Here is a 144179-nt window from a genome sequence, read left to right on the forward strand (position 1 = left end):
GCTTTTTGTTGCATTTCTGAGCAAAATTTGGTCCAATATACCATGTCCATGCATTTCCCCACTCATTTGAGTAATTTTTCATGAAAAAGCAAGGTTTAATGATTGGTCAAAATTTTCACCAAAACGACATACCGCAGGTCTACGCGTTTTTCTGATTTGGGTCAAAAATTTAAAAGTGCTTTTTGTCACATTTCTGAGCAAAATTTGGTCCAATATACCATGTCCATGCATTTCCCCACTCATTTGAGTAATTTTTCATGAAAAAAACAAGGTTTCATGATTGGTCAAAATTTTCACCAAAACGACATACCGCGGGTCTACGCGTTTTTCTGATTTGGGTCAAAAATTTAAAAGTGCTTTTTGTCGCATTTCTGAGCAAAATTTGGTCCAATATACCATGTCCATGCATTTCCCCACTCATTTGAGTAATTTTTCATGAAAAAACAAGGTTTTTTGATTGGTCAACATTTTCACCAAAACAACATACCGCGGGTCTACGCGTTTTTCTGATTTGGGTCAAAAATTGAAAAGTGCTTTTTGTCGCATTTCTGAGCAAAATTTGGTCCAATATACCATGTCCATGCATTTCCCCACTCATTTGAGTAATTTTTCATGAAAAAAACAAGGTTTCATGATTGGTAAAAATTTTCACCAAAACGACATACCGCGGGTCTAGGCGTTTTTCTGATTTGGGTCAAAAATTGAAAAGTGCTTTTTGTCGCATTTCTGAGCAAAATTTGGTCCAATATACCATGTCCATGCATTTCCCCACTCATTTGAGTAATTTTTCATGAAAAAGCAAGGTTTAATGATTGGTCAAAATTTTCACCAAAACGACATACCGCGGGTCTACGCGTTTTTCTGATTTGGGTCAAAAATTTAAAAGTGCTTATTGTCACATTTCTGAGCAAAATTTGGTCCAATATACCATGTCCATGCATTTCCCCACTCATTTGAGTAATTTTTCATGAAAAAAACAAGGTTTCATGATTGGTCAAAATTTTCACCAAAACGACATACCGCGGGTCTACGCGTTTTTCTGATTTGGGTCAAAAATTTAAAAGTGCTTTTTGTCACATTTCTGAGCAAAATTTGGTCCAATATACCATGTCCATGCATTTCCCCACTCATTTGAGTAATTTTTCATGAAAAAAACAAGGTTTCATGATTGGTCAAAATTTTCACCAAAACGACATACCGCGGGTCTACGCGTTTTTCTGATTTGGGTCAAAAATTTAAAAGTGCTTTTTGTCACATTTCTGAGCAAAATTTGGTCCAATATACCATGTCCATGCACTTCCCCACTCATTTGAGTAATTTTTCATGAAAAAAACAAGGTTTCATGATTGGTCAAAATTTTCACCAAAACGACATACCGCGGGTCTACGCGTTTTTCTGATTTGAGTCAAAAATTGAAAAGTCCTTTTTGTCGCTTTTTTGAGCAAAATTTGTTCCAATATACCATGTCCATGCATTTCCCCACTCATTTGAGTAATTTTTCATGAAAAAAACAAGGTTTCATGATCGGTCAAAATTTTCACCAAAACGACATACCGCGGGTCTACGCGTTTTTCTGATTTGGGTCAAAAATTTAAAAGTGCTTTTTGTCACATTTCTGAGCAAAATTTGGTCCAATATACCATGTCCATGCATTTCCCCACTCATTTGAGTAATTTTTCATGAAAAAAACAAGGTTTCATGATTGGTCAAAATTTTCACCAAAACGACATACCGCGGGTCTACGCGTTTTTCTGATTTGGGTCAAAAATTTAAAAGTGCTTTTTGTCACATTTCTGAGCGAAATTTGGTCCAATATACCATGTCCATGCATTTCCCCACTCATTTGAGTAATTTTTCATGAAAAAAGCAAGGTTTAATGATTGGTCAAAATTTTCACCAAAACGACATACCGCGGGTCTACGCGTTTTTCTGATTTGGGTCAAAAATTTAAAAGTGCTTTTTGTCACATTTCTGAGCAAAATTTGGTCCAATATACCATGTCCATGCATTTCCCCACTCATTTGAGTAATTTTTCATGAAAAAAACAAGGTTTCATGATTGGTCAAAATTTTCACCAAAACGACATACCGCGGGTCTACGCGTTTTTCTGATTTGGGTCAAAAATTTAAAAGTACTTTTTGTCACATTTCTGAGCAAAATTTGGTCCAATATACCATGTCCATGCATTTCCCCACTCATTTGAGTAATTTTTCATGAAAAAAACAAGGTTTCATGATTGGTCAAAATTTTCACCAAAACGACATACCGCGGGTCTACGCGTTTTTCTGATTTGGGTCAAAAATTTAAAAGTGCTTTTTGTCACATTTCTGAGCAAAATTTGGTCCAATATACCATGTCCATGCATTTCCCCACTCATTTGAGTAATTTTTCATGAAAAAAAACAAGGTTTCATGATTGGTCAAAATTTTCACCAAAACGACATACCGCGGGTCTACGCGTTTTTCTGATTTGGCTCAAAAATTTTAAAGTGCTTTTTGTCACATTTCTGAGCAAAATTTGGTCCAATATACCATGTCCATGCATTTCCCCACTCATTTGAGTAATTTTTCATGAAAAAAACAAGGTTTCATGATTGGTCAAAATTTTCACCAAAACGACATACCGCGGGTCTACGCGTTTTTCTGATTTGGCTCAAAAATTTTAAAGTGCTTTTTGTCACATTTCTGAGCAAAATTTGGTCCAATATACCATGTCCATGCATTTCCCCACTCATTTGAGTAATTTTTCATGAAAAAAACAAGGTTTCATGATTGGTCAAAATTTTCACCAAAACGACATACCGCGGGTCTACGCGTTTTTCTGATTTGGGTCAAAAATTTAAAAGTGCTTTTTGTCACATTTCTGAGCAAAATTTGGTCCAATATACCATGTCCATGCATTTCCCCACTCATTTGAGTAATTTTTCATGAAAAAAACAAGGTTTCATGATTGGTCAAAATTTTCACCAAAACGACATACCGCGGGTCTACGCGTTTTTCTGATTTGAGTCAAAAATTGAAAAGTCCTTTTTGTCGCTTTTTTGAGCAAAATTTGTTCCAATATACCATGTCCATGCATTTCCCCACTCATTTGAGTAATTTTTCATGAAAAAAACAAGGTTTCATGATCGGTCAAAATTTTCACCAAAACGACATACCGCGGGTCTACGCGTTTTTCTGATTTGGGTCAAAAATTTAAAAGTGCTTTTTGTCACATTTCTGAGCAAAATTTGGTCCAATATACCATGTCCATGCATTTCCCCACTCATTTGAGTAATTTTTCATGAAAAAAACAAGGTTTCATGATTGGTCAAAATTTTCACCAAAACGACATACCGCGGGTCTACGCGTTTTTCTGATTTGGGTCAAAAATTTAAAAGTACTTTTTGTCACATTTCTGAGCAAAATTTGGTCCAATATACCATGTCCATGCATTTCCCCACTCATTTGAGTAATTTTTCATGAAAAAAAACAAGGTTTCATGATTGGTCAAAATTTTCACCAAAACGACATACCGCGGGTCTACGCGTTTTTCTGATTTGGGTCAAAAATTTAAAAGTGCTTTTTGTCACATTTCTGAGCAAAATTTGGTCCAATATACCATGTCCATGCATTTCCCCACTCATTTGAGTAATTTTTCATGAAAAAAAAACAAGGTTTCATGATTGGTCAAAATTTTCACCAAAACGACATACCGCGGGTCTACGCGTTTTTCTGATTTGGCTCAAAAATTTTAAAGTGCTTTTTGTCACATTTCTGAGCAAAATTTGGTCCAATATACCATGTCCATGCATTTCCCCACTCATTTGAGTAATTTTTCATGAAAAAAACAAGGTTTCATGATTGGTCAAAATTTTCACCAAAACGACATACCGCGGGTCTACGCGTTTTTCTGATTTGGGTCAAAAATTTAAAAGTGCTTTTTGTCACATTTCTGAGCAAAATTTGGTCCAATATACCATGTCCATGCATTTCCCCACTCATTTGAGTAATTTTTCATGAAAAAAACAAGGTTTCATGATTGGTCAAAATTTTCACCAAAACGACATACCGCGGGTCTACGCGTTTTTCTGATTTGGGTCAAAAATTTAAAAGTGCTTTTTGTCACATTTCTGAGCAAAATTTGGTCCAATATACCATGTCCATGCATTTCCCCACTCATTTGAGTAATTTTTCATGAAAAAAACAAGGTTTCATGATTGGTCAAAATTTTCACCAAAACGACATACCGCGGGTCTACGCGTTTTTCTGATTTGAGTCAAAAATTGAAAAGTCCTTTTTGTCGCTTTTTTGAGCAAAATTTGTTCCAATATACCATGTCCATGCATTTCCCCACTCATTTGAGTAATTTTTCATGAAAAAAACAAGGTTTCATGATCGGTCAAAATTTTCACCAAAACGACATACCGCGGGTCTACGCGTTTTTCTGATTTGGGTCAAAAATTTAAAAGTGCTTTTTGTCACATTTCTGAGCAAAATTTGGTCCAATATACCATGTCCATGCATTTCCCCACTCATTTGAGTAATTTTTCATGAAAAAAACAAGGTTTCATGATTGGTCAAAATTTTCACCAAAACGACATACCGCGGGTCTACGCGTTTTTCTGATTTGGGTCAAAAATTTAAAAGTACTTTTTGTCACATTTCTGAGCAAAATTTGGTCCAATATACCATGTCCATGCATTTCCCCACTCATTTGAGTAATTTTTCATGAAAAAAAACAAGGTTTCATGATTGGTCAAAATTTTCACCAAAACGACATACCGCGGGTCTACGCGTTTTTCTGATTTCGGACAAAAATTTTAAAGTGCTTTTTGTCACATTTCTGAGCAAAATTTGGTCCAATATACCATGTCCATGCATTTCCCCACTCATTTGAGTAATTTTTCATGAAAAAAACAAGGTTTCATGATTGGTCAAAATTTTCACCAAAACGACATACCGCGGGTCTACGCGTTTTTCTGATTTGGGTCAAAAATTTTAAAGTGCTTTTTGTCACATTTCTGAGCAAAATTTGGTCCAATATACCATGTCCATGCATTTCCCCACTCATTTGAGTAATTTTTCATGAAAAAAACAAGGTTTCATGATTGGTCAAAATTTTCACCAAAACGACATACCGCGGGTCTACGCGTTTTTCTGATTTGGGTCAAAAATTTTAAAGTGCTTTTTGTCACATTTCTGAGCAAAATTTGGTCCAATATACCATGTCCATGCATTTCCCCACTCATTTGAGTAATTTTTCATGAAAAAAACAAGGTTTCATGATTGGTCAAAATTTTCACCAAAACGACATACCGCGGGTCTACGCGTTTTTCTGATTTGAGTCAAAAATTGAAAAGTCCTTTTTGTCGCTTTTTTGAGCAAAATTTGTTCCAATATACCATGTCCATGCATTTCCCCACTCATTTGAGTAATTTTTCATGAAAAAAACAAGGTTTCATGATCGGTCAAAATTTTCACCAAAACGACATACCGCGGGTCTACGCGTTTTTCTGATTTGGGTCAAAAATTTAAAAGTGCTTTTTGTCACATTTCTGAGCAAAATTTGGTCCAATATACCATGTCCATGCATTTCCCCACTCATTTGAGTAATTTTTCATGAAAAAAACAAGGTTTCATGATTGGTCAAAATTTTCACCAAAACGACATACCGCGGGTCTACGCGTTTTTCTGATTTGGGTCAAAAATTTAAAAGTACTTTTTGTCACATTTCTGAGCAAAATTTGGTCCAATATACCATGTCCATGCATTTCCCCACTCATTTGAGTAATTTTTCATGAAAAAAACAAGGTTTCATGATTGGTCAAAATTTTCACCAAAACGACATACCGCGGGTCTACGCGTTTTTCTGATTTCGGACAAAAATTTTAAAGTGCTTTTTGTCACATTTCTGAGCAAAATTTGGTCCAATTTACCATGTCCATGCATTTCCCCACTCATTTGAGTAATTTTTCATGAAAAAAACAAGGTTTCATGATTGGTCAAAATTTTCACCAAAACGACATACCGCGGGTCTACGCGTTTTTCTGATTTGGGTCAAAAATTTTAAAGTGCTTTTTGTCACATTTCTGAGCAAAATTTGGTCCAATATACCATGTCCATGCATTTCCCCACTCATTTGAGTAATTTTTCATGAAAAAAACAAGGTTTCATGATTGGTCAAAATTTTCACCAAAACGACATACCGCGGGTCTACGCGTTTTTCTGATTTGGGTCAAAAATTTAAAAGTGCTTTTTGTCACATTTCTGAGCAAAATTTGGTCCAATATACCATGTCCATGCATTTCCCCACTCATTTGAGTAATTTTTCATGAAAAAAAACAAGGTTTCATGATTGGTCAAAATTTTCACCAAAACGACATACCGCGGGTCTACGCGTTTTTCTGATTTCGGACAAAAATTTTAAAGTGCTTTTTGTCACATTTCTGAGCAAAATTTGGTCCAATATACCATGTCCATGCATTTCCCCACTCATTTGAGTAATTTTTCATGAAAAAAACAAGGTTTCATGATTGGTCAAAATTTTCACCAAAACGACATACCGCGGGTCTACGCGTTTTTCTGATTTGGGTCAAAAATTTTAAAGTGCTTTTTGTCACATTTCTGAGCAAAATTTGGTCCAATATACCATGTCCATGCATTTCCCCACTCATTTGAGTAATTTTTCATGAAAAAAACAAGGTTTCATGATTGGTCAAAATTTTCACCAAAACGACATACCGCGGGTCTACGCGTTTTTCTGATTTGGGTCAAAAATTTAAAAGTGCTTTTTGTCACATTTCTGAGCAAAATTTGGTCCAATATACCATGTCCATGCATTTCCCCACTCATTTGAGTAATTTTTCATGAAAAAAGCAAGGTTTAATGATTGGTCAAAATTTTCACCAAAACGACATACCGCGGGTCTACGCGTTTTTCTGATTTGGGTCAAAAATTTAAAAGTGCTTTTTGTCACATTTCTGAGCAAAATTTGGTCCAATATACCATGTCCATGCATTTCCCCACTCATTTGAGTAATTTTTCATGAAAAAAACAAGGTTTCATGATTGGTCAAAATTTTCACCAAAACGACATACCGCGGGTCTACGCGTTTTTCTGATTTGGGTCAAAAATTTAAAAGTGCTTTTTGTCACATTTCTGAGCAAAATTTGGTCCAATATACCATGTCCATGCATTTCCCCACTCATTTGAGTAATTTTTCATGAAAAAAACAAGGTTTCATGATTGGTCAAAATTTTCACCAAAACGACATACCGCGGGTCTACGCGTTTTTCTGATTTGAGTCAAAAATTGAAAAGTCCTTTTTGTCGCTTTTTTGAGCAAAATTTGTTCCAATATACCATGTCCATGCATTTCCCCACTCATTTGAGTAATTTTTCATGAAAAAAACAAGGTTTCATGATCGGTCAAAATTTTCACCAAAACGACATACCGCGGGTCTACGCGTTTTTCTGATTTGGGTCAAAAATTTAAAAGTACTTTTTGTCACATTTCTGAGCAAAATTTGGTCCAATATACCATGTCCATGCATTTCCCCACTCATTTGAGTAATTTTTCATGAAAAAAACAAGGTTTCATGATCGGTCAAAATTTTCACCAAAACGACATACCGCGGGTCTACGCGTTTTTCTGATTTGGGTCAAAAATTTAAAAGTGCTTTTTGTCACATTTCTGAGCAAAATTTGGTCCAATATACCATGTCCATGCATTTCCCCACTCATTTGAGTAATTTTTCATGAAAAAAACAAGGTTTCATGATTGGTCAAAATTTTCACCAAAACGACATACCGCGGGTCTACGCGTTTTTCTGATTTGGGTCAAAAATTTAAAAGTACTTTTTGTCACATTTCTGAGCAAAATTTGGTCCAATATACCATGTCCATGCATTTCCCCACTCATTTGAGTAATTTTTCATGAAAAAAACAAGGTTTCATGATTGGTCAAAATTTTCACCAAAACGACATACCGCGGGTCTATGCGTTTTTCTGATTTGGGTCAAAAATTTAAAAGTGATTTTTGTCACATTTCTGAGCAAAATTTGGTCCAATATACCATGTCCATGCATTTCCCCACTCATTTGAGTAATTTTTCATGAAAAAAAACAAGGTTTCATGATTGGTCAAAATTTTCACCAAAACGACATACCGCGGGTCTACGCGTTTTTCTGATTTCGGTCAAAAATTTTAAAGTGCTTTTTGTCACATTTCTGAGCAAAATTTGGTCCAATATACCATGTCCATGCATTTCCCCACTCATTTGAGTAATTTTTCATGAAAAAAACAAGGTTTCATGATTGGTCAAAATTTTCACCAAAACGACATACCGCGGGTCTACGCGTTTTTCTGATTTGGGTCAAAAATTTTAAAGTGCTTTTTGTCACATTTCTGAGCAAAATTTGGTCCAATATACCATGTCCATGCATTTCCCCACTCATTTGAGTAATTTTTCATGAAAAAAACAAGGTTTCATGATTGGTCAAAATTTTCACCAAAACGACATACCGCGGGTCTACGCGTTTTTCTGATTTGGGTCAAAAATTTAAAAGTGCTTTTTGTCACATTTCTGAGCAAAATTTGGTCCAATATACCATGTCCATGCATTTCCCCACTCATTTGAGTAATTTTTCATGAAAAAAACAAGGTTTCATGATTGGTCAAAATTTTCACCAAAACGACATACCGCGGGTCTACGCGTTTTTCTGATTTGGGTCAAAAATTTAAAAGTGCTTTTTGTCACATTTCTGAGCAAAATTTGGTCCAATATACCATGTCCATGCATTTCCCCACTCATTTGAGTAATTTTTCATGAAAAAAACAAGGTTTCATGATTGGTCAAAATTTTCACCAAAACGACATACCGCGGGTCTACGCGTTTTTCTGATTTGAGTCAAAAATTGAAAAGTCCTTTTTGTCGCTTTTTTGAGTAAAATTTGTTCCAATATACCATGTCCATGCATTTCCCCACTCATTTGAGTAATTTTTCATGAAAAAAACAAGGTTTCATGATCGGTCAAAATTTTCACCAAAACGACATACCGCGGGTCTACGCGTTTTTCTGATTTGGGTCAAAAATTTAAAAGTGCTTTTTGTCACATTTCTGAGCAAAATTTGGTCCAATATACCATGTCCATGCATTTCCCCACTCATTTGAGTAATTTTTCATGAAAAAAACAAGGTTTCATGATTGGTCAAAATTTTCACCAAAACGACATACCGCGGGTCTACGCGTTTTTCTGATTTGGGTCAAAAATTTAAAAGTACTTTTTGTCACATTTCTGAGCAAAATTTGGTCCAATATACCATGTCCATGCATTTCCCCACTCATTTGAGTAATTTTTCATGAAAAAAACAAGGTTTCATGATTGGTCAAAATTTTCACCAAAACGACATACCGCGGGTCTACGCGTTTTTCTGATTTGGGTCAAAAATTTAAAAGTGCTTTTTGTCACATTTCTGAGCAAAATTTGGTCCAATATACCATGTCCATGCATTTCCCCACTCATTTGAGTAATTTTTCATGAAAAAAAACAAGGTTTCATGATTGGTCAAAATTTTCACCAAAACGACATACCACGGGTCTACGCGTTTTTCTGATTTCGGACAAAAATTTTAAAGTGCTTTTTGTCACATTTCTGAGCAAAATTTGGTCCAATATACCATGTCCATGCATTTCCCCACTCATTTGAGTAATTTTTCATGAAAAAAACAAGGTTTCATGATTGGTCAAAATTTTCACCAAAACGACATACCGCGGGTCTACGCGTTTTTCTGATTTGGGTCAAAAATTTTAAAGTGCTTTTTGTCACATTTCTGAGCAAAATTTGGTCCAATATACCATGTCCATGCATTTCCCCACTCATTTGAGTAATTTTTCATGAAAAAAACAAGGTTTCATGATTGGTCAAAATTTTCACCAAAACGACATACCGCGGGTCTACGCGTTTTTCTGATTTGGGTCAAAAATTTAAAAGTGCTTTTTGTCACATTTCTGAGCAAAATTTGGTCCAATATACCATGTCCATGCATTTCCCCACTCATTTGAGTAATTTTTCATGAAAAAAGCAAGGTTTAATGATTGGTCAAAATTTTCACCAAAACGACATACCGCGGGTCTACGCGTTTTTCTGATTTGGGTCAAAAATTTAAAAGTGCTTTTTGTCACATTTCTGAGCAAAATTTGGTCCAATATACCATGTCCATGCATTTCCCCACTCATTTGAGTAATTTTTCATGAAAAAAACAAGGTTTCATGATTGGTCAAAATTTTCACCAAAACGACGTACCGCGGGTCTACGCGTTTTTCTGATTTGGGTCAAAAATTTAAAAGTGCTTTTTGTCACATTTCTGAGCAAAATTTGGTCCAATATACCATGTCCATGCATTTCCCCACTCATTTGAGTAATTTTTCATGAAAAAAACAAGGTTTCATGATTGGTCAAAATTTTCACCAAAACGACATACCGCGGGTCTACGCGTTTTTCTGATTTGAGTCAAAAATTGAAAAGTCCTTTTTGTCGCTTTTTTGAGCAAAATTTGTTCCAATATACCATGTCCATGCATTTCCCCACTCATTTGAGTAATTTTTCATGAAAAAAACAAGGTTTCATGATCGGTCAAAATTTTCACCAAAACGACATACCGCGGGTCTACGCGTTTTTCTGATTTGGGTCAAAAATTTAAAAGTGCTTTTTGTCACATTTCTGAGCAAAATTTGGTCCAATATACCATGTCCATGCATTTCCCCACTCATTTGAGTAATTTTTCATGAAAAAAACAAGGTTTCATGATTGGTCAAAATTTTCACCAAAACGACATACCGCGGGTCTACGCGTTTTTCTGATTTGGGTCAAAAATTTAAAAGTACTTTTTGTCACATTTCTGAGCAAAATTTGGTCCAATATACCATGTCCATGCATTTCCCCACTCATTTGAGTAATTTTTCATGAAAAAAACAAGGTTTCATGATCGGTCAAAATTTTCACCAAAACGACATACCGCGGGTCTACGCGTTTTTCTGATTTGGGTCAAAAATTTAAAAGTGCTTTTTGTCACATTTCTGAGCAAAATTTGGTCCAATATACCATGTCCATGCATTTCCCCACTCATTTGAGTAATTTTTCATGAAAAAAACAAGGTTTCATGATTGGTCAAAATTTTCACCAAAACGACATACCGCGGGTCTACGCGTTTTTCTGATTTGGGTCAAAAATTTAAAAGTACTTTTTGTCACATTTCTGAGCAAAATTTGGTCCAATATACCATGTCCATGCATTTCCCCACTCATTTGAGTAATTTTTCATGAAAAAAACAAGGTTTCATGATTGGTCAAAATTTTCACCAAAACGACATACCGCGGGTCTATGCGTTTTTCTGATTTGGGTCAAAAATTTAAAAGTGATTTTTGTCACATTTCTGAGCAAAATTTGGTCCAATATACCATGTCCATGCATTTCCCCACTCATTTGAGTAATTTTTCATGAAAAAAAACAAGGTTTCATGATTGGTCAAAATTTTCACCAAAACGACATACCGCGGGTCTACGCGTTTTTCTGATTTCGGTCAAAAATTTTAAAGTGCTTTTTGTCACATTTCTGAGCAAAATTTGGTCCAATATACCATGTCCATGCATTTCCCCACTCATTTGAGTAATTTTTCATGAAAAAAACAAGGTTTCATGATTGGTCAAAATTTTCACCAAAACGACATACCGCGGGTCTACGCGTTTTTCTGATTTGGGTCAAAAATTTTAAAGTGCTTTTTGTCACATTTCTGAGCAAAATTTGGTCCAATATACCATGTCCATGCATTTCCCCACTCATTTGAGTAATTTTTCATGAAAAAAACAAGGTTTCATGATTGGTCAAAATTTTCACCAAAACGACATACCGCGGGTCTACGCGTTTTTCTGATTTGGGTCAAAAATTTAAAAGTGCTTTTTGTCACATTTCTGAGCAAAATTTGGTCCAATATACCATGTCCATGCATTTCCCCACTCATTTGAGTAATTTTTCATGAAAAAAGCAAGGTTTAATGATTGGTTAAAATTTTCACCAAAACGACATACCGCGGGTCTACGCGTTTTTCTGATTTGGGTCAAAAATTTAAAAGTGCTTTTTGTCACATTTCTGAGCAAAATTTGGTCCAATATACCATGTCCATGCATTTCCCCACTCATTTGAGTAATTTTTCATGATAAAAACAAGGTTTCATGATTGGTCAAAATTTTCACCAAAACGACATACCGCGGGTCTATGCGTTTTTCTGATTTGGGTCAAAAATTTAAAAGTGCTTTTTGTCACATTTCTGAGCAAAATTTGGTCCAATATACCATGTCCATGCATTTCCCCACTCATTTGAGTAATTTTTCATGAAAAAAACAAGGTTTCATGATTGGTCAAAATTTTGACCAAAACGACATATCGCGGGTCTACGCGTTTTTCTGATTTGGGTCAAAAATTGAAAAGTCCTTTTTGTCGCTTTTTTGAGCAAAATTTGGTCCAATATACCATGTCCATGCATTTCCCCACTCATTTGAGTAATTTTTCATGAAAAAAACAAGGTTTCATGATTGGTCAAAATTTTCACCAAAACGACATACCGCGGGTCTACGCGTTTTTCTGATTTGGGTCAAAAATTTTAAAGTGCTTTTTGTCACATTTCTGAGCAAAATTTGGTCCAATATACCATGTCCATGCATTTCCCCACTCATTTGAGTAATTTTTCATGAAAAAAACAAGGTTTCATGATTGGTCAAAATTTTCACCAAAACGACATACCGCGGGTCTACGCGTTTTTCTGATTTGGGTCAAAAATTTAAAAGTGCTTTTTGTCACATTTCTGAGCAAAATTTGGTCCAATATACCATGTCCATGCATTTCCCCACTCATTTGAGTAATTTTTCATGAAAAAAGCAAGGTTTAATGATTGGTCAAAATTTTCACCAAAACGACATACCGCGGGTCTACGCGTTTTTCTGATTTGGGTCAAAAATTTAAAAGTGCTTTTTGTCACATTTCTGAGCAAAATTTGGTCCAATATACCATGTCCATGCATTTCCCCACTCATTTGAGTAATTTTTCATGAAAAAAACAAGGTTTCATGATTGGTCAAAATTTTCACCAAAACGACATACCGCGGGTCTACGCGTTTTTCTGATTTGGGTCAAAAATTTAAAAGTGCTTTTTGTCACATTTCTGAGCAAAATTTGGTCCAATATACCATGTCCATGCATTTCCCCACTCATTTGAGTAATTTTTCATGAAAAAAACAAGGTTTCATGATTGGTCAAAATTTTCACCAAAACGACATATCGCGGGTCTACGCGTTTTTCTGATTTGGGTCAAAAATTGAAAAGTCCTTTTTGTCGCTTTTTTGAGCAAAATTTGGTCCAATATACCATGTCCATGCATTTCCCCACTCATTTGAGTAATTTTTCATGAAAAAAACAAGGTTTCATGATTGGTCAAAATTTTCACCAAAACGACATACCGCGGGTCTACGCGTTTTTCTGATTTGGGTCAAAAATTTAAAAGTGCTTTTTGTCACATTTCTGAGCAAAATTTGGTCCAATATACCATGTCCATGCATTTCCCCACTCATTTGAGTAATTTTTCATGAAAAAAGCAAGGTTTAATGATTGGTCAAAATTTTCACCAAAACGACATACCGCGGGTCTACGCGTTTTTCTGATTTGGGTCAAAAATTTAAAAGTGCTTTTTGTCACATTTCTGAGCAAAATTTGGTCCAATATACCATGTCCATGCATTTCCCCACTCATTTGAGTAATTTTTCATGAAAAAAACAAGGTTTCATGATTGGTCAAAATTTTCACCAAAACGACATACCGCGGGTCTACGCGTTTTTCTGATTTGGGTCAAAAATTTAAAAGTGCTTTTTGTCACATTTCTGAGCAAAATTTGGTCCAATATACCATGTCCATGCATTTCCCCACTCATTTGAGTAATTTTTCATGAAAAAAACAAGGTTTCATGATTGGTCAAAATTTTCACCAAAACGACATATCGCGGGTCTACGCGTTTTTCTGATTTGGGTCAAAAATTGAAAAGTCCTTTTTGTCGCTTTTTTGAGCAAAATTTGGTCCAATATACCATGTCCATGCATTTCCCCACTCATTTGAGTAATTTTTCATGAAAAAAACAAGGTTTCATGATTGGTCAAAATTTTCACCAAAACGACATACCGCGGGTCTACGCGTTTTTCTGATTTGGGTCAAAAATTGAAAAGTCCTTTTTGTCGCTTTTTTGAGCAAAATTTGGTCCAATATACCATGTCCATGCATTTCCCCACTCATTTGAGTAATTTTTCATGAAAAAAACAAGGTTTCATGATTGGTCAAAATTTTCACCAAAACGACATACCGCGGGTCTACGCGTTTTTCTGATTTGAGTCAAAAATTGAAAAGTCCTTTTTGTCGCTTTTTTGAGCAAAATTTGTTCCAATATACCATGTCCATGCATTTCCCCACTCATTTGAGTAATTTTTCATGAAAAAAACAAGGTTTCATGATCGGTCAAAATTTTCACCAAAACGACATACCGCGGGTCTACGCGTTTTTCTGATTTGGGTCAAAAATTTAAAAGTGCTTTTTGTCACATTTCTGAGCAAAATTTGGTCCAATATACCATGTCCATGCATTTCCCCACTCATTTGAGTAATTTTTCATGAAAAAAAACAAGGTTTCATGATTGGTCAAAATTTTCACCAAAACGACATACCGCGGGTCTACGCGTTTTTCTGATTTGGGTCAAAAATTTAAAAGTGCTTTTTGTCACATTTCTGAGCAAAATTTGGTCCAATATACCATGTCCATGCATTTCCCCACTCATTTGAGTAATTTTTCATGAAAAAAAACAAGGTTTCATGATTGGTAAAAATTTTCACCAAAACGACATACCGCGGGTCTACGCGTTTTTCTGATTTGGGTCAAAAATTTAAAAGTGCTTTTTGTCACAATTCTGAGCAAAATTTGGTCCAATATACCATGTCCATGCATTTCCCCACTCATTTGAGTAATTTTTCATGAAAAAAACAAGGTTTCATGATTGGTAAAAATTTTCACCAAAACGACATACCGCGGGTCTACGCGTTTTTCTGATTTGGTTCAAAAATTTAAAAGTGCTTTTTGTCACATTTCTGAGCAAAATTTGGTCCAATATACCATGTCCATGCATTTCCCCACTCATTTGAGTAATTTTTCATGAAAAAAACAAGGTTTCATGATTGGTCAAAATTTTCACCAAAACGACATACCGCGGGTCTACGCGTTTTTCTGATTTGGGTAAAAAATTTAAAAGTACTTTTTGTCACATTTCTGAGCAAAATTTGGTCCAATATACCATGTCCATGCATTTCCCCACTCATTTGAGTAATTTTTCATGAAAAAAACAAGGTTTCATGATTGGTCAAATTTTTCACCAAAACGACATACCGCGGGTCTACGCGTTTTTCTGATTTGGGTCAAAAATTGAAAAGTCCTTTTTGTCGCTTTTTTGAGCAAAATTTGGTCCAATATACCATGTCCATGCATTTCCCCACTCATTTGAGTAATTTTTCATGAAAAAAACAAGGTTTCATGATTGGTCAAAATTTTCACCAAAACGACATACCGCGGGGTCTACGCGTTTTTCTGATTTGGGTCAAAAATTTAAAAGTGCTTTTTGTCACATTTCTGAGCAAAATTTGGTCCAATATACCATGTCCATGCATTTCCCCACTCATTTGAGTAATTTTTCATGAAAAAAACAAGGTTTCATGATTGGTCAAAATTTTCACCAAAACGACATACCGCGGGTCTACGCGTTTTTCTGATTTGGGTCAAAAATTTAAAAGTGCTTTTTGTCACATTTCTGAGCAAAATTTGGTCCAATATACCATGTCCATGCATTTCCCCACTCATTTGAGTAATTTTTCATGAAAAAAACAAGGTTTCATGATTGGTCAAAATTTTCACCAAAACGACATACCGCGGGTCTACGCGTTTTTCTGATTTGGGTTAAAAATTTAAAAGTTCTTTTTGTCGCTTTTTTGAGCAAAATTTGGTCCAATATACCATGTCCATGCATTTCCCCACTCATTTGAGTAATTTTTCATGAAAAAAGCAAGGTTTAATGATTGGTCAAAATTTTCACCAAAACGACATACCGCGGGGTCTACGCGTTTTTCTGATTTGGGTCAAAAATTTAAAAGTGCTTTTTGTCACATTTCTGAGCAAAATTTGGTCCAATATACCATGTCCATGCATTTCCCCACTCATTTGAGTAATTTTTCATGAAAAAAAAACAAGGTTTCATGATTGGTCAAAATTTTCACCAAAACGACATACCGCGGGTCTACGCGTTTTTCTGATTTGGGTCAAAAATTTAAAAGTGCTTTTTGTCACATTTCTGAGCAAAATTTGGTCCAATATACCATGTCCATGCATTTCCCCACTCATTTGAGTAATTTTTCATGAAAAAAACAAGGTTTCATGATTGGTCAAAATTTTCACCAAAACGACATATCGCGGGTCTATGCGTTTTTCTGATTTGGGTCAAAAATTGAAAAGTCCTATTTGTCGCTTTTTTGAGCAAAATTTGGTCCAATATACCATGTCCATGCATTTCCCCACTCATTTGAGTAATTTTTCATGAAAAAAACAAGGTTTCATGATCGGTCAAAATTTTCACCAAAACGACATACCGCGGGTCTACGCGTTTTTCTGATTTGAGTCAAAAATTGAAAAGTCCTTTTTGTCGCTTTTTTGAGCAAAATTTGGTCCAATATACCATGTCCATGCATTTCCCCACTCATTTGAGTAATTTTTCATGAAAAAAACAAGGTTTCATGATTGGTCAAAATTTTCACCAAAACGACATACCGCGGGTCTACGCGTTTTTCTGATTTGGGTCAAAAATTTAAAAGTGCTTTTTGTCACATTTCTGAGCGAAATTTGGTCCAATATACCATGTCCATGCATTTCCCCACTCATTTGAGTAATTTTTCATGAAAAAAGCAAGGTTTAATGATTGGTCAAAATTTTCACCAAAACGACATACCGCGGGTCTACGCGTTTTTCTGATTTGGGTCAAAAATTTAAAAGTGCTTTTTGTCACATTTCTGAGCAAAATTTGGTCCAATATACCATGTCCATGCATTTCCCCACTCATTTGAGTAATTTTTCATGAAAAAAACAAGGTTTCATGATTGGTCAAAATTTTCACCAAAACGACATACCGCGGGTCTACGCGTTTTTCTGATTTGGGTAAAAAATTTAAAAGTACTTTTTGTCACATTTCTGAGCGAAATTTGGTCCAATATACCATGTCCATGCATTTCCCCACTCATTTGAGTAATTTTTCATGAAAAAACAAGGTTTCATGATTGGTCAAATTTTTCACCAAAACGACATACCGCGGGTCTACGCGTTTTTCTGATTTGGGTCAAAAATTGAAAAGTCCTTTTTGTCGCTTTTTTGAGCAAAATTTGGTCCAATATACCATGTCCATGCATTTCCCCACTCATTTGAGTAATTTTTCATGAAAAAAACAAGGTTTCATGATTGGTCAAAATTTTCACCAAAACGACATACCGCGGGGTCTACGCGTTTTTCTGATTTGGGTCAAAAATTTAAAAGTGCTTTTTGTCACATTTCTGAGCAAAATTTGGTCCAATATACCATGTCCATGCATTTCCCCACTCATTTGAGTAATTTTTCATGAAAAAAAACAAGGTTTCATGATTGGTCAAAATTTTCACCAAAACGACATACCGCGGGTCTACGCGTTTTTCTGATTTGGGTCAAAAATTTAAAAGTGCTTTTTGTCACATTTCTGAGCAAAATTTGGTCCAATATACCATGTCCATGCATTTCCCCACTCATTTGAGTAATTTTTCATGAAAAAAACAAGGTTTCATGATTGGTCAAAATTTTCACCAAAACGACATACCGCGGGTCTACGCGTTTTTCTGATTTGGGTTAAAAATTTAAAAGTTCTTTTTGTCGCTTTTTTGAGCAAAATTTGGTCCAATATACCATGTCCATGCATTTCCCCACTCATTTGAGTAATTTTTCATGAAAAAAACAAGGTTTCATGATTGGTCAAAATTTTCACCAAAACGACATACCGCGGGTCTACGCGTTTTTCTGATTTGGGTCAAAAATTGAAAAGTCCTTTTTGTCGCTTTTTTGAGCAAAATTTGGTCCAATATACCATGTCCATGCATTTCCCCACTCATTTGAGTAATTTTTCATGAAAAAGCAAGGTTTAATGATTGGTCAAAATTTTCACCAAAACGACATACCGCGGGTCTACGCGTTTTTCTGATTTCGGTCAAAAATTTAAAAGTGCTTTTTGTCACATTTCTGAGCAAAATTTGGTCCAATATACCATGTCCATGCATTTCCCCACTCATTTGAGTAATTTTTCATGAAAAAAACAAGGTTTCATGATTGGTCAAAATTTTCACCAAAACGACATACCGCGGGTCTACGCGTTTTTCTGATTTGGGTCAAAAATTTAAAAGTGCTTTTTGTCACATTTCTGAGCAAAATTTGGTCCAATATACCATGCCCATGCATTTCCCCACTCATTTGAGTAATTTTTCATGAAAAAAACAAGGTTTCATGATTGGTCAAAATTTTCACCAAAACGACATACCGCGGGTCTACGCGTTTTTCTGATTTGGGTCAAAAATTGAAAAGTCCTTTTTGTCGCTTTTTTGAGCAAAATTTGGTCCAATATACCATGTCCATGCATTTCCCCACTCATTTGAGTAATTTTTCATGAAAAAGCAAGGTTTAATGATTGGTCAAAATTTTCACCAAAACGACATACCGCGGGTCTACGCGTTTTTCTGATTTCGGTCAAAAATTTAAAAGTGCTTTTTGTCACATTTCTGAGCAAAATTTGGTCCAATATACCATGTCCATGCATTTCCCCACTCATTTGAGTAATTTTTCATGAAAAAAACAAGGTTTCATGATTGGTCAAAATTTTCACCAAAACGACATACCGCGGGTCTACGCGTTTTTCTGATTTGGGTCAAAAATTTAAAAGTGCTTTTTGTCACATTTCTGAGCAAAATTTGGTCCAATATACCATGTCCATGCATTTCCCCACTCATTTGAGTAATTTTTCATGAAAAAAACAAGGTTTCATGATTGGTCAAAATTTTCACCAAAACGACATACCGCGGGTCTACGCGTTTTTCTGATTTGGGTCAAAAATTGAAAAGTCCTTTTTGTCGCTTTTTTGAGCAAAATTTGGTCCAATATACCATGTCCATGCATTTCCCCACTCATTTGAGTAATTTTTCATGAAAAAAACAAGGTTTCATGATTGGTCAAAATTTTCACCAAAACGACATACCGCGGGTCTACGCGTTTTTCTGATTTGGGTCAAAAATTTAAAAGTGCTTTTTGTCACATTTCTGAGCAAAATTTGGTCCAATATACCATGTCCATGCATTTCCCCACTCATTTGAGTAATTTTTCATGAAAAAAACAAGGTTTCATGATTGGTCAAAATTTTCACCAAAACGACATACCGCGGGTCTACGCGTTTTTCTGATTTGGGTCAAAAATTTAAAAGTGCTTTTTGTCACATTTCTGAGCAAAATTTGGTCCAATATACCATGTCCATGCATTTCCCCACTCATTTGAGTAATTTTTCATGAAAAAAAACAAGGTTTCATGATTGGTCAAAATTTTCACCAAAACGACATACCGCGGGTCTACGCGTTTTTCTGATTTGGGTCAAAAATTTAAAAGTGCTTTTTGTCACATTTCTGAGCAAAATTTGGTCCAATATACCATGTCCATGCATTTCCCCACTCATTTGAGTAATTTTTCATGATAAAAACAAGGTTTCATGATTGGTCAAAATTTTCACCAAAACGACATATCGCGGGTCTACGCGTTTTTCTGATTTGGGTCAAAAATTGAAAAGTCCTTTTTGTCGCTTTTTTGAGCAAAATTTGGTCCAATATACCATGTCCATGCATTTCCCCACTCATTTGAGTAATTTTTCATGAAAAAAACAAGGTTTCTTGATTGGTCAAAATTTTCACCAAAACGACATACCGCGGGTCTACGCGTTTTTCTGATTTGGGTCAAAAATTTAAAAGTGCTTTTTGTCACATTTCTGAGCAAAATTTGGTCCAATATACCATGTCCATGCATTTCCCCACTCATTTGAGTAATTTTTCATGAAAAAAACAAGGTTTCATGATTGGTCAAAATTTTCACCAAAACGACATACCGCGGGTCTACGCGTTTTTCTGATTTGGGTCAAAAATTTAAAAGTGCTTTTTGTCACATTTCTGAGCAAAATTTGGTCCAATATACCATGTCCATGCATTTCCCCACTCATTTGAGTAATTTTTCATGAAAAAAACAAGGTTTCATGATTGGTCAAAATTTTCACCAAAACGACATACCGCGGGTCTACGCGTTTTTCTGATTTGGGTCAAAAATTTAAAAGTGCTTTTTGTCACATTTCTGAGCAAAATTTGGTCCAATATACCATGTCCATGCATTTCCCCACTCATTTGAGTAATTTTTCATGAAAAAAACAAGGTTTCATGATTGGTCAAAATTTTCACCAAAACGACATACCGCGGGTCTACGCGTTTTTCTGATTTGGGTCAAAAATTTAAAAGTGCTTTTTGTCACATTTCTGAGCAAAATTTGGTCCAATATACCATGTCCATGCATTTCCCCACTCATTTGAGTAATTTTTCATGAAAAAAACAAGGTTTCATGATTGGTCAAAATTTTCACCAAAACGACATACCGCGGGTCTACGCGTTTTTCTGATTTGGGTCAAAAATTGAAAAGTCCTTTTTGTCGCATTTCTGAGCAAAATTTGGTCCAATATACCATGTCCATGCATTTCCCCACTCATTTGAGTAATTTTTCATGAAAAAAACAAGGTTTCATGATTGGTCAAAATTTTCACCAAAACGACATACCGCGGGTCTACGCGTTTTTCTGATTTGGGTCAAAAATTGAAAATAGCTTTTTGTCGCATTTCTGAGCAAAATTTGGTCCAATATACCATGTCCATGCATTTCCCCACTCATTTGAGTAATTTTTCATGAAAAAACAAGGTTTCATGATTGGTAAAATTTTCACCAAAACGACATACCGCGGGTCTACGCGTTTTTCTGATTTGGGTCAAAAATTGAAAAGTGCTTTTTGTCGCATTTCTGAGCAAAATTTGGTCCAATATACCATGTCCATGCATTTCCCCACTCATTTGAGTAATTTTTCATGAAAAAAAAACAAGGTTTCATGATTGGTCAAAATTTTCACCAAAACGACATACCGCGCGGGTCTACGCGTTTTTCTGATTTGGGTCAAAAATTGAAAAGTGCTTTTTGTCGCATTTCTGAGCAAAATTTGGTCCAATATACCATGTCCATGCATTTCCCCACTCATTTGAGTAATTTTTCACGAAAAAAACCAAGGTTTCATGATTGGTCAAAATTTTCACCAAAACGACATACCGCGGGTCTACGCGTTTTTCTGATTTGGGTCAAAAATTGAAAATTGCTTTTTGTCGCATTTCTGAGCAAAATTTGGTCCAATATACCATGTCCATGCATTTCCCGACTTATTTGAGTAATTTTTCATGAAAAAAAACAAGGTTTCGTGATTGGTCAAAATTTTAACCAAAACGACATACCGCGGGTCTACGCGTTTTTCTGATTTGGGTCAAAAATTGAAAAGTGTTTTTTGTCGCATTTCTGAGCAAAATTTGGTCCAACATACCATGTCCATGCATTTCCCCGCTCATTTGAGTAATTTTTCATGAAAAAAAACAAGGTTTTATGATTGGTCAAAATTTTCACCAAAACGACATACCGCGGGTCTACGCGTTTTTCTGATTTGGGTCAAAAATTGAAAAGTGCTTTTTGTCGCATTCCTGAGCAAAATTTGGTCCAATATACCATGTCCATGCATTTCCCCACTCATTTGAGTAATTTTTCATGAAAAAAACAAGGTTTCATGATTGGTCAAAATTTTCACCAAAACGACATACGGGTCTACGCGTTTTTCTGATTTGGGACAAAAATTGAAAAGTGCGTTTTGTCGCATTTCTGAGCAAAATTTGGTCCAATATACCATGTCCATGCATTTCCCCACTCATTTGAGTGATTTTTCATGAAAAAAACAAGGTTTCATGATTGGTCAAAATTTTCACCAAAACGACATACCGCGGGTCTACGCGTTTTTCTGATTTGGGTCAAAAATTGAAAAGTGCTTTTTTCGCATTTCTGAGCAAAATTTGGTCCAATATACCATGTCCATGCATTTCCCCACTCATTTGAGTAATTTTTCATGAAAAAAACAAGGTTTCATGATTGGTCAAAATTTTCACCAAAACGACATACCGCGGGTCTACGCGTTTTTCTGATTTGGGTCAAAAATTGAAAAGTGCTTTTTGTCGCATTTCTGAGCAAAATTTGGTCCAATATACCATGTCCATGCATTTCCCCACTCATTTGAGTAATTTTTCATGAAAAAAACAAGGTTTCATGATTGGTCAAAATTTTCACCAAAACGACATACCGCGGGTCTACGCGTTTTTCTGATTTGGGTCAAAAATTGAAAAGTGCTTTTTGTCGCATTTCTGAGCAAAATTTGGTCCAATATACCATGTCCATGCATTTCCCCACTCATTTGAGTAATTTTTCATGAAAAAAACAAGGTTTCATGATTGGTCAAAATTTTCACCAAAACGACATACCGCGGGTCTACGCGTTTTTCTGATTTGGGTCAAAAATTGAAAAGTGCTTTTTGTCGCATTTCTGAGCAAAATTTGGTCCAATATACCATGTCCATGCATTTCCCCACTCATTTGAGTAATTTTTCATGAAAAAAACAAGGTTTCATGATTGGTCAAAATTTTCACCAAAACGACATACCGCGGGTCTACGCGTTTTTCTGATTTGGGTCAACAATTGAAAAGTGCTTTTTGTCGCATTTCTGAGCAAAATTTGGTCCAATATACCATGTCCATGCATTTCCCCACTCATTTGAGTAATTTTTCATGAAAAACACAAGGTTTCATGATTGGTCAAAATTTTCACCAAAACGACATACCGCGGGTCTACGCGTTTTTCTGATTTGGGTCAAAAATTGAAAAGTGCTTTTTGTCGCATTTCTGAGCAAAATTTGGTCCAATATACCATGTCCATGCATTTCCCCACTCATTTGAGTAATTTTTCATGAAAAACACAAGGTTTCATGATTGGTCAAAATTTTCACCAAAACGACATACGGGTCTACGCGTTTTTCTGATTTGGGACAAAAATTGAAAAGTGCGTTTTGTCGCATTTCTGAGCAAAATTTGGTCCAATATACCATGTCCATGCATTTCCCCACTCATTTGAGTAATTTTTCATGAAAAAAAACAAGGTTTTATGATTGGTCAAAATTTTCACCAAAACGACATACCGCGGGTCTACGCGTTTTTCTGATTTGGGTCAAAAATTGAAAAGTGCTTTTTGTCGCATTTCTGAGCAAAATTTGGTCCAATATACCATGTCCATGCATTTCCCCACTCATTTGAGTAATTTTTCATGAAAAAAACCAAGGTTTTATGATTGGTCAAAATTTTCACCAAAACGACATACCGCGGGTCTACGCGTTTTTCTGATTTGGGTCAAAAATTGAAAAGTGCTTTTTGTCGCATTGCTGCGCAAAATTTGGTCCAATATACCATGTCCATGCATTTCCCCACTCATTTGAGTAATTTTTCATGAAAAAAACAAGGTTTCATGATTGGTCAAAATTTTCACCAAAACGACATACCGCGGGTCTACGCGTTTTTCTGATTTGGGTCAAAAATTGAAAAGTGCTTTTTGTCGCCTTTCTGAGCAAAATTTGGTCCAATATACCATGTCCATGCATTTCCCCACTCATTTGAGTAGTTTTTCATGAAAAAAACCAAGGTTTTATGATTGGTCAAAATTTTCACCAAAACGACATACCGCGGGTCTACGCGTTTTTCTGATTTGGGTCAAAAATTGAAAAGTGCTTTTTGTAGCATTTTTGAGCAAAATTTGGTCCAATATACCATGTCCATGCATTTCCCCACTCATTTGAGTAATTTTTCATGAAAAAAACAAGGTTTTATGATTGGTCAAAATTTTCACCAAAACGACATACCGCAGGTCTACGCGTTTTTCTGATTTGGGTCAACAATTGAAAAGTGCTTTTTGTCACATTTCTGAGCAAAATTTGGTCCAATATACCATGTCCATGCATTTCCCCACTCATTTGAGTAATTTTTCATGAAAAAAACAAGGTTTCATGATTGGTCAAAATTTTCACCAAAACGACATACCGCGGGTCTACGCGTTTTTCTGATTTGGGTCAACAATTGAAAAGTGCTTTTTGTTGCATTTCTGAGCAAAATTTGGTCCAATATACCATGTCCATGCATTTCCCCACTCATTTGAGTAATTTTTCATGAAAAAAACCAAGGTTTTATGATTGGTCAAAATTTTCACCAAAACGACATACCGCGGGTCTACGCGTTTTTCTGATTTGGGTCAAAAATTGAAAAGTGCTTTTTGTCGCATTTCTGAGCAAAATTTGGTCCAATATACCATGTCCATGCATTTCCCCACTCATTTGAGTAATTTTTCATGAAAAAAACAAGGTTTCATGATTGGTCAAAATTTTCACCAAAACGACATACCGCGGGTCTACGCGTTTTTCTGATTTGGGTCAAAAATTTAAAAGTGCTTTTTGTCACATTTCTGAGCAAAATTTGGTCCAATATACCATGTCCATGCATTTCCCCACTCATTTGAGTAATTTTTCATGAAAAAAACAAGGTTTCATGATTGGTCAAAATTTTCACCAAAACGACATACCGCGGGTCTACGCGTTTTTCTGATTTGGGTCAAAAATTGAAAAGTCCTTTTTGTCGCTTTTTTGAGCAAAATTTGGTCCAATATACCATGTCCATGCATTTCCCCACTCATTTGAGTAATTTTTCATGAAAAAAACAAGGTTTCATGATTGGTCAAAATTTTCACCAAAACGACATACCGCAGGTCTACGCGTTTTTCTGATTTGGGTCAAAAATTGAAAAGTGCTTTTTGTCGCATTTCTGAGCAAAATTTGGTCCAATATACCATGTCCATGCATTTCCCCACTCATTTGAGTAATTTTTCATGAAAAAAACCAAGGTTTTATGATTGGTCAAAATTTTCACCAAAACGACATACCGCGGGTCTACGCGTTTTTCTGATTTGGGTCAAAAATTGAAAAGTGCTTTTTGTCGCCTTTCTGAGCAAAATTTGGTCCAATATACCATGTCCATGCATTTCCCCACTCATTTGAGTAGTTTTTCATGAAAAAAACCAAGGTTTTATGATTGGTCAAAATTTTCACCAAAACGACATACCGCGGGTCTACGCGTTTTTCTGATTTGGGTCAAAAATTGAAAAGTACTTTTTGTAGCATTTTTGAGCAAAATTTGGTCCAATATACCATGTCCATGCATTTCCCCACTCATTTGAGTAATTTTTCATGAAAAAAACAAGGTTTTATGATTGGTCAAAATTTTCACCAAAACGACATACCGCAGGTCTACGCGTTTTTCTGATTTGGGTCAACAATTGAAAAGTGCTTTTTGTCACATTTCTGAGCAAAATTTGGTCCAATATACCATGTCCATGCATTTCCCCACTCATTTGAGTAATTTTTCATGAAAAAAACAAGGTTTCATGATTGGTCAAAATTTTCACCAAAACGACATACCGCGGGTCTACGCGTTTTTCTGATTTGGGTCAACAATTGAAAAGTGCTTTTTGTCGCATTTCTGAGCAAAATTTGGTCCAATATACCATGTCCATGCATTTCCCCACTCATTTGAGTAATTTTTCATGAAAAAAACCAAGGTTTTATGATTGGTCAAAATTTTCACCAAAACGACATACCGCGGGTCTACGCGTTTTTCTGATTTGGGTCAAAAATTGAAAAGTGCTTTTTGTCGCATTTCTGAGCAAAATTTGGTCCAATATACCATGTCCATGCATTTCCCCACTCATTTGAGTAATTTTTCATGAAAAAAACAAGGTTTCATGATTGGTCAAAATTTTCACCAAAACGACATACCGCGGGTCTACGCGTTTTTCTGATTTGGGTCAAAAATTTAAAAGTGCTTTTTGTCACATTTCTGAGCAAAATTTGGTCCAATATACCATGTCCATGCATTTCCCCACTCATTTGAGTAATTTTTCATGAAAAAAACAAGGTTTCATGATTGGTCAAAATTTTCACCAAAACGACATACCGGGTCTACGCGTTTTTCTGATTTGGGTCAAAAATTGAAAAGTCCTTTTTGTCGCTTTTTTGAGCAAAATTTGGTCCAATATACCATGTCCATGCATTTCCCCACTCATTTGAGTAATTTTTCATGAAAAAAACAAGGTTTCATGATTGGTCAAAATTTTCACCAAAACGACATACCGCGGGTCTACGCGTTTTTCTGATTTGGGTCAAAAATTTAAAAGTGCTTTTTGTCACATTTCTGAGCAAAATTTGGTCCAATATACCATGTCCATGCATTTCCCCACTCATTTGAGTAATTTTTCATGAAAAAAACAAGGTTTCATGATTGGTCAAAATTTTCACCAAAACGACATACCGCGGGTCTACGCGTTTTTCTGATTTGGGTCAAAAATTTAAAAGTGCTTTTTGTCACATTTCTGAGCAAAATTTGGTCCAATATACCATGTCCATGCATTTCCCCACTCATTTGAGTAATTTTTCATGAAAAAAACAAGGTTTCATGATTGGTCAAAATTTTCACCAAAACGACATACCGCGGGTCTACGCGTTTTTCTGATTTGGGTCAAAAATTTAAAAGTGCTTTTTGTCACATTTCTGAGCAAAATTTAGTCCAATATACCATGTCCATGCATTTCCCCACTCATTTGAGTAATTTTTCATGAAAAAAACAAGGTTTCATGATTGGTCAAAATTTTCACCAAAACGACATATCGCGGGTCTACGCGTTTTTCTGATTTGGGTCAAAAATTGAAAAGTCCTTTTTGTCGCTTTTTTGAGCAAAATTTGGTCCAATATACCATGTCCATGCATTTCCCCACTCATTTGAGTAATTTTTCATGAAAAAAACAAGGTTTCATGATTGGTCAAAATTTTCACCAAAACGACATACCGCGGGTCTACGCGTTTTTCTGATTTGGGTCAAAAATTTAAAAGTGCTTTTTGTCACATTTCTGAGCAAAATTTGGTCCAATATACCATGTCCATGCATTTCCCCACTCATTTGAGTAATTTTTCATGAAAAAAACAAGGTTTCATGATTGGTCAAAATTTTCACCAAAACGACATACCGCGGGTCTACGCGTTTTTCTGATTTGGGTCAAAAATTTAAAAGTGCTTTTTGTCACATTTCTGAGCAAAATTTGGTCCAATATACCATGTCCATGCATTTCCCCACTCATTTGAGTAATTTTTCATGAAAAAAACAAGGTTTCATGATTGGTCAAAATTTTCACCAAAACGACATACCGCGGGTCTACGCGTTTTTCTGATTTGGGTCAAAAATTTAAAAGTGCTTTTTGTCACATTTCTGAGCAAAATTTGGTCCAATATACCATGTCCATGCATTTCCCCACTCATTTGAGTAATTTTTCATGAAAAAAACAAGGTTTCATGATTGGTCAAAATTTTCACCAAAACGACATACCGCGGGTCTACGCGTTTTTCTGATTTGGGTCAAAAATTTAAAAGTGCTTTTTGTCACATTTCTGAGCAAAATTTGGTCCAATATACCATGTCCATGCATTTCCCCACTCATTTGAGTAATTTTTCATGAAAAAAACAAGGTTTCATGATTGGTCAAAATTTTCACCAAAACGACATACCGCGGGTCTACGCGTTTTTCTGATTTGGGTCAAAAATTGAAAAGTCCTTTTTGTCGCATTTCTGAGCAAAATTTGGTCCAATATACCATGTCCATGCATTTCCCCACTCATTTGAGTAATTTTTCATGAAAAAAACAAGGTTTCATGATTGGTCAAAATTTTCACCAAAACGACATACCGCGGGTCTACGCGTTTTTCTGATTTGGGTCAAAAATTGAAAATAGCTTTTTTGTCGCATTTCTGAGCAAAATTTGGTCCAATATACCATGTCCATGCATTTCCCCACTCATTTGAGTAATTTTTCATGAAAAAACAAGGTTTCATGATTGGTAAAATTTTCACCAAAATGACATACCGCGGGTCTACGCGTTTTTCTGATTTGGGTCAAAAATTGAAAAGTGCTTTTTGTCGCATTTCTGAGCAAAATTTGGTCCAATATACCATGTCCATGCATTTCCCCACTCATTTGAGTAATTTTTCATGAAAAAAAAACAAGGTTTCATGATTGGTCAAAATTTTCACCAAAACGACATACCGCGCGGGTCTACGCGTTTTTCTGATTTGGGTCAAAAATTGAAAAGTGCTTTTTGTCGCATTTCTGAGCAAAATTTGGTCCAATATACCATGTCCATGCATTTCCCCACTCATTTGAGTAATTTTTCACGAAAAAAACCAAGGTTTCATGATTGGTCAAAATTTTCACCAAAACGACATACCGCGGGTCTACGCGTTTTTCTGATTTGGGTCAAAAATTGAAAATTGCTTTTTGTCGCATTTCTGAGCAAAATTTGGTCCAATATACCATGTCCATGCATTTCCCGACTTATTTGAGTAATTTTTCATGAAAAAAAACAAGGTTTCGTGATTGGTCAAAATTTTAACCAAAACGACATACCGCGGGTCTACGCGTTTTTCTGATTTGGGTCAAAAATTGAAAAGTGTTTTTTGTCGCATTTCTGAGCAAAATTTGGTCCAATATACCATGTCCATGCATTTCCCCGCTCATTTGAGTAATTTTTCATGAAAAAAAACAAGGTTTTATGATTGGTCAAAATTTTCACCAAAACGACATACCGCGGGTCTACGCGTTTTTCTGATTTGGGTCAAAAATTGAAAAGTGCTTTTTGTCGCATTCCTGAGCAAAATTTGGTCCAATATACCATGTCCATGCATTTCCCCACTCATTTGAGTAATTTTTCATGAAAAAAACAAGGTTTCATGATTGGTCAAAATTTTCACCAAAACGACATACCGCGGGTCTACGCGTTTTTCTGATTTGGGTCAAAAATTGAAAAGTGCTTTTTGTCGCATTTCTGAGCAAAATTTGGTCCAATATACCATGTCCATGCATTTCCCCACTCATTTGAGTAATTTTTCATGAAAAAAACAAGGTTTCATGATTGGTCAAAATTTTCACCAAAACGACATACCGCGGGTCTACGCGTTTTTCTGATTTGGGTCAAAAATTGAAAAGTGCTTTTTGTCGCATTTCTGAGCAAAATTTGGTCCAATATACCATGTCCATGCATTTCCCCACTCATTTGAGTAATTTTTCATGAAAAACACAAGGTTTCATGATTGGTCAAAATTTTCACCAAAACGACATACCGCGGGTCTACGCGTTTTTCTGATTTGGGTCAAAAATTGAAAAGTGCTTTTTGTCGCATTTCTGAGCAAAATTTGGTCCAATATACCATGTCCATGCATTTCCCCACTCATTTGAGTAATTTTTCATGAAAAACACAAGGTTTCATGATTGGTCAAAATTTTCACCAAAACGACATACGGGTCTACGCGTTTTTCTGATTTGGGACAAAAATTGAAAAGTGCGTTTTGTCACATTTCTGAGCAAAATTTGGTCCAATATACCATGTCCATGCATTTCCCCACTCATTTGAGTAATTTTTCATGAAAAAAAACAAGGTTTTATGATTGGTCAAAATTTTCACCAAAACGACATACCGCGGGTCTACGCGTTTTTCTGATTTGGGTCAAAAATTGAAAAGTGCTTTTTGTCGCATTTCTGCGCAAAATTTGGTCCAATATACCATGTCCATGCATTTCCCCACTCATTTGAGTAATTTTTCATGAAAAAAACCAAGGTTTTATGATTGGTCAAAATTTTCACCAAAACGACATACCGCGGGTCTACGCGTTTTTCTGATTTGGGTCAAAAATTGAAAAGTGCTTTTTGTCGCATTTCTGCGCAAAATTTGGTCCAATATACCATGTCCATGCATTTCCCCACTCATTTGAGTAATTTTTCCTGAAAAACACAAGGTTTCATGATTGGTCAAAATTTTCACCAAAACGACATACCGCGGGTCTACGCGTTTTTCTGATTTGGGTCAACAATTGAAAAGTGCTTTTTGTCGCATTTCTGAGCAAAATTTGGTCCAATATACCATGTCCATGCATTTCCCCACTCATTTGAGTAATTTTTCATGAAAAAAACCAAGGTTTTATGATTGGTCAAAATTTTCACCAAAACGACATACCGCGGGTCTACGCGTTTTTCTGATTTGGGTCAAAAATTGAAAAGTGCTTTTTGTCGCATTTCTGAGCAAAATTTGGTCCAATATACCATGTCCATGCATTTCCCCACTCATTTGAGTAATTTTTCATGAAAAAAACAAGGTTTCATGATTGGTCAAAATTTTCACCAAAACGACATACCGCGGGTCTACGCGTTTTTCTGATTTGGGTCAACAATTGAAAAGTGCTTTTTGTCGCATTTCTGAGCAAAATTTGGTCCAATATACCATGTCCATGCATTTCCCCACTCATTTGAGTAATTTTTCATGAAAAACACAAGGTTTCATGATTGGTCAAAATTTTCACCAAAACGACATACCGCGGGTCTACGCGTTTTTCTGATTTGGGTCAACAATTGAAAAGTGCTTTTTGTCGCATTTCTGAGCAAAATTTGGTCCAATATACCATGTCCATGCATTTCCCCACTCATTTGAGTAATTTTTCATGAAAAAAACCAAGGTTTTATGATTGGTCAAAATTTTCACCAAAACGACATACCGCGGGTCTACGCGTTTTTCTGATTTGGGTCAACAATTGAAAAGTGCTTTTTGTCGCATTTCTGAGCAAAATTTGGTCCAATATACCATGTCCATGCATTTCCCCACTCATTTGAGTAATTTTTCATGAAAAAAACCAAGGTTTTATGATTGGTCAAAATTTTCACCAAAACGACATACCGCGGGTCTACGCGTTTTTCTGATTTGGGTCAAAAATTGAAAAGTGCTTTTTGTCGCATTTCTGAGGAAAATTTGGTCCAATATACCATGTCCATGCATTTCCCCACTCATTTGAGTAATTTTTCATGAAAAAAACAAGGTTTCATGATTGGTCAAAATTTTCACCAAAACGACATACCGCGGGTCTACGCGTTTTTCTGATTTGGGTCAAAAATTGAAAAGTGCTTTTTGTCGCATTTCTGAGCAAAATTTGGTCCAATATACCATGTCCATGCATTTCCCCACTCATTTGAGTAATTTTTCATGAAAAACACAAGGTTTCATGATTGGTCAAAATTTTCACCAAAACGACATACCGCGGGTCTACGCGTTTTTCTGATTTGGGTCAACAATTGAAAAGTGCTTTTTGTCACATTTCTGAGCAAAATTTGGTCCAATATACCATGTCCATGCATTTCCCCGCTCATTTGAGTAATTTTTCATGAAAAAAACAAAGGTTTTATGATTGGTCAAAATTTTCACCAAAACGACATACCGCGGGTCTACGCGATTTTCTGATTTGGGTCAAAAATTGAAAAGTGCTTTTTGTCGCATTTCTGAGCAAAATTTGGTCCAATATACCATGTCCATGCATTTCCCCACTCATTTGAGTAATTTTTCATGAAAAAAACAAGGTTTCATGAATGGTCAAAATTTTCACCAAAACGACATACCGCGGGTCTACGCGTTTTTCTGATTTGGGACAAAAATTGAAAAGTGCGTTTTGTCGCATTTCTGAGCAAAATTTGGTCCAATATACCATGTCCATGCATTTCCCCACTCATTTGAGTGATTTTTCATGAAAAAAACAAGGTTTCATGATTGGTCAAAATTTTCACCAAAACGACATACCGCGGGTCTACGCGTTTTTCTGATTTGGGTCAAAAATTGAAAAGTGCTTTTTGTCGCATTTCTGAGCAAAATTTGGTCCAATATACCATGTCCATGCATTTCCCCGCTCATTTGAGTAATTTTTCATGAAAAAAACCAAGGTTTTATGATTGGTCAAAATTTTCACCAAAACGACATACCGCGGGTCTACGCGATTTTCTGATTTGGGTCAAAAATTGAAAAGTGCTTTTTGTCGCATTTCTGAGCAAAATTTGGTCCAATATACCATGTCCATGCATTTCCCCACTCATTTGAGTGATTTTTCATGAAAAAAACAAGGTTTCATGATTGGTCAAAATTTTCACCAAAACGACATACAGCGGGTCTACGCGTTTTTCTGATTTGGGTCAAAAATTGAAAAGTGCTTTTTGTCGCATTTCTGAGCAAAATTTGGTCCAATATACCATGTCCATGCATTTCCTCACTCATTTGAGTAATTTTTCATGAAAAAAACCAAGGTTTTATGATTGGTCAAAATTTTCACCAAAACGACATACCGCGGGTCTACGCGTTTTTCTGATTTGGGTCAAAAATTGAAAAGTGCTTTTTGTCGCATTTCTGCGCAAACTTTGGTCCAATATACCATGTCCATGCATTTCCCCACTCATTTGAGTAATTTTTCATGAAAAAAACAAGGTTTTATGATTGGTCAAAATTTTCACCAAAACGACATACCGCGGGTCTACGCGTTTTTCTGATTCGGGTCAAAAATTGAAAAGTGCTTTTTGTCGCATTTCTGAGCAAAATTTGGTCCAATATACCATGTCCATGCATTTCCCCACTCATTTGAGTAATTTTTCATGAAAAAAACAAGGTTTCATGAATGGTCAAAATTTTCACCAAAACGACATACCGCGGGTCTACGCGTTTTTCTGATTTGGGACAAAAATTGAAAAGTGCGTTTTGTCGCATTTCTGCGCAAAATTTGGTCCAATATACCATGTCCATGCATTTCCCCACTCATTTGAGTAATTTTTCATGAAAAAAACAAGGTTTTATGATTGGTCAAAATTTTCACCAAAACGACATACCGCGGGTCTACGCGTTTTTCTGATTTGGGTCAAAAATTGAAAAGTGCTTTTTGTCGCATTTCTGAGCAAAATTTGGTCCAATATACCATGTCCATGCATTTCCTCACTCATTTGAGTAATTTTTCATGAAAAAAAACAAGGTTTTATGATTGGTCAAAATTTTCACCAAAACGACATACCGCGGGTCTACGCGTTTTTCTGATTTGGGTCAAAAATTGAAAAGTGCTTTTTGTCGCATTTCTGAGCAAAATTTGGTCCAATATACCATGTCCATGCATTTCCCCACTCATTTGAGTAATTTTTCATGAAAAAAACAAGGTTTTATGATTGGTCAAAATTTTCACCAAAACGACATTCCGCGGGTCTACGCGTTTTTCTGATTTGGGTCAAAAATTGAAAAGTGCTTTTTGTCACATTTCTGAGCAAAATTTGGTCCAATATACCATGTCCATGCATTTCCCCACTCATTTGAGTGATTTTTCATGAAAAAAACAAGGTTTCATGATTGGTCAAAATTTTCACCAAAACGACATACCGCGGGTCTACGCGTTTTTCTGATTTGGGTCAAAAATTGAAAAGTGCTTTTTGTCGCATTTCTGAGCAAAATTTGGTCCAATATACCATGTCTATGCATTTCCCCACTCATTTGAGTAATTTTTCATGAAAAAAAACAAGGTTTTATGATTGGTCAAAATTTTCACCAAAACGACATACGGGTCTACGCGTTTTTCTGATTTGGGACAAAAATTGAAAAGTGCGTTTTGTCACATTTCTGAGCAAAATTTGGTCCAATATACCATGTCCATGCATTTCCCCACTCATTTGAGTAATTTTTCATGAAAAAAACAAGGTTTCATGATTGGTCAAATTTTTCACCAAAACGACATACCGCGGGTCTACGCGTTTTTCTGATTTGGGTCAAAAATTGAAAAGTCCTTTTTGTCGCTTTTTTGAGCAAAATTTGGTCCAATATACCATGTCCATGCATTTCCCCACTCATTTGAGTAATTTTTCATGAAAAAAACAAGGTTTCATGATTGGTCAAAATTTTCACCAAAACGACATACCGCGGGGTCTACGCGTTTTTCTGATTTGGGTCAAAAATTTAAAAGTGCTTTTTGTCACATTTCTGAGCAAAATTTGGTCCAATATACCATGTCCATGCATTTCCCCACTCATTTGAGTAATTTTTCATGAAAAAAACAAGGTTTCATGATTGGTCAAAATTTTCACCAAAACGACATACCGCGGGTCTACGCGTTTTTCTGATTTGGGTCAAAAATTTAAAAGTGCTTTTTGTCACATTTCTGAGCAAAATTTGGTCCAATATACCATGTCCATGCATTTCCCCACTCATTTGAGTAATTTTTCATGAAAAAAACAAGGTTTCATGATTGGTCAAAATTTTCACCAAAACGACATACCGCGGGTCTACGCGTTTTTCTGATTTGGGTTAAAAATTTAAAAGTTCTTTTTGTCGCTTTTTTGAGCAAAATTTGGTCCAATATACCATGTCCATGCATTTCCCCACTCATTTGAGTAATTTTTCATGAAAAAAGCAAGGTTTAATGATTGGTCAAAATTTTCACCAAAACGACATACCGCGGGGTCTACGCGTTTTTCTGATTTGGGTCAAAAATTTAAAAGTGCTTTTTGTCACATTTCTGAGCAAAATTTGGTCCAATATACCATGTCCATGCATTTCCCCACTCATTTGAGTAATTTTTCATGAAAAAAAAACAAGGTTTCATGATTGGTCAAAATTTTCACCAAAACGACATACCGCGGGTCTACGCGTTTTTCTGATTTGGGTCAAAAATTTAAAAGTGCTTTTTGTCACATTTCTGAGCAAAATTTGGTCCAATATACCATGTCCATGCATTTCCCCACTCATTTGAGTAATTTTTCATGAAAAAAACAAGGTTTCATGATTGGTCAAAATTTTCACCAAAACGACATATCGCGGGTCTATGCGTTTTTCTGATTTGGGTCAAAAATTGAAAAGTCCTATTTGTCGCTTTTTTGAGCAAAATTTGGTCCAATATACCATGTCCATGCATTTCCCCACTCATTTGAGTAATTTTTCATGAAAAAAGCAAGGTTTAATGATTGGTCAAAATTTTCACCAAAACGACATACCGCGGGTCTACGCGTTTTTCTGATTTGGGTCAAAAATTTAAAAGTGCTTTTTGTCACATTTCTGAGCAAAATTTGGTCCAATATACCATGTCCATGCATTTCCCCACTCATTTGAGTAATTTTTCATGAAAAAAACAAGGTTTCATGATTGGTCAAAATTTTCACCAAAACGACATACCGCGGGTCTACGCGTTTTTCTGATTTGGGTAAAAAATTTAAAAGTACTTTTTGTCACATTTCTGAGCGAAATTTGGTCCAATATACCATGTCCATGCATTTCCCCACTCATTTGAGTAATTTTTCATGAAAAAAACAAGGTTTCATGATTGGTCAAATTTTTCACCAAAACGACATACCGCGGGTCTACGCGTTTTTCTGATTTGGGTCAAAAATTGAAAAGTCCTTTTTGTCGCTTTTTTGAGCAAAATTTGGTCCAATATACCATGTCCATGCATTTCCCCACTCATTTGAGTAATTTTTCATGAAAAAAACAAGGTTTCATGATTGGTCAAAATTTTCACCAAAACGACATACCGCGGGGTCTACGCGTTTTTCTGATTTGGGTCAAAAATTTAAAAGTGCTTTTTGTCACATTTCTGAGCAAAATTTGGTCCAATATACCATGTCCATGCATTTCCCCACTCATTTGAGTAATTTTTCATGAAAAAAAACAAGGTTTCATGATTGGTCAAAATTTTCACCAAAACGACATACCGCGGGTCTACGCGTTTTTCTGATTTGGGTCAAAAATTTAAAAGTGCTTTTTGTCACATTTCTGAGCAAAATTTGGTCCAATATACCATGTCCATGCATTTCCCCACTCATTTGAGTAATTTTTCATGAAAAAAACAAGGTTTCATGATTGGTCAAAATTTTCACCAAAACGACATACCGCGGGGTCTACGCGTTTTTCTGATTTGGGTCAAAAATTTAAAAGTGCTTTTTGTCACATTTCTGAGCAAAATTTGGTCCAATATACCATGTCCATGCATTTCCCCACTCATTTGAGTAATTTTTCATGAAAAAAAAACAAGGTTTCATGATTGGTCAAAATTTTCACCAAAACGACATACCGCGGGTCTACGCGTTTTTCTGATTTGGGTCAAAAATTTAAAAGTGCTTTTTGTCACATTTCTGAGCAAAATTTGGTCCAATATACCATGTCCATGCATTTCCCCACTCATTTGAGTAATTTTTCATGAAAAAAACAAGGTTTCATGATTGGTCAAAATTTTCACCAAAACGACATATCGCGGGTCTATGCGTTTTTCTGATTTGGGTCAAAAATTGAAAAGTCCTATTTGTCGCTTTTTTGAGCAAAATTTGGTCCAATATACCATGTCCATGCATTTCCCCACTCATTTGAGTAATTTTTCATGAAAAAAGCAAGGTTTAATGATTGGTCAAAATTTTCACCAAAACGACATACCGCGGGTCTACGCGTTTTTCTGATTTGGGTCAAAAATTTAAAAGTGCTTTTTGTCACATTTCTGAGCAAAATTTGGTCCAATATACCATGTCCATGCATTTCCCCACTCATTTGAGTAATTTTTCATGAAAAAAACAAGGTTTCATGATTGGTCAAAATTTTCACCAAAACGACATACCGCGGGTCTACGCGTTTTTCTGATTTGGGTAAAAAATTTAAAAGTACTTTTTGTCACATTTCTGAGCGAAATTTGGTCCAATATACCATGTCCATGCATTTCCCCACTCATTTGAGTAATTTTTCATGAAAAAAACAAGGTTTCATGATTGGTCAAATTTTTCACCAAAACGACATACCGCGGGTCTACGCGTTTTTCTGATTTGGGTCAAAAATTGAAAAGTCCTTTTTGTCGCTTTTTTGAGCAAAATTTGGTCCAATATACCATGTCCATGCATTTCCCCACTCATTTGAGTAATTTTTCATGAAAAAAACAAGGTTTCATGATTGGTCAAAATTTTCACCAAAACGACATACCGCGGGGTCTACGCGTTTTTCTGATTTGGGTCAAAAATTTAAAAGTGCTTTTTGTCACATTTCTGAGCAAAATTTGGTCCAATATACCATGTCCATGCATTTCCCCACTCATTTGAGTAATTTTTCATGAAAAAAAACAAGGTTTCATGATTGGTCAAAATTTTCACCAAAACGACATACCGCGGGTCTACGCGTTTTTCTGATTTGGGTCAAAAATTTAAAAGTGCTTTTTGTCACATTTCTGAGCAAAATTTGGTCCAATATACCATGTCCATGCATTTCCCCACTCATTTGAGTAATTTTTCATGAAAAAAACAAGGTTTCATGATTGGTCAAAATTTTCACCAAAACGACATACCGCGGGTCTACGCGTTTTTCTGATTTGGGTTAAAAATTTAAAAGTTCTTTTTGTCGCTTTTTTGAGCAAAATTTGGTCCAATATACCATGTCCATGCATTTCCCCACTCATTTGAGTAATTTTTCATGAAAAAAACAAGGTTTCATGATTGGTCAAAATTTTCACCAAAACGACATACCGCGGGTCTACGCGTTTTTCTGATTTGGGTCAAAAATTGAAAAGTCCTTTTTGTCGCTTTTTTGAGCAAAATTTGGTCCAATATACCATGTCCATGCATTTCCCCACTCATTTGAGTAATTTTTCATGAAAAAGCAAGGTTTAATGATTGGTCAAAATTTTCACCAAAACGACATACCGCGGGTCTACGCGTTTTTCTGATTTGGGTCAAAAATTTAAAAGTGCTTTTTGTCACATTTCTGAGCAAAATTTGGTCCAATATACCATGTCCATGCATTTCCCCACTCATTTGAGTAATTTTTCATGAAAAAAACAAGGTTTCATGATTGGTCAAAATTTTCACCAAAACGACATACCGCGGGTCTACGCGTTTTTCTGATTTGGGTCAAAAATTTAAAAGTGCTTTTTGTCACATTTCTGAGCAAAATTTGGTCCAATATACCATGCCCATGCATTTCCCCACTCATTTGAGTAATTTTTCATGAAAAAAACAAGGTTTCATGATTGGTCAAAATTTTCACCAAAACGACATACCGCGGGTCTACGCGTTTTTCTGATTTGGGTCAAAAATTGAAAAGTCCTTTTTGTCGCTTTTTTGAGCAAAATTTGGTCCAATATACCATGTCCATGCATTTCCCCACTCATTTGAGTAATTTTTCATGAAAAAGCAAGGTTTAATGATTGGTCAAAATTTTCACCAAAACGACATACCGCGGGTCTACGCGTTTTTCTGATTTCGGTCAAAAATTTAAAAGTGCTTTTTGTCACATTTCTGAGCAAAATTTGGTCCAATATACCATGTCCATGCATTTCCCCACTCATTTGAGTAATTTTTCATGAAAAAAACAAGGTTTCATGATTGGTCAAAATTTTCACCAAAACGACATACCGCGGGTCTACGCGTTTTTCTGATTTGGGTCAAAAATTTAAAAGTGCTTTTTGTCACATTTCTGAGCAAAATTTGGTCCAATATACCATGTCCATGCATTTCCCCACTCATTTGAGTAATTTTTCATGAAAAAAACAAGGTTTCATGATTGGTCAAAATTTTCACCAAAACGACATACCGCGGGTCTACGCGTTTTTCTGATTTGGGTCAAAAATTGAAAAGTCCTTTTTGTCGCTTTTTTGAGCAAAATTTGGTCCAATATACCATGTCCATGCATTTCCCCACTCATTTGAGTAATTTTTCATGAAAAAAACAAGGTTTCATGATTGGTCAAAATTTTCACCAAAACGACATACCGCGGGTCTACGCGTTTTTCTGATTTGGGTCAAAAATTTAAAAGTGCTTTTTGTCACATTTCTGAGCAAAATTTGGTCCAATATACCATGTCCATGCATTTCCCCACTCATTTGAGTAATTTTTCATGAAAAAAACAAGGTTTCATGATTGGTCAAAATTTTCACCAAAACGACATACCGCGGGTCTACGCGTTTTTCTGATTTGGGTCAAAAATTTAAAAGTGCTTTTTGTCACATTTCTGAGCAAAATTTGGTCCAATATACCATGTCCATGCATTTCCCCACTCATTTGAGTAATTTTTCATGAAAAAAAACAAGGTTTCATGATTGGTCAAAATTTTCACCAAAACGACATACCGCGGGTCTACGCGTTTTTCTGATTTGGGTCAAAAATTTAAAAGTGCTTTTTGTCACATTTCTGAGCAAAATTTGGTCCAATATACCATGTCCATGCATTTCCCCACTCATTTGAGTAATTTTTCATGATAAAAACAAGGTTTCATGATTGGTCAAAATTTTCACCAAAACGACATATCGCGGGTCTACGCGTTTTTCTGATTTGGGTCAAAAATTGAAAAGTCCTTTTTGTCGCTTTTTTGAGCAAAATTTGGTCCAATATACCATGTCCATGCATTTCCCCACTCATTTGAGTAATTTTTCATGAAAAAAACAAGGTTTCTTGATTGGTCAAAATTTTCACCAAAACGACATACCGCGGGTCTACGCGTTTTTCTGATTTGGGTCAAAAATTTAAAAGTGCTTTTTGTCACATTTCTGAGCAAAATTTGGTCCAATATACCATGTCCATGCATTTCCCCACTCATTTGAGTAATTTTTCATGAAAAAAACAAGGTTTCATGATTGGTCAAAATTTTCACCAAAACGACATACCGCGGGTCTACGCGTTTTTCTGATTTGGGTCAAAAATTTAAAAGTGCTTTTTGTCACATTTCTGAGCAAAATTTGGTCCAATATACCATGTCCATGCATTTCCCCACTCATTTGAGTAATTTTTCATGAAAAAAACAAGGTTTCATGATTGGTCAAAATTTTCACCAAAACGACATACCGCGGGTCTACGCGTTTTTCTGATTTGGGTCAAAAATTTAAAAGTGCTTTTTGTCACATTTCTGAGCAAAATTTGGTCCAATATACCATGTCCATGCATTTCCCCACTCATTTGAGTAATTTTTCATGAAAAAAACAAGGTTTCATGATTGGTCAAAATTTTCACCAAAACGACATACCGCGGGTCTACGCGTTTTTCTGATTTGGGTCAAAAATTTAAAAGTGCTTTTTGTCACATTTCTGAGCAAAATTTGGTCCAATATACCATGTCCATGCATTTCCCCACTCATTTGAGTAATTTTTCATGAAAAAAACAAGGTTTCATGATTGGTCAAAATTTTCACCAAAACGACATACCGCGGGTCTACGCGTTTTTCTGATTTGGGTCAAAAATTGAAAAGTCCTTTTTGTCGCATTTCTGAGCAAAATTTGGTCCAATATACCATGTCCATGCATTTCCCCACTCATTTGAGTAATTTTTCATGAAAAAAACAAGGTTTCATGATTGGTCAAAATTTTCACCAAAACGACATACCGCGGGTCTACGCGTTTTTCTGATTTGGGTCAAAAATTGAAAATAGCTTTTTGTCGCATTTCTGAGCAAAATTTGGTCCAATATACCATGTCCATGCATTTCCCCACTCATTTGAGTAATTTTTCATGAAAAAACAAGGTTTCATGATTGGTAAAATTTTCACCAAAACGACATACCGCGGGTCTACGCGTTTTTCTGATTTGGGTCAAAAATTGAAAAGTGCTTTTTGTCGCATTTCTGAGCAAAATTTGGTCCAATATACCATGTCCATGCATTTCCCCACTCATTTGAGTAATTTTTCATGAAAAAAAAACAAGGTTTCATGATTGGTCAAAATTTTCACCAAAACGACATACCGCGCGGGTCTACGCGTTTTTCTGATTTGGGTCAAAAATTGAAAAGTGCTTTTTGTCGCATTTCTGAGCAAAATTTGGTCCAATATACCATGTCCATGCATTTCCCCACTCATTTGAGTAATTTTTCACGAAAAAAACCAAGGTTTCATGATTGGTCAAAATTTTCACCAAAACGACATACCGCGGGTCTACGCGTTTTTCTGATTTGGGTCAAAAATTGAAAATTGCTTTTTGTCGCATTTCTGAGCAAAATTTGGTCCAATATACCATGTCCATGCATTTCCCGACTTATTTGAGTAATTTTTCATGAAAAAAAACAAGGTTTCGTGATTGGTCAAAATTTTAACCAAAACGACATACCGCGGGTCTACGCGTTTTTCTGATTTGGGTCAAAAATTGAAAAGTGTTTTTTGTCGCATTTCTGAGCAAAATTTGGTCCAACATACCATGTCCATGCATTTCCCCGCTCATTTGAGTAATTTTTCATGAAAAAAAACAAGGTTTTATGATTGGTCAAAATTTTCACCAAAACGACATACCGCGGGTCTACGCGTTTTTCTGATTTGGGTCAAAAATTGAAAAGTGCTTTTTGTCGCATTCCTGAGCAAAATTTGGTCCAATATACCATGTCCATGCATTTCCCCACTCATTTGAGTAATTTTTCATGAAAAAAACCAAGGTTTCATGATTGGTCAAAATTTTCACCAAAACGACATACCGCGGGTCTACGCGTTTTTCTGATTTGGGTCAAAAATTGAAAATTGCTTTTTGTCGCATTTCTGAGCAAAATTTGGTCCAATATACCATGTCCATGCATTTCCCGACTTATTTGAGTAATTTTTCATGAAAAAAAACAAGGTTTCGTGATTGGTCAAAATTTTCACCAAAACGACATACCGCGGGTCTACGCGTTTTTCTGATTTGGGTCAAAAATTGAAAAGTGCTTTTTGTCGCATTTCTGAGCAAAATTTGGTCCAATATACCATGTCCATGCATTTCCCCACTCATTTGAGTAATTTTTCATGAAAAAAACAAGGTTTCATGATTGGTCAAAATTTTCACCAAAACGACATACCGCGGGTCTACGCGTTTTTCTGATTTGGGTCAAAAATTGAAAAGTGCTTTTTGTCGCATTTCTGAGCAAAATTTGGTCCAATATACCATGTCCATGCATTTCCCCACTCATTTGAGTAATTTTTCATGAAAAAAACAAGGTTTCATGATTGGTCAAAATTTTCACCAAAACGACATACCGCGGGTCTACGCGTTTTTCTGATTTGGGTCAAAAATTGAAAAGTGCTTTTTGTCGCATTTCTGAGCAAAATTTGGTCCAATATACCATGTCCATGCATTTCCCCACTCATTTGAGTAATTTTTCATGAAAAAAACAAGGTTTCATGATTGGTCAAAATTTTCACCAAAACGACATACCGCGGGTCTACGCGTTTTTCTGATTTGGGTCAAAAATTGAAAAGTGCTTTTTGTCGCATTTCTGAGCAAAATTTGGTCCAATATACCATGTCCATGCATTTCCCCACTCATTTGAGTAATTTTTCATGAAAAAAACAAGGTTTCATGATTGGTCAAAATTTTCACCAAAACGACATACCGCGGGTCTACGCGTTTTTCTGATTTGGGTCAACAATTGAAAAGTGCTTTTTGTCGCATTTCTGAGCAAAATTTGGTCCAATATACCATGTCCATGCATTTCCCCACTCATTTGAGTAATTTTTCATGAAAAACACAAGGTTTCATGATTGGTCAAAATTTTCACCAAAACGACATACCGCGGGTCTACGCGTTTTTCTGATTTGGGTCAAAAATTGAAAAGTGCTTTTTGTCGCATTTCTGAGCAAAATTTGGTCCAATATACCATGTCCATGCATTTCCCCACTCATTTGAGTAATTTTTCATGAAAAACACAAGGTTTCATGATTGGTCAAAATTTTCACCAAAACGACATACGGGTCTACGCGTTTTTCTGATTTGGGACAAAAATTGAAAAGTGCGTTTTGTCGCATTTCTGAGCAAAATTTGGTCCAATATACCATGTCCATGCATTTCCCCACTCATTTGAGTAATTTTTCATGAAAAAAAACAAGGTTTTATGATTGGTCAAAATTTTCACCAAAACGACATACCGCGGGTCTACGCGTTTTTCTGATTTGGGTCAAAAATTGAAAAGTGCTTTTTGTCGCATTTCTGAGCAAAATTTGGTCCAATATACCATGTCCATGCATTTCCCCACTCATTTGAGTAATTTTTCATGAAAAAAACCAAGGTTTTATGATTGGTCAAAATTTTCACCAAAACGACATACCGCGGGTCTACGCGTTTTTCTGATTTGGGTCAAAAATTGAAAAGTGCTTTTTGTCGCATTGCTGCGCAAAATTTGGTCCAATATACCATGTCCATGCATTTCCCCACTCATTTGAGTAATTTTTCATGAAAAAAACAAGGTTTCATGATTGGTCAAAATTTTCACCAAAACGACATACCGCGGGTCTACGCGTTTTTCTGATTTGGGTCAAAAATTGAAAAGTGCTTTTTGTCGCCTTTCTGAGCAAAATTTGGTCCAATATACCATGTCCATGCATTTCCCCACTCATTTGAGTAGTTTTTCATGAAAAAAACCAAGGTTTTATGATTGGTCAAAATTTTCACCAAAACGACATACCGCGGGTCTACGCGTTTTTCTGATTTGGGTCAAAAATTGAAAAGTGCTTTTTGTAGCATTTTTGAGCAAAATTTGGTCCAATATACCATGTCCATGCATTTCCCCACTCATTTGAGTAATTTTTCATGAAAAAAACAAGGTTTTATGATTGGTCAAAATTTTCACCAAAACGACATACCGCAGGTCTACGCGTTTTTCTGATTTGGGTCAACAATTGAAAAGTGCTTTTTGTCACATTTCTGAGCAAAATTTGGTCCAATATACCATGTCCATGCATTTCCCCACTCATTTGAGTAATTTTTCATGAAAAAAACAAGGTTTCATGATTGGTCAAAATTTTCACCAAAACGACATACCGCGGGTCTACGCGTTTTTCTGATTTGGGTCAACAATTGAAAAGTGCTTTTTGTTGCATTTCTGAGCAAAATTTGGTCCAATATACCATGTCCATGCATTTCCCCACTCATTTGAGTAATTTTTCATGAAAAAAACCAAGGTTTTATGATTGGTCAAAATTTTCACCAAAACGACATACCGCGGGTCTACGCGTTTTTCTGATTTGGGTCAAAAATTGAAAAGTGCTTTTTGTCGCATTTCTGAGCAAAATTTGGTCCAATATACCATGTCCATGCATTTCCCCACTCATTTGAGTAATTTTTCATGAAAAAAACAAGGTTTCATGATTGGTCAAAATTTTCACCAAAACGACATACCGCGGGTCTACGCGTTTTTCTGATTTGGGTCAAAAATTTAAAAGTGCTTTTTGTCACATTTCTGAGCAAAATTTGGTCCAATATACCATGTCCATGCATTTCCCCACTCATTTGAGTAATTTTTCATGAAAAAAACAAGGTTTCATGATTGGTCAAAATTTTCACCAAAACGACATACCGCGGGTCTACGCGTTTTTCTGATTTGGGTCAAAAATTGAAAAGTCCTTTTTGTCGCTTTTTTGAGCAAAATTTGGTCCAATATACCATGTCCATGCATTTCCCCACTCATTTGAGTAATTTTTCATGAAAAAAACAAGGTTTCATGATTGGTCAAAATTTTCACCAAAACGACATACCGCAGGTCTACGCGTTTTTCTGATTTGGGTCAAAAATTGAAAAGTGCTTTTTGTCGCATTTCTGAGCAAAATTTGGTCCAATATACCATGTCCATGCATTTCCCCACTCATTTGAGTAATTTTTCATGAAAAAAACCAAGGTTTTATGATTGGTCAAAATTTTCACCAAAACGACATACCGCGGGTCTACGCGTTTTTCTGATTTGGGTCAAAAATTGAAAAGTGCTTTTTGTCGCCTTTCTGAGCAAAATTTGGTCCAATATACCATGTCCATGCATTTCCCCACTCATTTGAGTAGTTTTTCATGAAAAAAACCAAGGTTTTATGATTGGTCAAAATTTTCACCAAAACGACATACCGCGGGTCTACGCGTTTTTCTGATTTGGGTCAAAAATTGAAAAGTACTTTTTGTAGCATTTTTGAGCAAAATTTGGTCCAATATACCATGTCCATGCATTTCCCCACTCATTTGAGTAATTTTTCATGAAAAAAACAAGGTTTTATGATTGGTCAAAATTTTCACCAAAACGACATACCGCAGGTCTACGCGTTTTTCTGATTTGGGTCAACAATTGAAAAGTGCTTTTTGTCACATTTCTGAGCAAAATTTGGTCCAATATACCATGTCCATGCATTTCCCCACTCATTTGAGTAATTTTTCATGAAAAAAACAAGGTTTCATGATTGGTCAAAATTTTCACCAAAACGACATACCGCGGGTCTACGCGTTTTTCTGATTTGGGTCAACAATTGAAAAGTGCTTTTTGTCGCATTTCTGAGCAAAATTTGGTCCAATATACCATGTCCATGCATTTCCCCACTCATTTGAGTAATTTTTCATGAAAAAAACCAAGGTTTTATGATTGGTCAAAATTTTCACCAAAACGACATACCGCGGGTCTACGCGTTTTTCTGATTTGGGTCAAAAATTGAAAAGTGCTTTTTGTCGCATTTCTGAGCAAAATTTGGTCCAATATACCATGTCCATGCATTTCCCCACTCATTTGAGTAATTTTTCATGAAAAAAACAAGGTTTCATGATTGGTCAAAATTTTCACCAAAACGACATACCGCGGGTCTACGCGTTTTTCTGATTTGGGTCAAAAATTTAAAAGTGCTTTTTGTCACATTTCTGAGCAAAATTTGGTCCAATATACCATGTCCATGCATTTCCCCACTCATTTGAGTAATTTTTCATGAAAAAAACAAGGTTTCATGATTGGTCAAAATTTTCACCAAAACGACATACCGGGTCTACGCGTTTTTCTGATTTGGGTCAAAAATTGAAAAGTCCTTTTTGTCGCTTTTTTGAGCAAAATTTGGTCCAATATACCATGTCCATGCATTTCCCCACTCATTTGAGTAATTTTTCATGAAAAAAACAAGGTTTCATGATTGGTCAAAATTTTCACCAAAACGACATACCGCGGGTCTACGCGTTTTTCTGATTTGGGTCAAAAATTTAAAAGTGCTTTTTGTCACATTTCTGAGCAAAATTTGGTCCAATATACCATGTCCATGCATTTCCCCACTCATTTGAGTAATTTTTCATGAAAAAAACAAGGTTTCATGATTGGTCAAAATTTTCACCAAAACGACATACCGCGGGTCTACGCGTTTTTCTGATTTGGGTCAAAAATTTAAAAGTGCTTTTTGTCACATTTCTGAGCAAAATTTGGTCCAATATACCATGTCCATGCATTTCCCCACTCATTTGAGTAATTTTTCATGAAAAAAACAAGGTTTCATGATTGGTCAAAATTTTCACCAAAACGACATACCGCGGGTCTACGCGTTTTTCTGATTTGGGTCAAAAATTTAAAAGTGCTTTTTGTCACATTTCTGAGCAAAATTTAGTCCAATATACCATGTCCATGCATTTCCCCACTCATTTGAGTAATTTTTCATGAAAAAAACAAGGTTTCATGATTGGTCAAAATTTTCACCAAAACGACATATCGCGGGTCTACGCGTTTTTCTGATTTGGGTCAAAAATTGAAAAGTCCTTTTTGTCGCTTTTTTGAGCAAAATTTGGTCCAATATACCATGTCCATGCATTTCCCCACTCATTTGAGTAATTTTTCATGAAAAAAACAAGGTTTCATGATTGGTCAAAATTTTCACCAAAACGACATACCGCGGGTCTACGCGTTTTTCTGATTTGGGTCAAAAATTTAAAAGTGCTTTTTGTCACATTTCTGAGCAAAATTTGGTCCAATATACCATGTCCATGCATTTCCCCACTCATTTGAGTAATTTTTCATGAAAAAAACAAGGTTTCATGATTGGTCAAAATTTTCACCAAAACGACATACCGCGGGTCTACGCGTTTTTCTGATTTGGGTCAAAAATTTAAAAGTGCTTTTTGTCACATTTCTGAGCAAAATTTGGTCCAATATACCATGTCCATGCATTTCCCCACTCATTTGAGTAATTTTTCATGAAAAAAACAAGGTTTCATGATTGGTCAAAATTTTCACCAAAACGACATACCGCGGGTCTACGCGTTTTTCTGATTTGGGTCAAAAATTTAAAAGTGCTTTTTGTCACATTTCTGAGCAAAATTTGGTCCAATATACCATGTCCATGCATTTCCCCACTCATTTGAGTAATTTTTCATGAAAAAAACAAGGTTTCATGATTGGTCAAAATTTTCACCAAAACGACATACCGCGGGTCTACGCGTTTTTCTGATTTGGGTCAAAAATTTAAAAGTGCTTTTTGTCACATTTCTGAGCAAAATTTGGTCCAATATACCATGTCCATGCATTTCCCCACTCATTTGAGTAATTTTTCATGAAAAAAACAAGGTTTCATGATTGGTCAAAATTTTCACCAAAACGACATACCGCGGGTCTACGCGTTTTTCTGATTTGGGTCAAAAATTGAAAAGTCCTTTTTGTCGCATTTCTGAGCAAAATTTGGTCCAATATACCATGTCCATGCATTTCCCCACTCATTTGAGTAATTTTTCATGAAAAAAACAAGGTTTCATGATTGGTCAAAATTTTCACCAAAACGACATACCGCGGGTCTACGCGTTTTTCTGATTTGGGTCAAAAATTGAAAATAGCTTTTTTGTCGCATTTCTGAGCAAAATTTGGTCCAATATACCATGTCCATGCATTTCCCCACTCATTTGAGTAATTTTTCATGAAAAAACAAGGTTTCATGATTGGTAAAATTTTCACCAAAATGACATACCGCGGGTCTACGCGTTTTTCTGATTTGGGTCAAAAATTGAAAAGTGCTTTTTGTCGCATTTCTGAGCAAAATTTGGTCCAATATACCATGTCCATGCATTTCCCCACTCATTTGAGTAATTTTTCATGAAAAAAAAACAAGGTTTCATGATTGGTCAAAATTTTCACCAAAACGACATACCGCGCGGGTCTACGCGTTTTTCTGATTTGGGTCAAAAATTTAAAAGTGCTTTTTGTCGCATTTCTGAGCAAAATTTGGTCCAATATACCATGTCCATGCATTTCCCCACTCATTTGAGTAATTTTTCACGAAAAAAACCAAGGTTTCATGATTGGTCAAAATTTTCACCAAAACGACATACCGCGGGTCTACGCGTTTTTCTGATTTGGGTCAAAAATTGAAAATTGCTTTTTGTCGCATTTCTGAGCAAAATTTGGTCCAATATACCATGTCCATGCATTTCCCGACTTATTTGAGTAATTTTTCATGAAAAAAAACAAGGTTTCGTGATTGGTCAAAATTTTAACCAAAACGACATACCGCGGGTCTACGCGTTTTTCTGATTTGGGTCAAAAATTGAAAAGTGTTTTTTGTCGCATTTCTGAGCAAAATTTGGTCCAATATACCATGTCCATGCATTTCCCCGCTCATTTGAGTAATTTTTCATGAAAAAAAAACAAGGTTTTATGATTGGTCAAAATTTTCACCAAAACGACATACCGCGGGTCTACGCGTTTTTCTGATTTGGGTCAAAAATTGAAAAGTGCTTTTTGTCGCATTCCTGAGCAAAATTTGGTCCAATATACCATGTCCATGCATTTCCCCACTCATTTGAGTAATTTTTCATGAAAAAAACAAGGTTTCATGATTGGTCAAAATTTTCACCAAAACGACATACCGCGGGTCTACGCGTTTTTCTGATTTGGGTCAAAAATTGAAAAGTGCTTTTTGTCGCATTTCTGAGCAAAATTTGGTCCAATATACCATGTCCATGCATTTCCCCACTCATTTGAGTAATTTTTCATGAAAAAAACAAGGTTTCATGATTGGTCAAAATTTTCACCAAAACGACATACCGCGGGTCTACGCGTTTTTCTGATTTGGGTCAAAAATTGAAAAGTGCTTTTTGTCGCCTTTCTGAGCAAAATTTGGTCCAATATACCATGTCCATGCATTTCCCCACTCATTTGAGTAATTTTTCATGAAAAACACAAGGTTTCATGATTGGTCAAAATTTTCACCAAAACGACATACCGCGGGTCTACGCGTTTTTCTGATTTGGGTCAAAAATTGAAAAGTGCTTTTTGTCGCATTTCTGAGCAAAATTTGGTCCAATATACCATGTCCATGCATTTCCCCACTCATTTGAGTAATTTTTCATGAAAAACACAAGGTTTCATGATTGGTCAAAATTTTCACCAAAACGACATACGGGTCTACGCGTTTTTCTGATTTGGGACAAAAATTGAAAAGTGCGTTTTGTCACATTTCTGAGCAAAATTTGGTCCAATATACCATGTCCATGCATTTCCCCACTCATTTGAGTAATTTTTCATGAAAAAAAACAAGGTTTTATGATTGGTCAAAATTTTCACCAAAACGACATACCGCGGGTCTACGCGTTTTTCTGATTTGGGTCAAAAATTGAAAAGTGCTTTTTGTCGCATTTCTGCGCAAAATTTGGTCCAATATACCATGTCCATGCATTTCCCCACTCATTTGAGTAATTTTTCATGAAAAAAACCAAGGTTTTATGATTGGTCAAAATTTTCACCAAAACGACATACCGCGGGTCTACGCGTTTTTCTGATTTGGGTCAAAAATTGAAAAGTGCTTTTTGTCGCATTTCTGCGCAAAATTTGGTCCAATATACCATGTCCATGCATTTCCCCACTCATTTGAGTAATTTTTCCTGAAAAACACAAGGTTTCATGATTGGTCAAAATTTTCACCAAAACGACATACCGCGGGTCTACGCGTTTTTCTGATTTGGGTCAACAATTGAAAAGTGCTTTTTGTCGCATTTCTGAGCAAAATTTGGTCCAATATACCATGTCCATGCATTTCCCCACTCATTTGAGTAATTTTTCATGAAAAAAACCAAGGTTTTATGATTGGTCAAAATTTTCACCAAAACGACATACCGCGGGTCTACGCGTTTTTCTGATTTGGGTCAAAAATTGAAAAGTGCTTTTTGTCGCATTTCTGAGCAAAATTTGGTCCAATATACCATGTCCATGCATTTCCCCACTCATTTGAGTAATTTTTCATGAAAAAAACAAGGTTTCATGATTGGTCAAAATTTTCACCAAAACGACATACCGCGGGTCTACGCGTTTTTCTGATTTGGGTCAACAATTGAAAAGTGCTTTTTGTCGCATTTCTGAGCAAAATTTGGTCCAATATACCATGTCCATGCATTTCCCCACTCATTTGAGTAATTTTTCATGAAAAACACAAGGTTTCATGATTGGTCAAAATTTTCACCAAAACGACATACCGCGGGTCTACGCGTTTTTCTGATTTGGGTCAACAATTGAAAAGTGCTTTTTGTCGCATTTCTGAGCAAAATTTGGTCCAATATACCATGTCCATGCATTTCCCCACTCATTTGAGTAATTTTTCATGAAAAAAACCAAGGTTTTATGATTGGTCAAAATTTTCACCAAAACGACATACCGCGGGTCTACGCGTTTTTCTGATTTGGGTCAAAAATTGAAAAGTGCTTTTTGTCGCATTTCTGAGGAAAATTTGGTCCAATATACCATGTCCATGCATTTCCCCACTCATTTGAGTAATTTTTCATGAAAAAAACAAGGTTTCATGATTGGTCAAAATTTTCACCAAAACGACATACCGCGGGTCTACGCGTTTTTCTGATTTGGGTCAAAAATTGAAAAGTGCTTTTTGTCGCATTTCTGAGCAAAATTTGGTCCAATATACCATGTCCATGCATTTCCCCACTCATTTGAGTAATTTTTCATGAAAAACACAAGGTTTCATGATTGGTCAAAATTTTCACCAAAACGACATACCGCGGGTCTACGCGTTTTTCTGATTTGGGTCAACAATTGAAAAGTGCTTTTTGTCACATTTCTGAGCAAAATTTGGTCCAATATACCATGTCCATGCATTTCCCCGCTCATTTGAGTAATTTTTCATGAAAAAAACAAAGGTTTTATGATTGGTCAAAATTTTCACCAAAACGACATACCGCGGGTCTACGCGATTTTCTGATTTGGGTCAAAAATTGAAAAGTGCTTTTTGTCGCATTTCTGAGCAAAATTTGGTCCAATATACCATGTCCATGCATTTCCCCACTCATTTGAGTAATTTTTCATGAAAAAAACAAGGTTTCATGAATGGTCAAAATTTTCACCAAAACGACATACCGCGGGTCTACGCGTTTTTCTGATTTGGGACAAAAATTGAAAAGTGCGTTTTGTCGCATTTCTGAGCAAAATTTGGTCCAATATACCATGTCCATGCATTTCCCCACTCATTTGAGTGATTTTTCATGAAAAAAACAAGGTTTCATGATTGGTCAAAATTTTCACCAAAACGACATACCGCGGGTCTACGCGTTTTTCTGATTTGGGTCAAAAATTGAAAAGTGCTTTTTGTCGCATTTCTGAGCAAAATTTGGTCCAATATACCATGTCCATGCATTTCCCCGCTCATTTGAGTAATTTTTCATGAAAAAAACCAAGGTTTTATGATTGGTCAAAATTTTCACCAAAACGACATACCGCGGGTCTACGCGATTTTCTGATTTGGGTCAAAAATTGAAAAGTGCTTTTTGTCGCATTTCTGAGCAAAATTTGGTCCAATATACCATGTCCATGCATTTCCCCACTCATTTGAGTGATTTTTCATGAAAAAAACAAGGTTTCATGATTGGTCAAAATTTTCACCAAAACGACATACAGCGGGTCTACGCGTTTTTCTGATTTGGGTCAAAAATTGAAAAGTGCTTTTTGTCGCATTTCTGAGCAAAATTTGGTCCAATATACCATGTCCATGCATTTCCTCACTCATTTGAGTAATTTTTCATGAAAAAAACCAAGGTTTTATGATTGGTCAAAATTTTCACCAAAACGACATACCGCGGGTCTACGCGTTTTTCTGATTTGGGTCAAAAATTGAAAAGTGCTTTTTGTCGCATTTCTGCGCAAACTTTGGTCCAATATACCATGTCCATGCATTTCCCCACTCATTTGAGTAATTTTTCATGAAAAAAACAAGGTTTTATGATTGGTCAAAATTTTCACCAAAACGACATACCGCGGGTCTACGCGTTTTTCTGATTCGGGTCAAAAATTGAAAAGTGCTTTTTGTCGCATTTCTGAGCAAAATTTGGTCCAATATACCATGTCCATGCATTTCCCCACTCATTTGAGTAATTTTTCATGAAAAAAACAAGGTTTCATGAATGGTCAAAATTTTCACCAAAACGACATACCGCGGGTCTACGCGTTTTTCTGATTTGGGACAAAAATTGAAAAGTGCGTTTTGTCGCATTTCTGCGCAAAATTTGGTCCAATATACCATGTCCATGCATTTCCCCACTCATTTGAGTAATTTTTCATGAAAAAAACAAGGTTTTATGATTGGTCAAAATTTTCACCAAAACGACATACCGCGGGTCTACGCGTTTTTCTGATTTGGGTCAAAAATTGAAAAGTGCTTTTTGTCGCATTTCTGAGCAAAATTTGGTCCAATATACCATGTCCATGCATTTCCTCACTCATTTGAGTAATTTTTCATGAAAAAAACCAAGGTTTTATGATTGGTCAAAATTTTCACCAAAACGACATACCGCGGGTCTACGCGTTTTTCTGATTTGGGTCAAAAATTGAAAAGTGCTTTTTGTCGCATTTCTGCGCAAAATTTGGTCCAATATACCATGTCCATGCATTTCCCCACTCATTTGAGTAATTTTTCATGAAAAAAACAAGGTTTTATGATTGGTCAAAATTTTCACCAAAACGACATTCCGCGGGTCTACGCGTTTTTCTGATTTGGGTCAAAAATTGAAAAGTGCTTTTTGTCGCATTTCTGAGCAAAATTTGGTCCAATATACCATGTCCATGCATTTCCCCACTCATTTGAGTAATTTTTCATGAAAAAAACAAGGTTTCATGAATGGTCAAAATTTTCACCAAAACGACATACCGCGGGTCTACGCGTTTTTCTGATTTGGGACAAAAATTGAAAAGTGCGTTTTGTCACATTTCTGAGCAAAATTTGGTCCAATATACCATGTCCATGCATTTCCCCACTCATTTGAGTGATTTTTCATGAAAAAAACAAGGTTTCATGATTGGTCAAAATTTTCACCAAAACGACATACCGCGGGTCTACGCGTTTTTCTGATTTGGGTCAAAAATTGAAAAGTGCTTTTTGTCGCATTTCTGAGCAAAATTTGGTCCAATATACCATGTCCATGCATTTCCCCACTCATTTGAGTAATTTTTCATGAAAAAAACCAAGGTTTTATGATTGGTCAAAATTTTCACCAAAACGACATATCGCGGGTCTACGCGTTTTTCTGATTTGGGTCAAAAATTTAAAAGTGCTTTTTGACGCTTTTTTGAGCAAAATTTGGTCCAATATACCATGTCCATGCATTTCCCCACTCATTTGAGTAATTTTTCATGAAAAAAACAAGGTTTTATGATTGGTCAAAATTTTCACCAAAACGATATACCGCAGGTCTACGCGTTTTTCTGATATGGGTCAACAATTGAAAAGTGCTTTTTGTCACATTTCTGAGCAAAATTTGGTCCAATATACCATGTCCATGCATTTCCCCACTCATTTGAGTAATTTTTCATGAAAAAAACAAGGTTTCATGATTGGTCAAAATTTTCACCAAAACGACATACCGCGGGTCTACGCGTTTTTCTGATTTGGGTCAAAAATTGAAAAGTGCTTTTTGTCGCATTTCTGAGCAAAATTTGGTGCAATATACCATGTCCATGCATTTCCCCACTCATTTGAGTAATTTTTCATGAATAAAACAAGGTTTCATGATTGGTCAAAATTTTCACCAAAACGACATACCGCGGGTCTACGCGTTTTTCTGATTTGGGTCAAAAATTGAAAAGTGCTTTTTGTCGCATTTCTGAGCAAAATTTGGTCCAATATACCATGTTCATGCATTTCCCCACTCATTTGAGTAATTTTTCATGAAAAAAAACAAGGTTTCATGATTGGTCAAAATTTTCACCAAAACGACATACCGCGGGTCTACGCGTTTTTCTGATTTGGGTCAAAATTGAAAAGTGCTTTTTGTCGCATTTCTGAGCAAAATTTGGTCCAATATACCATGTCCATGCATTTCCCCACTTATTTGAGTAATTTTTCATGAAAAAAACAAGGTGTCATGATTGGTCAAAATTTTCACCAAAACGACATACCGCGGGTCTACGCGTTTTTCTGATTTGGGTCAAAAATTGAAAAGTGCTTTTTGTCGCATTTCTGAGCAAAATTTGGTCCATTATACCATGTCCATGCATTTCCCCACTCATTTGTGTAATTTTTCATGAAAAAAACAAGGTTTCATGATTGGTCAAAATTTTCACCAAAACGACATACCGCGGGTCTACGCGTTTTTCTGATTTGGGTCAAAAATTGAAAAGTGCTTTTTGTCGCATTTCTGAGCAAAATTTGGTCCAATATACCATGTCCATGCATTTCCCCACTCATTTGAGTAATTTTTCATGAAAAAAACAAGGTTTCATGATTGGTCAAAATTTTCACCAAAACGACATATCGCGGGTCTACGCGTTTTTCTGATTTGGGTCAAAAATTGAAAAGTGCTTTTTGTCACATTTCTGAGCAAAATTTGGTCCAATATACCATGTCCATGCATTTCCCCACTCATTTGAGTAATTTTTCATGAAAAAAACAAGGTTTCATGATTGGTCAAAATTTTCACCAAAACGACATACCGCGGGTCTACGCGTTTTTCTGATTTGGGTCAAAAATTGAAAAGTGCTTTTTGTCGCATTTCTGAGCAAAATTTGGTGCAATATACCATGTCCATGCATTTCCCCACTCATTTGAGTAATTTTTCATGAAAAAAACAAGGTTTCATGATTGGTCAAAATTTTCACCAAAACGACATACCGCGGGTCTACGCGTTTTTCTGATTTGGGTCAAAAATTGAAAAGTGCTTTTTGTCGCATTTCTGAGCAAAATTTGGTCCAATATACCATGTCCATGCATTTCCCCACTCATTTGAGTAATTTTTCATGAAAAAAACAAGGTTTCATGATTGGTCAAAATTTTCACCAAAACGACATACCGCGGGTCTACGTGTTTTTCTGATTTGGGTCAAAATTGAAAAGTGCTTTTTGTCGCATTTCTGAGCAAAATTTGGTCCAATATACCATGTCCATGCATTTCCCCACTTATTTGAGTAATTTTTCATGAAAAAAACAAGGTGTCATGATTGGTCAAAATTTTCACCAAAACGACATACCGCGGGTCTACGCGTTTTTCTGATTTGGGTCAAAAATTGAAAAGTGCTTTTTGTCGCATTTCTGAGCAAAATTTGGTCCAATATACCATGTCCATGCATTTCCCCACTCATTTGTGTAATTTTTCATGAAAAAAACAAGGTTTCATGATTGGTCAAAATTTTCACCAAAACGACATATCGCGGGTCTACGCGTTTTTCTGATTTGGGTCAAAAATTGAAAAGTGCTTATTGTCACATTTCTGAGCAAAATTTGGTCCAATATACCATGTCCATGCATTTCCCCACTCATTTGAGTAATTTTTCATGAAAAAAACAAGGTTTCATGATTGGTCAAAATTTTCACCAAAACGACATACCGCGGGTCTACGCGTTTTTCTGATTTGGGTCAAAAATTTAAAAGTGGTTTTTGTCACATTTCTGAGCAAAATTTGGTCCAATATACCATGTCCATGCATTTCCCCACTCATTTGAGTAATTTTTCATGAAAAAAGCAAGGTTTAATGATTGGTCAAAATTTTCACCAAAACGACATACCGCGGGTCTACGCGTTTTTCTGATTTGGGTCAAAAATTTAAAAGTGCTTTTTGTCACATTTCTGAGCAAAATTTGGTCCAATATACCATGTCCATGCATTTCCCCACTCATTTGAGTAATTTTTCATGAAAAAAACAAGGTTTCATGATTGGTCAAAATTTTCACCAAAACGACATACCGCGGGTCTACGCGTTTTTCTGATTTGGGTCAAAAATTGAAAAGTGCTTTTTGTCACATTTCTGAGCAAAATTTGGTCCAATATACAATGTCCATGCATTTCCCCACTCATTTGAGTAATTTTTCATGAAAAAAACAAGGTTTCATGATTGGTCAAAATTTTCACCAAAACGACATACCGCGGGTCTACGCGTTTTTCTGATTTGGGTCAAAAATTTAAAAGTGCTTATTGTCACATTTCTGAGCAAAATTTGGTCCAATATACCATGTCCATGCATTTCCCCACTCATTTGAGTAATTTTTCATGAAAAAAACAAGGTTTCATGATTGGTCAAAATTTTCACCAAAACGACATACCGCGCGGGTCTACGCGTTTTTCTGATTTGGGTCAAAAATTGAAAAGTGCGTTTTGTCGCATTTCTGAGCAAAATTTGGTCCAATATACCATGTCCATGCATTTCCCCACTCATTTGAGTAATTTTTCATGAAAAAAACAAGGTTTCATGATTGGTCAAAATTTTCACCAAAACGACATACCGCGGGTCTACGCATTTTTCTGATTTGGGTCAAAAATTGAAAAGTGCTTTTTGACGCTTTTTTGAGCAAAATTTGGTCCAATATACCATGTCCATGCATTTCCCCACTCATTTGAGTAATTTTTCATGAAAAAAACCAAGGTTTTTTTGATTGGTCAAAATTTTCACCAAAACGACATGCCGCGGGTCTACGCGTTTTTCTGATTTGGGTCAAAAATTTAAAAGTGCTTTTTGTCGCATTTCTGAGCAAAATTTGGTCCAATATACCATGTCCATGCATTTCCCCACTCATTTGAGTAATTTTTCATGAAAAAAACAAGGTTTCATGATTGGTCAAAATTTTCACCAAAACGACATACCGCGGGTCTACGCGTTTTTCTGATTTGGGTCAAACATTGAAAAGTGCTTTTTGTCGCATTTCTGAGCAAAATTTGGTCCAATATACCATGTCCATGCATTTCCCCACTTATTTGAGTAATTTTTCATGAAAAAGCAAGGTTTTATGATTGGTCAAAATTTTCACCAAAACGACATACCGCGGGTCTACGCGTTTTTCTGATTTGGGTCAAAAATTTAAAAGTGCTTTTTGTCGCATTTCTGAGCAAAATTTGGTCCGATATACCATGTCCATGCATTTCCCCACTAATTTGAGTAATTTTTCATGAAAAAAACAAGGTTTCATGATTGAGCAAAATTTTCTCCAAAACGACATACCGCGGGTCTACGCGTTTTTCTGATTTGGGTCAAAAATTTAAAAGTGCTTTTTGTCGCATTTTTGAGCTAAATTTGTTCCAATATACCATGTCCATGCATTTCCCCACTCATTTGAGTAATTTTTCATGAAAAAAACAAGGTTTCATGATTGAGCAAAATTTTCACCAAAACGACATACCGCAGGTCTACGCGTTTTTCTGATTTGGGTCAAAAATTGAAAAGTGCTTTTTGTCGCATTTCTGAGCAAAATTTGGTCCAATATACCATGTCCATGCATTTCCCCACTCATGTGAGTAATTTTTCATGAGAAAAACAAGGTTTCATGATTGGTCAAAATTTTCACCAAAACGACATACCGCTGGTCTACGCGTTTTTCTGATTTGGGTCAAAAATTGAAAAGTGCTTTTTGTCGCATTTTTGAGCAAAATTTGGTCCAATATACCATGTCCATGCATTTCCCCACTCATTTGAGTAATTTTTCATGAAAAAACAAGGTTTTATGATTGGTCAAAATTTTCACCAAAACGACATACCGCGGGTCTACGCGTTTTTCTGATTTGGGTCAAACATTGAAAAGTGCTTTTTGTCGCATTTCTGAGCAAAATTTGGTCCAATATACCATGTCCATGCATTTCCCCACTTATTTGAGTAATTTTTCATGAAACAAAACAAGGTTTCGTGATTGGTCAAAATTTTCACCAAAACGACATACCGCGGGGTCTACGCGTTTTTCTGATTTGGGTCAAAAATTGAAAAGTGCTTTTTGTCGCATTTCTGAGCAAAATTTGGTCCAATATACAATGTCCATGCATTTCCCCACTCATTTGAGTAATTTTTCATGAAAAAAACAAGGTTTCATGATTGGTCAAAATTTTCACCAAAACGACATATCGCGGGTCTACGCGTTTTACTGATTTGGGTCAAAAATTGAAAAGTGCTTTTTGTCGCATTTCTGAGCAAAATTTGGTCCAATATACCATGTCCATGCATTTCCCCACTCATTTGAGTAATTTTTCATGAAAAAAACAAGGTTTCATGATTGGTCAAAATTTTCACCAAAACGACATACCGCGGGTCTACGCGTTTTTCTGATTTGGGTCAAAAATTTAAAAGTGCTTTTTGTCACATTTCTGAGCAAAATTTGGTCCAATATACCATGTCCATGCATTTCCCCACTCATTTGAGTAATTTTTCATGAAAAAAGCAAGGTTTAATGATTGGTCAAAATTTTCACCAAAACGACATACCGCGGGTCTACGCGTTTTTCTGATTTGGGTCAAAAATTTAAAAGTGCTTTTTGTCACATTTCTGAGCAAAATTTGGTCCAATATACCATGTCCATGCATTTCCCCACTCATTTGAGTAATTTTTCATGAAAAAAACAAGGTTTCATGATTGGTCAAAATTTTCACCAAAACGACATACCGCGGGTCTACGCGTTTTTCTGATTTGGGTCAAAAATTGAAAAGTGCTTTTTGTAACATTTCTGAGCAAAATTTGGTCCAATATACAATGTCCATGCATTTCCCCACTCATTTGAGTAATTTTTCATGAAAAAAACAAGGTTTCATGATTGGTCAAAATTTTCACCAAAATGACATACCGCGCGGGTCTACGCGTTTTTCTGATTTGGGTCAAAAATTGAAAAGTGCGTTTTTTCTCGCATTTCTGAGCAAAATTTGGTCCAATATACCATGTCCATGCATTTCCCCACTCATTTGAGTAATTTTTCATGAAAAAAACAAGGTTTCATGATTGGTCAAAATTTTCACCAAAACGACATACCGCGGGGTCTACGCATTTTTCTGATTTGGGTCAAAAATTGAAAAGTGCTTTTTGACGCTTTTTTGAGCAAAATTTGGTCCAATATACCATGTCCATGCATTTCCCCACTCATTTGAGTAATTTTTCATGAAAAAAAACAAGGTTTTTTTGATTGGTCAAAATTTTCACCAAAACGACATGCCGCGGGTCTACGCGTTTTTCTGATTTGGGTCAAAAATTGAAAAGTGCTTTTTGTCGCATTTCTGAGCAAAATTTGGTCCAATATACCATGTCCATGCATTTCCCCACTCATTTGAGTAATTTTTCATGAAAAAAACAAGGTTTCATGATTGGTCAAAATTTTCACCAAAACGACATACCGCGGGTCTACGCGTTTTTCTGATTTGGGTCAAAAATTTAAAAGTGCTTTTTGTCGCATTTTTGAGCAAAATTTGGTCCAATATACCATGTCCATGCATTTCCCCACTCATTTGAGTAATTTTTCATGAAAAAAACAAGGTTTCATGATTGAGCAAAATTTTTACCAAAACGACATACCGCAGGTCTACGCGTTTTTCTGATTTGGGTCAAAAATTGAAAAGTGCTTTTTGTCGCATTTCTGAGCAAAATTTGGTCCAATATACCATGTCCATGCATTTCCCCACTCATGTGAGTAATTTTTCATGAGAAAAACAAGGTTTCATGATTGGTCAAAATTTTCACCAAAACGACATACCGCTGGTCTACGCGTTTTTCTGATTTGGGTCAAAAATTGAAAAGTGCTTTTTGTCGCATTTTTGAGCAAAATTTGGTCCAATATACCATGTCCATGCATTTCCCCACTCATTTGAGTAATTTTTCATGAAAAAACAAGGTTTTATGATTGGTCAAAATTTTCACCAAAACGACATACCGCGGGTCTACGCGTTTTTCTGATTTGGGTCAAACATTGAAAAGTGCTTTTTGTCGCATTTCTGAGCAAAATTTGGTCCAATATACCATGTCCATGCATTTCCCCACTTATTTGAGTAATTTTTCATGAAACAAAACAAGGTTTCGTGATTGGTCAAAATTTTCACCAAAACGACATACCGCGGGGTCTACGCGTTTTTCTGATTTGGGTCAAAAATTGAAAAGTGCTTTTTGTCGCATTTCTGAGCAAAATTTGGTCCAATATACAATGTCCATGCATTTCCCCACTCATTTGAGTAATTTTTCATGAAAAAAACAAGGTGTCATGATTGGTCAAAATTTTCACCAAAACGACATATCGCGGGTCTACGCGTTTTACTGATTTGGGTCAAAAATTGAAAATTGCTTTTTGTCGCATTTCTGAGCAAAATTTGGTCCAATATACCATGTCCATGCATTTCCCCACTCATTTGAGTAATTTTTCATGAAAAAAACCAAGGTTTTATGATTGGTCAAAATTTTCACCAAAACGACATACCGCGGGTCTACGCGTTTTTCTGATTTGGGTCAAAAATTGAAAAGTCCTTTTTGTCGCTTTTTTGAGCAAAATTTGGTCCAATATACCATGTCCATGCATTTCCCCACTCATTTGAGTAATTTTTCATGAAAAAAACAAGGTTTCATGATTGGTCAAAATTTTCACCAAAACGACATACCGCGGGTCTACGCGTTTTTCTGATTTGGGTCAAAAATTTAAAAGTGCTTTTTGTCACATTTCTGAGCAAAATTTGGTCCAATATACCATGTCCATGCATTTCCCCACTCATTTGAGTAATTTTTCATGAAAAAAACAAGGTTTCATGATTGGTCAAAATTTTCACCAAAACGACATACCGCGGGTCTACGCGTTTTTCTGATTTGGGTCAAAAATTTAAAAGTGCTTTTTGTCACATTTCTGAGCAAAATTTGGTCCAATATACCATGTCCATGCATTTCCCCACTCATTTGAGTAATTTTTCATGAAAAAAACAAGGTTTCATGATTGGTCAAAATTTTCACCAAAACGACATACCGCGGGTCTACGCGTTTTTCTGATTTGGGTCAAAAATTTAAAAGTGCTTTTTGTCACATTTCTGAGCAAAATTTGGTCCAATATACCATGTCCATGCATTTCCCCACTCATTTGAGTAATTTTTCATGAAAAAAACAAGGTTTCATGATTGGTCAAAATTTTCACCAAAACGACATATCGCGGGTCTACGCGTTTTTCTGATTTGGGTCAAAAATTGAAAAGTCCTTTTTGTCGCTTTTTTGAGCAAAATTTGGTCCAATATACCATGTCCATGCATTTCCCCACTCATTTGAGTAATTTTTCATGAAAAAAACAAGGTTTCATGATTGGTCAAAATTTTCACCAAAACGACATACCGCGGGTCTACGCGTTTTTCTGATTTGGGTCAAAAATTTAAAAGTGCTTTTTGTCACATTTCTGAGCAAAATTTGGTCCAATATACCATGTCCATGCATTTCCCCACTCATTTGAGTAATTTTTCATGAAAAAAACAAGGTTTCATGATTGGTCAAAATTTTCACCAAAACGACATACCGCGGGTCTACGCGTTTTTCTGATTTGGGTCAAAAATTTAAAAGTGCTTTTTGTCACATTTCTGAGCAAAATTTGGTCCAATATACCATGTCCATGCATTTCCCCACTCATTTGAGTAATTTTTCATGAAAAAAACAAGGTTTCATGATTGGTCAAAATTTTCACCAAAACGACATACCGCGGGTCTACGCGTTTTTCTGATTTGGGTCAAAAATTTAAAAGTGCTTTTTGTCACATTTCTGAGCAAAATTTGGTCCAATATACCATGTCCATGCATTTCCCCACTCATTTGAGTAATTTTTCATGAAAAAAACAAGGTTTCATGATTGGTCAAAATTTTCACCAAAACGACATACCGCGGGTCTACGCGTTTTTCTGATTTGGGTCAAAAATTGAAAAGTCCTTTTTGTCGCATTTCTGAGCAAAATTTGGTCCAATATACCATGTCCATGCATTTCCCCACTCATTTGAGTAATTTTTCATGAAAAAAACAAGGTTTCATGATTGGTCAAAATTTTCACCAAAACGACATACCGCGGGTCTACGCGTTTTTCTGATTTGGGTCAAAAATTGAAAATAGCTTTTTGTCGCATTTCTGAGCAAAATTTGGTCCAATATACCATGTCCATGCATTTCCCCACTCATTTGAGTAATTTTTCATGAAAAAACAAGGTTTCATGATTGGTAAAATTTTCACCAAAACGACATACCGCGGGTCTACGCGTTTTTCTGATTTGGGTCAAAAATTGAAAAGTGCTTTTTGTCGCATTTCTGAGCAAAATTTGGTCCAATATACCATGTCCATGCATTTCCCCACTCATTTGAGTAATTTTTCATGAAAAAAAAACAAGGTTTCATGATTGGTCAAAATTTTCACCAAAACGACATACCGCGCGGGTCTACGCGTTTTTCTGATTTGGGTCAAAAATTGAAAAGTGCTTTTTGTCGCATTTCTGAGCAAAATTTGGTCCAATATACCATGTCCATGCATTTCCCCACTCATTTGAGTAATTTTTCACGAAAAAAACCAAGGTTTCATGATTGGTCAAAATTTTCACCAAAACGACATACCGCGGGTCTACGCGTTTTTCTGATTTGGGTCAAAAATTGAAAATTGCTTTTTGTCGCATTTCTGAGCAAAATTTGGTCCAATATACCATGTCCATGCATTTCCCGACTTATTTGAGTAATTTTTCATGAAAAAAAACAAGGTTTCGTGATTGGTCAAAATTTTAACCAAAACGACATACCGCGGGTCTACGCGTTTTTCTGATTTGGGTCAAAAATTGAAAAGTGTTTTTTGTCGCATTTCTGAGCAAAATTTGGTCCAATATACCATGTCCATGCATTTCCCCGCTCATTTGAGTAATTTTTCATGAAAAAAAACAAGGTTTTATGATTGGTCAAAATTTTCAACAAAACGACATACCGCGGGTCTACGCGTTTTTCTGATTTGGGTCAAAAATTGAAAAGTGCTTTTTGTCGCATTCCTGAGCAAAATTTGGTCCAATATACCATGTCCATGCATTTCCCCACTCATTTGAGTAATTTTTCATGAAAAAAACAAGGTTTCATGATTGGTCAAAATTTTCACCAAAACGACATACCGCGGGTCTACGCGTTTTTCTGATTTGGGTCAAAAATTGAAAAGTGCTTTTTGTCGCATTTCTGAGCAAAATTTGGTCCAATATACCATGTCCATGCATTTCCCCACTCATTTGAGTAATTTTTCATGAAAAAAACAAGGTTTCATGATTGGTCAAAATTTTCACCAAAACGACATACCGCGGGTCTACGCGTTTTTCTGATTTGGGTCAAAAATTGAAAAGTGCTTTTTGTCGCATTTCTGAGCAAAATTTGGTCCAATATACCATGTCCATGCATTTCCCCACTCATTTGAGTAATTTTTCATGAAAAAAACAAGGTTTCATGATTGGTCAAAATTTTCACCAAAACGACATACCGCGGGTCTACGCGTTTTTCTGATTTGGGTCAAAAATTGAAAAGTGCTTTTTGTCGCATTTCTGAGCAAAATTTGGTCCAATATACCATGTCCATGCATTTCCCCACTCATTTGAGTAATTTTTCATGAAAAAAACAAGGTTTCATGATTGGTCAAAATTTTCACCAAAACGACATACTGCGGGTCTACGCGTTTTTCTGATTTGGGTCAAAAATTGAAAAGTGCTTTTTGTCGCATTTCTGAGCAAAATTTGGTCCAATATACCATGTCCATGCATTTCCCCACTCATTTGAGTAATTTTTCATGAAAAAACAAGGTTTTATGATTGGTCAAAATTTTCACCAAAACGACATACCGCGGGTCTACGCGTTTTTCTGATTTGGGTCAAACATTGAAAAGTGCTTTTTGTCGCATTTCTGAGCAAAATTTGGTCCAATATACCATGTCCATGCATTTCCCCACTTATTTGAGTAATTTTTCATGAAACAAAACAAGGTTTCGTGATTGGTCAAAATTTTCACCAAAACGACATACCGCGGGGTCTACGCGTTTTTCTGATTTGGGTCAAAAATTGAAAAGTGCTTTTTGTCGCATTTCTGAGCAAAATTTGGTCCAATATACAATGTCCATGCATTTCCCCACTCATTTGAGTAATTTTTCATGAAAAAAACAAGGTTTCATGATTGGTCAAAATTTTCACCAAAACGACATATCGCGGGTCTACGCGTTTTACTGATTTGGGTCAAAAATTGAAAAGTGCTTTTTGTCGCATTTCTGAGCAAAATTTGGTCCAATATACCATGTCCATGCATTTCCCCACTCATTTGAGTAATTTTTCATGAAAAAAACAAGGTTTCATGATTGGTCAAAATTTTCACCAAAACGACATACCGCGGGTCTACGCGTTTTTCTGATTTGGGTCAAAAATTTAAAAGTGCTTTTTGTCACATTTCTGAGCAAAATTTGGTCCAATATACCATGTCCATGCATTTCCCCACTCATTTGAGTAATTTTTCATGAAAAAAGCAAGGTTTAATGATTGGTCAAAATTTTCACCAAAACGACATACCGCGGGTCTACGCGTTTTTCTGATTTGGGTCAAAAATTTAAAAGTGCTTTTTGTCACATTTCTGAGCAAAATTTGGTCCAATATACCATGTCCATGCATTTCCCCACTCATTTGAGTAATTTTTCATGAAAAAAACAAGGTTTCATGATTGGTCAAAATTTTCACCAAAACGACATACCGCGGGTCTACGCGTTTTTCTGATTTGGGTCAAAAATTGAAAAGTGCTTTTTGTAACATTTCTGAGCAAAATTTGGTCCAATATACAATGTCCATGCATTTCCCCACTCATTTGAGTAATTTTTCATGAAAAAAACAAGGTTTCATGATTGGTCAAAATTTTCACCAAAATGACATACCGCGCGGGTCTACGCGTTTTTCTGATTTGGGTCAAAAATTGAAAAGTGCGTTTTGTCGCATTTCTGAGCAAAATTTGGTCCAATATACCATGTCCATGCATTTCCCCACTCATTTGAGTAATTTTTCATGAAAAAAACAAGGTTTCATGATTGGTCAAAATTTTCACCAAAACGACATACCGCGGGGTCTACGCATTTTTCTGATTTGGGTCAAAAATTGAAAAGTGCTTTTTGACGCTTTTTTGAGCAAAATTTGGTCCAATATACCATGTCCATGCATTTCCCCACTCATTTGAGTAATTTTTCATGAAAAAAAACAAGGTTTTTTTGATTGGTCAAAATTTTCACCAAAACGACATGCCGCGGGTCTACGCGTTTTTCTGATTTGGGTCAAAAATTGAAAAGTGCTTTTTGTCGCATTTCTGAGCAAAATTTGGTCCAATATACCATGTCCATGCATTTCCCCACTCATTTGAGTAATTTTTCATGAAAAAAACAAGGTTTCATGATTGGTCAAAATTTTCACCAAAACGACATACCGCGGGTCTACGCGTTTTTCTGATTTGGGTCAAAAATTTAAAAGTGCTTTTTGTCGCATTTTTGAGCAAAATTTGGTCCAATATACCATGTCCATGCATTTCCCCACTCATTTGAGTAATTTTTCATGAAAAAAACAAGGTTTCATGATTGAGCAAAATTTTCACCAAAACGACATACCGCAGGTCTACGCGTTTTTCTGATTTGGGTCAAAAATTGAAAAGTGCTTTTTGTCGCATTTCTGAGCAAAATTTGGTCCAATATACCATGTCCATGCATTTCCCCACTCATGTGAGTAATTTTTCATGAGAAAAACAAGGTTTCATGATTGGTCAAAATTTTCACCAAAACGACATACCGCTGGTCTACGCGTTTTTCTGATTTGGGTCAAAAATTGAAAAGTGCTTTTTGTCGCATTTTTGAGCAAAATTTGGTCCAATATACCATGTCCATGCATTTCCCCACTCATTTGAGTAATTTTTCATGAAAAAACAAGGTTTTATGATTGGTCAAAATTTTCACCAAAACGACATACCGCGGGTCTACGCGTTTTTCTGATTTGGGTCAAACATTGAAAAGTGCTTTTTGTCGCATTTCTGAGCAAAATTTGGTCCAATATACCATGTCCATGCATTTCCCCACTTATTTGAGTAATTTTTCATGAAACAAAACAAGGTTTCGTGATTGGTCAAAATTTTCACCAAAACGACATACCGCGGGGTCTACGCGTTTTTCTGATTTGGGTCAAAAATTGAAAAGTGCTTTTTGTCGCATTTCTGAGCAAAATTTGGTCCAATATACAATGTCCATGCATTTCCCCACTCATTTGAGTAATTTTTCATGAAAAAAACAAGGTGTCATGATTGGTCAAAATTTTCACCAAAACGACATATCGCGGGTCTACGCGTTTTACTGATTTGGGTCAAAAATTGAAAATTGCTTTTTGTCGCATTTCTGAGCAAAATTTGGTCCAATATACCATGTCCATGCATTTCCCCACTCATTTGAGTAATTTTTCATGAAAAAAACCAAGGTTTTATGATTGGTCAAAATTTTCACCAAAACGACATACCGCGGGTCTACGCGTTTTTCTGATTTGGGTCAAAAATTGAAAAGTCCTTTTTGTCGCTTTTTTGAGCAAAATTTGGTCCAATATACCATGTCCATGCATTTCCCCACTCATTTGAGTAATTTTTCATGAAAAAAACAAGGTTTCATGATTGGTCAAAATTTTCACCAAAACGACATACCGCGGGTCTACGCGTTTTTCTGATTTGGGTCAAAAATTTAAAAGTGCTTTTTGTCACATTTCTGAGCAAAATTTGGTCCAATATACCATGTCCATGCATTTCCCCACTCATTTGAGTAATTTTTCATGAAAAAAACAAGGTTTCATGATTGGTCAAAATTTTCACCAAAACGACATACCGCGGGTCTACGCGTTTTTCTGATTTGGGTCAAAAATTTAAAAGTGCTTTTTGTCACATTTCTGAGCAAAATTTGGTCCAATATACCATGTCCATGCATTTCCCCACTCATTTGAGTAATTTTTCATGAAAAAAACAAGGTTTCATGATTGGTCAAAATTTTCACCAAAACGACATACCGCGGGTCTACGCGTTTTTCTGATTTGGGTCAAAAATTTAAAAGTGCTTTTTGTCACATTTCTGAGCAAAATTTGGTCCAATATACCATGTCCATGCATTTCCCCACTCATTTGAGTAATTTTTCATGAAAAAAACAAGGTTTCATGATTGGTCAAAATTTTCACCAAAACGACATATCGCGGGTCTACGCGTTTTTCTGATTTGGGTCAAAAATTGAAAAGTCCTTTTTGTCGCTTTTTTGAGCAAAATTTGGTCCAATATACCATGTCCATGCATTTCCCCACTCATTTGAGTAATTTTTCATGAAAAAAACAAGGTTTCATGATTGGTCAAAATTTTCACCAAAACGACATACCGCGGGTCTACGCGTTTTTCTGATTTGGGTCAAAAATTTAAAAGTGCTTTTTGTCACATTTCTGAGCAAAATTTGGTCCAATATACCATGTCCATGCATTTCCCCACTCATTTGAGTAATTTTTCATGAAAAAAACAAGGTTTCATGATTGGTCAAAATTTTCACCAAAACGACATACCGCGGGTCTACGCGTTTTTCTGATTTGGGTCAAAAATTTAAAAGTGCTTTTTGTCACATTTCTGAGCAAAATTTGGTCCAATATACCATGTCCATGCATTTCCCCACTCATTTGAGTAATTTTTCATGAAAAAAACAAGGTTTCATGATTGGTCAAAATTTTCACCAAAACGACATACCGCGGGTCTACGCGTTTTTCTGATTTGGGTCAAAAATTGAAAAGTCCTTTTTGTCGCATTTCTGAGCAAAATTTGGTCCAATATACCATGTCCATGCATTTCCCCACTCATTTGAGTAATTTTTCATGAAAAAAACAAGGTTTCATGATTGGTCAAAATTTTCACCAAAACGACATACCGCGGGTCTACGCGTTTTTCTGATTTGGGTCAAAAATTGAAAATAGCTTTTTGTCGCATTTCTGAGCAAAATTTGGTCCAATATACCATGTCCATGCATTTCCCCACTCATTTGAGTAATTTTTCATGAAAAAACAAGGTTTCATGATTGGTAAAATTTTCACCAAAACGACATACCGCGGGTCTACGCGTTTTTCTGATTTGGGTCAAAAATTGAAAAGTGCTTTTTGTCGCATTTCTGAGCAAAATTTGGTCCAATATACCATGTCCATGCATTTCCCCACTCATTTGAGTAATTTTTCATGAAAAAAAAACAAGGTTTCATGATTGGTCAAAATTTTCACCAAAACGACATACCGCGCGGGTCTACGCGTTTTTCTGATTTGGGTCAAAAATTGAAAAGTGCTTTTTGTCGCATTTCTGAGCAAAATTTGGTCCAATATACCATGTCCATGCATTTCCCCACTCATTTGAGTAATTTTTCACGAAAAAAACCAAGGTTTCATGATTGGTCAAAATTTTCACCAAAACGACATACCGCGGGTCTACGCGTTTTTCTGATTTGGGTCAAAAATTGAAAATTGCTTTTTGTCGCATTTCTGAGCAAAATTTGGTCCAATATACCATGTCCATGCATTTCCCGACTTATTTGAGTAATTTTTCATGAAAAAAAACAAGGTTTCGTAATTGGTCAAAATTTTAACCAAAACGACATACCGCGGGTCTACGCGTTTTTCTGATTTGGGTCAAAAATTGAAAAGTGTTTTTTGTCGCATTTCTGAGCAAAATTTGGTCCAATATACCATGTCCATGCATTTCCCCGCTCATTTGAGTAATTTTTCATGAAAAAAAACAAGGTTTTATGATTGGTCAAAATTTTCAACAAAACGACATACCGCGGGTCTACGCGTTTTTCTGATTTGGGTCAAAAATTGAAAAGTGCTTTTTGTCGCATTCCTGAGCAAAATTTGGTCCAATATACCATGTCCATGCATTTCCCCACTCATTTGAGTAATTTTTCATGAAAAAAACAAGGTTTCATGATTGGTCAAAATTTTCACCAAAACGACATACCGCGGGTCTACGCGTTTTTCTGATTTGGGTCAAAAATTGAAAAGTGCTTTTTGTCGCATTTCTGAGCAAAATTTGGTCCAATATACCATGTCCATGCATTTCCCCACTCATTTGAGTAATTTTTCATGAAAAAAACAAGGTTTCATGATTGGTCAAAATTTTCACCAAAACGACATACCGCGGGTCTACGCGTTTTTCTGATTTGGGTCAAAAATTGAAAAGTGCTTTTTGTCGCATTTCTGAGCAAAATTTGGTCCAATATACCATGTCCATGCATTTCCCCACTCATTTGAGTAATTTTTCATGAAAAAAACAAGGTTTCATGATTGGTCAAAATTTTCACCAAAACGACATACCGCGGGTCTACGCGTTTTTCTGATTTGGGTCAAAAATTGAAAAGTGCTTTTTGTCGCATTTCTGAGCAAAATTTGGTCCAATATACCATGTCCATGCATTTCCCCACTCATTTGAGTAATTTTTCATGAAAAAAACAAGGTTTCATGATTGGTCAAAATTTTCACCAAAACGACATACTGCGGGTCTACGCGTTTTTCTGATTTGGGTCAAAAATTGAAAAGTGCTTTTTGTCGCATTTCTGAGCAAAATTTGGTCCAATATACCATGTCCATGCATTTCCCCACTCATTTGAGTAATTTTTCATGAAAAACACAAGGTTTCATGATTGGTCAAAATTTTCACCAAAACGACATACCGCGGGTCTACGCGTTTTTCTGATTTGGGTCAAAAATTGAAAAGTGCTTTTTGTCGCATTTCTGAGCAAAATTTGGTCCAATATACCATGTCCATGCATTTCCCCACTCATTTGAGTAATTTTTCATGAAAAACACAAGGTTTCATGATTGGTCAAAATTTTCACCAAAACGACATACGGGTCTACGCGTTTTTCTGATTTGGGACAAAAATTGAAAAGTGCGTTTTGTCGCATTTCTGAGCAAAATTTGGTCCAATATACCATGTCCATGCATTTCCCCACTCATTTGAGTAATTTTTCATGAAAAAAAACAAGGTTTTATGATTGGTCAAAATTTTCACCAAAACGACATACCGCGGGTCTACGCGTTTTTCTGATTTGGGTCAAAAATTGAAAAGTGCTTTTTGTCGCATTTCTGAGCAAAATTTGGTCCAATATACCATGTCCATGCATTTCCCCACTCATTTGAGTAATTTTTCATGAAAAAAACAAGGTTTCATGATTGGTCAAAATTTTCACCAAAACGACATACCGCGGGGTCTACGTGTTTTTCTGATTTGGGTCAAAAATTGAAAAGTGCTTTTTGTCGCATTTCTGAGCAAAATTTGGTCCAATATACCATGTCCATGCATTTCCCCACTCATTTGAGTAATTTTTCATGAAAAACACAAGGTTTCATGATTGGTCAAAATTTTCACCAAAACGACATACCGCGGGTCTACGCGTTTTTCTGATTTGGGTCAACAATTGAAAAGTGCTTTTTGTCGCATTTCTGAGCAAAATTTGGTCCAATATACCATGTCCATGCATTTCCCCACTCATTTGAGTAATTTTTCATGAAAAAAACAAGGTTTTATGATTGGTCAAAATTTTCAACAAAACGACATACCGCGGGTCTACGCGTTTTTCTGATTTGGGTCAAAAATTGAAAAGTGCTTTTTGTCGCATTCCTGAGCAAAATTTGGTCCAATATACCATGTCCATGCATTTCCCCACTCATTTGAGTAATTTTTCATGAAAAAAACAAGGTTTCATGATTGGTCAAAATTTTCACCAAAACGACATACCGCGGGTCTACGCGTTTTTCTGATTTGGGTCAAAAATTGAAAAGTGCTTTTTGTCGCATTTCTGAGCAAAATTTGGTCCAATATACCATGTCCATGCATTTCCCCACTCATTTGAGTAATTTTTCATGAAAAAAACAAGGTTTCATGATTGGTCAAAATTTTCACCAAAACGACATACCGCGGGTCTACGCGTTTTTCTGATTTGGGTCAAAAATTGAAAAGTGCTTTTTGTCGCATTTCTGAGCAAAATTTGGTCCAATATACCATGTCCATGCATTTCCCCACTCATTTGAGTAATTTTTCATGAAAAAAACAAGGTTTCATGATTGGTCAAAATTTTCACCAAAACGACATACCGCGGGTCTACGCGTTTTTCTGATTTGGGTCAAAAATTGAAAAGTGCTTTTTGTCGCATTTCTGAGCAAAATTTGGTCCAATATACCATGTCCATGCATTTCCCCACTCATTTGAGTAATTTTTCATGAAAAAAACAAGGTTTCATGATTGGTCAAAATTTTCACCAAAACGACATACCGCGGGTCTACGCGTTTTTCTGATTTGGGTCAAAAATTGAAAAGTGCTTTTTGTCGCATTTCTGAGCAAAATTTGGTCCAATATACCATGTCCATGCATTTCCCCACTCATTTGAGTAATTTTTCATGAAAAACACAAGGTTTCATGATTGGTCAAAATTTTCACCAAAACGGTCTACGCGTTTTTCTGATTTGGGTCAAAAATTGAAAAGTGCTTTTTGTCGCATTTCTGAGCAAAATTTGGTCCAATATACCATGTCCATGCATTTCCCCACTCATTTGAGTAATTTTTCATGAAAAACACAAGGTTTCATGATTGGTCAAAATTTTCACCAAAACGACATACGGGTCTACGCGTTTTTCTGATTTGGGACGAAAATTGAAAAGTGCGTTTTGTCGCATTTCTGAGCAAAATTTGGTCCAATATACCATGTCCATGCATTTCCCCACTCATTTGAGTAATTTTTCATGAAAAAAAACAAGGTTTTATGATTGGTCAAAATTTTCACCAAAACGACATACCGCGGGTCTACGCGTTTTTCTGATTTGGGTCAAAAATTGAAAATTGCTTTTTGTCGCATTTCTGAGCAAAATTTGGTCCAATATACCATGTCCATGCATTTCCCCACTCATGTGAGTAATTTTTCATGAGAAAAACAAGGTTTCATGATTGGTCAAAATTTTCACCAAAACGACATACCGCTGGTCTACGCGTTTTTCTGATTTGGGTCAAAAATTGAAAAGTGCTTTTTGTCGCATTTTTGAGCAAAATTTGGTCCAATATACCATGTCCATGCATTTCCCCACTCATTTGAGTAATTTTTCATGAAAAAACAAGGTTTTATGATTGGTCAAAATTTTCACCAAAACGACATACCGCGGGTCTACGCGTTTTTCTGATTTGGGTCAAAAATTGAAAAGTGCTTTTTGTCGCATTTCTGAGCAAAATTTGGTCCAATATACCATGTCCATGCATTTCCCCACTCATTTGAGTAATTTTTCATGAAAAAAACAAGGTTTCATGATTGGTCAAAATTTTCACCAAAACGACATACCGCGGGTCTACGCGTTTTTCTGATTTGGGTCAAAAATTGAAAAGTGCTTTTTGTCGCATTTCTGAGCAAAATTTGGTCCAATATACCATGTCCATGCATTTCCCCACTCATTTGAGTAATTTTTCATGAAAAAAACAAGGTTTCATGATTGGTCAAAATTTTCACCAAAACGACATACCGCGGGTCTACGCGTTTTTCTGATTTGGGTCAAAAATTGAAAAGTGCTTTTTGTCGCATTTCTGAGCAAAATTTGGTCCAATATACCATGTCCATGCATTTCCCCACTCATTTGAGTAATTTTTCATGAAAAAAACAAGGTTTCATGATTGGTCAAAATTTTCACCAAAACGACATACTGCGGGTCTACGCGTTTTTCTGATTTGGGTCAAAAATTGAAAAGTGCTTTTTGTCGCATTTCTGAGCAAAATTTGGTCCAATATACCATGTCCATGCATTTCCCCACTCATTTGAGTAATTTTTCATGAAAAACACAAGGTTTCATGATTGGTCAAAATTTTCACCAAAACGACATACCGCGGGTCTACGCGTTTTTCTGATTTGGGTCAAAAATTGAAAAGTGCTTTTTGTCGCATTTCTGAGCAAAATTTGGTCCAATATACCATGTCCATGCATTTCCCCACTCATTTGAGTAATTTTTCATGAAAAACACAAGGTTTCATGATTGGTCAAAATTTTCACCAAAACGACATACGGGTCTACGCGTTTTTCTGATTTGGGACAAAAATTGAAAAGTGCGTTTTGTCGCATTTCTGAGCAAAATTTGGTCCAATATACCATGTCCATGCATTTCCCCACTCATTTGAGTAATTTTTCATGAAAAAAAACAAGGTTTTATGATTGGTCAAAATTTTCACCAAAACGACATACCGCGGGTCTACGCGTTTTTCTGATTTGGGTCAAAAATTGAAAAGTGCTTTTTGTCGCATTTCTGAGCAAAATTTGGTCCAATATACCATGTCCATGCATTTCCCCACTCATTTGAGTAATTTTTCATGAAAAAAACAAGGTTTCATGATTGGTCAAAATTTTCACCAAAACGACATACCGCGGGGTCTACGTGTTTTTCTGATTTGGGTCAAAAATTGAAAAGTGCTTTTTGTCGCATTTCTGAGCAAAATTTGGTCCAATATACCATGTCCATGCATTTCCCCACTCATTTGAGTAATTTTTCATGAAAAACACAAGGTTTCATGATTGGTCAAAATTTTCACCAAAACGACATACCGCGGGTCTACGCGTTTTTCTGATTTGGGTCAACAATTGAAAAGTGCTTTTTGTCGCATTTCTGAGCAAAATTTGGTCCAATATACCATGTCCATGCATTTCCCCACTCATTTGAGTAATTTTTCATGAAAAAAACAAGGTTTTATGATTGGTCAAAATTTTCAACAAAACGACATACCGCGGGTCTACGCGTTTTTCTGATTTGGGTCAAAAATTGAAAAGTGCTTTTTGTCGCATTCCTGAGCAAAATTTGGTCCAATATACCATGTCCATGCATTTCCCCACTCATTTGAGTAATTTTTCATGAAAAAAACAAGGTTTCATGATTGGTCAAAATTTTCACCAAAACGACATACCGCGGGTCTACGCGTTTTTCTGATTTGGGTCAAAAATTGAAAAGTGCTTTTTGTCGCATTTCTGAGCAAAATTTGGTCCAATATACCATGTCCATGCATTTCCCCACTCATTTGAGTAATTTTTCATGAAAAAAACAAGGTTTCATGATTGGTCAAAATTTTCACCAAAACGACATACCGCGGGTCTACGCGTTTTTCTGATTTGGGTCAAAAATTGAAAAGTGCTTTTTGTCGCATTTCTGAGCAAAATTTGGTCCAATATACCATGTCCATGCATTTCCCCACTCATTTGAGTAATTTTTCATGAAAAAAACAAGGTTTCATGATTGGTCAAAATTTTCACCAAAACGACATACCGCGGGTCTACGCGTTTTTCTGATTTGGGTCAAAAATTGAAAAGTGCTTTTTGTCGCATTTCTGAGCAAAATTTGGTCCAATATACCATGTCCATGCATTTCCCCACTCATTTGAGTAATTTTTCATGAAAAAAACAAGGTTTCATGATTGGTCAAAATTTTCACCAAAACGACATACCGCGGGTCTACGCGTTTTTCTGATTTGGGTCAAAAATTGAAAAGTGCTTTTTGTCGCATTTCTGAGCAAAATTTGGTCCAATATACCATGTCCATGCATTTCCCCACTCATTTGAGTAATTTTTCATGAAAAACACAAGGTTTCATGATTGGTCAAAATTTTCACCAAAACGGTCTACGCGTTTTTCTGATTTGGGTCAAAAATTGAAAAGTGCTTTTTGTCGCATTTCTGAGCAAAATTTGGTCCAATATACCATGTCCATGCATTTCCCCACTCATTTGAGTAATTTTTCATGAAAAACACAAGGTTTCATGATTGGTCAAAATTTTCACCAAAACGACATACGGGTCTACGCGTTTTTCTGATTTGGGACGAAAATTGAAAAGTGCGTTTTGTCGCATTTCTGAGCAAAATTTGGTCCAATATACCATGTCCATGCATTTCCCCACTCATTTGAGTAATTTTTCATGAAAAAAAACAAGGTTTTATGATTGGTCAAAATTTTCACCAAAACGACATACCGCGGGTCTACGCGTTTTTCTGATTTGGGTCAAAAATTGAAAATTGCTTTTTGTCGCATTTCTGAGCAAAATTTGGTCCAATATACCATGTCCATGCATTTCCCCACTCATGTGAGTAATTTTTCATGAGAAAAACAAGGTTTCATGATTGGTCAAAATTTTCACCAAAACGACATACCGCTGGTCTACGCGTTTTTCTGATTTGGGTCAAAAATTGAAAAGTGCTTTTTGTCGCATTTTTGAGCAAAATTTGGTACAATATACCATGTCCATGCATTTCCCCACTCATTTGAGTAATTTTTCATGAAAAAACAAGGTTTTATGATTGGTCAAAATTTTCACCAAAACGACATACCGCGGGTCTACGCGTTTTTCTGATTTGGGTCAAACATTGAAAAGTGCTTTTTGTCGCATTTCTGAGCAAAATTTGGTCCAATATACCATGTCCATGCATTTCCCCACTTATTTGAGTAATTTTTCATGAAACAAAACAAGGTTTCGTGATTGGTCAAAATTTTCACCAAAACGACATACCGCGGGGTCTACGCGTTTTTCTGATTTGGGTCAAAAATTGAAAAGTGCTTTTTGTCGCATTTCTGAGCAAAATTTGGTCCAATATACAATGTCCATGCATTTCCCCACTCATTTGAGTAATTTTTCATGAAAAAAACAAGGTTTCATGATTGGTCAAAATTTTCACCAAAACGACATATCGCGGTCTACGCGTTTTACTGATTTGGGTCAAAAATTGAAAATTGCTTTTTGTCGCATTTCTGAGCAAAATTTGGTCCAATATACCATGTCCATGCATTTCCCCACTCATTTGAGTAATTTTTCATGAAAAAAACCAAGGTTTTATGATTGGTCAAAATTTTCACCAAAACGACATACCGCGGGTCTACGCGTTTTTCTGATTTGGGTCAAAAATTGAAAAGTCCTTTTTGTCGCTTTTTTGAGCAAAATTTGGTCCAATATACCATGTCCATGCATTTCCCCACTCATTTGAGTAATTTTTCATGAAAAAAACAAGGTTTCATGATTGGTCAAAATTTTCACCAAAACGACATACCGCGGGTCTACGCGTTTTTCTGATTTGGGTCAAAAATTTAAAAGTGCTTTTTGTCACATTTCTGAGCAAAATTTGGTCCAATATACCATGTCCATGCATTTCCCCACTCATTTGAGTAATTTTTCATGAAAAAAACAAGGTTTCATGATTGGTCAAAATTTTCACCAAAACGACATACCGCGGGTCTACGCGTTTTTCTGATTTGGGTCAAAAATTTAAAAGTGCTTTTTGTCACATTTCTGAGCAAAATTTGGTCCAATATACCATGTCCATGCATTTCCCCACTCATTTGAGTAATTTTTCATGAAAAAAACAAGGTTTCATGATTGGTCAAAATTTTCACCAAAACGACATACCGCGGGTCTACGCGTTTTTCTGATTTGGGTCAAAAATTTAAAAGTGCTTTTTGTCACATTTCTGAGCAAAATTTGGTCCAATATACCATGTCCATGCATTTCCCCACTCATTTGAGTAATTTTTCATGAAAAAAACAAGGTTTCATGATTGGTCAAAATTTTCACCAAAACGACATATCGCGGGTCTACGCGTTTTTCTGATTTGGGTCAAAAATTGAAAAGTCCTTTTTGTCGCTTTTTTGAGCAAAATTTGGTCCAATATACCATGTCCATGCATTTCCCCACTCATTTGAGTAATTTTTCATGAAAAAAACAAGGTTTCATGATTGGTCAAAATTTTCACCAAAACGACATACCGCGGGTCTACGCGTTTTTCTGATTTGGGTCAAAAATTTAAAAGTGCTTTTTGTCACATTTCTGAGCAAAATTTGGTCCAATATACCATGTCCATGCATTTCCCCACTCATTTGAGTAATTTTTCATGAAAAAAACAAGGTTTCATGATTGGTCAAAATTTTCACCAAAACGACATACCGCGGGTCTACGCGTTTTTCTGATTTGGGTCAAAAATTTAAAAGTGCTTTTTGTCACATTTCTGAGCAAAATTTGGTCCAATATACCATGTCCATGCATTTCCCCACTCATTTGAGTAATTTTTCATGAAAAAAACAAGGTTTCATGATTGGTCAAAATTTTCACCAAAACGACATACCGCGGGTCTACGCGTTTTTCTGATTTGGGTCAAAAATTTAAAAGTGCTTTTTGTCACATTTCTGAGCAAAATTTGGTCCAATATACCATGTCCATGCATTTCCCCACTCATTTGAGTAATTTTTCATGAAAAAAACAAGGTTTCATGATTGGTCAAAATTTTCACCAAAACGACATACCGCGGGTCTACGCGTTTTTCTGATTTGGGTCAAAAATTGAAAAGTCCTTTTTGTCGCATTTCTGAGCAAAATTTGGTCCAATATACCATGTCCATGCATTTCCCCACTCATTTGAGTAATTTTTCATGAAAAAAACAAGGTTTCATGATTGGTCAAAATTTTCACCAAAACGACATACCGCGGGTCTACGCGTTTTTCTGATTTGGGTCAAAAATTGAAAATAGCTTTTTGTCGCATTTCTGAGCAAAATTTGGTCCAATATACCATGTCCATGCATTTCCCCACTCATTTGAGTAATTTTTCATGAAAAAACAAGGTTTCATGATTGGTAAAATTTTCACCAAAACGACATACCGCGGGTCTACGCGTTTTTCTGATTTGGGTCAAAAATTGAAAAGTGCTTTTTGTCGCATTTCTGAGCAAAATTTGGTCCAATATACCATGTCCATGCATTTCCCCACTCATTTGAGTAATTTTTCATGAAAAAAAAACAAGGTTTCATGATTGGTCAAAATTTTCACCAAAACGACATACCGCGCGGGTCTACGCGTTTTTCTGATTTGGGTCAAAAATTGAAAAGTGCTTTTTGTCGCATTTCTGAGCAAAATTTGGTCCAATATACCATGTCCATGCATTTCCCCACTCATTTGAGTAATTTTTCACGAAAAAAACCAAGGTTTCATGATTGGTCAAAATTTTCACCAAAACGACATACCGCGGGTCTACGCGTTTTTCTGATTTGGGTCAAAAATTGAAAATTGCTTTTTGTCGCATTTCTGAGCAAAATTTGGTCCAATATACCATGTCCATGCATTTCCCGACTTATTTGAGTAATTTTTCATGAAAAAAAACAAGGTTTCGTGATTGGTCAAAATTTTAACCAAAACGACATACCGCGGGTCTACGCGTTTTTCTGATTTGGGTCAAAAATTGAAAAGTGTTTTTTGTCGCATTTCTGAGCAAAATTTGGTCCAATATACCATGTCCATGCATTTCCCCGCTCATTTGAGTAATTTTTCATGAAAAAAAACAAGGTTTTATGATTGGTCAAAATTTTCAACAAAACGACATACCGCGGGTCTACGCGTTTTTCTGATTTGGGTCAAAAATTGAAAAGTGCTTTTTGTCGCATTCCTGAGCAAAATTTGGTCCAATATACCATGTCCATGCATTTCCCCACTCATTTGAGTAATTTTTCATGAAAAAAACAAGGTTTCATGATTGGTCAAAATTTTCACCAAAACGACATACCGCGGGTCTACGCGTTTTTCTGATTTGGGTCAAAAATTGAAAAGTGCTTTTTGTCGCATTTCTGAGCAAAATTTGGTCCAATATACCATGTCCATGCATTTCCCCACTCATTTGAGTAATTTTTCATGAAAAAAACAAGGTTTCATGATTGGTCAAAATTTTCACCAAAACGACATACCGCGGGTCTACGCGTTTTTCTGATTGGGGTCAAAAATTGAAAAGTGCTTTTTGTCGCATTTCTGAGCAAAATTTGGTCCAATATACCATGTCCATGCATTTCCCCACTCATTTGAGTAATTTTTCATGAAAAAAACAAGGTTTCATGATTGGTCAAAATTTTCACCAAAACGACATACCGCGGGTCTACGCGTTTTTCTGATTTGGGTCAAAAATTGAAAAGTGCTTTTTGTCGCATTTCTGAGCAAAATTTGGTCCAATATACCATGTCCATGCATTTCCCCACTCATTTGAGTAATTTTTCATGAAAAAAACAAGGTTTCATGATTGGTCAAAATTTTCACCAAAACGACATACCGCGGGTCTACGCGTTTTTCTGATTTGGGTCAAAAATTGAAAAGTGCTTTTTGTCGCATTTCTGAGCAAAATTTGGTCCAATATACCATGTCCATGCATTTCCCCACTCATTTGAGTAATTTTTCATGAAAAACACAAGGTTTCATGATTGGTCAAAATTTTCACCAAAACGACATACCGCGGGTCTACGCGTTTTTCTGATTTGGGTCAAAAATTGAAAAGTGCTTTTTGTCGCATTTCTGAGCAAAATTTGGTCCAATATACCATGTCCATGCATTTCCCCACTCATTTGAGTAATTTTTCATGAAAAACACAAGGTTTCATGATTGGTCAAAATTTTCACCAAAACGACATACCGCGGGTCTACGCGTTTTTCTGATTTGGGACAAAAATTGAAAAGTGCGTTTTGTCGCATTTCTGAGCAAAATTTGGTCCAATATACCATGTCCATGCATTTCCCCACTCATTTGAGTAATTTTTCATGAAAAAAAACAAGGTTTTATGATTGGTCAAAATTTTCACCAAAACGACATACCGCGGGTCTACGCGTTTTTCTGATTTGGGTCAAAAATTGAAAAGTGCTTTTTGTCGCATTTCTGAGCAAAATTTGGTCCAATATACCATGTCCATGCATTTCCCCACTCATTTGAGTAATTTTTCATGAAAAAAACCAAGGTTTTATGATTGGTCAAAATTTTCACCAAAACGACATACCGCGGGTCTACGCGTTTTTCTGATTTGGGTCAAAAATTGAAAAGTGCTTTTTGTCGCATTTCTGCGCAAAATTTGGTCCAATCTACCATGTCCATGCATTTCCCCACTCATTTGAGTAATTTTTCATGAAAAAAACAAGGTTTCATGATTGGTCAAAATTTTCACCAAAACGACATACCGCGGGGTCTACGCGTTTTTCTGATTTGGGTCAAAAATTGAAAAGTGCTTTTTGTCGCATTTCTGAGCAAAATTTGGTCCAATATACCATGTCCATGCATTTCCCCACTCATTTGAGTAATTTTTCATGAAAAACACAAGGTTTCATGATTGGTCAAAATTTTCACCAAAACGACATACCGCGGGTCTACGCGTTTTTCTGATTTGGGTCAAAAATTGAAAAGTGCTTTTTGTCGCATTTCTGAGCAAAATTTGGTCCAATATACCATGTCCATGCATTTCCCCACTCATTTGAGTAATTTTTCATGAAAAAAACAAGGTTTTATGATTGGTCAAAATTTTCAACAAAACGACATACCGCGGGTCTACGCGTTTTTCTGATTTGGGTCAAAAATTGAAAAGTGCTTTTTGTCGCATTCCTGAGCAAAATTTGGTCCAATATACCATGTCCATGCATTTCCCCACTCATTTGAGTAATTTTTCATGAAAAAAACAAGGTTTCATGATTGGTCAAAATTTTCACCAAAACGACATACCGCGGGTCTACGCGTTTTTCTGATTTGGGTCAAAAATTGAAAAGTGCTTTTTGTCGCATTTCTGAGCAAAATTTGGTCCAATATACCATGTCCATGCATTTCCCCACTCATTTGAGTAATTTTTCATGAAAAAAACAAGGTTTCATGATTGGTCAAAATTTTCACCAAAACGACATACAGCGGGTCTACGCGTTTTTCTGATTTGGGTCAAAAATTGAAAAGTGCTTTTTGTCGCATTTCTGAGCAAAATTTGGTCCAATATACCATGTCCATGCATTTCCCCACTCATTTGAGTAATTTTTCATGAAAAAAACAAGGTTTCATGATTGGTCAAAATTTTCACCAAAACGACATACCGCGGGTCTACGCGTTTTTCTGATTTGGGTCAAAAATTGAAAAGTGCTTTTTGTCGCATTTCTGAGCAAAATTTGGTCCAATATACCATGTCCATGCATTTCCCCACTCATTTGAGTAATTTTTCATGAAAAAAACAAGGTTTCATGATTGGTCAAAATTTTCACCAAAACGACATACCGCGGGTCTACGCGTTTTTCTGATTTGGGTCAAAAATTGAAAAGTGCTTTTTGTCGCATTTCTGAGCAAAATTTGGTCCAATATACCATGTCCATGCATTTCCCCACTCATTTGAGTAATTTTTCATGAAAAACACAAGGTTTCATGATTGGTCAAAATTTTCACCAAAACGACATACCGCGGGTCTACGCGTTTTTCTGATTTGGGTCAAAAATTGAAAAGTGCTTTTTGTCGCATTTCTGAGCAAAATTTGGTCCAATATACCATGTCCATGCATTTCCCCACTCATTTGAGTAATTTTTCATGAAAAACACAAGGTTTCATGATTGGTCAAAATTTTCACCAAAACGACATACGGGTCTACGCGTTTTTCTGATTTGGGACAAAAATTGAAAAGTGCGTTTTGTCGCATTTCTGAGCAAAATTTGGTCCAATATACCATGTGCATGCATTTCCCCACTCATTTGAGTAATTTTTCATGAAAAAAAACAAGGTTTTATGATTGGTCAAAATTTTCACCAAAACGACATACCGCGGGTCTACGCGTTTTTCTGATTTGGGTCAAAAATTGAAAATTGCTTTTTGTCGCATTTCTGAGCAAAATTTGGTCCAATATACCATGTCCATGCATTTCCCCACTCATTTGAGTAATTTTTCATGAAAAAAACCAAGGTTTTATGATTGGTCAAAATTTTCACCAAAACGACATACCGCGGGTCTACGCGTTTTTCTGATTTGGGACAAAAATTGAAAAGTGCGTTTTGTCACATTTCTGAGCAAAATTTGGTCCAATATACCATGTCCATGCATTTCCCCACTCATTTGAGTGATTTTTCATGAAAAAAACAAGGTTTCATGATTGGTCAAAATTTTCACCAAAACGACATACCGCGGGTCTACGCGTTTTTCTGATTTGGGTCAAAAATTTAAAAGTGCTTTTTGACGCTTTTTTGAGCAAAATTTGGTCCAATATACCATGTCCATGCATTTCCCCACTCATTTGAGTAATTTTTCATGAAAAAAACAAGGTTTCATGATTGTTCAAAATTTTCACCAAAACGACATAGCGCGGGTCTACGCGTTTTTCTGATTTGGGACAAAAATTGAAAAGTGCGTTTTGTCACATTTCTGAGCAAAATTTGGTCCAATATACCATGTCCATGCATTTCCCCACTCATTTGAGTGATTTTTCATGAAAAAAACAAGGTTTCATGATTGGTCAAAATTTTCACCAAAACGACATACCGCGGGTCTACGCGTTTTTCTGATTTGGGTCAAAAATTGAAAAGTGCTTTTTGTCGCATTTCTGAGCAAAATTTGGTCCAATATACCATGTCCATGCATTTCCCCACTCATTTGAGTAATTTTTCATGAAAAAAACAAGGTTTCATGATTGGTCAAAATTTTCACCAAATCGACATACCGCGGGTCTACGCGTTTTTCTGATTTGAGTCAAAAATTGAAAAGTGCTTTTTGTCGCATTTCTGAGCAAAATTTGGTCCAATATACCATGTCCATGCATTTCCCCACTCATTTGAGTAATTTTTCATGAAAAAAACCAAGGTTTTATGATTGGTCAAAATTTTCACCAAAACGACATACCGCGGGTCTACGCGTTTTTCTGATTTGGGTCAAAAATTTAAAAGTGCTTTTTGACGCTTTTTTGAGCAAAATTTGGTCCAATATACCATGTCCATGCATTTCCCCACTCATTTGAGTAATTTTTCATGAAAAAAACAAGGTTTCATGATTGGTCAAAATTTTCACCAAAACGACATAGCGCGGGTCTACGCGTTTTTCTGATTTGGTTCAAAAATTGAAAAGTGCTTTTTGTCGCATTTTTGAGCAAAATTCGGTCCAATATACCATGTCCATGCATTTCCCCACTCATTTGAGTAATTTTTCATGAAAAAAACAAGGTTTCATGATTGGTCAAAATTTTCACCAAAACGACATACCGCGGGTCTACGCGTTTTTCTGATTTGGGTCAAAAATTGAAAAGTGCTTTTTGTCGCATTTCTGAGCAAAATTTGGTCCAATATACCATGTCCATGCATTTCCCCACTCATTTGAGTAATTTTTCATGAAAAAAACAAGGTTTCATGATTGGTCAAAATTTTCACCAAAACGACATACCGCGGGTCTACGCGTTTTTCTGATTTGGGTCAAAAATTGAAAAGTGCTTTTTGTCGCATTTCTGAGCAAAATTTGGTCCAATATACCATGTCCATGCATTTCCCCACTCATTTGAGTAATTTTTCATGAAAAAAAACAAGGTTTCATGATTGGTCAAAATTTTCACCAAAACGACATACCGCGGGTCTACGCGTTTTTCTGATTTGGGTCAAAATTGAAAAGTGCTTTTTGTCGCATTTCTGAGCAAAATTTGGTCCAATATACCATGTCCATGCATTTCCCCACTTATTTGAGTAATTTTTCATGAAAAAAACAAGGTGTCATGATTGGTCAAAATTTTCACCAAAACGACATACCGCGGGTCTACGCGTTTTTCTGATTTGGGTCAAAAATTGAAAAGTGCTTTTTGTCGCATTTCTGAGCAAAATTTGGTCCAATATACCATGTCCATGCATTTCCCCACTCATTTGTGTAATTTTTCATGAAAAAAACAAGGTTTCATGATTGGTCAAAATTTTCACCAAAACGACATACCGCGGGTCTACGCGTTTTTCTGATTTGGGTCAAAATTGAAAAGTGCTTTTTGTCGCATTTCTGAGCAAAATTTGGTCCAATATACCATGTCCATGCATTTCCCCACTCATTTGAGTAATTTTTCATGAAAAAAACAAGGTTTCATGATTGGTCAAAATTTTCACCAAAACGACATAATGCGGGTCTACGCGTTTTTCTGATTTGGGTCAAAAATTGAAAAGTGCTTATTGTCACATTTCTGAGCAAAATTTGGTCCAATATACCATGTCCATGCATTTCCCCACTCATTTGAGTAATTTTTCATGAAAAAAACAAGGTTTCATGATTGGTCAAAATTTTCACCAAAACGACATACCGCGGGTCTACGCGTTTTTCTGATTTGGGTCAAAAATTTAAAAGTGCGTTTTGTCGCATTTCTGCGCAAAATTTGGTCCAATATACCATGTCCATGCATTTCCTCACTCATTTGAGTAATTTTTCATGAAAAAAAACAAGGTTTTATGATTGGTCAAAATTTTCACCAAAACGACATACCGCGGGTCTACGCGTTTTTCTGATTTGGGTCAAAAATTGAAAAGTGCTTTTTGTCGCATTTCTGCGCAAAATTTGGTCCAATATACCATGTCCATGCATTTCCCCACTCATTTGAGTAATTTTTCATGAAAAAAACAAGGTTTTATGATTGGTCAAAATTTTCACCAAAACGACATTCCGCGGGTCTACGCGTTTTTCTGATTTGGGTCAAAAATTGAAAAGTGCTTTTTGTCGCATTTCTGAGCAAAATTTGGTCCAATATACCATGTCCATGCATTTCCCCACTCATTTGAGTAATTTTTCATGAAAAAAACAAGGTTTCATGAATGGTCAAAATTTTCACCAAAACGACATACCGCGGGTCTACGCGTTTTTCTGATTTGGGACAAAAATTGAAAAGTGCGTTTTGTCACATTTCTGAGCAAAATTTGGTCCAATATACCATGTCCATGCATTTCCCCACTCATTTGAGTGATTTTTCATGAAAAAAACAAGGTTTCATGATTGGTCAAAATTTTCACCAAAACGACATACCGCGGGTCTACGCGTTTTTCTGATTTGGGTCAAAAATTTAAAAGTGCTTTTTGACGCTTTTTTGAGCAAAATTTGGTCCAATATACCATGTCCATGCATTTCCCCACTCATTTGAGTAATTTTTCATGAAAAAAACAAGGTTTTATGATTGGTCAAAATTTTCACCAAAACGACATAGCGCGGGTTTACGCGTTTTTCTGATTTGGGACAAAAATTGAAAAGTGCGTTTTGTCACATTTCTGAGCAAAATTTGGTCCAATATACCATGTCCATGCATTTCCCCACTCATTTGAGTGATTTTTCATGAAAAAAACAAGGTTTCATGATTGGTCAAAATTTTCACCAAAACGACATACCGCGGGTCTACGCGTTTTTCTGATTTGGGTCAAAAATTGAAAAGTGCTTTTTGTCGCATTTCTGAGCAAAATTTGGTCCAATATACCATGTCCATGCATTTCCCCACTCATTTGAGTAATTTTTCATGAAAAAAACAAGGTTTCATGATTGGTCAAAATTTTCACCAAATCGACATTACCGCGGGTCTACGCGTTTTTCTGATTTGAGTCAAAAATTGAAAAGTGCTTTTTGTCGCATTTCTGAGCAAAATTTGGTCCAATATACCATGTCCATGCATTTCCCCACTCATTTGAGTAATTTTTCATGAAAAAAACCAAGGTTTTATGATTGGTCAAAATTTTCACCAAAACGACATACCGCGGGTCTACGCGTTTTTCTGATTTGGGTCAAAAATTTAAAAGTGCTTTTTGACGCTTTTTTGAGCAAAATTTGGTCCAATATACCATGTCCATGCATTTCCCCACTCATTTGAGTAATTTTTCATGAAAAAAACAAGGTTTCATGATTGGTCAAAATTTTCACCAAAACGACATAGCGCGGGTCTACGCGTTTTTCTGATTTGGTTCAAAAATTGAAAAGTGCTTTTTGTCGCATTTTTGAGCAAAATTCGGTCCAATATACCATGTCCATGCATTTCCCCACTCATTTGAGTAATTTTTCATGAAAAAAACAAGGTTTTATGATTGGTCAAAATTTTCACCAAAATGATATACCGCAGGTCTACGCGTTTTTCTGATATGGGTCAACAATTGAAAAGTGCTTTTTATCACATTTCTGAGCAAATTTTGGTCCAATATACCATGTCCATGCATTTCCCCACTCATTTGAGTAATTTTTCATGAAAAAAACAAGGTTTCATGATTGGTCAAAATTTTCACCAAAACGACATACCGCGGGTCTACGCGTTTTTCTGATTTGGGTCAAAAATTGAAAAGTGCTTTTTGTCGCATTTCTGAGCAAAATTTGGTCCAATATACCATGTCCATGCATTTCCCCACTCATTTGAGTAATTTTTCATGAAAAAAACAAGGTTTCATGATTGGTCAAAATTTACACCAAAACGACATACCGCGGGTCTATGCGTTTTTCTGATTTGGGTCAAAAATTGAAAAGTGCTTTTTGTCGCATTTCTGAGCAAAATTTGGTCCAATATACCATGTCCATGCATTTCCCCACTCATTTGAGTAATTTTTCATGAAAAAAAACAAGGTTTCATGATTGGTCAAAATTTTCACCAAAACGACATACCGCGGGTCTACGCGTTTTTCTGATTTGGGTCAAAATTGAAAAGTGCTTTTTGTCGCATTTCTGAGCAAAATTTGGTCCAATATACCATGTCCATGCATTTCCCCACTTATTTGAGTAATTTTTCATGAAAAAAACAAGGTGTCATGATTGGTCAAAATTTTCACCAAAACGACATACCGCGGGTCTACGCGTTTTTCTGATTTGGGTCAAAAATTGAAAAGTGCTTTTTGTCGCATTTCTGAGCAAAATTTGGTCCAATATACCATGTCCATGCATTTCCCCACTCATTTGTGTAATTTTTCATGAAAAAAAACAAGGTTTCATGATTGGTCAAAATTTTCACCAAAACGACATACCGCGGGTCTACGCGTTTTTCTGATTTGGGTCAAAATTGAAAAGTGCTTTTTGTCGCATTTCTGAGCAAAATTTGGTCCAATATACCATGTCCATGCATTTCCCCACTCATTTGAGTAATTTTTCATGAAAAAAACAAGGTTTCATGATTGGTCAAAATTTTCACCAAAACGACATATCGCGGGTCTACGCGTTTTTCTGATTTGGGTCAAAAATTGAAAAGTGCTTATTGTCACATTTCTGAGCAAAATTTGGTCCAATATACCATGTCCATGCATTTCCCCACTCATTTGAGTAATTTTTCATGAAAAAAACAAGGTTTCATGATTGGTCAAAATTTTCACCAAAACGACATACCGCGGGTCTACGCGTTTTTCTGATTTGGGTCAAAAATTTAAAAGTGCTTTTTGTCACATTTCTGAGCAAAATTTGGTCCAATATACCATGTCCATGCATTTCCCCACTCATTTGAGTAATTTTTCATGAAAAAAGCAAGGTTTAATGATTGGTCAAAATTTTCACCAAAACGACATACCGCGGGTCTACGCGTTTTTCTGATTTGGGTCAAAAATTTAAAAGTGCTTTTTGTCACATTTCTGAGCAAAATTTGGTCCAATATACCATGTCCATGCATTTCCCCACTCATTTGAGTAATTTTTCATGAAAAAAACAAGGTTTCATGATTGGTCAAAATTTTCACCAAAACGACATACCGTGGGTCTACGCGTTTTTCTGATTTGGGTCAAAAATTGAAAAGTGCTTTTTGTAACATTTCTGAGCAAAATTTGGTCCAATATACCATGTCCATGCATTTCCCCACTCATTTGAGTAATTTTTCATGAAAAAAACAAGGTTTCATGATTGGTCAAAATTTTCACCAAAACGACATACCGCGGGTCTACGCGTTTTTCTGATTTGGGTCAAAAATTTAAAAGTGCTTATTGTCACATTTCTGAGCAAAATTTGGTCCAATATACCATGTCCATGCATTTCCCCACTCATTTGAGTAATTTTTCATGAAAAAAACAAGGTTTCATGATTGGTCAAAATTTTCACCAAAACGACATTGCGCGGGTCTACGCGTTTTTCTGATTTGGTTCAAAAATTGAAAAGTGCTTTTTGTCGCATTTTTGAGCAAAATTCGGTCCAATATACCATGTCCATGCATTTCCCCACTCATTTGAGTAATTTTTCATGAAAAAAACAAGGTTTTATGATTGGTCAAAATTTTCACCAAAACGATATACCGCAGGTCTACGCGTTTTTCTGATATGGGTCAACAATTGAAAAGTGCTTTTTGTCACATTTCTGAGCAAAATTTGGTCCAATATACCATGTCCATGCATTTCCCCACTCATTTGAGTAATTTTTCATGAAAAAAACAAGGTTTCATGATTGGTCAAAATTTTCACCAAAACGACATACCGCGGGTCTACGCGTTTTTCTGATTTGGGTCAAAAATTGAAAAGTGCTTTTTGTCGCATTTCTGAGCAAAATTTGGTGCAATATACCATGTCCATGCATTTCCCCACTCATTTGAGTAATTTTTCATGAAAAAAACAAGGTTTCATGATTTGTCAAAATTTTCACCAAAACGACATACCGCGGGTCTACGCGTTTTTCTGATTTGGGTCAAAAATTGAAAAGTGCTTTTTGTCGCATTTCTGAGCAAAATTTGGTCCAATATACCATGTCCATGCATTTCCCCACTCATTTGAGTAATTTTTCATGAAAAAAACAAGGTTTCATGATTGGTCAAAATTTTCACCAAAACGACATACCGCGGGTCTACGCGTTTTTCTGATTTGGGTCAAAAATTGAAAAGTGCTTTTTGTCGCATTTCTGAGCAAAATTTGGTCCAATATACCATGTCCATGCATTTCCCCACTCATTTGAGTAATTTTTCATGAAAAAAAACAAGGTTTCATGATTGGTCAAAATTTTCACCAAAACGACATACCGCGGGTCTACGCGTTTTTCTGATTTGGGTCAAAATTGAAAAGTGCTTTTTGTCGCATTTCTGAGCAAAATTTGGTCCAATATACCATGTCCATGCATTTCCCCACTTATTTGAGTAATTTTTCATGAAAAAAACAAGGTGTCATGATTGGTCAAAATTTTCACCAAAACGACATACCGCGGGTCTACGCGTTTTTCTGATTTGGGTCAAAAATTGAAAAGTGCTTTTTGTCGCATTTCTGAGCAAAATTTGGTCCAATATACCATGTCCATGCATTTCCCCACTCATTTGTGTAATTTTTCATGAAAAAAACAAGGTTTCATGATTGGTCAAAATTTTCACCAAAACGACATACCGCGGGTCTACGCGTTTTTCTGATTTGGGTCAAAATTGAAAAGTGCTTTTTGTCGCATTTCTGAGCAAAATTTGGTCCAATATACCATGTCCATGCATTTCCCCACTCATTTGAGTAATTTTTCATGAAAAAAACAAGGTTTCATGATTGGTCAAAATTTTCACCAAAACGACATATCGCGGGTCTACGCGTTTTTCTGATTTGGGTCAAAAATTGAAAAGTGCTTATTGTCACATTTCTGAGCAAAATTTGGTCCAATATACCATGTCCATGCATTTCCCCACTCATTTGAGTAATTTTTCATGAAAAAAACAAGGTTTCATGATTGGTCAAAATTTTCACCAAAACGACATACCGCGGGTCTACGCGTTTTTCTGATTTGGGTCAAAAATTTAAAAGTGCGTTTTGTCGCATTTCTGCGCAAAATTTGGTCCAATATACCATGTCCATGCATTTCCTCACTCATTTGAGTAATTTTTCATGAAAAAAAACAAGGTTTTATGATTGGTCAAAATTTTCACCAAAACGACATACCGCGGGTCTACGCGTTTTTCTGATTTGGGTCAAAAATTGAAAAGTGCTTTTTGTCGCATTTCTGCGCAAAATTTGGTCCAATATACCATGTCCATGCATTTCCCCACTCATTTGAGTAATTTTTCATGAAAAAAACAAGGTTTTATGATTGGTCAAAATTTTCACCAAAACGACATTCCGCGGGTCTACGCGTTTTTCTGATTTGGGTCAAAAATTGAAAAGTGCTTTTTGTCGCATTTCTGAGCAAAATTTGGTCCAATATACCATGTCCATGCATTTCCCCACTCATTTGAGTAATTTTTCATGAAAAAAACAAGGTTTCATGATTGGTCAAAATTTTCACCAAAACGACATACCGCGGGTCTACGCGTTTTTCTGATTTGGGACAAAAATTGAAAAGTGCGTTTTGTCACATTTCTGAGCAAAATTTGGTCCAATATACCATGTCCATGCATTTCCCCACTCATTTGAGTAATTTTTCATGAAAAAAACCAAGGTTTTATGATTGGTCAAAATTTTCACCAAAACGACATACCGCGGGTCTACGCGTTTTTCTGATTTGGGTCAAAAATTTAAAAGTGCTTTTTGACGCTTTTTTGAGCAAAATTTGGTCCAATATACCATGTCCATGCATTTCCCCACTCATTTGAGTAATTTTTCATGAAAAAAACAAGGTTTCATGATTGGTCAAAATTTACACCAAAACGACATACCGCGGGTCTATGCGTTTTTCTGATTTGGGTCAAAAATTGAAAAGTGCTTTTTGTCGCATTTCTGAGCAAAATTTGGTCCAATATACCATGTCCATGCATTTCCCCACTCATTTGAGTAATTTTTCATGAAAAAAAACAAGGTTTCATGATTGGTCAAAATTTTCACCAAAACGACATACCGCGGGTCTACGCGTTTTTCTGATTTGGGTCAAAATTGAAAAGTGCTTTTTGTCGCATTTCTGAGCAAAATTTGGTCCAATATACCATGTCCATGCATTTCCCCACTCATTTGAGTAATTTTTCATGAAAAAAACAAGGTTTCATGATTGGTCAAAATTTTCACCAAAACGACATATCGCGGGTCTACGCGTTTTTCTGATTTGGGTCAAAAATTGAAAAGTGCTTATTGTCACATTTCTGAGCAAAATTTGGTCCAATATACCATGTCCATGCATTTCCCCACTCATTTGAGTAATTTTTCATGAAAAAAACAAGGTTTCATGATTGGTCAAAATTTTCACCAAAACGACATACCGCGGGTCTACGCGTTTTTCTGATTTGGGTCAAAAATTTAAAAGTGCTTTTTGTCACATTTCTGAGCAAAATTTGGTCCAATATACCATGTCCATGCATTTCCCCACTCATTTGAGTAATTTTTCATGAAAAAAGCAAGGTTTAATGATTGGTCAAAATTTTCACCAAAACGACATACCGCGGGTCTACGCGTTTTTCTGATTTGGGTCAAAAATTTAAAAGTGCTTTTTGTCACATTTCTGAGCAAAATTTGGTCCAATATACCATGTCCATGCATTTCCCCACTCATTTGAGTAATTTTTCATGAAAAAAACAAGGTTTCATGATTGGTCAAAATTTTCACCAAAACGACATACCGTGGGTCTACGCGTTTTTCTGATTTGGGTCAAAAATTGAAAAGTGCTTTTTGTAACATTTCTGAGCAAAATTTGGTCCAATATACCATGTCCATGCATTTCCCCACTCATTTGAGTAATTTTTCATGAAAAAAACAAGGTTTCATGATTGGTCAAAATTTTCACCAAAACGACATACCGCGGGTCTACGCGTTTTTCTGATTTGGGTCAAAAATTTAAAAGTGCTTATTGTCACATTTCTGAGCAAAATTTGGTCCAATATACCATGTCCATGCATTTCCCCACTCATTTGAGTAATTTTTCATGAAAAAAACAAGGTTTCATGATTGGTCAAAATTTTCACCAAAACGACATTGCGCGGGTCTACGCGTTTTTCTGATTTGGTTCAAAAATTGAAAAGTGCTTTTTGTCGCATTTTTGAGCAAAATTCGGTCCAATATACCATGTCCATGCATTTCCCCACTCATTTGAGTAATTTTTCATGAAAAAAACAAGGTTTTATGATTGGTCAAAATTTTCACCAAAACGATATACCGCAGGTCTACGCGTTTTTCTGATATGGGTCAACAATTGAAAAGTGCTTTTTGTCACATTTCTGAGCAAAATTTGGTCCAATATACCATGTCCATGCATTTCCCCACTCATTTGAATAATTTTTCATGAAAAAAACAAGGTTTCATGATTGGTCAAAATTTTCACCAAAACGACATACCGCGGGTCTACGCGTTTTTCTGATTTGGGTCAAAAATTGAAAAGTGCTTTTTGTCGCATTTCTGAGCAAAATTTGGTGCAATATACCATGTCCATGCATTTCCCCACTCATTTGAGTAATTTTTCATGAAAAAAACAAGGTTTCATGATTTGTCAAAATTTTCACCAAAACGACATACCGCGGGTCTACGCGTTTTTCTGATTTGGGTCAAAAATTGAAAAGTGCTTTTTGTCGCATTTCTGAGCAAAATTTGGTCCAATATACCATGTCCATGCATTTCCCCACTCATTTGAGTAATTTTTCATGAAAAAAAACAAGGTTTCATGATTGGTCAAAATTTTCACCAAAACGACATACCGCGGGTCTACACGTTTTTCTGATTTGGGTCAAAATTGAAAAGTGCTTTTTGTCGCATTTCTGAGCAAAATTTGGTCCAATATACCATGTCCATGCATTTCCCCACTTATTTGAGTAATTTTTCATGAAAAAAACAAGGTGTCATGATTGGTCAAAATTTTCACCAAAACGACATACCGCGGGTCTACGCGTTTTTCTGATTTGGGTCAAAAATTGAAAAGTGCTTTTTGTCGCATTTCTGAGCAAAATTTGGTCCAATATACCATGTCCATGCATTTCCCCACTCATTTGTGTAATTTTTCATGAAAAAAACAAGGTTTCATGATTGGTCAAAATTTTCACCAAAACGACATACCGCGGGTCTACGCGTTTTTCTGATTTGGGTCAAAATTGAAAAGTGCTTTTTGTCGCATTTCTGAGCAAAATTTGGTCCAATATACCATGTCCATGCATTTCCCCACTCATTTGAGTAATTTTTCATGAAAAAAACAAGGTTTCATGATTGGTCAAAATTTTCACCAAAACGACATATCGCGGGTCTACGCGTTTTTCTGATTTGGGTCAAAAATTGAAAAGTGCTTATTGTCACATTTCTGAGCAAAATTTGGTCCAATATACCATGTCCATGCATTTCCCCACTCATTTGAGTAATTTTTCATGAAAAAAACAAGGTTTCATGATTGGTCAAAATTTTCACCAAAACGACATACCGCGGGTCTACGCGTTTTTCTGATTTGGGTCAAAAATTTAAAAGTGCTTTTTGTCACATTTCTGAGCAAAATTTGGTCCAATATACCATGTCCATGCATTTCCCCACTCATTTGAGTAATTTTTCATGAAAAAAGCAAGGTTTAATGATTGGTCAAAATTTTCACCAAAACGACATACCGCGGGTCTACGCGTTTTTCTGATTTGGGTCAAAAATTTAAAAGTGCTTTTTGTCACATTTCTGAGCAAAATTTGGTCCAATATACCATGTCCATGCATTTCCCCACTCATTTGAGTAATTTTTCATGAAAAAAACAAGGTTTCATGATTGGTCAAAATTTTCACCAAAACGACATACCGCGGGTCTACGCGTTTTTCTGATTTGGGTCAAAAATTGAAAAGTGCTTTTTGTAACATTTCTGAGCAAAATTTGGTCCAATATACAATGTCCATGCATTTCCCCACTCATTTGAGTAATTTTTCATGAAAAAAACAAGGTTTCATGATTGGTCAAAATTTTCACCAAAACGACATACCGCGGGTCTACGCGTTTTTCTGATTTGGGTCAAAAATTTAAAAGTGCTTATTGTCACATTTCTGAGCAAAATTTGGTCCAATATACCATGTCCATGCATTTCCCCACTCATTTGAGTAATTTTTCATGAAAAAAACAAGGTTTCATGATTGGTCAAAATTTTCACCAAAACGACATACCGCGCGGGTCTACGCGTTTTTCTGATTTGGGTCAAAAATTGAAAAGTGCGTTTTGTCGCATTTCTGAGCAAAATTTGGTCCAATATACCATGTCCATGCATTTCCCCACTCATTTGAGTAATTTTTCATGAAAAAAACAAGGTTTCATGATTGGTCAAAATTTTCACCAAAACGACATACCGCGGGTCTACGCATTTTTCTGATTTGGGTCAAAAATTTAAAAGTGCTTTTTGACGCTTTTTTGAGCAAAATTTGGTCCAATATACCATGTCCATGCATTTCCCCACTCATTTGAGTAATTTTTCATGAAAAAAACCAAGGTTTTTTTGATTGGTCAAAATTTTCACCAAAACGACATGCCGCGGGTCTACGCGTTTTTCTGATTTGGGTCAAAAATTGAAAAGTGCTTTTTGTCGCATTTCTGAGCAAAATTTGGTCCAATATACCATGTCCATGCATTTCCCCACTCATTTGAGTAATTTTTCACGAAAAAAACAAGGTTTCATGATTGGTCAAAATTTTCACCAAAACGACATACCGCGGGTCTACGCGTTTTTCTGATTTGGGTCAAACATTGAAAAGTGCTTTTTGTCGCATTTCTGAGCAAAATTTGGTCCAATATACCATGTCCATGCATTTCCCCACTTATTTGAGTAATTTTTCATGAAAAACCAAGGTTTTATGATTGGTCAAAATTTTCACCAAAACGACATACCGCGGGTCTACGCGTTTTTCTGATTTGGGTCAAAAATTTAAAAGTGCTTTTTGTCGCATTTCTGAGCAAAATTTGGTCCGATATACCATGTCCATGCATTTCCCCACTAATTTGAGTAATTTTTCATGAAAAAAACAAGGTTTCATGATTGAGCAAAATTTTCTCCAAAACGACATACCGCGGGTCTACGCGTTTTTCTGATTTGGGTCAAAAATTTAAAAGTGCTTTTTGTCGCATTTTTGAGCAAAATTTGTTCCAATATACCATGTCCATGCATTTCCCCACTCATTTGAGTAATTTTTCATGAAAAAAACAAGGTTTCATGATTGGTCAAAATTTTCACCAAAACGACATACCGCTGGTCTACGCGTTTTTCTGATTTGGGTCAAAAATTGAAAAGTGCTTTTTGTCGCATTTTTGAGCAAAATTTGGTCCAATATACCATGTCCATGCATTTCCCCACTCATTTGAGTAATTTTTCATGAAAAAACAAGGTTTTATGATTGGTCAAAATTTTCACCAAAACGACATACCGCGGGTCTACGCGTTTTTCTGATTTGGGTCAAACATTGAAAAGTGCTTTTTGTCGCATTTCTGAGCAAAATTTGGTCCAATATACCATGTCCATGCATTTCCCCACTTATTTGAGTAATTTTTCATGAAACAAAACAAGGTTTCGTGATTGGTCAAAATTTTCACCAAAACGACATACCGCGGGGTCTACGCGTTTTTCTGATTTGGGTCAAAAATTGAAAAGTGCTTTTTGTCGCATTTCTGAGCAAAATTTGGTCCGATATACAATGTCCATGCATTTCCCCACTCATTTGAGTAATTTTTCATGAAAAAAACAAGGTTTCATGATTGGTCAAAATTTTCACCAAAACGACATATCGCGGGTCTACGCGTTTTACTGATTTGGGTCAAAAATTGAAAAGTGCTTTTTGTCGCATTTCTGAGCAAAATTTGGTCCAATATACCATGTCCATGCATTTCCCCACTCATTTGAGTAATTTTTCATGAAAAAAACAAGGTTTCATGATTGGTCAAAATTTTCACCAAAACGACATACCGCGGGTCTACGCGTTTTTCTGATTTGGGTCAAACATTGAAAAGTGCTTTTTGTCGCATTTCTGAGCAAAATTTGGTCCAATATACCATGTCCATGCATTTCCCCACTTATTTGAGTAATTTTTCATGAAACAAAACAAGGTTTCGTGATTGGTCAAAATTTTCACCAAAACGACATACCGCGGGGTCTACGCGTTTTTCTGATTTAGGTCAAAAATTGAAAAGTGCTTTTTGTCGCATTTCTGAGCAAAATTTGGTCCAATATACAATGTCCATGCATTTCCCCACTCATTTGAGTAATTTTTCATGAAAAAAACAAGGTTTCATGATTGGTCAAAATTTTCACCAAAACGACATATCGCGGGTCTACGCGTTTTACTGATTTGGGTCAAAAATTGAAAAGTGCTTTTTGTCGCATTTCTGAGCAAAATTTGGTCCAATATACCATGTCCATGCATTTCCCCACTCATTTGAGTAATTTTTCATGAAAAAAACAAGGTTTCATGATTGGTCAAAATTTTCACCAAAACGACATACCGCGGGTCTACGCGTTTTTCTGATTTGGGTCAAAAATTTAAAAGTGCTTTTTGTCACATTTCTGAGCAAAATTTGGTCCAATATACCATGTCCATGCATTTCCCCACTCATTTGAGTAATTTTTCATGAAAAAAGCAAGGTTTAATGATTGGTCAAAATTTTCACCAAAACGACATACCGCGGGTCTACGCGTTTTTCTGATTTGGGTCAAAAATTTAAAAGTGCTTTTTGTCACATTTCTGAGCAAAATTTGGTCCAATATACCATGTCCATGCATTTCCCCACTCATTTGAGTAATTTTTCATGAAAAAAACAAGGTTTCATGATTGGTCAAAATTTTCACCAAAACGACATACCGCGGGTCTACGCGTTTTTCTGATTTGGGTCAAAAATTTAAAAGTGCTTATTGTCACATTTCTGAGCAAAATTTGGTCCAATATACCATGTCCATGCATTTCCCCACTCATTTGAGTAATTTTTCATGAAAAAAACAAGGTTTCATGATTGGTCAAAATTTTCACCAAAACGACATACCGCGCGGGTCTACGCGTTTTTCTGATTTGGGTCAAAAATTGAAAAGTGCGTTTTGTCGCATTTCTGAGCAAAATTTGGTCCAATATACCATGTCCATGCATTTCCCCACTCATTTGAGTAATTTTTCATGAAAAAAACAAGGTTTCATGATTGGTCAAAATTTTCACCAAAACGACATACCGCGGGTCTACGCATTTTTCTGATTTGGGTCAAAAATTGAAAAGTGCTTTTTGACGCTTTTTTGAGCAAAATTTGGTCCAATATACCATGTCCATGCATTTCCCCACTCATTTGAGTAATTTTTCATGAAAAAAACCAAGGTTTTTTTGATTGGTCAAAATTTTCACCAAAACGACATGCCGCGGGTCTACGCGTTTTTCTGATTTGGGTCAAAAATTGAAAAGTGCTTTTTGTCGCATTTCTGAGCAAAATTTGGTCCAATATACCATGTCCATGCATTTCCCCACTCATTTGAGTAATTTTTCATGAAAAAAACAAGGTTTCATGATTGGTCAAAATTTTCACCAAAACGACATACCGCGGGTCTACGCGTTTTTCTGATTTGGGTCAAACATTGAAAAGTGCTTTTTGTCGCATTTCTGAGCAAAATTTGGTCCAATATACCATGTCCATGCATTTCCCCACTTATTTGAGTAATTTTTCATGAAAAAGCAAGGTTTTATGATTGGTCAAAATTTTCACCAAAACGACATACCGCGGGTCTACGCGTTTTTCTGATTTGGGTCAAAAATTTAAAAGTGCTTTTTGTCGCATTTCTGAGCAAAATTTGGTCCGATATACCATGTCCATGCATTTCCCCACTAATTTGAGTAATTTTTCATGAAAAAAACAAGGTTTCATGATTGAGCAAAATTTTCTCCAAAACGACATACCGCGGGTCTACGCGTTTTTCTGATTTGGGTCAAAAATTTAAAAGTGCTTTTTGTCGCATTTTTGAGCAAAATTTGTTCCAATATACCATGTCCATGCATTTCCCCACTCATTTGAGTAATTTTTCATGAAAAAAACAAGGTTTCATGATTGAGCAAAATTTTCACCAAAACGACATACCGCAGGTCTACGCGTTTTTCTGATTTGGGTCAAAAATTGAAAAGTGCTTTTTGTCGCATTTCTGAGCAAAATTTGGTCCAATATGCCATGTCCATGCATTTCCCCACTCATGTGAGTAATTTTTCATGAGAAAAACAAGGTTTCATGATTGGTCAAAATTTTCACCAAAACGACATACCGCTGGTCTACGCGTTTTTCTGATTTGGGTCAAAAATTGAAAAGTGCTTTTTGTCGCATTTTTGAGCAAAATTTGGTCCAATATACCATGTCCATGCATTTCCCCACTCATTTGAGTAATTTTTCATGAAAAAACAAGGTTTTATGATTGGTCAAAATTTTCACCAAAACGACATACCGCGGGTCTACGCGTTTTTCTGATTTGGGTCAAACATTGAAAAGTGCTTTTTGTCGCATTTCTGAGCAAAATTTGGTCCAATATACCATGTCCATGCATTTCCCCACTTATTTGAGTAATTTTTCATGAAACAAAACAAGGTTTCGTGATTGGTCAAAATTTTCACCAAAACGACACACCGCGGGGTCTACGCGTTTTTCTGATTTGGGTCAAAAATTGAAAAGTGCTTTTTGTCGCATTTCTGAGCAAAATTTGGTCCAATATACAATGTCCATGCATTTCCCCACTCATTTGAGTAATTTTTCATGAAAAAAACAAGGTTTCATGATTGGTCAAAATTTTCACCAAAACGACATATCGCGGGTCTACGCGTTTTACTGATTTGGGTCAAAAATTGAAAAGTGCTTTTTGTCGCATTTCTGAGCAAAATTTGGTCCAATATACCATGTCCATGCATTTCCCCACTCATTTGAGTAATTTTTCATGAAAAAAACCAAGGTTTTATGATTGGTCAAAATTTTCACCAAAACGACATACCGCGGGTCTACGCGTTTTTCTGATTTGGGTCAAAAATTGAAAAGTGCTTTTTGTCGCATTTCTGAGCAAAATTTGGTCCAATACACCATGTCCATGCATTTCCCCACTCATTTGAGTAATTTTTCATGAAAAAAAACAAGGTTTTATGATTGGTCAAAATTTTCACCAAAACGACATACCGCAGGTCTACGCGTTTTTCTGATTTGGGTCAAAAATTGAAAAGTGCTTTTTGTCGCATTTTTGAGCAAAATTTGGTCCAATATACCATGTCCATGCATTTCCCCACTCATTTGAGTAATTTTTCATGAAAAAAACAAGGTTTTATGATTGGTCAAAATTTTCACCAAAACGACATACCACGGGTCTACGCGTTTTTCTGATTTGGGTCAAAAATTGAAAAGTGCTTTTTGTCGCATTTCTGAGCAAAATTTGGTCCAATATACCATGTCCATGCATTTCCCCACTCATTTGAGTAATTTTTCATGAAAAAAACAAGGTTTCATGATTGGTCAAAATTTTCACCAAAACGACATACCGCGGGTCTACGCGTTTTTCTGATTTGGGTCAAACATTGAAAAGTGCTTTTTGTCGCATTTCTGAGCAAAATTTGGTCCAATATACCATGTCCATGCATTTCCCCACTTATTTGAGTAATTTTTCATGAAAAAGCAAGGTTTTATGATTGGTCAAAATTTTCACCAAAACGACATACCGCGGGTCTACGCGTTTTTCTGATTTGGGTCAAAAATTTAAAAGTGCTTTTTGTCGCATTTCTGAGCAAAATTTGGTCCGATATACCATGTCCATGCATTTCCCCACTAATTTGAGTAATTTTTCATGAAAAAAACAAGGTTTCATGATTGAGCAAAATTTTCTCCAAAACGACATACCGCGGGTCTACGCGTTTTTCTGATTTGGGTCAAAAATTTAAAAGTGCTTTTTGTCACATTTTTGAGCAAAATTTGTTCCAATATACCATGTCCATGCATTTCCCCACTCATGTGAGTAATTTTTCATGAGAAAAACAAGGTTTCATGATTGGTCAAAATTTTCACCAAAACGACATACCGCTGGTCTACGCGTTTTTCTGATTTGGGTCAAAAATTGAAAAGTGCTTTTTGTCGCATTTTTGAGCAAAATTTGGTCCAATATACCATGTCCATGCATTTCCCCACTTATTTGAGTAATTTTTCATGAAAAAGCAAGGTTTTATGATTGGTCAAAATTTTCACCAAAACGACATACCGCGGGTCTACGCGTTTTTCTGATTTGGGTCAAAAATTTAAAAGTGCTTTTTGTCGCATTTCTGAGCAAAATTTGGTCCGATATACCATGTCCATGCATTTCCCCACTCATTTGAGTAATTTTTCATGAAAAAAACAAGGTTTCATGATTGAGCAAAATTTTCTCCAAAACGACATACCGCGGGTCTACGCGTTTTTCTGATTTGGGTCAAAAATTGAAAAGTGCTTTTTGTCGCATTTTTGAGCAAAATTTGGTCCAATATACCATGTCCATGCATTTCCCCACTCATTTGAGTAATTTTTCATGAAAAAACAAGGTTTTATGATTGGTCAAAAATTTCACCAAAACGACATACCGCGGGTCTACGCGTTTTTCTGATTTGGGTCAAACATTGAAAAGTGCTTTTTGTCGCATTTCTGAGCAAAATTTGGTCCAATATACCATGTCCATGCATTTCCCCACTTATTTGAGTAATTTTTCATGAAACAAAACAAGGTTTCGTGATTGGTCAAAATTTTCACCAAAACGACATACCGCGGGGTCTACGCGTTTTTCTGATTTGGGTCAAAAATTGAAAAGTGCTTTTTGTCGCATTTCTGAGCAAAATTTGGTCCAATATACAATGTCCATGCATTTCCCCACTCATTTGAGTAATTTTTCATGAAAAAAACAAGGTTTCATGATTGGTCAAAATTTTCACCAAAACGACATATCGCGGGTCTACGCGTTTTACTGATTTGGGTCAAAAATTGAAAAGTGCTTTTTGTCGCATTTCTGAGCAAAATTTGGTCCAATATACCATGTCCATGCATTTCCCCACTCATTTGAGTAATTTTTCATGAAAAAAACAAGGTTTCATGATTGGTCAAAATTTTCACCAAAACGACATACCGCGGGTCTACGCGTTTTTCTGATTTGGGTCAAACATTGAAAAGTGCTTTTTGTCGCATTTCTGAGCAAAATTTGGTCCAATATACCATGTCCATGCATTTCCCCACTTATTTGAGTAATTTTTCATGAAACAAAACAAGGTTTCGTGATTGGTCAAAATTTTCACCAAAACGACATACCGCGGGGTCTACGCGTTTTTCTGATTTGGGTCAAAAATTGAAAAGTGCTTTTTGTCGCATTTCTGAGCAAAATTTGGTCCAATATACAATGTCCATGCATTTCCCCACTCATTTGAGTAATTTTTCATGAAAAAAACAAGGTTTCATGATTGGTCAAAATTTTCACCAAAACGACATATCGCGGGTCTACGCGTTTTACTGATTTGGGTCAAAAATTGAAAAGTGCTTTTTGTCGCATTTCTGAGCAAAATTTGGTCCAATATACCATGTCCATGCATTTCCCCACTCATTTGAGTAATTTTTCATGAAAAAAACAAGGTTTCATGATTGGTCAAAATTTTCACCAAAACGACATACCGCGGGTCTACGCGTTTTTCAAATTTGGGTCAAAAATTTAAAAGTGCTTTTTGTCACATTTCTGAGCAAAATTTGGTCCAATATACCATGTCCATGCATTTCCCCACTCATTTGAGTAATTTTTCATGAAAAAAGCAAGGTTTAATGATTGGTCAAAATTTTCACCAAAACGACATACCGCGGGTCTACGCGTTTTTCTGATTTGGGTCAAAAATTTAAAAGTGCTTTTTGTCACATTTCTGAGCAAAATTTGGTCCAATATACCATGTCCATGCATTTCCCCACTCATTTGAGTAATTTTTCATGAAAAAAACAAGGTTTCATGATTGGTCAAAATTTTCACCAAAACGACATACCGCGGGTCTACGCGTTTTTCTGATTTGGGTCAAAAATTGAAAAGTGCTTTTTGTAACATTTCTGAGCAAAATTTGGTCCAATATACAATGTCCATGCATTTCCCCACTCATTTGAGTAATTTTTCATGAAAAAAACAAGGTTTCATGATTGGTCAAAATTTTCACCAAAACGACATACCGCGGGTCTACGCGTTTTTCTGATTTGGGTCAAAAATTTAAAAGTGCTTTTTGTCACATTTCTGAGCAAAATTTGGTCCAATATACCATGTCCATGCATTTCCCCACTCATTTGAGTAATTTTTCATGAAAAAAACAAGGTTTCATGATTGGTCAAAATTTTCACCAAAACGACATACCGCGCGGGTCTACGCGTTTTTCTGATTTGGGTCAAAAATTGAAAAGTGCGTTTTGTCGCATTTCTGAGCAAAATTTGGTCCAATATACCATGTCCATGCATTTCCCCACTCATTTGAGTAATTTTTCATGAAAAAAACAAGGTTTCATGATTGGTCAAAATTTTCACCAAAACGACATACCGCGGGTCTACGCATTTTTCTGATTTGGGTCAAAAATTGAAAAGTGCTTTTTGACGCTTTTTTGAGCAAAATTTGGTCCAATATACCATGTCCATGCATTTCCCCACTCATTTGAGTAATTTTTCATGAAAAAAACCAAGGTTTTTTTGATTGGTCAAAATTTTCACCAAAACGACATGTCGCGGGTCTACGCGTTTTTCTGATTTGGGTCAAAAATTGAAAAGTGCTTTTTGTCGCATTTCTGAGCAAAATTTGGTCCAATATACCATGTCCATGCATTTCCCCACTTATTTGAGTAATTTTTAATGAAAAAAACAAGGTTTCATGATTGGTCAAAATTTTCACCAAAACGACATACCGCGGGTCTACGCGTTTTTCTGATTTGGGTCAAAAATTGAAAAGTGCTTTTTGTCGCATTTCTGAGCAAAATTTGGTCCAATATACCATGTCCATGCATTTCCCCACTTATTTGAGTAATTTTTAATGAAAAAAACAAGGTTTCATGATTGGTCAAAATTTTCACCAAAACGACATACCGCGGGTCTACGCGTTTTTCTGATTTGGGTCAAAAATTGAAAAGTGCTTTTTGTCGCATTTCTGAGCAAAATTTGGTCCAATGTACCATGTCCATGCATTTCCCCACTCATTTGAGTAATTTTTCATGAAAAAAAACAAGGTTTCATGATTGGTCAAAATTTTCACCAAAACGACATACCGCGGGTCTACGCGTTTTTCTGATTTGGGTCAAAATTGAAAAGTGCTTTTTGTCGCATTTCTGAGCAAAATTTGGTCCAATATACCATGTCCATGCATTTCCCCACTCATTTGTGTAATTTTTCATGAAAAAAACAAGGTGTCATGATTGGTCAAAATTTTCACCAAAACGACATACCGCGGGTCTACGCGTTTTTCTGATTTGGGTCAAAAATTGAAAAGTGCTGTTTGTCGCATTTCTGAGCAAAATTTGGTCCAATATACCATGTCCATGCATTTCCCCACTTATTTGAGTAATTTTTCATGAAAAAACTAGGTTTTATGATTGGTCAAAATTTTCACCAAAACGACATACGCGTCTACGCGTTTTTCTGATTTGGGTCAAAAATTGAAAAGTGCTTTTTGTCGCATTTTTGAGCTAAATTTGGTCCAATATACCATATCCATGTATTTCCCCACTTATTCTAGTAATTTTTCATGAAAAAAACAAGAATTCATGATTGGTCAAACTTTTCACCAAAACGACATACCACGGGTCTACGCGTTTTTCTGATTTGGGTCAAAAATTTAAAAGTGCTTTTTGTTGCATTTCTGAGCAAAATTTGGTCCAATATACCATGTCCATGCATTTCCCCACTCAATTGAGTAATTTTTCATGAAAAAAACAAGGTTTCATGATTGGTCAAAATTTTCACCACAACGACATATCGCGGGTCTACGCGTTTTTCTGATTTGGGTCAAAAATTGAAAAGTGCTTTTTGTCGCATTTTTGAGCAAAATTTGGTCCAATATACCATGTCCATGCATTTCCCCACTCATTTGAGTAATTTTTCATGAAAAAAACAAGGTTTAATGATTGGTCAAAATTTTCACCAAAACGACATACCGCAGGTCTATACGTTTTTCTGATTTGGGTCAAAAATTGAAAAGTGCTTTTTGTCGCATTTTTGAGCAAAATTTGGTCCAATATACAATGTCCATGCATTTCCTCACTCATTTGAGTAATTTTTCATGAAAAAAACAAGGTTTCATGATTGGTAAAAATTTTCACCAAAACGACATACCGCGGGTCTACGCGTTTTTCTGATTTAGGTCAAAAATTTAAAAGTGCTTTTTGTCACATTTCTGAGCAAAATTTGGTCCAATATACCATGTCCATGCATTTCCCCACTCATTTGAGTAATTTTTCATGAAAAAAGCAAGGTTTAATGATTGGTCAAAATTTTCACCAAAACGACATACCGCGGGTCTACGCGTTTTTCTGATTTGGGTCAAAAATTTAAAAGTGCTTTTTGTCACATTTCTGAGCAAAATTTGGTCCAATATACCATGTCCATGCATTTCCCCACTCATTTGAGTAATTTTTCATGAAAAAAACAAGGTTTCATGATTGGTCAAAATTTTCACCAAAACGACATACCGCGGGTCTACGCGTTTTTCTGATTTGGGTCAAAAATTGAAAAGTCCTTTTTGTCATTTTTTTTAGCAAAATTTGGTCCAATATACCATGTCCATGCATTTCCCCACTCATTTGAGTAATTTTTCATGAAAAAGCAAGGTTTAATGATTGGTCAAAATTTTCACCAAAACGACATACCGCGGGTCTACGCGTTTTTCTGATTTGGGTCAAAAATTTAAAAGTGCTTTTTGTAACATTTCTGAGCAAAATTTGGTCCAATATACCATGTCCATGCATTTCCCCACTCATTTGAGTAATTTTTCATGAAAAAAACAAGGTTTCATGATTGGTCAAAATTTTCACCAAAACGACATACCGCGGGTCTACGCGTTTTTCTGATTTGGGTCAAAAATTTAAAAGTGCTTTTTGTCACATTCCTGAGCAAAATTTGGTCCAATATACCATGTCCATGCATTTCCCCACTCATTTGAGTAATTTTTCATGAAAAAAGCAAGGTTTAATGATTGGTCAAAATTTTCACCAAAACGACATACCGTGGGTCTACGCGTTTTTCTGATTTGGGTCAAAAATTGAAAAGTCCTTTTTGTCGCTTTTTTGAGCAAAATTTGGTCCAATATACCATGTCCATGCATTTCCCCACTCATTTGAGTAATTTTTCATGAAAAAAGCAAGGTTTAATGATTGGTCAAAATTTTCACCAAAACGACATACCGCGGGTCTACGCGTTTTTCTGATTTGGGTCAAAAATTTAAAAGTGCTTTTTGTCACATTTCTGAGCAAAATTTGGTCCAATATACCATGTCCATGCATTTCCCCACTCATTTGAGTAATTTTTCATGAAAAAAGCAAGGTTTAATGATTGGTCAAAATTTTCACCAAAACGACATACCGCGGGTCTATATGCGTTTTTCTGATTTGGGTCAAAAATTTAAAAGTGCTTTTTGTCACATTTCTGAGCAAAATTTGGTCCAATATACCATGTCCATGCATTTCCCCACTCATTTGAGTAATTTTTCATGAAAAAAACAAGGTTTCATGATTGGTCAAAATTTTCACCAAAACGACATACCGCAGGTCTACGCGTTTTTCTGATTTGGGTCAAAAATTTAAAAGTGCTTTTTGTCACATTTCTGAGCAAAATTTGGTCCAATATACCATGTCCATGCATTTCCCCACTCATTTGAGTAATTTTTCATGAAAAAAACAAGGTTTCATGATTGGTCAAAATTTTCACCAAAACGACATACCGCGGGTCTACGCGTTTTTCTGATTTGGGTCAAAAATTTAAAAGTGCTTTTTGTCATATTTCTGAGCAAAATTTGGTCCAATATACCATGTCCATGCATTTCCCCACTCATTTGAGTAATTTTTCATGAAAAAAACAAGGTTTCATGATTGGTCAAAATTTTCACCAAAACGACATACCGTGGGTCTACGCGTTTTTCTGATTCGGGTCAAAAATTGAAAAGTCCTTTTTGTCGCTTTTTTGAGCAAAATTTGGTCCAATATTCCATGTCCATGCATTTCCCCACTCATTTGAGTAATTTTTCATGAAAAAGCAAGGTTTAATGATTGGTCAAAATTTTCGCCAAAACGACATACCGCGGGTCTACGCGTTTTTCTGATTTGGGTCAAAAATTTAAAAGTGCTTTTTGTAACATTTCTGAGCAAAATTTGGTCCAATATACCATGTCCATGCATTTCCCCACTCATTTGAGTAATTTTTCATGAAAAAAACAAGGTTTCATGATTGGTCAAAATTTTCACCAAAACGACATACCGCGGGTCTACGCGCTTTTCTGATTTGGGTCAAAAATTGAAAAGTCCTTTTTGTCGCTTTTTTGAGCAAAATTTGGTCCAATATACCATGTCCATGCATTTCCCCACTCATTTGAGTAATTTTTCATGAAAAAAACAAGGTTTCATGATTGGTCAAAATTTTCACCAAAACGACATACCGCAGGTCTATGCGTTTTTCTGATTTGGGTCAAAAATTGAAAAGTGCTTTTTGTCGCATTTTTGAGCAAAATTTGGTCCAATATACAATGTCCATGCATTTCCTCACTCATTTGAGTAATTTTTCATGAAAAAAAACAAGGTTTTATGATTGGTCAAAATTTTCACCCAAACGACATACCGCGGGGTCTACGCGTTTTTCTGATTTGGGTCAAAAATTGAAAAGTGCTTTTTGTCACATTTCTGAGCAAAATTTGGTCCAATATCCAATGTCCATGCATTTCCCCACTCATTTGAGTAATTTTTCATGAAAAAAACAAGGTTTCATGATTGGTCAAAATTTTCACCAAAACGACATACCGCGGGTCTACGCGTTTTTCTGATTTGGGTCAAAAATTGAAAAGTGCTTTTTGTCGCATTTCTGAGCAAAATTTGGTCCAATATACCATGTCCATGCATTTCCCCACTCATTTTAGTAATTTTTCATGAAAAAACAAGGTTTCATGATTGGTCAAAATTTTCACCAAAATGACATACCGCGGGTCTACACGTTTTTCTGATTTGGGTCAAAAATTTAAAAGTGCTTTTTGTCACATTTCTGAGCAAAATTTGGTCCAATATACCATGTCCATGCATTTCCCCACTCATTTGAGTAATTTTTCATGAAAAAAACAAGGTTTCATGATTGGTCAACATTTTCACCAAAACGACATACCGCGGGTCTAGGCGTTTTTCTGATTTGGGTCAAAAATTGAAAAGTGCTTTTTGTCGCATTTCTGAGCAAAATTTGGTCCAATGTACCATGTCCATGCATTTCCCCACTCATTTGAGTAATTTTTCATGAAAAAAACAAGGTTTCATGATTGGTCAAAATTTTCACCAAAACGACATACCGCGGGTCTACGCGTTTTTCTGATTTGGGTCAAAATTGAAAAGTGCTTTTTGTCGCATTTCTGAGCAAAATTTGGTCCAATATACCATGTCCATGCATTTCCCCACTCATTTGAATAATTTTTCATGAAAAAACAAGGTTTTATGATTGGTCAAAATTTTCACCAAAACGACATACCGCGGGTCAACGCGTTTTTCTGATTTGGGTCAAAAATTGAAAAGTGCTTTTTGACGCTTTTTTGAGCAAAATTTGGTCCAATATACCATGTCCATGCATTTCCCCACTCATTTGTGTAATTTTTCATGAAAAAAACAAGGTTTCATGATTGGTCAAAATTTTCACCAAAACGACATACCGCGGGTCTACGCGTTTTTCTGATTTGGGTCAAAAATTGAAAAGTGCTTTTTGTCGCATTTCTGAGCAAAATTTGGTCCAATATACCATGTCCATGCATTTCCCCACTCATTTGAGTAATTTTTCATGAAAAAAAACAAGGTTTCATGATTGGTCAAAATTTTCACTAAAACGACATACCGCGGGTCTAGGTGTTTTTCTGATTTGGGTCAAAAATTGAAAAGTGCTTTTTGTCGCATTTCGGAGCAAAATTTGGTCCAATATACCATGTCCATGCATTTCCCCACCCATTTGAGTAATTTTTCATGAAAAAACTAGGTTTTATGATTGGTCAAAATTTTCACCAAAACGACATACCGCGGGTCTACGCGTTTTTCTGATTTGGGTCAAAAATTGAAAAGTCCTTTTTGTCGCTTTTTTGAGCAAAATTTGGTCCAATATACCATGTCCATGCATTTCCCCACTCATTTGAGTAATTTTTCATGAGAAAGCAAGGTTTAATGATTGGTCAAAATTTTCACCAAAACGACATACCGCGGGTCTACGCGTTTTTCTGATTTGGGTCAAAAATTTAAAAGTGCTTATTGTCACATTTCTGAGCAAAATTTGGTCCAATATACCATGTCCATGCATTTCCCCACTAATTTGAGTAATTTTTCATGAAAAACACAAGGTTTTATGATTGGTCAAAATTTTCACCAAAACGACATATCGCGGGTCTACGCGTTTTTCTGATTTGGGTCAAAAATTTAAAAGTGCTTTTTGTCACATTTCTGAGCAAAATTTGGTCCAATATACCATGTCCATGCATTTCCCCACTCATTTGAGTAATTTTTCATGAAAAAAACAAGGTTTCATGATTGGTCAAAATTTTCACCAAAACGACATACCGCAGGTCTACGCGTTTTTCTGATTTGGGTCAAAAATTTAAAAGTGCTTTTTGTCACATTTCTGAGCAAAATTTGGTCCAATATACCATGTCCATGCATTTCCCCACTCATTTGAGTAATTTTTCATGAAAAAAACAAGGTTTCATGATTGGTCAAAATTTTCACCAAAACGACATACCGCGGGTCTACGCGTTTTTCTGATTTGGGTCAAAAATTTAAAAGTGCTTTTTGTCACATTTCTGAGCAAAATTTGGTCCAATATACCATGTCCATGCATTTCCCCACTCATTTGAGTAATTTTTCATGAAAAAAACAAGGTGTCATGATTGGTGAAAAATTTTCACCAAAACGACATACCGCGGGTCTACGCGTTTTTCTGATTTGGGTCAAAAATTGAAAAGTGCTTTTTGTCGCATTTCTGAGCAAAATTTGGTCCAATATACCATGTCCATGCATTTCCCCACTCATTTGAGTAATTTTTCATGAAAAAAACAAGGTTTCATGATTGGTCAAAATTTTCACCAAAACGACATACCGCGGGTCTACGCGTTTTTCTGATTTGGGTCAAAAATTGAAAAGTGCTTTTTGTCGCATTTCTGAGCAAAATTTGGTCCAATGTACCATGTCCATGCATTTCCCCACTCATTTGAGTAATTTTTCATGAAAAAAACAAGGTTTCATGATTGGTCAAAATTTTCACCAAAACGACATACCGCGGGTCTACGCGTTTTTCTGATTTGGGTCAAAATTGAAAAGTGCTTTTTGTCGCATTTCTGAGCAAAATTTGGTCCAATATACCATGTCCATGCATTTCCCCACTCATTTGAATAATTTTTCATGAAAAAACAAGGTTTTATGATTGGTCAAAATTTTCACCAAAACGACATACCGCGGGTCAACGCGTTTTTCTGATATGGGTAAAAAATTGAAAAGTGCTTTTTGACGCTTTTTTGAGCAAAATTTGGTCCAATATACCATGTCCATGCATTTCCCCACTCATTTGTGTAATTTTTCATGAAAAAAACAAGGTTTCATGATTGGTCAAAATTTTCACCAAAACGACATACCGCGGGTCTACGCGTTTTTCTGATTTGGGTCAAAAATTGAAAAGTGCTTTTTGTCGCATTTCTGAGCAAAATTTGGTCCAATATACCATGTCCATGCATTTCCCCACTCATTTGAGTAATTTTTCATGAAAAAAAACAAGGTTTCATGATTGGTCAAAATTTTCACTAAAACGACATACCGCGGGTCTAGGTGTTTTTCTGATTTGGGTCAAAAATTGAAAAGTGCTTTTTGTCGCATTTCGGAGCAAAATTTGGTCCAATATACCATGTCCATGCATTTCCCCACCCATTTGAGTAATTTTTCATGAAAAAACTAGGTTTTATGATTGGTCAAAATTTTCACCAAAACGACATACGCGTCTACGCGTTTTTCTGATTTGGGTCAAAAATTGAAAAGTGCTTTTTGTCGCATTTTTGAGCTAAATTTGGTCCAATATACCATATCCATGCATTTCCCCACTTATTCTAGTAATTTTTCATGAAAAAACAAGGTTTCATGATTGGTCAAAATTTTCACCAAAATGACATACCGCGGGTCTAAGCGATTTTCTGATTTGGGTCAAAAATTGAAAAGTGCTTTTTGTCGCATTTCTGAGCAAAATTTGGTCCAATATACCATGTCCATGCATTTCCCCACTCATTTGAGTAATTTTTCATGAAAAAACAAGGTTTTATGATTGGTCAAAATTTTCACCAAAACGACATACCGCGGGTCTACGCGTTTTTCTGATTTGGGTCAAAAATTGAAAAGTGCTTTTTGTCGCATTTCTGAGCAAAATTTGGTCCAATATACCATGTCCATGCATTTCCCCACTCATTTGAGTAATTTTTCATGAAAAAAACAAGGTTTCATGATTGAGCAAAATTTTCACCAAAACGACATACCACGGGTCTATGCGTTTTTCTGATTTGGTTCAAAAATTGAAAAGTGCTTTTTGTCGCATTTTTGAGCAAAATTTGGTCCAATATACCATGTCCATGCATTTCCCCACTCATTTGAGTAATTTTTCATAAAAAAAACAAGGTTTTATGATTGGTCAAAATTTTCACCAAAACGACATACCGCAGGTCTACGCGTTTTTCTGATATGGGTCAACAATTGAAAAGTGCTTTTTGTCACATTTCTGAGCAAAATTTGGTCCAATATACCATGTCCATGCATTTCCCCACTCATTTGAGTAATTTTTCATGAAAAAAACAAGGTTTCATGATTGGTCAAAATTTTCACCAAAACGACATACCGCGGGTCTACGCGTTTTTCTGATTTGGGTCAAAAATTGAAAAGTGCTTTTTGTCGCATTTCTGAGCAAAATTTGGTCCAATATACCATGTCCATGCATTTCCCCACTCATTTGAGTAATTTTTCATGAAAAAAACAAGGTTTCATGATTGGTCAAAATTTTCACCAAAACGACATTCCGCGGGTCTACGCGTTTTTCTGATTTGGGTCAAAAATTGAAAAGTGCTTTTTGTCGCATTTCTGAGCAAAATTTGGTCCAATGTACCATGTCCATGCATTTCCCCACTCATTTGAGTAATTTTTCATGAAAAAAACAAGGTTTCATGATTGGTCAAAATTTTCACCAAAATGACATACCGCGGGTCTACGCGTTTTTCTGATTTGGGTCAAAAATTGAAAAGTGCTTTTTGTCGCATTTCTGAGCAAAATTTGGTCCAATATACCATGTCCATGCATTTCCCCACTCATTTGAGTAATTTTTCATGAAAAAACAAGGTTTTATGATTGGTCAAAATTTTCACCAAAACGACATACCGCGGGTCAACGCGTTTTTCTGATTTGGGTCAAAAATTGAAAAGTGCTTTTTGACGCTTTTTTGAGCAAAATTTGGTCCAATATACCATGTCCATGCATTTCCCCACTCATTTGAGTAATTTTTCATGAAAAAAACAAGGTTTTATGATTGGTCAAAATTTTCACCAAAACGACATACCGCGGGTCTACGCGTTTTTCTGATTTGGGTCAAAAATTGAAAAGTCCTTTTTGTCGCTTTTTTGAGCAAAATTTGGTCCAATATACCATGTCCATGCATTTCCCCACTCATTTGAGTAATTTTTCATGAGAAAGCAAGGTTTAATGATTGGTCAAAATTTTCACCAAAACGACATACCGCGGGTCTACGCGTTTTTCTGATTTGGGTCAAAAATTGAAAAGTGCTTTTTGTCACATTTCTGAGCAAAATTTGGTCCAATATACCATGTCCATGCATTTCCCCACTCATTTGAGTAATTTTTCATGAAAAAAACAAGGTTTCATGATTGGTCAAAATTTTCACCAAAACGACATACCGCGGGTCTACGCGTTTTTCTGATTTGGGTCAAAAATTTAAAAGTGCTTTTTGTCACATTTCTGAGCAAAATTTGGTCCAATATACCATGTCCATGTATTTCCCCACTCATTTGAGTAATTTTTCATGAAAAAAACAAGGTTTCATGATTGGTCAAAATTTTCACCAAAACGACATACCGCGGGTCTACGCGTTTTTCTGATTTGGGTCAAAAATTTAAAAGTGCTTTTTGTCACATTTCTGAGCAAAATTTGGTCCAATATACCATGTCCATGCATTTCCACACTCATTTGAGTAATTTTTCATGAAAAAAACAAGGTTTCATGATTGGTCAAAATTTCACCAAAACGACATACCGCGGGTCTACGCGTTTTTCTGATTTGGGTAAAAAATTGAAAAGTCCTTTTTGTCGCTTTTTTGAGCAAAATTTGGTCCAATATACCATGTCCATGCATTTCCCCACTCATTTGAGTAATTTTTCATGAAATAGCAAGGTTTAATGATTGGTCAAAATTTTCACCAAAACGACATACCGCGGGTCTACGCGTTTTTCTGATTTGGGTCAAAAATTTAAAAGTGCTTATTGTCACATTTCTGAGCAAAATTTGGTCCAATATACCATGTCCATGCATTTCCCCACTCATTTGAGTAATTTTTCATGAAAAAAGCAAGGTTTAATGATTGGTCAAAATTTTCACCAAAACGACATACCGCGGGTCTACGCATTTTTCTGATTTGGGTCAAAAATTTAAAAGTGCTTTTTGTCACATTTCTGAGCAAAATTTGGTCCAATATACCATGTCCATGCATTTCCCCACTCATTTGAGTAATTTTTCATGAAAAAAGCAAGGTTTAATGATTGGTCAAAATTTTCACCAAAACGACATACCGCGGGTCTACGCGTTTTTCTGATTTCGGTCAAAAATTTAAAAGTGCTTTTTGTCACATTTCTGAGCAAAATTTGGTCCAATATACCATGTCCATGCATTTCCCCACTCATTTGAGTAATTTTTCATGAAATAAACAAGATTTCATGATTGGTCAAAATTTTCACCAAAACGACATACCGTGGGTCTACGCGTTTTTCTGATTTGGGTCAAAAATTGAAAAGTCCTTTTTGTCGCTTTTTTGAGCAAAATTTGGTCCAATATACCATGTCCATGCATTTCCCCACTCATTTGAGTAATTTTTCATGAAAAAAACAAGGTTTCATGATTGGTCAAAATTTTCACCAAAACGACATACCGCGGGTCTACGCGTTTTTCTGATTTGGGTCAAAAATTGAAAAGTCCTTTTTGTCGCTTTTTTGAGCAAAATTTGGTCCAATATACCATGTCCATGCATTTCCCCACTCATTTGAGTAATTTTTCATGAAAAAAACAAGGTTTCATGATTGGTCAAAATTTTCACCAAAACGACATACCGCGGGTCTACGCGTTTTTCTGATTTGGGTCAAAAATTTAAAAGTGCTTTTTGTCACATTTCTGAGCAAAATTTGGTCCAATATACCATGTCCATGCATTTCCCAACTCATTTGAGTAATTTTTCATGAAAAAAGCAAGGTTTAATGATTGGTCAAAATTTTCACCAAAACGACATACCGCGGGTCTACGCGTTTTTCTGATTTGGGTCAAAAATTTAAAAGTGCTTTTTGTCACATTTCTGAGCAAAATTTTTTCCAATATACCATGTCCATGCATTTCCCCACTCATTTGAGTAATTTTTCATGAAAAAAAACAAGGTTTTATGATTGGTCAAAATTTTCACCAAAACGACATACCGCGGGGTCTACGCGTTTTTCTGATTCGGGTCAAAAATTGAAAAGTGCTTTTTGTCACATTTCTGAGCAAAATTTGGTCCAATATCCCATGTCCATGCATTTCCCCACTCATTTGAGTAATTTTTCATGAAAAAAACAAGGTTTCATGATTGGTCAAAATTTCACCAAAACGACATACCGCGGGTCTACGCGTTTTTCTGATTTGGGTAAAAAATTGAAAAGTCCTTTTTGTCGCTTTTTTGAGCAAAATTTGGTCCAATATACCATGTCCATGCATTTCCCCACTCATTTGAGTAATTTTTCATGAAATAGCAAGGTTTAATGATTGGTCAAAATTTTCACCAAAACGACATACCGCGGGTCTACGCGTTTTTCTGATTTGGGTCAAAAATTTAAAAGTGCTTATTGTCACATTTCTGAGCAAAATTTGGTCCAATATACCATGTCCATGCATTTCCCCACTCATTTGAGTAATTTTTCATGAAAAAAGCAAGGTTTAATGATTGGTCAAAATTTTCACCAAAACGACATACCGCGGGTCTACGCATTTTTCTGATTTGGGTCAAAAATTTAAAAGTGCTTTTTGTCACATTTCTGAGCAAAATTTGGTCCAATATACCATGTCCATGCATTTCCCCACTCATTTGAGTAATTTTTCATGAAAAAAGCAAGGTTTAATGATTGGTCAAAATTTTCACCAAAACGACATACCGCGGGTCTACGCGTTTTTCTGATTTCGGTCAAAAATTTAAAAGTGCTTTTTGTCACATTTCTGAGCAAAATTTGGTCCAATATACCATGTCCATGCATTTCCCCACTCATTTGAGTAATTTTTCATGAAATAAACAAGATTTCATGATTGGTCAAAATTTTCACCAAAACGACATACCGTGGGTCTACGCGTTTTTCTGATTTGGGTCAAAAATTGAAAAGTCCTTTTTGTCGCTTTTTTGAGCAAAATTTGGTCCAATATACCATGTCCATGCATTTCCCCACTCATTTGAGTAATTTTTCATGAAAAAAACAAGGTTTCATGATTGGTCAAAATTTTCACCAAAACGACATACCGCGGGTCTACGCATTTTTCTGATTTGGGTCAAAAATTGAAAAGTCCTTTTTGTCGCTTTTTTGAGCAAAATTTGGTCCAATATACCATGTCCATGCATTTCCCCACTCATTTGAGTAATTTTTCATGAAAAAAACAAGGTTTCATGATTGGTCAAAATTTTCACCAAAACGACATACCGCGGGTCTACGCGTTTTTCTGATTTGGGTCAAAAATTTAAAAGTGCTTTTTGTCACATTTCTGAGCAAAATTTGGTCCAATATACCATGTCCATGCATTTCCCAACTCATTTGAGTAATTTTTCATGAAAAAAGCAAGGTTTAATGATTGGTCAAAATTTTCACCAAAACGACATACCGCGGGTCTACGCGTTTTTCTGATTTGGGTCAAAAATTTAAAAGTGCTTTTTGTCACATTTCTGAGCAAAATTTTTTCCAATATACCATGTCCATGCATTTCCCCACTCATTTGAGTAATTTTTCATGAAAAAAAACAAGGTTTTATGATTGGTCAAAATTTTCACCAAAACGACATACCGCGGGGTCTACGCGTTTTTCTGATTCGGGTCAAAAATTGAAAAGTGCTTTTTGTCACATTTCTGAGCAAAATTTGGTCCAATATCCCATGTCCATGCATTTCCCCACTCATTTGAGTAATTTTTCATGAAAAAAACAAGGTTTCATGATTGGTCAAAATTTTCACCAAAACGACATACCGCGGGTCTACGCGTTTTTCTGATTTGGGTCAAAAATTGAAAAGTGCTTTTTGTCGCATTTCTGAGCAAAATTTGGTCCAATATACCATGTCCATGCATTTCCCCACTCATTTGAGTAATTTTTCATGAAAAAACAAGGTTTCATGATTGGTCAAAATTTTCACCAAAATGACATACCGAGGGTCTACGCGAGTTTCTGATTTGGGTCAAAAATTGAAAAGTGCTTTTTGTCGCATTTCTGAGCAAAATTTGGTCCAATATACCATGTCCATGCATTTCCCCACTCATTTGAGTAATTTTTCATGAAAAAACAAGGTTTTATGATTGGTCAAAATTTTCACCAAAACGACATTCCGCGGGTCTACGCGTTTTTCTGATTTGGGTCAAAAATTGAAAAGTGCTTTTTGTCGCATTTCTGAGCAAAATTTGGTCCAATATACCATGTCCTTGCATTTCCCCACTCATTTGAGTAATTTTTCATGAAAAAAACAAGGTGTCATGATTGGTCAAAATTTTCACCAAAACGACATACCGCGGGTCTACGCGTTTTTCTGATTTGGGTCAAAAATTTAAAAGTGTTTTTTGTCGCATTTCTGAGCAAAATTTGGTCCAATATACCATGTCCATGCATTTCCCCACTCATTTGTGTAATTTTTCATGAAAAAACAAGGTTTCATGATTGGTCAAAATTTTCACCAAAACGACATACCGCGGATCTACGCGTTTTTCTGATTTGGGTCAAAAATTGAAAAGTGATTTTTGTCGCATTTCTTAGCAAAATTTGGTCCAATATACCATGTCCATGCATTTCCCCACTCATTTGAGTATTTTTTTCATGAAAAAAAACAAGGTTTCATGATTGGTCAAAATTTTCACCAAAACGACATACCGCGGGTCTACGCGTTTTTCTGATTTGGGTCAAAAATTTAAAAGTGCTTTTTGTCGCATTTCTGAGCAAAATTTGGTCAAATATACCATGTCCATGCATTTCCCCACTCATTTGAGTAATTTTTCATGAAAAAAACAAGGTTTCATGATTGGTCAAAATTTTCACCAAAACGACATACCGCGGTTCTACGCGTTTTTCTGATTTGGGTCAAAAATTGAAAAGTGCTTTTTGTCGCATTTCGGAGCAAAATTTGGTCCAATATACCATGTCCATGCATTTCCCCACTCATTTGAGTAATTTTTCATGAAAAAACTAGGTTTTATGATTGGTCAAAATTTTCACCAAAACGACATACGCGTCTACGCGTTTTTCTGATTTGGGTCAAAAATTGAAAAGTGCTTTTTGTCGCATTTTTGAGCTAAATTTGGTCCAATATACCATATCCATGCATTTCCCCACTTATTCTAGTAATTTTTCATGAAAAAAACAAGAATTCATGATTGGTCAAACATACCACGGGGTCTACGCGTTTTTCTGATTTGGGTCAAAAATTTAAAAGTGCTTTTTGTTGCATTTCTGAGCAAAATTTGGTCCAATATACCATGTCCATGCATTTCCCCACTCATTTGAGTAATTTTTCATGAAAAAAACAAGGTTTCATGATTGGTCAAAATTTTCACCAAAACGACATACCGCAGGTCTATGCGTTTTTCTGATTTGGGTCAAAAATTGAAAAGTGCTTTTTGTCGCATTTTTGAGCAAAATTTGGTCCAATATACAATGTCCATGCATTTCCTCACTCATTTGAGTAATTTTTCATGAAAAAAAACAAGGTTTCATGATTGGTCAAAATTTTCACCAAAACGACATACCGCGGGTCTACGCGTTTTTCTGATTCGGGTCAAAAATTTAAAAGTGCTTTTTGTCACATTTCTGAGCAAAATTTGGTCCAATATCCCATGTACATGCATTTCCCCACTCATTTGAGTAATTTTTCATGAAAAAACAAGGTTTCATGATTGGTCAAAATTTTCACCAAAATGACATACCGAGGGTCTACGCGAGTTTCTGATTTGGGTCAAAAATTGAAAAGTGCTTTTTGTCGCATTTCTGAGCAAAATTTGGTCCAATATACCATGTCCATGCATTTCCCCACTCATTTGAGTAATTTTTCATGAAAAAACAAGGTTTTATGATTGGTCAAAATTTTCACCAAAACGACATTCCGCGGGTCTACGCGTTTTTCTGATTTGGGTCAAAAATTGAAAAGTGCTTTTTGTCGCATTTCTGAGCAAAATTTGGTCCAATATACCATGTCCTTGCATTTCCCCACTCATTTGAGTAATTTTTCATGAAAAAAACAAGGTGTCATGATTGGTCAAAATTTTCACCAAAACGACATACCGCGGGTCTACGCGTTTTTCTGATTTGGGTCAAAAATTTAAAAGTGCTTTTTGTCGCATTTCTGAGCAAAATTTGGTCCAATATACCATGTCCATGCATTTCCCCACTCATTTGTGTAATTTTTCATGAAAAAACAAGGTTTCATGATTGGTCAAAATTTTCACCAAAACGACATACCGCGGATCTACGCGTTTTTCTGATTTGGGTCAAAAATTGAAAAGTGATTTTTGTCGCATTTCTTAGCAAAATTTGGTCCAATATACCATGTCCATGCATTTCCCCACTCATTTGAGTATTTTTTTCATGAAAAAAAACAAGGTTTCATGATTGGTCAAAATTTTCACCAAAACGACATACCGCGGGTCTACGCGTTTTTCTGATTTGGGTCAAAAATTTAAAAGTGCTTTTTGTCGCATTTCTGAGCAAAATTTGGTCAAATATACCATGTCCATGCATTTCCCCACTCATTTGAGTAATTTTTCATGAAAAAAACAAGGTTTCATGATTGGTCAAAATTTTCACCAAAACGACATACCGCGGTTCTACGCGTTTTTCTGATTTGGGTCAAAAATTGAAAAGTGCTTTTTGTCGCATTTCGGAGCAAAATTTGGTCCAATATACCATGTCCATGCATTTCCCCACTCATTTGAGTAATTTTTCATGAAAAAACTAGGTTTTATGATTGGTCAAAATTTTCACCAAAACGACATACGCGTCTACGCGTTTTTCTGATTTGGGTCAAAAATTGAAAAGTGCTTTTTGTCGCATTTTTGAGCTAAATTTGGTCCAATATACCATATCCATGCATTTCCCCACTTATTCTAGTAATTTTTCATGAAAAAAACAAGAATTCATGATTGGTCAAACATACCACGGGGTCTACGCGTTTTTCTGATTTGGGTCAAAAATTTAAAAGTGCTTTTTGTTGCATTTCTGAGCAAAATTTGGTCCAATATACCATGTCCATGCATTTCCCCACTCATTTGAGTAATTTTTCATGAAAAAAACAAGGTTTCATGATTGGTCAAAATTTTCACCAAAACGACATACCGCAGGTCTATGCGTTTTTCTGATTTGGGTCAAAAATTGAAAAGTGCTTTTTGTCGCATTTTTGAGCAAAATTTGGTCCAATATACAATGTCCATGCATTTCCTCACTCATTTGAGTAATTTTTCATGAAAAAAAACAAGGTTTCATGATTGGTCAAAATTTTCACCAAAACGACATACCGCGGGGTCTACGCGTTTTTCTGATTTGGGTCAAAAATTGAAAAGTGCTTTTTGTCACATTTCTGAGCAAAATTTGGTCCAATATCCCATGTACATGCATTTCCCCACTCATTTGAGTAATTTTTCATGAAAAAAACAAGGTTTCATGATTGGTCAAAATTTTCACCAAAACGACATACCGCGGGTCTACGCGTTTTTCTGATTCGGGTCAAAAATTTAAAAGTGCTTTTTGTCACATTTCTGAGCAAAATTTGGTCCAATATACCATGTCCATGCATTTCCCCACTCATTTGAGTAATTTTTCATGAAAAAAGCAAGGTTTAATGATTGGTCAAAATTTTCACCAAAACGACATACCGCGGGTCTACGCGTTTTTCTGATTTGGGTCAAAAATTTTAAAGTGCTTTTTGTCACATTTCTGAGCAAAATTTGGTCCAATATACCATGTCCATGCATTTCCCCACTCATTTGAGTAATTTTTCATGAAAAAAACAAGGTTTCATGATTGGTCAAAATTTTCACCAAAACGACATACCGCAGGTCTATTCGTTTTTCTGATTTGGGTCAAAAATTGAAAAGTGCTTTTTGTCGCATTTCTGAGCAAAATTTGGTCCAATATACCATGTCCATGCATTTCCCCACTCATTTGAGTAATTTTTCATGAAAAAAAACAAGGTTTCATGATTGGTCAAAATTTTCACCAAAATGACATACCGCGGGTCTACGCGATTTTCTGATTTTGGTCAAAAATTGAAAAGTGCTTTTTGTCGCATTTCTGAGCAAAATTTGGTCCAATATACCATGTCCATGCATTTCCCCACTCATTTGAGAAATTTTTCATGAAAAAACAAGGTTTTATGATTGGTCAAAAATTTCACCAAAACGACATACCGCGGGTCTACGCGTTTTTCTGATTTGGGTCAAAAATTGAAAAGTGCTTTTTGTCGCATTTCTGAGCAAAATTTGGTCCAATATACCATGTCCATGCATTTCCCCACTCATTTGAGTAATTTATTATGAAAAAAACAAGGTTTAATGATTGGTCAAAATTTTCACCAAAACGACATACCGCGGGTCTACGCGTTTTTCTGATTTGGGTCAAAAATTTAAAAGTGCTTTTTGTCACATTTCTGAGCAAAATTTGGTCCAATATACCATGTCCATGCATTTCCCCACTCATTTGAGTAATTTTTCATGAAAAAAGCAAGGTTTAATGATTGGTCAAAATTTTCACCAAAACGACATAACGCGGGTCTACGCGTTTTTCTGATTTGGGTCAAAAATTTAAAAGTGCTTTTTGTCACATTTCTGAGCAAAATTTGGTCCAATATACCATGTCCATGCATTTCCCCACTCATTTGAGTAATTTTTCATGAAAAAAACAAGGTTTCATGATTGGTCAAAATTTTCACCAAAACGACATACCGCGGGTCTACGCGTTTTTCTGATTTGGGTCAAAAATTTAAAAGTGCTTTTTGTCACATTTCTGAGCAAAATTTGGTCCAATATACCATGTCCATGCATTTCCCCACTCATTTGAGTAATTTTTCATGAAAAAAGCAAGGTTTAATGATTGGTCAAAATTTTCACCAAAACGACATACCGCGGGTCTACGCGTTTTTCTGATTTGGGTCAAAAATTTTAAAGTGCTTTTTGTCATATTTCTGAGCAAAATTTGGTCCAATATACCATGTCCATGCATTTCCCCACTCATTTGAGTAATTTTTCATGAAAAAAACAAGGTTTCATGATTGGTCAAAATTTTCACCAAAACGACATACCGCAGGTCTATTCGTTTTTCTGATTTGGGTCAAAAATTGAAAAGTGCTTTTTGTCGCATTTCTGAGCAAAATTTGGTCCAATATACCATGTCCATGCATTTCCCCACTCATTTGAGTAATTTTTCATGAAAAAAAACAAGGTTTCATGATTGGTCAAAATTTTCACCAAAATGACATACCGCGGGTCTACGCGATTTTCTGATTTTGGTCAAAAATTGAAAAGTGCTTTTTGTCGCATTTCTGAGCAAAATTTGGTCCAATATACCATGTCTATGCATTTCCCCACTCATTTGAGTAATTTTTCATGAAAAAAACAAGGTTTAATGATTGGTCAAAAATTTCACCAAAACGACATACCGCGGGTCTACGCGTTTTTCTGATTTGGGTCAAAAATTGAAAAGTGCTTTTTGTCGCATTTCTGAGCAAAATTTGGTCCAATATACCATGTCTATGCATTTCCCCACTCATTTGAGTAATTTATTATGAAAAAAACAAGGTTTCATGATTGAGCAAAATTTTCACCTAAACGACATACCACGGGTCTATGCGTTTTTCTGATTTGGTTCAAAAATTGAAAAGTGCTTTTTGTCGCATTTTTGAGCAAAATTTGGTCCAATATACCATGTCCATGCATTTCCCCACTCATTTGAGTAATTTTTCATGAAAAAGCAAGGTTTAATGATTGGTCAAAATTTTCACCAAAACGACATACCGCGGGTCTACGCGTTTTTCTGATTTGGGTCAAAAAATTAAAAGTGCTTTTTGTCACATTTCTGAGCAAAATTTGGTCCAATATACCATGTCCATGCATTTCCCCACTCATTTGAGTAATTTTTCATGAAAAAAACAAGTTTTCATGATTGGTCAAAATTTTCACCAAAACGACATACCGCGGGTCTACGCGTTTTTCTGATTTGGGTCAAAAATTTAAAAGTGCTTTTTGTCACATTTCTGAGCAAAATTTGGTCCAATATACCATGTCAATGCATTTCCCCACTCATTTGAGTAATTTTTCATGAAAAAAAACAAGGTTTCATGATTGGTCAAAATTTTCACCAAAACGACATACCGCGGGTCTACGCGTTTTTCTGATTTGGGTCAAAAATTTAAAAGTGCTTTTTGTCACATTTCTGAGCAAAATTTGGTCCAATATACCATGTCCATGCATTTCCCCACTCATTTGAGTAATTTTTCATGAAAAAAACAAGGTTTCATGATTGGTCAAAATTTTCACCAAAACGACATACCGTGGGTCTACGCGTTTTTCTGATTTGGGTCAAAAATTGAAAAGTCCTTTTTGTCGCTTTTTTGAGCAAAATTTGGTCCAATATACCATGTCCATGCATTTCCCCACTCATTTGAGTAATTTTTCATGAAAAAAACAAGGTTTCATGATTGGTCAAAATTTTCACCAAAACGACATACCGTGGGTCTACGCGTTTTTCTGATTTGGGTCAAAAATTGAAAAGTCCTTTTTGTCGCTTTTTTGAGCAAAATTTGGTCCAATATACCATGTCCATGCATTTCCCCACTCATTTGAGTAATTTTTCATGAAAAAAACAAGGTTTCATGATTGGTCAAAATTTTCACCAAAACGACATACCGCGGGTCTACACGTTTTTCTGATTTGGGTCAAAAATTGAAAAGTCCTTTTTGTCGCTTTTTTGAGCAAAATTTGGTCCAATATACCATGTCCATGCATTTCCCCACTCATTTGAGTAATTTTTCATGAAAAAAACAAGGTTTCATGATTGGTCAAAATTTTCACCAAAACGACATACCGCGGGTCTATGCGTTTTTCTGATTTGGGTCAAAAATTGAAAAGTGCTTTTTGTCGCATTTTTGAGCAAAATTTGGTCCAATATACCATGTCCATGCATTTCCCCACTCATTTGAGTAATTTTTCATGAAAAAAACAAGGTTTAATGATTGGTCAAAATTTTCACCAAAACGACATACCGCGGGGTCTATGCGTTTTTCTGATTTGGGTCAAAAATTGAAAAGTGCTTTTTGTCGCATTTTTGAGCAAAATTTGGTCCAATATACAATGTCCATGCATATCCTCACTCATTTGAGTAATTTTTCATGAAAAAAAACAAGGTTTTATGATTGGTCAAAATTTTCACCAAAACGACATACCGCGGGGTCTACGCGTTTTTCTGATTTGGGTCAAAAATTGAAAAGTGCTTTTTGTCACATTTCTGAGCAAAATTTGGTCCAATATCCCATGTCCATGCATTTCCCCACTCATTTGAGTAATTTTTCATGAAAAAAACAAGGTTTCATGATTGGTCAAAATTTTCACCAAAACGACATACCGCGGGTCTACGCGTCTTTCTGATTTGGGTCAAAAATTGAAAAGTGCTTTTTGTCACATTTCTGAGCAAAATTTGGTCCAATATCCCATGTCCATGCATTTCCCCACTCATTTGAGTAATTTTTCATGAAAAAAACAAGGTTTCATGATTGGTCAAAATTTTCACCAAAACGACATACCGCGGGTCTACGCGTCTTTCTGATTTGGGTAAAAAATTGAAAAGTGCTTTTTGTCGCATTTCTGAGCAAAATTTGGTCCAATATACCATGTCCATGCATTTCCCCACTCATTTGAGTAATTTTTCATGAAAAAAACAAGGTTTCATGATTGGTCAAAATTTTCACCAAAACGACATACCGCGGGTCTATGCGTTTTTCTGATTTGGGTCAAAAATTGAAAAGTGCTTTTTGTCGCATTTTTGAGCAAAATTTGGTCCAATATACCATGTCCATGCATTTCCCCACTCATTTGAGTAATTTTTCATGAAAAAAACAAGGTTTCATGATTGGTCAAAATTTTCACCAAAACGACATACCGCGGGTCTACGCGTTTTTCTGATTTGGGTCAAAAATTGAAAAGTGCTTTTTGTCGCATTTCTGAGCAAAATTTGGTCCAATATACCATGTCCATGCATTTCCCCACTCATTTGAGTAATTTTTCATGAAAAAAACAAGGTTTCATGATTGGTCAAAATTTTCACCAAAACGACATACCGCGGGTCTACGCGTTTTTCTGATTTGGGTCAAAAATTTAAAAGTGCTTTTTGTCGCATTTTTGAGCAAAATTTGGTCCAATATACCATGTCCATGCATTTCCCCACTCATTTGAGTAATTTTTCATGAAAAAAACAAGGTTTTATGATTGGTCAAAATTTTCACCAAAACGACATACCGCAGGTCTACGCGTTTTTCTGATATGGGTCAACAATTGAAAAGTGCTGTTTGTCGCATTTCTGAGCAAAATTTGGTCCAATATACCATGTCCATGCATTTCCCCACTCATTTGAGTAATTTTTCATGAAAAAAACAAGGTTTTATGATTGGTCAAAATTTTCACCAAAACGACATACCGCGGGTCTAGGCGTTTTTCTGATTTGGGTCAAAAATTGAAAAGTGCTTTCTGTCGCATTTCTGAGCAAAATTTGGTCCAATATACCATGTCCATGCATTTCCCCACTCATTTGAGTAATTTTTCATGAAAAAAACAAGGTTTCATGATTGGTCAAAATTTTCACCAAAACGACATACCGCGGGTCTACGCGTTTTTCTGATTTGGGTCAAAAATTGAAAAGTGCTTTTTGTCACATTTCTGAGCAAAATTTGGTCCAATATACCATGTCCATGCATTTCCCCACTCATTTGAGTAATTTTTCATGAAAAAAACAAGGTTTTATGATTGGTCAAAATTTTCACCAAAACGACATACCGCGGGTCTACGCGTTTTTCTGATTTGGGTCAAAAATTTAAAAGTGCTTTTTGTCACATTTCTGAGCAAAATTTGGTCCAATATACCATGTCCATGCATTTCCCCACTCATTTGAGTAATTTTTCATGAAAAAAACAAGGTTTCATGATTGGTCAAAATTTTCACCAAAACGACATACCGCGGGTCTACGCGTTTTTCTGATTTGGGTCAAAAATTTAAAAGTGCTTTTTGTCACATTTCTGAGCAAAATTTGGTCCAATATACCATGTCCATGCATTTCCCCACTCATTTGAGTAATTTTTCATGAAAAAAACAAGGTTTCATGATTGGTCAAAATTTTCACCAAAACGACATACCGCGGGTCTACGCGTTTTTCTGATTTGGGTCAAAAATTTAAAAGTGCTTTTTGTCACATTTCTGAGCAAAATTTGGTCCAATATACCATGTCCATGCATTTCCCCACTCATTTGAGTAATTTTTCATGAAAAAAACAAGGTTTCATGATTGGTCAAAATTTTCACCAAAACGACATACCGTGGGTCTACGCGTTTTTCTGATTTGGGTCAAAAATTGAAAAGTCCTTTTTGTCGCATTTCTGAGCAAAATTTGGTCCAATATACCATGTCCATGCATTTCCCCACTCATTTGAGTAATTTTTCATGAAAAAGCAAGGTTTAATGATTGGTCAAAATTTTCACCAAAACGACATACCGCGGGTCTACGCGTTTTTCTGATTTGGGTCAAAAATTTAAAAGTGCTTTTTGTCACATTTCTGAGCAAAATTTGGTCCAATATACCATGTCCATGCATTTCCCCACTCATTTGAGTAATTTTTCATGAAAAAAACAAGGTTTCATGATTGGTCAAAATTTTCACCAAAACGACATAGCGCGGGTCTATGCGTTTTTCTGATTTGGGTCAAAAATTTAAAAGTGCTTTTTGTTGCATTTCTGAGCAAAATTTGGTCCAATATACCATGTCCACGCATTTCCCCACTCATTTGAGTAATTTTTCATGAAAAAAACAAGGTTTCATGATTGGTCAAAATTTTCACCAAAACGACATAACGCGGGTCTACGCGTTTTTCTGATTTGGGACAAAAATTGAAAACTCCTTTTTGTCGCTTTTTTGAGCAAAATTTGGTCCAATATACCATGTCCATGCATTTCCCCACTCATTTGAGTAATTTTTCATGAAAAAGCAAGGTTTAATGATTGGTCAAAATTTTCACCAAAACGACATACCGCGGGTCTACGCGTTTTTCTGATTTGGGTCAAAAATTTAAAAGTGCTTTTTGTCACATTTCTGAGCAAAATTTGGTCCGATATACCATGTCCATGCATTTCCCCACTCATTTGAGTAATTTTTCATCAAAAAAACAAGGTTTCATGATTGTTCAAAATTTTCACCAAAACGACATACCACGGGTCTATGCGTTTTTCTGATTTGGTTCAAAAATTGAAAAGTGCTTTTTGTTGCATTTCTGAGCAAAATTTGGTCCAATATACCATGTCCATGCATTTCCCCACTCATTTGAGTAATTTTTCATGAAAAAAACAAGGTTTTATGATTGGTCAAAATTTTCACCAAAACGACATACCGCAGGTCTACGCGTTTTTCTGATATGGGTCAACAATTGAAAAGTGCTTTTTGTCACATTTCTGAGCAATATTTGGTCCAATATACCATGTCCATGCATTTCCCCACTCATTTGAGTAATTTTTCATGAAAAAAACAAGGTTTAATGATTGGTCAAAATTTTCACCAAAACGACATACCGCGGGTCTACGCGTTTTTCTGATTTGGGTCAAAAATTGAAAAGTGCTTTTTGTCGCATTTCTGAGCAAAATTTGGTCCAATATACCATGTCCATGCATTTCCCCACTCATTTGAGTAATTTTTCATGAAAAAAACAAGGTTTCATGATTGGTCAAAATTTTCACCAAAACGACATACCGCGGGTCTACGCGTTTTTCTGATTTGGGTCAAAAATTGAAAAGTGCTTTTTGTCACATTTCTGAGCAAAATTTGGTCCAATATACCATGTCCATGCATTTCCCCACTCATTTGAGTAATTTTTCATGAAAAAAACAAGGTTTCATGATTGGTCAAAATTTTCACCAAAACGACATACCGCGGGTCTACGCTTTTTTCTGATTTGGGTCAAAAATTTAAAAGTGCTTTTTGTCACATTTCTGAGCAAAATTTGGTCCAATATACCATGTCCATGCATTTCCCCACTCATTTGAGTAATTTTTCATGAAAAAAACAAGGTTTCATGATTGGTCAAAATTTTCACCAAAACGACATACCGCGGGTCTACGCGTTTTTCTGATTTGGGTCAAAAATTTAAAAGTGCTTTTTGTCGCATTTCTGAGCAAAATTTGGTCCAATATACCATGTCCATGCATTTCCCCACTCATTTGAGTAATTTTTCATGAAAAAAACAAGGTTTCATGATTGGTCAAAATTTTCACCAAAACGACATACCGCGGGTCTACGCGTTTTTCTGATTTGGGTCAAAAATTGAAAACTCCTTTTTGTCGCTTTTTTGAGCAAAATTTGGTCCAATATACCATGTCCATGCATTTCCCCACTCATTTGAGTAATTTTTCATGAAAAAGCAAGGTTTAATGATTGGTCAAAATTTTCACCAAAACGACATACCGCGGGTCTACGCGTTTTTCTGATTTGGGTCAAAAATTTAAAAGTGCTTTTTGTCACATTTCTGAGCAAAATTTGGTCCAATATACCATGTCCATGCATTTCCCCACTCATTTGAGTAATTTTTCATCAAAAAAACAAGGTTTCATGATTGGTCAAAATTTTCACCAAAACGACACATCGCGGGTCTACGCGTTTTTCTGATTTGGGTCAAAAATTTAAAAGTGCTTTTTGTCACATTTCGGAGCAAAATTTGGTCCAATATACCATGTCCATGCATTTCCCCACTCATTTGAGTAATTTTTCATGAAAAAAACAAGGTTTCATGATTGGTCAAAATTTTCACCAAAACGACATACCGCGGGTCTAGGCATTTTTCTGATTTGGGTCAAAAATTGAAAAGTGCTTTTTGTCGCATTTCTGAGCAAAATTTGGTCCAATATACCATGTCCATGCATTTCCCCACTCATTTGAGTAATTTTTCATGAAAAAAACAAGGTTTTATGATTGGTCAAAATTTTCACCAAAACGACATACCGCTGGTCTAGGCGTTTTTCTGATTTGGGTCAAAAATTGAAAAGTGCTTTTTGTCGCATTTCTGAGCAAAATTTGGTCCAATGTACCATGTCCATGCATTTCCCCACTCATTTGAGTAATTTTTCATGAAAAAAACAAGGTGTCATGATTGGTCAAAATTTTCACCAAAACGACATACCGCGGGTCTACGCGTTTTTCTGATTTGGGTCAAAAATTGAAAAGTGCTTTTTGTCGCATTTCTGAGCAAAATTTGGTCCAATATACCATGTCCATGCATTTCCCCACTCATTTGAGTAATTTTTCATGAAAAAACAAGGTTTCATGATTGGTCAAAATTTTCACCAAAACGACATACCGCGGGTCTACGCGTTTTTCTGATTTGGGTCAAAAATTGAAAAGTGCTTTTTGTCGCATTTCTGAGCAAAGTTTGGTCCAATATACCATGTCCATGCATTTCCCCACTCATTTGAGTAATTTTTCATGAAAAAAACAAGGTTTCATGATTGAGCAAAATTTTCACCAAAACGACATACCACGGGTCTATGCGTTTTTCTGATTTGGTTCAAAAATTGAAAAGTGCTTTTTGTCGCATTTTTGAGCAAAATTTGGTCCAATATACCATGTCCATGCATTTCCCCACTCATTTGAGTAATTTTTCATGAAAAAAACAAGGTTTTATGATTGGTCAAAATTTTCACCAAAACGACATACCGCAGGTCTACGCGTTTTTCTGATATGGGTCAACAATTGAAAAGTGCTTTTTGTCACATTTCTGAGCAAAATTTGGTCCAATATACCATGTCCATGCATTTCCCCACTCATTTGAGTAATTTTTCATGAAAAAAACAAGGTTTCATGATTGGTCAAAATTTTCACCAAAACGACATACCGCGGGTCTACGCGTTTTTCTGATTTGGGTCAAAAATTGAAAAGTGCTTTTTGTCGCATTTCTGAGCAAAATTTGGTCCAATATACCATGTCCATGCATTTCCCCACTCATTTGAGTAATTTTTCATGAAAAAAACAAGGTTTCATGATTGGTCAAAATTTTCACCAAAACGACATACCGCGGGTCTACGCGTTTTTCTGATTTGGGTCAAAAATTGAAAAGTGCTTTTTGTCGCATTTCTGAGCAAAATTTGGTCCAATATACCATGTCCATGCATTTCCCCACTCATTTGAGTAATTTTTCATGAAAAAAACAAGGTGTCATGATTGGTCAAAATTTTCACCAAAACGACATACCGCGGGTCTACGCGTTTTTCTGATTTGGGTCAAAAATTGAAAAGTGCTTTTTGTCGCATTTCTGAGCAAAATTTGGTCCAATATACCATGTCCATGCATTTCCCCACTCATTTGAGTAATTTTTCATGAAAAAACAAGGTTTCATGATTGGTCAAAATTTTCACCAAAACGACATACCGCGGGTCTACGCGTTTTTCTGATTTGGGTCAAAAATTTAAAAGTGCTTTTTGTCGCATTTTTGAGCAAAATTTGGTCCAATATACCATGTCCATGCATTTCCCCACTCATTTGAGTAATTTTTCATGAAAAAACAAGGTTTCATGATTGGTCAAAATTTTCACCAAAACGACATACCGCGGGTCTACGCGTTTTTCTGATTTGGGTCAAAAATTGAAAAGTGCTTTTTGTCGCATTTCTGAGCAAAATTTGGTCCAATATACCATGTCCATGCATTTCCCCACTCATTTGAGTAATTTTTCATGAAAAAAACAAGGTTTCATGATTGAGCAAAATTTTCACCAAAACGACATACCACGGGTCTATGCGTTTTTCTGATTTGGTTCAAAAATTGAAAAGTGCTTTTTGTCGCATTTTTGAGCAAAATTTGGTCCAATATACCATGTCCATGCATTTCCCCACTCATTTGAGTAATTTTTCATGAAAAAAACAAGGTTTTATGATTGGTCAAAATTTTCACCAAAACGACATACCGCAGGTCTACGCGTTTTTCTGATATGGGTCAACAATTGAAAAGTGCTTTTTGTCACATTTCTGAGCAAAATTTGGTCCAATATACCATGTCCATGCATTTCCCCACTCATTTGAGTAATTTTTCATGAAAAAAACAAGGTTTCATGATTGGTCAAAATTTTCACCAAAACGACATACCGCGGGTCTACGCGTTTTTCTGATTTGGGTCAAAAATTGAAAAGTGCTTTTTGTCGCATTTCTGAGCAAAATTTGGTCCAATATACCATGTCCATGCATTTCCCCACTCATTTGAGTAATTTTTCATGAAAAAAACAAGGTTTCATGATTGGTCAAAATTTTCACCAAAACGACATACCGCGGGTCTACGCGTTTTTCTGATTTGGGTCAAAAATTGAAAAGTGCTTTTTGTCGCATTTCTGAGCAAAATTTGGTCCAATGTACCATGTCCATGCATTTCCCCACTCATTTGAGTAATTTTTCATGAAAAAAACAAGGTTTCATGATTGGTCAAAATTTTCACCAAAACGACATACCGCGGGTCTACGCGTTTTTCTGATTTGGGTCAAAATTGAAAAGTGCTTTTTGACGCTTTTTTGAGCAAAATTTGGTCCAATATACCATGTCCATGCATTTCCCCACTCATTTGAGTAATTTTTCATGAAAAAAACAAGGTGTCATGATTGGTCAAAATTTTCACCAAAACGACATACCGCGGGTCTACGCGTTTTTCTGATTTGGGTCAAAAATTGAAAAGTGCTTTTTGTCGCATTTCTGAGCAAAATTTGGTCCAATATACCATGTCCATGCATTTCCCCACTCATTTGAGTAATTTTTCATGAAAAAACAAGGTTTTATGATTGGTCAAAATTTTCACCAAAACGACATACCGCGGGTCTACGCGTTTTTCTGATTTGGGTCAAAAATTTAAAAGTGCTTTTTGTCGCATTTCTGAGCAAAATTTGGTCCAATATACCATGTCCATGCATTTCCCCACTCATTTGAGTAATTTTTCATGAAAAAAACAAGGTTTTATGATTGGTCAAAATTTTCACCAAAACGACATACCGCAGGTCTACGCGTTTTACTGATATGGGTCAACAATTGAAAAGTGCTGTTTGTCGCATTTCTGAGCAAAATTTGGTCCAATATACCATGTCCATGCATTTCCCCACTCATTTGAGTAATTTTTCATGAAAAAAACAAGGTTTTATGATTGGTCAAAATTTTCACCAAAACGACATACCGCGGGTCTACGCGTTTTTCTGATTTGGGTCAAAAATTGAAAAGTGCTTTCTGTCGCATTTCTGAGCAAAATTTGGTCCAATATACCATGTCCATGCATTTCCCCACTCATTTGAGTAAATTTTCATGAAAAAAACAAGGTTTCATGATTGGTCAAAATTTTCACCAAAACGACATACCGCGGGTCTACGCGTTTTTCTGATTTGGGTCAAAAATTTAAAAGTGCTTTTTGTCACATTTCTGAGCAAAATTTGGTCCAATATACCATGTCCATGCATTTCCCCACTCATTTGAGTAATTTTTCTTGAAAAAAACAAGGTTTTATGATTGGTCAAAATTTTCACCAAAACGACATACCGCGGGTCTACGCGTTTTTCTGATTTGGGTCAAAAATTTAAAAGTGCTTTTTGTCACATTTCTGAGCAAAATTTGGTCCAATATACCATGTCCATGCATTTCCCCACTCATTTGAGTAATTTTTCATGAAAAAAACAAGGTTTCATGATTGGTCAAAATTTTCACCAAAACGACATACCGCGGGTCTACGCGTTTTTCTGATTTGGGTCAAAAATTTAAAAGTGCTTTTTGTCACATTTCTGAGCAAAATTTGGTCCAATATACCATGTCCATGCATTTCCCCACTCATTTGAGTAATTTTTCATGAAAAAAACAAGGTTTCATGATTGGTCAAAATTTTCACCAAAACGACATACCGCGGGTCTACGCGTTTTTCTGATTTGGGTCAAAAATTGAAAACTCCTTTTTGTCGCTTTTTTGAGCAAAATTTGGTCCAATATACCATGTCCATGCATTTCCCCACTCATTTGAGTAATTTTTCATGAAAAAGCAAGGTTTAATGATTGGTCAAAATTTTCACCAAAACGACACATCGCGGGCCTACGCGTTTTTCTGATTTGGGTCAAAAATTGAAAAGTGCTTTTTGTCGCATTTTTGAGCAATATTTGGTCCAATATACCATGTCCATGCATTTCCCCACTCATTTGAGTAATTTTTCATGAAAAAAACAAGGTTTAATGATTGGTCAAAATTTTCACCAAAACGACATACCGCAGGTCTATGCGTTTTTCTGATTTGGGTCAAAAATTGAAAAGTGCTTTTTGTCGCATTTCTGAGCAAAATTTGGTCCAATATCCCATGTACATGCATTTCCCCACTCATTTGAGTAATTTTTCATGAAAAAACAAGGTTTCATGATTGGTCAAAATTTTCACCAAAATGACATACCGCGGGTCTACGCGATTTTCTGATTTGGGTCAACAATTGAAAAGTGCTTTTTGTCACATTTCTGAGCAAAATTTGGTCCAATATACCATGTCCATGCATTTCCCCACTCATTTGAGTAATTTTTCATGAAAAAAACAAGGTTTTATGATTGGTCAAAATTTTCACCAAAACGACATACCGCGGGGTCTACGCGTTTTTCTGATTTGGGTCAAAAATTGAAAAGTGCTTTTTGTCACATTTCTGAGCAAAATTTGGTCCAATATACCATGTCCATGCATTTCCCCACTCATTTGAGTAATTTTTCATGAAAAAAACAAGGTTTCATGATTGGTCAAAATTTTCACCAAAATGACATACCGCGGGTCTACGCGTTTTTCTGATTTGGGTCAAAAATTGAAAAGTGCTTTTTGTCGCATTTCTGAGCAAAATTTGGTCCAATATACCATGTCCATGCATTTCTCCACTCATTTGAGTAATTTTTCATGAAAAAACAAGGTTTCATGATTGGTCAAAATTTTCACCAAAATGACATACCGCGGGTCTACGCGATTTTCTGATTTGGGTCAAAAATTGAAAAGTGCTTTTTGTCGCATTTCTGAGCAAAATTTGGTCCAATATACCATGTCCATGCATTTCCCCACTCATTTGAGTAATTTTTCATGAAAAAACAAGGTTTTATGATTGGTCAAAACTTTCACCAAAACGACATACCGCGGGTCTACGCGTTTTTCTGATTTGGGTCAAAAACTGAAAAGTGCTTTTTGTCGCATTTCTGAGCAAAATTTGGTCCAATATACCATGTCCATGCATTTCCCCACTCATTTGAGTAATTTTTCATGAAAAAAACAAGGTTTCATGATTGAGCAAAATTTTCACCAAAACGACATACCACGGGTCTATGCGTTTTTCTGATTTGGTTCAAAAATTGAAAAGTGCTTTTTGTCGCATTTTTGAGCAAAATTTGGTCCAATATACCATGTCCATGCATTTCCCCACTCATTTGAGTAATTTTTCATGAAAAAAACAAGGTTTTATGATTGGTCAAAATTTTCACCAAAACGACATACCGCAGGTCTACGCGTTTTTCTGATATGGGTCAACAATTGAAAAGTGCTTTTTGTCACATTTCTGAGCAAAATTTGGTCCAATATACCATGTCCATGCATTTCCCCACTCATTTGAGTAATTTTTCATGAAAAAAAACAAGGTTTCATGATTGGTCAAAATTTTCACCAAAACGACATACCGCGGGTCTACGCGTTTTTCTGATTTGGGTCAAAAATTGAAAAGTGCTTTTTGTCGCATTTCTGAGCAAAATTTGGTCCAATATACCATGTCCATGCATTTCCCCACTCATTTGAGTAATTTTTCATGAAAAAAACAAGGTTTCATGATTGGTCAAAATTTTCACCAAAACGACATTCCGCGGGTCTACGCGTTTTTCTGATTTGGGTCAAAAATTGAAAAGTGCTTTTTGTCGCATTTCTGAGCAAAATTTGGTCCAATATACCATGTCCATGCATTTCCCCACTCATTTGAGTAATTTTTCATGAAAAAAACAAGGTGTCATGATTGGTTAAAATTTTCACCAAAACGACATACCGCGGGTCTACGCGTTTTTCTGATTTGGGTCAAAAATTGAAAAGTGCTTTTTGTCGCATTTCTGAGCAAAATTTGGTCCAATATACCATGTCCATGCATTTCCCCACTCATTTGAGTAATTTTTCATGAAAAAACAAGGTTTTAAGATTGGTCAAAATTTTCACCAAAACGACATACCGCGGGTCTACGCGTTTTTCTGATTTGGGTCAAAAATTTAAAAGTGCTTTTTGTCGCATTTCTGAGCAAAATTTGGTCCAATATACCATGTCCATGCATTTCTCCACTCATTTGAGTAATTTTTCATGAAAAAACAAGGTTTCATGATTGGTCAAAATTTTCACCAAAATGACATACCGCGGGTCTACGCGATTTTCTGATTTGGGTCAAAAATTGAAAAGTGCTTTTTGTCGCATTTCTGAGCAAAATTTGGTCCAATATACCATGTCCATGCATTTCCCCACTCATTTGAGTAATTTTTCTTGAAAAAACAAGGTTTTATGATTGGTCAAAACTTTCACCAAAACGACATACCGCGGGTCTACGCGTTTTTCTGATTTGGGTCAAAAATTGAAAAGTGCTTTTTGTCGCATTTCTGAGCAAAATTTGGTCCAATATACCATGTCCATGCATTTCCCCACTCATTTGAGTAATTTTTAATGAAAAAAACAAGGTTTCATGATTGAGCAAAATTTTCACCAAAACGACATACCACGGGTCTATGCGTTTTTCTGATTTGGTTCAAAAATTGAAAAGTGCTTTTTGTCGCATTTTTGAGCAAAATTTGGTCCAATATACCATGTCCATGCATTTCCCCACTCATTTGAGTAATTTTTCATGAAAAAAACAAGGTTTTATGATTGGTCAAAATTTTCACCAAAACGACATACCGCAGGTCTACGCGTTTTTCTGATATGGGTCAACAATTGAAAAGTGCTTTTTGTCACATTTCTGAGCAAAATTTGGTCCAATATACCATGTCCATGCATTTCCCCACTCATTTGAGTAATTTTTCATGAAAAAAACAAGGTTTCATGATTGGTCAAAATTTTCACCAAAACGACATTCCGCGGGTCTACGCGTTTTTCTGATTTGGGTCAAAAATTGAAAAGTGCTTTTTGTCGCATTTCTGAGCAAAATTTGGTCCAATATACCATGTCCATGCATTTCCCCACTCATTTGAGTAATTTTTCATGAAAAAAACAAGGTGTCATGATTGGTTAAAATTTTCACCAAAACGACATACCGCGGGTCTACGCGTTTTTCTGATTTGGGTCAAAAATTGAAAAGTGCTTTTTGTCGCATTTCTGAGCAAAATTTGGTCCAATATACCATGTCCATGCATTTCCCCACTCATTTGAGTAATTTTTCATGAAAAAACAAGGTTTTAAGATTGGTCAAAATTTTCACCAAAACGACATACCGCGGGTCTACGCGTTTTTCTGATTTGGGTCAAAAATTTAAAAGTGCTTTTTGTCGCATTTCTGAGCAAAATTTGGTCCAATATACCATGTCCATGCATTTCCCCACTCATTTGAGTAATTTTTCATGAAAAAAACAAGGTTTCATGATTGGTCAAAATTTTCACCAAAACGACATACCGCGGGTCTACGCGTTTTTCTGATTTGGGTCAAAAATTGAAAAGTGCTTTTTGTCGCATTTCTGAGCAAAATTTGGTCCAATGTACCATTGCCATGCATTTCCCCACTCATTTGAGTAATTTTTCATGAAAAAAACAAGGTGTCATGATTGGTCAAAATTTTCACCAAAACGACATACCGCGGGTCTACGCGTTTTTCTGATTTGGGTCAAAAATTGAAAAGTGCTTTTTGTCGCATTTCTGAGCAAAATTTGGTCCAATATACCATGTCCATGCATTTCCCCACTCATTTGAGTAATTTTTCATGAAAAAACAAGGTTTTATGATTGGTCAACATTTTCACCAAAACGACATACCGCGGGTCTACGCGTTTTTCTGATTTGGGTCAAAAATTGAAAAGTGCTTTTTGTCACATTTCTGAGCAAAATTTGGTCCAATATCCCATGTCCATGCATTTCCCCACTCATTTGAGTAATTTTTCATGAAAAAAACAAGGTTTCATGATTGGTCAAAATTTTCACCAAAACGACATACCGCGGGTCTACGCGTTTTTCTGATTTGGGTCAAAAATTGAAAAGTGCTTTTTGTCGCATTTCTGAGCAAAATTTGGTCCAATATACCATGTCCATGCATTTCCCCACTCATTTGAGTAATTTTTCATGAAAAAACAAGGTTTCATGATTGGTCAAAATTTTCACCAAAATGACATACCGCGGGTCTACGCGATTTTCTGATTTGGGTCAAAAATTGAAAAGTGCTTTTTGTCGCATTTCTGAGCAAAATTTGGTCCAATATACCATGTCCATGCATTTCCCCACTCATTTTAGTAATTTTTCATGAAAAAACAAGGTTTTATGATTGGTCAAAATTTTCACCAAAACGACATAGCGCGGGTCTACGCGTTTTTCTGATTTGGGTCAAAAATTTAAAAGTGCTTTTTGTCGCATTTCTGAGCAAAATTTGGTCCAATATACCATGTCCATGCATTTCCCCACTCATTTGAGTAATTTTTCATGAAAAAACAAGGTTTTAAGATTGGTCAAAATTTTCACCAAAACAACATACCGCGGGTCTACGCATTTTTCTGATTTGGGTCAAAAATTTAAAAGTGCTTTTTGTCGCATTTCTGAGCAAAATTTGGTCCAATATACCATGTCCATGCATTTCCCCACTCATTTGAGTAATTTTTCATGAAAAAAACAAGGTTTCATGATTGGTCAAAATTTTCACCAAAACGACATACCGCGGGTCTAGGCGTTTTTCTGATTTGGGTCAAAAATTGAAAAGTGCTTTTTGTCGCATTTCTGAGCAAAATTTGGTCCAATATACCATGTCCATGCATTTCCCCACTCATTTGAGTAATTTTTCATGAAAAAAACAAGGTTTTATGATTGGTCAAAATTTTCACCAAAACGACATACCGCGGGTCTAGGCGTTTTTCTGATTTGGGTCAAAAATTGAAAAGTGCTTTTTGTCGCATTTCTGAGCAAAATTTGGTCCAATGTACCATGTCCATGCATTTCCCCACTCATTTGAGTAATTTTTCATGAAAAAAACAAGGTGTCATGATTGGTCAAAATTTTCACCAAAACGACATACCGAGGGTCTACGCGTTTTTCTGATTTGGGTCAAAAATTGAAAAGTGCTTTTTGTCGCATTTCTGAGCAAAATTTGGTCCAATATACCATGTCCATGCATTTCCCCACTCATTTGAGTAATTTTTCATGAAAAAAACAAGGTTTCATGATTGAGCAAAATTTTCACCAAAACGACATACCACGGGTCTATGCATTTTTCTGATTTGGGTAAAAAATTGAAAAGTGCTTTTTGTCGCATTTCTGAGCAAAATTTGGTCCAATATACCATGTCCATGCATTTCCCCACTCATTTGAGTAATTTTTCATGAAAAAAACAAGGTTTCATGATTGGTCAAAATTTTCACCAAAACGACATACCACGGGTCTACGCGTTTTTCTGATTTGGGTCAAAAATTGAAAAGTGCTTTTTGTCGCATTTTTGAGCAAAATTTGGTCCAATATACCATGTCCATGCATTTCCCCACTCATTTGAGTAATTTTTCATGAAAAAAACAAGGTTTCATGATTGGTCAAAATTTTTCACCAAAACGACATACCGCGGGTCTACACGTTTTTCTGATTTGGGTCAAAAATTGAAAAGTGCTTTGTGTCGCATTTCTGAGCAAAATTTGGTCCAATATACCATGTCCATGCATTTCCCCACTCATTTGAGTAATTTTTCATGAAAAAAACAAGGTTTCATGATCGGTCAAAATTTTTACCAAAACGACATACCGCGGGTCTACGCGTTTTTCTGATTTGGGTCAAAAATTGAAAAGTGCTTTTTGTCACATTTCTGAGCCAAATTTTGTCCAATATACCATGTCCATGCATTTCCCCACTCATTTGAGTAATTTTTCATGAAAAAAAACCAAGGTTTTATGATTGGTCAAAATTTTCACCAAAACGACATACCGCGGGTCTACGCGTTTTTCTGATTTGGGTCAAAAATTGAAAAGTGCTTTTTGTCGCATTTCTGAGCAAAATTTGGTCCAATATACCATGTCCATGCATTTCCCCACTCATTTGAGTAATTTTTCATGAAAAAAACAAGGTTTCATGATTGGTCAAAATTTTCACCAAAACGACATACCACGGGTCTACACGTTTTTCTGATTTGGGTCAAAAATTGAAAAGTGCTTTTTGTCGCATTTTTGAGCAAAATTTGGTCCAATATACCATGTCCATGCATTTCCCCACTCATTTGAGTAATTTTTCATGAAAAAAACAAGGTTTCATGATTGGTCAAAATTTTTCACCAAAACGACATACCGCGGGTCTACACGTTTTTCTGATTTGGGTCAAAAATTGAAAAGTGCTTTGTGTCGCATTTCTGAGCAAAATTTGGTCCAATATACCATGTCCATGCATTTCCCCACTCATTTGAGTAATTTTTCATGAAAAAAACAAGGTTTCATGATTGGTCAAAATTTTTACCAAAACGACATACCGCGGGTCTACGCGTTTTTCTGATTTGGGTCAAAAATTGAAAAGTGCTTTTTGTCACATTTCTGAGCAAAATTTGGTCCAATATACCATGTCCATGCATTTCCCCACTCATTTGAGTAATTTTTCATGAAAAAAAACCAAGGTTTTATGATTGGTCAAAATTTTCACCAAAACGACATACCGCGGGTCTACGCGTTTTTCTGATTTGGGTCAAAAATTGAAAAGTGCTTTTTGTCGCATTTCTGAGCAAAATTTGGTCCAATATACCATGTCCATGCATTTTCCCACTCATTTGAGTAATTTTTCATGAAAAAAACAAGGTTTCATGATTGAGCAAAATTTTCACCAAAACGACATACCACGGGTCTACGCGTTTTTCTGATTTGGGTCAAAAATTGAAAAGTGCTTTTTGTCGCATTTTTGAGCAAAATTTGGTCCAATATACCATGTCCATGCATTTCCCCACTCATTTGAGTAATTTTTCATGAAAAAAACAAGGTTTCATGATTGGTCAAAATTTTTCACCAAAACAACATACCGCGGGTCTACACGTTTTTCTGATTTGGGTCAAAAATTGAAAAGTGCTTTGTGTCGCATTTCTGAGCAAAATTTGGTCCAATATACCATGTCCATGCATTTCCCCACTCATTTGAGTAATTTTTCATGAAAAAAACAAGGTTTCATGATTGGTCAAAATTTTTACCAAAACGACATACCGCGGGTCTACGCGTTTTTCTGATTTGGGTCAAAAATTGAAAAGTGCTTTTTGTCACATTTCTGAGCAAAATTTGGTCCAATATACCATGTCCATGCATTTCCCCACTCATTTGAGTAATTTTTCATGAAAAAAAACCAAGGTTTTATGATTGGTCAAAATTTTCACCAAAACGACATACTGCGGGTCTACGCGTTTTTCTGATTTGGGTCAAAAATTGAAAAGTGCTTTTTGTCGCATTTCTGAGCAAAATTTGGTCCAATATACCATGTCCATGCATTTCCCCACTCATTTGAGTAATTTTTCATGAAAAAAACAAGGTTTCATGATTGAGCAAAATTTTCACCAAAACGACATACCACGGGTCTATGCGTTTTTCTGATTTGGTTCAAAAATTGAAAAGTGCTTTTTGTCGCATTTTTGAGCAAAATTTGGTCCAATATACCATGTCCATGCATTTCCCCACTCATTTGAGTAATTTTTCATGAAAAAAACAAGGTTTTATGATTGGTCAAAATTTTCACCAAAACGACATACCGCGGGTCTACGCGTTTTTCTGATTTGGGTCAAAAATTGAAAAGTGCTTTTTGACGGTTTTTTGAGCTAAATTTGGTCCAATATACCATGTCCATGCATTTCCCCACTCATTTGAGTAATTTTTCATGAAAAAAACAAGGTTTCATTATTGGTCAAAATTTTTCACCAAAACGACATACCGCGGGTCTACACGTTTTTCTGATTTGGGTCAAAAATTGAAAAGTGCTTTGTGTCGCATTTCTGAGCAAAATTTGGTCCAATATACCATGTCCATGCATTTCCCCACTCATTTGAGTAATTTTTCATGAAAAAAACAAGGTTTCATGATTGGTCAAAATTTTTACCAAAACGACATACCGCGGGTCTACGCGTTTTTCTGATTTGGGTCAAAAATTGAAAAGTGCTTTTTGTCACATTTCTGAGCAAAATTTGGTCCAATATACCATGTCCATGCATTTCCCCACTCATTTGAGTAATTTTTCATGAAAAAAAACCAAGGTTTTATGATTGGTCAAAATTTTCACCAAAACGACATACCGCGGGTCTACGTGTTTTTCTGATTTGGGTCAAAAATTGAAAAGTGCTTTTTGTCGCATTTCTGAGCAAAATTTGGTCCAATGTACCATGTCCATGCATTTCCCCACTCATTTGAGTAATTTTTCATGAAAAAAACCAAGGTTTTATGATTGTTCAAAATTTTCACCAAAACGACATACCGCGGGTCTACGTGTTTTTCTGATTTGGGTCAAAAATTGAAAAGTGCTTTTTGTCGCATTTCTGAGCAAAATTTGGTCCAATATACCATGTCCATGCATTTCCCCACTCATTTGAGTAATTTTTCATGAAAAAACAAGGTTTTATGATTGGTCAAAATTTTCACCAAAACGACATACCGCGGGTCTACGCGTTTTTCTGATTTGGGTCAAAAATTGAAAAGTGCTTTTTGTCGCATTTCTGAGCAAAATTTGGTCCAATGTACCATGTCCATGCATTTCCCCACTCATTTGAGTAATTTTTCATGAAAAAAACCAAGGTTTTATGATTGTTCAAAATTTTCACCAAAACGACATACCGCGGGTCTACGTGTTTTTCTGATTTGGGTCAAAAATTGAAAAGTGCTTTTTGTCGCATTTCTGAGCAAAATTTGGTCCAATATACCATGTCCATGCATTTCCCCACTTATTCTAGTAATTTTTCATGAAAAAAACAAGAATTCATGATTGGTCAAAATTTTCACCAAAACGACATACCGCGGGTCTACGCGTTTTTCTGATTTGGGTCAAAAATTGAAAAGTGCTTTTTGTCGCATTTCTGAGCAAAATTTGGTCCAATGTACCATGTCCATGCATTTCCCCACTCATTTGAGTAATTTTTCATGAAAAAAACCAAGGTTTTATGATTGTTCAAAATTTTCACCAAAACGACATACCGCGGGTCTACGTGTTTTTCTGATTTGGGTCAAAAATTGAAAAGTGCTTTTTGTCGCATTTCTGAGCAAAATTTGGTCCAATATACCATGTCCATGCATTTCCCCACTCATTTGAGTAATTTTTCATGAAAAAAACCAAGGTTTTATGATTGTTCAAAATTTTCACCAAAACGACATACCGCGGGTCTACGCGTTTTTCTGATTTGGGTCAAAAATTGAAAAGTGCTTTTTGTCGCATTTCTGAGCAAAATTTGGTCCAATATACCATGTCCATGCATTTCCCCACTCATTTGAGTAATTTTTCATGAAAAAAACCAAGGTTTTATGATTGTTCAAAATTTTCACCAAAACGACATACCGCGGGTCTACGTGTTTTTCTGATTTGGGTCAAAAATTGAAAAGTGCTTTTTGTCGCATTTCTGAGCAAAATTTGGTCCAATATACCATGTCCATGCATTTCCCCACTCATTTGAGTAATTTTTCATGAAAAAACAAGGTTTTATGATTGTTCAAAATTTTCACCAAAACGACATACCGCGGGTCTACGTGTTTTTCTGATTTGGGTCAAAAATTGAAAAGTGCTTTTTGTCGCATTTCTGAGCAAAATTTGGTCCAATATACCATGTCCATGCATTTCCCCACTCATTTGAGTAATTTTTCATGAAAAAAACCAAGATTTCATGATTGGTCAAAATTTTCACCAAAACGACATACCGCGGGTCTACGCGTTTTTCTGATTTGGGTCAAAAATTGAAAAGTGCTTTTTGTCGCATTTCTGAGCAAAATTTGGTCCAATGTACCATGTCCATGCATTTCCCCACTCATTTGAGTAATTTTTCATGAAAAAAACAAGGTTTCATGATTGGTCAAAATTTTCACCAAAACGACATACCGCGGGTCTACGCGTTTTTCTGATTTGGGTCAAAATTTAAAAGTGCTTTTTGACGCTTTTTTGAGCAAAATTTGGTCCAATATACCATGTCCATGCATTTCCCCACTCATTTGAGTAATTTTTCATGAAAAAAACAAGGTGTCATGATTGGTCAAAATTTTCACCAAAACGACATACCACGGGTCTACGTGTTTTTCTGATTTGGGTCAAAAATTGAAAAGTGCTTTTTGTCGCATTTCTGAGCAAAATTTGGTCCAATATACCATGTCCATGCATTTCCCACTCATTTGAGTAATTTTTCATGAAAAAACAAGGTTTTATGATTGGTCAAAATTTTCACCAAAACGACATACCGCGGGTCTACGTGTTTTTCTGATTTGGGTCAAAAATTGAAAAGTGCTTTTTGTCGCATTTCTGAGCAAAATTTGGTCCAATATACCATGTCCATGCATTTCCCCACTCATTTGAGTAATTTTTCATGAAAAAAACAAGGTTTTATGATTGTTCAAAATTTTCACCAAAACGACATACCGCGGGTCTACGTGTTTTTCTGATTTGGGTCAAAAATTGAAAAGTGCTTTTTGTCGCATTTCTGAGCAAAATTTGGTCCAATGTACCATGTCCATGCATTTCCCCACTCATTTGAGTAATTTTTCATGAAAAAAACCAAGGTTTTATGATTGTTCAAAATTTTCACCAAAACGACATACCGCGGGTCTACGTGTTTTTCTGATTTGGGTCAAAAATTGAAAAGTGCTTTTTGTCGCATTTCTGAGCAAAATTTGGTCCAATATACCATGTCCATGCATTTCCCCACTTATTCTAGTAATTTTTCATGAAAAAAACAAGAATTCATGATTGGTCAAACTTTTCACCAAAACGACATACCACGGGTCTACGCGTTTTTCTGATTTGGGTCAAAAATTGAAAAGTGCTTTTTGTCGCATTTCTGAGCAAAATTTGGTCCAATATACCATGTCCATGCATTTCCCCACTCATTTGAGTAATTTTTCATGAAAAAACAAGGTTTTATGATTGGTCAAAATTTTCACCAAAACGACATACCGCGGGTCTACGCGTTTTTCTGATTTGGGTCAAAAATTGAAAAGTGCTTTTTGTCGCATTTCTGAGCAAAATTTGGTCCAATGTACCATGTCCATGCATTTCCCCACTCATTTGAGTAATTTTTCATGAAAAAAACCAAGGTTTTATGATTGTTCAAAATTTTCACCAAAACGACATACCGCGGGTCTACGTGTTTTTCTGATTTGGGTCAAAAATTGAAAAGTGCTTTTTGTCGCATTTCTGAGCAAAATTTGGTCCAATGTACCATGTCCATGCATTTCCCCACTCATTTGAGTAATTTTTCATGAAAAAAACCAAGGTTTTATGATTGTTCAAAATTTTCACCAAAACGACATACCGCGGGTCTACGTGTTTTTCTGATTTGGGTCAAAAATTGAAAAGTGCTTTTTGTCGCATTTCTGAGCAAAATTTGGTCCAATATACCATGTCCATGCATTTCCCCACTCATTTGAGTAATTTTTCATGAAAAAACAAGGTTTTATGATTGGTCAAAATTTTCACCAAAACGACATACCGCGGGTCTACGTGTTTTTCTGATTTGGGTCAAAAATTGAAAAGTGCTTTTTGTCGCATTTCTGAGCAAAATTTGGTCCAATGTACCATGTCCATGCATTTCCCCACTCATTTGAGTAATTTTTCATGAAAAAAACCAAGGTTTTATGATTGTTCAAAATTTTCACCAAAACGACATACCGCGGGTCTACGTGTTTTTCTGATTTGGGTCAAAAATTGAAAAGTGCTTTTTGTCGCATTTCTGAGCAAAATTTGGTCCAATGTACCATGTCCATGCATTTCCCCACTCATTTGAGTAATTTTTCATGAAAAAAACCAAGGTTTTATGATTGTTCAAAATTTTCACCAAAACGACATACCGCGGGTCTACGTGTTTTTCTGATTTGGGTCAAAAATTGAAAAGTGCTTTTTGTCGCATTTTTGAGCTAAATTTGGTCCAATATACCATATCCATGCATTTCCCCACTTATTCTAGTAATTTTTCATGAAAAAAACAAGAATTCATGATTGGTCAAACTTTTCACCAAAACGACATACCACGGGTCTACGCGTTTTTCTGATTTGGGTCAAAAATTGAAAAGTGCTTTTTGTCGCATTTCTGAGCAAAATTTGGTCCAATATACCATGTCCATGCATTTCCCCACTCATTTGAGTAATTTTTCATGAAAAAAACCAAGGTTTTATGATTGTTCAAAATTTTCACCAAAACGACATACCGCGGG

Source organism: Astyanax mexicanus, chromosome 3 (assembly GCF_023375975.1).
Source record: "Astyanax mexicanus isolate ESR-SI-001 chromosome 3, AstMex3_surface, whole genome shotgun sequence".
NCBI lineage: Eukaryota > Metazoa > Chordata > Actinopteri > Characiformes > Acestrorhamphidae > Astyanax > Astyanax mexicanus.